We start from the raw sequence: 117,553 nt of genomic DNA, 5'->3' as shown, positions 1-117,553 counted from the left end.
TCCCCACGGTGCTTACGAGTGCAACATATTCTAACAATTTCTCAAAACTATGTTGATAAATTGGAAACACAGTGATGGAGGTAACAAAGACAGCCAACAAAAACATAATCCCTTCAATTTATCAGAGGGACTGGCTTTGAGAAGAAAACCCTTGAAATCTGAACAGTCCTGTTCTTATAAACCAAACGTAATATATTTAAAATAGAAAGCTACACTTTTTATGCCTGTTAATTAAAGATTTGCCCAGGCAAGCAGGGCTAAATAAATTATTTGGATGCATTTCACCAATTCAGTTCAAGATAGAAGGGGCAGATGCACACTGGAAAGCCACAATGCAGAGCAGCACTGGGGGAAATAAGTAAAGAGGTAAGGGGCAGGTTTTTATTTACCAACCCTGTGAACTCTGGTGTTATAAAGAAGAAATCCTTGGAGGATTTTCCTTCTGCACTCTGCTCACCTTCTATGCAAATGCCAGCCTTAGACTGTCATGTTAGAAGGATAATCCATTGGATATAAATCATGTGGGCACATGGACTGTGTTTCAGCTTCCCAGTCCACTGGGCAAACCTGAGCCTTAAGCCATCAGAAACTCTTCTGAGAAAATATCTGTAATTTCTTTAACCATACACACCCTGCATCCAAGCCAACCAATAAATGAAGTGGTAGAAAATAGAGACAATAAAAGGAATAATCAACGTTTAGTCTGATTTTTGTTCAGTTGAAAGGGAAAAACTGGAATGATACAGCAAAAGAGGGATCTGTGGCACAGAAAGGTAGAAAAGCATTGTTGTATCTGTAAGCAGATTGCAGCTCCACAACAGAAATTGTATCTCAACTCTCCAGCACCACTTTTATTTCAAAAATCAGTAATTAGCTGAAAAAGAAAAGTCACAATGTTGTTAGAATCATGGCAAACAAATTTTGAAATGCCGATCCCTAGGATTTTTCAAGTGCACTTTTCATGTGGATACTAAGAAGAGACCAAAGGAAAAGTTGATTTGTTCTGGTTGATAAAACCTTGAGGAGCTTTAGAATTATGAAGTGTCCTTTTGAAGCTAGAATGAAATCATTGATAAGATCATCTAAACCCAAAAATAATTTAGATAAACCCCTTCTAGCTTCCCAAAACGCCTAGATCATTGTGATATACAAAGCATTCAAGAAACCTTGGAAAATTGAAAGAGATGGATAAGAGGTTAGTAACAGTAAGAGTTCAAGACCTCTATTATAAATTAAATTATAAGATTACTAAGGTTATTGTAACATTCCTATTACTGGGGAGTCAAACCAAACCTAAGCCAGACTGAAAATTTTATGGGACTGTGGAGGTTTTTCTTCTAAGCCAGTAGATAGCTACTGTGTGGACATTTCTTACGTTTGACCAGGAATAAATTAATCACAACTCAAAATGGAATAGAATTGAAAAAAGTCTCACTTACACAAGCAGTTTAGCATACAGCAAACATGATAGACAGTGTTATTGTGTGAAGCATGACAAATGAGTCAGAAGTCATGAATGGCAAAATTCATTGACCTTAGATGAGAACTTTGCCTGAGTGAAGCACTTGTGTGGGTATTATAAAGTAATACAAGGGATAAAATAACTCAGATTGAAGCATAATTCAGTAGATGGAAAATGTGATGACTCAACTGATCAGCAAGACAAAGCCTATGTCCGGTGGAATTATCCATACTCTGAGCATTATTGTGTCCTGGGAAAAAAGATTTATGTCACCTTTGATGTCAGGCATTGATCTGCACAGGCACAGGGAGTTTATGGACACACCCTTGATCCATCAGAATCATCAAGAATGCAGCAGAGCAGGGGTGCACACAGGTGTGATAAAGACAAGGCAGAAATAGCATCAAGGCTATTGCACTCAGACCTGCCAGAGTAGAAACACATCCAGAAGTAGCCAGGAAGGACTACAAGAGTTACCTAATCCTTTCTCCTTTTCCCAGTAAGAAGGAAAGATCTGTTATACACAGATTATTGTTGGCACAAATTTTTCTGCCTTGTTCTGAAAGACCTCAAGATAGAAAGTCTCCATGGTCATCTGAAAATAAATTTCAATGTTTGTGCTCGGTTCTGGTAGTTTTTCTTAGCATCCAACCTCATTCTGATTTACTGTAATTTAAGCTCTTAATGGCGTACACTCTTCATTATGGATGTAGAAAACTATTCCTCCTCTCATTGAAGAGACATTTAATTCCTCAACATGCTTTAATAAGTGTTTTAATAGCATTCCTTGTCTTTTAGAAGCAAAACAAAGGCAGTTTCTTCAGGTCATGTTAGATAGTTCTGCCTCTTTTTGGTATTCTCCTCTGGATTTTCCAACTGGTCTGCATCTATTTTATGATATCCATGACTTATATTTCTGTGGAATATCACTGCCCTGCTGAGGTTTGCCTTTTTGACATCTGGACATCATTGTTAATCCCCGTTCAGTTTGGGATTCTCTATCTTTTCCACAGGACTGCTAGCCTGCCATTCCCTCATCCTGTACTTGCTAGTTAAAATTATTCCTGCCAAAGCAAAGTGCCCTGCAGTTGTTCTTAATGAGTTTCATCTAATTTTATTCAGATTATATCACCAATTTGTCAAGATCACTTGAAATTTTAATCCTGCCTTCCAGTACTCTTGCATTCAGTTCCAGCTTTGCCTCATCTACAGATTTAATATGTTCTCTCTTCCATCACTGAGGTCACTAAAGAAAACATTGGGAGGTCTGTCTCCATGTCTGTATCCCCAAACGATGATCCTGTTCATTAACTATTCATTAAACATCATTCAGTCACTGAGGGCTGCCTGCTTGCTTGATGCTGTACAGGACATAAACACTGATATTATAAGTCCTCCAGACACGGAGAATCTTGAACTTCTACAACAAAATAAAGTACTTTGTAGCATGAGTGGGAGCAGCTACCAGCAACTAGGCTGCAATTTTTATTGGAGTCACTGACTATAGGATACCCAGATTCAGTGGGCTTAGCTAATTTGAAAACCTGTCCTGAGTCATGGACTCTCTGAATCACAGAGAAGGAAGGACCTTCATGACCAAAGAATGTCTCAGTTTTGTACTCTGTGTCCTCCTACTTCTCCTAATTTCCCCATGGACAAAGGTTGCTTGACTTGAGGAACCCAGTATGAGTGGGAGTCTGAGTTCTCCTTCTGTATTGTGCAAGTCACAGAAGAGAGAGAGGGCTCACTCCCTTCCTCACAAAACACACAAGTAAATGCACACAAAACACAAACCTAAGGAGTTATGGAAGTAAGCACCCTCATCCCAGCTCCTGCACACGAGGCACTGCCACCTGCCCTGTGGAACCAACCAGTGGGGATGCAAGTGGTGAGACTGGTGTTCCCCTTCGTCCACCCAGCAAATCTGAACGTTCTAGCCATATTTTTACAGCTTTTATTGATTTTTTTTTAATCTCCTAGGAGCTTTCTCCATGGGCCATTACAACAAGGACTAACCACAATAGTCTGCTTTTCTTAGCTGGCTTTCACAGGGCCCCTAGAAGTTGGCTTTGGTGCTTCAAAAATGTGTGGACTGCAAGCTGAAACTTGCTGCACTTGGTCCTGTTGCACCACCACGTCCACAGCAAGATGCTGCCCATCTAACGAGCTGAAATTGCCTCCAGCATTTTCACCTTAGGTGTCTGCAGTTCAGGTGGATTAACAGCAGCCATGTGCTTTCTCCCTCTTATCTCTCCTGCCTTGTTCCACAAGCTGCTTACCTGTCAGCCTCTGTCTTCACACTGCAAACTGTTTGTCAGTCAGTGCCTCCCTGCAGCATCCTTGCCCATGTTGGATCTACCACCCTGTGGCTGCAGGACCTTCCTTTTGCTCCTTGCTGCAGGTGTTTCCCAGAGCCTGTTCTAGCGTGGCTTCCACTGCCTGTGTGTTATGTTACTGGCCAACAGTCACAATGCCACTGTCACTCTCCTATTTTCCTTACAGTTCTAGCTTTACCTTACCCTACACATCCAGATTCACAGGACTCCTCTGATAACTGACATCACATATTTATTGGAGCATTCACATGAACCTCTCCCTTCTCTGTCTTCATTTTTTTCCCAAGATCCTATTTTTCAATTTAACTCTTCTTGTTTTCATAGACTTTGTCTGTTTCAATGTGATTAATCTCCTTCATTATTCTAAAATCATTTTAAATCACTGCAAGATCTCTTTCTAAACAAGATAATACCAAAGCTCTTCAGTCTTGCTTTATAACTCAAAGCTGAAAGGCACAGTATTACTGTCATTTTCCTTGCTTTATCCCTTAATCATATCCTCCTTAGGTAGAGTGAGCAGTACTGAAAAGAGCACTCTCAACAAGAACTCACCAGTGGTTTAGGTAATAACAATAACACCTTTTTGATATATATTCTGTTCTTACTGTAATGCAGCCTAACATCCTGTTCAGTTGTTGGAGTCCCTTTTTTTTTTTTTTTTTTTTTTTTTCCTACAGCTGTGTGTTAGGCTGGGAGCTCTAGGGATTATTTAAAGAGACTATTTTCCAGATTTATCAATTTACCTTTACCATTTTGGTCTCCTTGTTCCAAGGGGAGCATCATCCAAGCCAGCACTGTTCAGTGGCACTGTCCTGCTCTTTAGCTGGCTCTCTACCCAATCCCCTCTCTTGAACCTGACAGATTCCTCCATGGAAGCAATAAAAAAGCAGCTAAGGTGCTAAATACGAAAGATTGCAGGCATTAAAGGATAAAGTCACTGCAAAGCAACAGGTTCCAAGTATTTCTTGGCTAAGCACATGTACACTAATGCTAGCTTAGGTGTTCACAGTATACTTACTCCATTGTCAGCAATGGATTCCACACCTAATGGGCTTGGTTTCCAAAATTCATCCCTCTTCCAGGGCCTCGCTTCCATTTTTAAATGACTCAAGCTGGAGCTACTAAATTATATTTTACTTATATCCAGCTCCACACACAGAACACAAATCTCTTTTACCATAAGAAATGCTCTCCATCTCTCTGTTTTCTCTTCTGCCTAAGGGAGAGCAATCTCTCTACAAATGCAAAACCAATCCCCAAATAATCCTCTGGGATTACACTGGCTCACAGCCCCTCATGCCAGGAGGGTCTCAGGCAGGAAGGATACATGGGCTGTCAGTCTACACCCAGAAAGAATCTGGTTGAACTCCCTGACCTACCAGAGCCATCAGGAAATCTCTCAGTGCCTGCCTTTGTAACAGAGGGTTCAGTGCTCTGTTATGTATCATGGCTATTGTTAAGGATAACAGGAATGGAATAAAAAATGACATGGTATAAATAGTAACAACAATGAAAGAAGAGAAATAAAAATAAAAGAAGCAAGATGAGATGTAATCTAAAAAGATATATAAATTGGTTTTTGGCAGAAAGGAAATTATAAAGTCTGCAAGATACTATGAAATGTTTAAACTGATTGTTGCCCAAAAAAAGAAATAAAAGCCTTTGACCAGACTAAGGAGATTTTTGGTATGTGATGGAATGGTAGGACAAGACTATCAGCCTTGCTGTGTGCCTGTAAAGAAGTGTCTCCCAGCATTTTTTGGCTCAGTTCAGGGTATTTAACTCTCAGATTGTTGTGAGAAACCCAGTGCAGTGCCCCAGTGGAGGGTGATGCCCTGTTCTGCATTGAAAACAGGCGTTCAGCTGGCTGCATTCTAGTGGAGCACAGGAGATTTGTCCCAGATTTTCTGGACATGATCTCTAGGTAATACTTGTCCTTGCTTTCAGATGTTTCAGTAAAATCAGATAATAATTGTTCATGTACTGAGCCTTCCCTGAATGGACTGACAGTAGATTTACAGAGCTGAGCTGTAGGCAGGGCAGAGGGGGATCCTGGCCAGTGTACCTGGGAGCTGAGTGGACTTTGGTGCTGCAGTTCTGGAGCATTTCTGGTTTGTTGGGACTAGTACACTCCAGCTGTGCCTGTGACCCACAGAGGTGCAGTCCCTGATAACCCAACCATTCATTTCCTTAATTTTGAAGCTGTGTTAGGTGAAAAACTACATTAACAAAAACTCTCCACTGTGTTTATTCATTTTAAATGGCTTTGAGATACAATTTCTTCAAAAGCTCCTATACAATCAGTCTCCATTGTTCTGTATATATTTGCAGAAGATAACAGCTTCATTAAAATATGGTGTGCTATTAACTGCAGTAAATATATAGCCTTAAACCTTAAAATGTAATGTAATTAAATAAGAAATATGAACCTAAGGAGGTTAAGTGCAATCAACCACTGACATACACATTTGATTTTAATTAAAAAACACACACAGAGGGAAATAAAGGGCCTCCGTACATACTTGGATAACAGGAAATCCCCTGGACATAAAAATAGTGAATTTAAGAATGGAGAATATAAAGGTCTAGTTCAAATTTAAGATTTTATGACTGAGGACTCCATTAAATCTTTGAACACTTACAGTAAAGAGTTTGGAATGGTTCCAGTCCAATTCTTTATGTTCTCACAAGTGACAGATTATACTTCTGAACTTCTATGGCAAAAGAAAGAAAGAGTGATTGTATTAATCCATCTAAATCTGCAGCTTGCTAATTAAGATGAAAACTATAAAAATCTGTGCTTAGGTGAAGCGCAGTATTTTTATAACCCAGCTCAAGACAGCATCACTAGCCAAGCCAAAAGTAAAAGATTTAAGCTCTCAAATTATTGAAGAACAATAAAATAATGAACCACTTAATACTAAATGGTCAACAATCTGTATTAAATATGAGCTCTTTCATAGCATCCAGTCTACTTTACTTTTTATATTTCCAAGACATTCCTCATGGTGTTTAAAATACAGAAAACAACACAGTGCTTCAAGCCCCACCTGCTGCAGTGGAAGGAGGTTCAGTCAGGTTTAAACTGATTGTTGCCCAAAAAAAGAAATTCCTCTGATGAATTCCTGCAGTGGCAGCCCCTTTTCAGAGGGCCAGTCTCACACAGGGGTTTTTGTAGCCCAGAGATATTAAGGAGGGAATTTCAAATGAGGAGTTTGCAAGTGAGCCAAGCATTGGAAACTACTTTTACTAGGTTTTAAAGGGAATTGAGACAAAATTATCAAGAATAAACCTTTTAAAGTTTAGGATGCAGAGTTAAGAATTCGTCACTGCATCCAGGTACCTAAGCAAAGGAGCAAGGATTTTATTCCAAGCTTCTCAAAACATACTAATTATTGGTATAAATCTGTTGTCACTAGTGGCATATTGCCAACAGGTAATTGAGCCTTAAAGGAAAATGAATGTGAGACATGTGAAAAGACAGCTGATTTGACCCAGGATGTCAGCAGAAACATCATGTCTGGAAGGATCATGGGGTTAAGGAACTCCCGCGTCTGGCCATAAACTGCAAAGTAACACGTGAGTCAAACCAGAGAATGAAACTGAGAGAAAACAAAATCTTCCTGTCTGTAGGCTCTCCCCTCCTATAGGGTACGTGGCAGTCCCTCTAAAGACACGACACACTGCTGTCCTTTCTTTCTATAAAGTCATTGAGGTCTGGCTTGAGTGAATAACCAGAACAGACAACGTTAATGTATGCTGTCTCTTCCCAGACCAACACGGGTGGCAAACACCACAGCTGCCACTGAGAAACAAAGCTGACTTTGAAATCCTGTATTCAAAACAAAAAGCATAAGGGTCTAATAGAAAAGGATCCAAGAGTCCTTGTGAATCACAAAGAACAATTAGCCTGTGATTGTCTTCTTTCAGTACTTTCAGGTCTGCCACCTCTGACAGCATTTTTACCAAACGGTGAGGAAGATTTTTCACCCAGCCTAACAAGGCTGCTGCACTCCTTCTTCTAAGAGTGAAGGTTGCCCAACACATCCCAGCACAATATTCCTCATTTCTTACCATCAGGGTGTGTTTCTCTTTGCCTTCCCTCACAAACAGGTATTGGGAACACCAGATTTAAGAGGTCTGACTAATGGTATGTATATATGCATGCTTTAATTCCGTGTACATCTCCACTGCAACCAAAAGGTCCCATCCTTGTCTCACTTGCCCATGTTCCCACTGGTCCTCATTGCCTTCCTTCTGTTAGCACCAGGCTTTTGTGCAGTTTTCCAGTAGATGGGTTCATAGAGCTGATTATTTTATTTTTTTATCCCAGAGGCATCAGGCTAGTTTTCAATTTAATCGGTTCCATCTAAACAGGTAATTGGGAGGAAGCTGGATGAAGAACTGGGGATGTGAAGGGAGGCAAATACTATTCTTTGAGTGGTGATACAGATTAATGTCATATGTAAAAGAGCATATATCCACAGTGTAAATTAGAGTTCAGGCTCTGTCAGCAGGCAGTGAAGACTCTCCTAAACAGATGCTTCCAATGGCAATTCAGAATACCTAAACCAGAAGCCTAAAATTAAACAGCATGAATATGACAAACCCAGAGTGTCTCAGTACTGTACTTCCCACAAAGAGTTGAGGTTCTATTTGCAAATGCAAATGATCTGGGCTTAAGCAGAAATACTTTTGCTTAATGTTTTTTTTTTCCATGGAAAAATTGAAACCTTCCCCTGTGAGGGGCAGTGAAGACCCTCTGAAGGGCTCTCCTGCTAACACAATAAACATCTGTGGGTTCTTTCCTCCCTAATGCTGTTTTTCTAGGGGTCCCTCTCTAATGAATTAGCAGTCCCAGTAGATTGTGGCAAACAATCCCACACACCACATTTTAGGAAATGGTAACTTCTTGGAACTGATTGGTTTGGTCTGCCTTAATGCAGGCGAGTTAACACCACATTATCAAATGGACTGAGGTCACCAACCTCCACCAGATGATCTGCTTGATCCTTTTCAGGCCAAAAAAAAAAAAAGAAAATAAAAAAAAAAAAGAAAAAGAAAAAGAAAGCTTGGATTCCTTACAGAAATCTGAGTGCTCCAAGCTGGAAGCAGTAGGCTTGGTCACTCACAGCCCACCCACCTACAGATCAAGATGGACTGGAACAACCTCCTCCATAAGCCAGAAAAGTGAAGGGGGTTGGGAGGTGGGAGGAAGAGTTTCATATTTCATCTACCACTTTTAATAGAAAACAGAACGTGGTGGGAGATTGAAAGGAAAATAGCAAATCCCTGGAGATCCTAAGTGTTGGCCTTGCAAGTCAAAGCTGTCAATCACACCATGTGCCCTCCAACTCTTTCTTGAAAGGAGGGAAAGAAAGGAGGAAGAGACTGGCACATTCAGCCACTAGGTGTTACTGTTGCTCCACGGACTTTAGAATAAGGAAAACATCTATCAGAGGCATCATCTGCAGCTGCACCTGAAGATTTAAACCACGGAAACTAACTCCAACTTCTGGATTCACGTACTGCGACTCAAAAATCAGAACACTTTGGTGTCTTTTCTTAGGGTGGCCATAGAGCCAGACATGCTCCTTGGGTTTGTTTTTATATGTCTGCTGTGTTTCTCCAGCTATATAATGGAAATAAAGATCCTCATCTCCCCTGGGAAGGACTTTGAGGCCACAGATCAGTAAGAGTTGAAGTCCTTGACAATCTGTTGGCATGAACAAAGCAATAAGGTTTTGCATGAGCTGTTCCTGTTGATTCCAGAATAGGTTTCCTGAGAGAGACTGAACTGAATGTTACCCCACAGACTCATGACAAAGAGCAGGGCTGCACTGCACCTCTGTCAATGCACCTTAATGTCCTGTTTCCCTTTGGTCTCTTGCCATAGCTCCACCCAAAGATTTTTCCAGAGAGCAGCCACACTTCATCCAAACCATCATTTACTTAATCAGCTACGCTTTGAGCCCCAGAGACACATCCCTGCCCTGAGCTGCTTAACCAACAAGATTTGAGATTACAATATTGATTTTCTCCTTAATTTTTAATAACAGCCTACAATGCTCAAAAATAGGTGTTCCTTCCTCTCAATTCCTATATCCCATGTCTGTCCTCCAGGTGAACCAGTATAAATAAATGGTCGATGTAATGCAGGTCCCTGTCTGCACCCAGTGAAGAGCTGTTTCTGCACACACACAATAAATGTCATGCAACACACAGCAACCAGGCAGAGCCTGCCCTTCATGGTGAGCTGTGCCATGTGGTTGTACTTCTAACCCAGGCAGCATTTTCACACACAACTTGAGTGCTCCAGGGCGTGTTTCCCAAAGTTTGGAAACATTGCTACAGTACATTAAACAAAGCACCAATACTGAGCCACAAAAGCTTATGAAAATTTTTTTTGAGTTGTTTTCATAGGAAAATTTTTATGTGCCACATTAAACGAAATACAATGCAAACTTAAAATACTGAAAGGCTGAATGGTTTGCAAATGCTCAAGTATTATCTGAAAGCTGACTGGCAATATATTTTACTGCTGCTTCCAGTAAAACCAGTGGGTCTCTACCTTGGAGGCAATATCCTCTGATCTGAAATTCAGGCAAAAACCATCACTTGCCCTCATACAGCAATCACTGTATCTCTCACTCAAGTTCTCACTGGCATTTCTAGAGCAAAGAACAACTTTATTCTTAATATCAAAAAATACTATTGATACCTTGCAGTGGTTTTTGGCTTTTGAGGGAAGAAGGAGGATTTTACAAGGAAAATCACCTGAAGATGATAATTTTTGCTTGCTACCAAAACACTATGGTAGAAAACCTGCCATCTAATGCAAGACATAAAGACCATTACCAGCATTGTCTGGAAGGAGTTCACTTACTGCTGGGGTTTCCTCCCTGCTGCAGTCTGACAAAGAGTTTTAAACCAGTGAAGGAAAATGATTCATACACATGTGCTCTCAGCAAACAATACACCAGGCACTAACACAGCTTTACCCATATGCCTAAGGCAGATGCTGATAACATCAAATGTACTTGACTTAGATGCCTTTGAAAACAGTCATTCTAAGTGGCTCGAAAGCTTAATTCCTACTTTCTAAAGTGACTTCAAACCCTAAATCACATGGATAAATCCAAAAATTGCACCCTTAGTCAGCTGTGCTCTCCTTACTCTTCAGTGGCTAATATAAACACACAAAAACCCTATCTGACACTCCATCTAAAAATTAATCCTAATTGCTTTCTGGGCAGCTGCACAAACAGCCAGTTTTACCCAGTTTCAGTTACCTCTTATGCTTTTTTCCCCGCTTCTTCTGTGCTGGTGTCCACAATAGGACCCTTTATAACACATTTTTCTTCATGTGCTAGTGTCAGCTAATACCATATGCCAGCTGAGGCTGTGCTGGTTCTTCTCTCTGGGCCACCCTTTCTGTCTTTCCTTTGGAAGTCGTGGGTCTGAAATGTGGAAAACAACAAAGCTGTGGAAAGAATTAACTGTGAGTTGTCCCAGCTCATTGTGAATTTGGTCCTGAATCATGCAGAACACAAACACAGAGCACACATCCAGTCTGTTACAGCAGAATCAAATTCATGGGTAGTTGCAACTACTGCTTTTTCATTGTCTTAGTCCCACGAACCTGAAAAGAAAGGGCTTTGTGATATTTAAAATACTGTGTGAACTTCGGGATGCCACTGCCACATTGAAGCACTGTAAACTATCCCTACACAAGGAGTGAAACAACAAAGGAGTCTCCACTGTGATAGAGAAGACTGTACCCCCTCAGTGAGAGCAGAGCATTTCTGGTTCACATTTATTAGCAGTACTGGTAATAAACATTTACATTGTGGTAGCGCCTAGAGGCCCTGTTTGAAAGCTTGTCTAGAAGTGCTATTGTACCTGGGCACTAAACAGCTCTGAAGCAGCACATCTGTCTGCCAGATGTTTTATTTTCTTAGAAGCTGCTATTTCAAAAAGTCTCTTGCCTCTCCTAACAAGCCTTAATAAGAATCTTCAAGAGCTTGGCTTCGTCATCCTTCCAAGGAGAATCTGCAGTTAAAATTGCAAAGAAACAAGGAAGGAGAGCACTGCTGGAGCTAGTGAGGGACACCAGAGCAGTGGAGAATGGTCTGAAGACCATATCAACAGAAGGTTCCGGAAGAGGGCACTGACCTCTGTCTGTTTCATCCCTCCAAGCTGCCTACCAGGGCACTGGGGCCAATGCAGGAGCAGCATTGCATGGATGTGGCCAGCAATGGGGTGCAGCAGTGGGCTTGGTGGTCTCTATTCTATCTTTCATTGACTTTTGGACCCTGAAAGGTCACACAGGAGTCATGGGCTTTATCTTCTCATGGTTCAAAGATGGGTATCTATGGGCAGAAAAACAGTCTGAGAGGGACTTTCCACTTTCTCCCACTTCTACCCTCAAAAGTAATCAGCTGTTCCTGCTCTGGTCAGTGCTCAGGGACACAGCTCAGTGGCTGGAAATCCTGTCTCCTGCTGAAAGGAGCAGCTGGGAAGTGACAGGAGGATTTCCCCTTACCAAAGGTGCCCTGAGCCACAGCAGCATATACATTGTGAAGGATCCCTTTGCTCTTTTGCTGTGACACCACATTTGTTCCAGCAGACCGAGAGCAGGCCGGGCAGAGCAGAGGAACAGCAAGGGGACAGTGGGGACAAAGCACACAGAATTCACATACAGAATCCCTGGGTTGGAAGAGACCTTTAAGATCATCGAGTCCAACCCAACCCCAAGACCTCAACTAAACCCTGGCACCGAGTGCCACATCCAGTCCAGGGATGGTGACTCCACCACCTCCCTGGGCAGATGATTCCAGCACTTTGTCACTCTTTCAGTAAAACACTTTTTCCTAACATCCAACCTAAATTTCCCTTGGCGCAGCTTAAGAGACTGCGTCCTCTCGTTCTGTCAAGCAAGGATACTGCGGGGACAGAGCAGGGACACGGTGAGGCAACAGCAGGGGCGCTGCGGGCGCAGTCCGGGGACACGAAGGGGACGCCGCCGGGACGCTGCGGGGAAGGAATGAGGACACAGCGGACGGATGACGGAGCGGGGACGCTGCGAGGACGGCGAGGCGACATGAAGGGGACAGAGCAGTAAAGAGAGAGCGGAAAGAGCGGTAACAGAGCGGGGACGCGAAGCGGGCACAGCACGGACAGGACAGAGCGCGGACGGCCCCCGGGCCCGAGCGCCGCAGCCGCCGCCTCACGCCGCGCCCCGCCCCTCCCGTCACGTGACGGCGGCAGAGCCAATGGCCGCGCGCTGGCACCGCCCCGCGCGTTGCCGGGCAGCGGCCGCGGGGGGGCGCCGTGCCCCCCGCCATGCTGAGGGCCAAGGTGCTGCTGGTGGGGCCCCGTGAGGTGAGCGCGGGCCGGGAGCCCCGGGAGCGCCCGAACGGCACCGCCGAGCCCCGCGGGGCCGCTGCGGTGGAGACTGGGAGGGAGGGCAGGCAGGAGGAAGCGGGACCAGGCCTGCTCGCACCGGGGCTGAGCGGGAGGGATGGCGCGGGGGACTTGGGTGAGCACCGACGTTGTGGCTTTGGCGCATTCAATTCCTACGTGTGTCTTTCACCCCCGCGTTGTGCCAGTCTGGAAAGTCGGTGCTGGCGAACTTCGTGTCCGAGAGCACGGAAGGGATCTGCAGCTACAGCCCCACGCAGGGGGTCAGGTGAGCGAGAGCCCCGCGCTCTGCTGTGCCGCTGGGTGCCATCACGTCCCATTGCGTATCCGTCATCTCCGCAGGATCCTGGAGTATGAGAGGCCAAACCTCAGTGGGAACAAGGGAGCTGGCTGTCGATTCGAGCTGTGGGATTGCAGTGGTGATCAAAAGTAAGCCAGCATTGTTACTTCCTCCAGGTTACTGAACTCCTGATAGATGTGTTTACAAGATACTCTTAAGGCAATGTGTTTGACATGAGGACTCTTCCTGACTCGTTATCCCAATATATTTTTATAGTTTCTGTTGTAAAGCATTCAACACTAGGTAAGGTCTGCCATGATCACCCCTGAACTCTGTTTTGGATAAGGACTGACTCAAACAGTAAAGTCCACAACTCCTGGAATGAAGTTACAGGTACAGGAGACAGAGGCCCACTCTGTAATTGCCTTCATCTCCATTAAATTATGTGAGTGGACTTCAAACAATGGATGCATATGATTGAGGCCTTAATTTCTAAAAGATGGAATTGTGAATGATCCATTTTTAGGGCAATGTTTAATTAAGTTTGTATGAGCATTTGACCAAGTTCTACATTGTCAGAAAATCATCAAATTAGAAAATCATGGGATCAACTATCACAATAGGTAAGTCAAAATACTTGGAATATGATCTATAACTGGCATGGTTACTGATGTTATAGTTAAAAAAGTACTTAATGTGTTCTTGAGAACGGGAAAAAACGAGGAAATTTGAGTGCATGTTTCTGCTCTACCGCTCTCAGTCTTTCATTTTTCTGTGTTTTTCAAGGTTTGAAACATGCTGGCCAGCTCTGATGAAGGACTCTCATGGTGTAATAATAATCTTCAACCCTGAGCTGCCCAGCCACCTGAAAGAAATCGAGATGTGGTACTCATGCTTTGTGCAGCAGCAGCCACTGCTTGACAGTCAGTGTCTCCTGGTGGCACATCACAAGCCAGGCAGTGCAGGGGACACAGAAAACCTGTCCTTGGGTAAGGAGATGGAAAACTCCATTAGTAGCTCAGAGTTTTTCATTGATCTTTGTGTCTTTAAAATTGTTAATACCTCATGGCTTGCATTTTTCATCTAAATCTGTTGATTAAAGAACGCTAAAGTGCTTTGAAAAAACAGAAATAATGGATTTCAAAGGTGAGCAATATTCCTGTTTCTGGGAATGGGGAAGGGGAAGGGAATGTTTCAGTGGCTTCTCCAAGTGTGTATGCAGCTGAAGCAGAAATTAGAACTCCTGCCATATTTCCTCATGAGTCGTAGTTTGGTTCTTACATTGGATTTTTTTTTTTTTTTTGTAACAGACATTTTTTAGGGCATTTAAGTCTGTATTTTGCCAGCCAAAAGAACAGGAGCTCTTTGAAATAAAAGGCTAATGAGCTGCATCTTAAAATTAGCAATAGGTACCTTAGATACTGCAAAATTATTTGTGGCTATTTATGGCTGTGAAAACACACACTCCCTTCTGGGCAACCTGTTCCAGTGTTTAAACAAACACATGTTTGTTATAAGCATTAATATATTAATACATATTTAATACAACAATATCATTCCATAATTTTGAAGTAATCAAAGAGTATCATATCACTTAAATAATAAAATTGCAGTTCAGTGCTCAATTTGTTTAATTCTGCTTAACTGAATATGAGACCAAATCCAGACTTTACACTTCAATAATAATAAACTTTGAAGAATTGAATCTGGCAATAAGCTGTATTTGTTTGCAACACTGACAAACTCTGCTGCATTTCTCCTTGCCCTGCTCTGTGTTATCTGGGGTGTCAAACGTTGTGTACCATTGAATTCCAGCTGAGCTGTCTCATGATTGTGACTATTTCCTTTACAAGAGGAATATGCCTAATTATTCTTATTTATTTTCAAAGCTTATCCACTGAACAAGCTAAAATTGATACATTCCAACTTAGAGGAAGATCCTGAAGATGTTCGGATGGAATTTATCAAGTACTTCAGAAGCATTATCTCCATAATAAATGAGAGCAGAGAGAGGGAAGAAATGTCAATTATCTCTTAATATTAAAAAATATACTGAACAAGGAAGAAAAAATATGATTTTCCCTTTGCAAGCTATACTAGCCTGTGAACAGACCCTCCCAAGGAGAATTTGCCAGGCTACAAATACTTCAGTCTGTGAAGAAGGGCTGACATCCAGTGAACTGTGCTGCCAAGGAGATGGCTGCACATCCAGGAATCTGGGTGCAGCTTTGTAGCTGCACTTTGGCATCAGAGGCACAGGAAGGTGTTACCATGTTGGTGTGGCCCAAAATACAAAGGTATGGGTCATGTCTGCAGAATTCCTCTGTGCAGGGCTGCTTGGAGAAGAAAGCCTGACAGAACATAAGACACTGGAGTTGTGCTGAAGCATCTGGGCAAGGTGTTCATGCTAGCTGGAGAGGGCTTGTCTTTGGAGTACAAACTGATTGGAATAGAGATCTGAGAAGTCATGGTGTAGAATCCATGTTTTTATGTTCCAAGTTGTCCTTGTCTTTCCCTTGAGGAGAGCACATTGCACAGCCATTGCCTTGGCAGGACAGAGCAGGTTGCAGTCTTTCTCAAGTCTAAGTTTTTCTTCTATTCCAACAAAATGAACATGTCGTGAGGACACTGTTTAGGTCTCTCTGGGAGAAAGGAATTGAAATCTTGGTTTAATGCAATATTCTGACTTCTATCAGGAGCTCAAATAAGTTCTGCATTCTCCAGGGGAGGAAAAGCTGTTTCAAAATGTTATGTTCCCTGTTGAATTGAAATAAATGGTTTCATAGATAATTTACTTTCTGATTTGTTTAGTTTGCTCTCTTTCCTGTTCTTTGTGTGTTTTGCTGCAGAAGACATTTTTTTTGTATCATGTATTACGAAGGCAATAAAAACATTTTAAAAATGCATCCTCTTTGTTCTCAAAGGGGAAGTTAATTATGGGTTTGTGGAATTCTTAGCAACTTGTTTCATTTTTAGTAAGGAAAATAGTGATTAAATTGTAATATATTTCAGCCAACAACACAAGACATTTACAAAAACTTGCACCCAAGTAGCCAAAGAAATGACACCACATTGACACTATCTTTTAGTAAACATCCTTTAGAGAAAGTATGCTATAAGCCAGGAAGTACTTCATGTCTTTTAGTGCAAGACAACAGAAGTAAGAGATTCTTGGATTTTTTGTGATCCAGCCTAATAAATCTACTATTTTTTCCTATTTTCACAGTTCTTCTCTAAGCAGTGAGTAGCCTGCCTTTGTGCAAGTGGCATGTGAGGTGAAAGATTAGAAGATCACTGAACAGTTCCTGTTCTGCCATTAAAGCTAAAAGCTACAGTAGGTTCTGGGAGGCAAAGAGGGGGGTACTGAAGGAAAACATCCGTGAGAGAAAGGATACCAGGAAATAAACAAGTGAAATAAGCAGGAAAAGATGAAAAGAATGGGTTGGAGGTGAATAGTGGGAGGTTGGCATTTCAACATTTACATCTTATTTACATGACTCTTGAACAATCAGGCTTTCCGTGCTGGCACTCAGTGTCATAGGGTGGTCTGTTGGAGGCAGTTATTAAAAATACACAGTCTAACTAGAGAACAGTTTTTTACATGCTGCCTTAGATTACTTTTTCCTTGTTTCCAGCTGTGTGGTGCTGGAGCCAATTTTTAAAATATACTGCCTTAATAAATTCAGTTTTTCCCAACAGCAACATTGTGATATTCACTGGTAAAAGACTGGTGTGAAACCTACCAAATATTTTACTTGGAATGTAAAACTGTTTGGGTGATTCCAGGGTTTAAAAGTCAATGAACTCTCCTGTTCACCACCTTGCTTCATATAAAATGTTAATCATGATCTTACTTTAAACTCAAAAAAATGTTGTAAATTACAGGTATGTATAGACTGCAACTCACTGTTCATCAGAGAAGAAAAATAGTGTTAGAACCAAAGACAGATGCCTAGACTCGACTTCATATCATCCAAAAAGGTCATAATACACAATAAATATGGAACATCATTCATAAAATCTGGCCAAGCAATGAATTTCTGTCACTTCTGAAGAACAGTAAAGGCACAGACTCCTGCAAAATTAATCTTTAGTACTGGAGACGATAACAGAGAAAGTATTTATTTGGAAGTATCTTTCATTAATGATTTACAAAGGCCATCAGGGACACCCAGCTAGGAGAGAGGTGTGGGAATGCCAAGCAGCGCCCGTGGGGTCTCTGTCTCTGCCTTTCTGAGCTCTCCGTGCCTGCAGAGCCCCAGGAGATGCCACATCCTGGTGTTACTCAGACTGTAGGGGCAGTTGAGTCTCTGTGCCTGAAGCCAGGTGGCTCATGAGGGGTGGTGGTTCTGGACTCTGTCCTATTTCTGCTTGGGAGGCCAAGGAAGTGCCAGGCAAGTGTAAAAGAAACTGGGAGCATGTGGCAATCAGCCACAAATCAGCTGGCAAGCTGTGTGCTTGGGAGTAGGAACAGTCTAGGAGCAGAGGAGAACAGCAGCTTCGCAGGAAGAGCACTCTTATTTTATTCTTCCATGCTGAGGACCTCACCACCATGCTGGGAAGTTTGCAAAGGCTTTTTGGAATGGCCGTTCCAAGAAGAGAAAGGCAGTGAAGTCTGTCAACTCCTCCAAAATGTAGCCTTCTCCAGGTGTCCTCAGTCTCTTAGAGTGGGCAGGTCATGTCCCCTTCTCATCCTGTCAGCAGCCATGAACTCCAAACTCTGGTTTTGTATCAGCTGTGCACAAATTGGGAGTCTCCAAGTTCCCTAACCCCTTCTGTGGATCCCTGTCTATACTGCAATTCAGTGGGTATTTTTTCCAGTGGTTTTTCTGTCATGGTTTTGGGAACTGAGGGTGGAATCAGGAGCATAGAACATTTTAAATATTAATTAATCCAAATGAATTCAGTCCCCAGAGTGCAGAATCCAAAGTTTCCAGGATATGCCAACTGTGCAGTGAGAAAACAACCTGTCACTTCAGCAGAACTTATTCAGGTGCAACATTATTTTGGCACTGATTAATGATAATTCTGACAGCTTACTTCATTTTGTTTATGATGTACAGAAATGGTTTTCAAAGTTTTATTGCTGTATAGCTACAAAACCCTTTATAGCTGTACCTGAGTTCTACTCAAGTTCACACTCACCTCCCACCAAAGCAGTTAGTACATCATCGCTCTGGACAGCTGACCTGTCTGGACAAAGAGTCAGCATGGGAATTTGATAGGGAGCAGTCAGAATCAGAGGAACTCTGCAGGGCTAAAATGCAGAATTTCAAGACTTCAGGGTTATATCCATAAAGTTAAAGACTGTGGCTACTTTGCAGGCCGGTCACTGAAGACATTTAAGCTCTTCAGTTGTAAGAGTTTGCTCAGCTTACCTCTTACAAGCTGCTTTCTGCACACACAGAACATTGTGAAGCCAGTAGTTCCTGGCGAGGATGAAGACATTTACAGGCAGTGCTACCCAGATGTGTGACTTGTTTACAACTAAACTTTGGGAGTAGCAGCAAAGCTGAATGAAATACATTTGGACCTTACCAAAAAAATGCAGCTTTCTTTTCAAGTAATATATTTTGAAGGCCAGGCCTTTGGTCTCAGTTGCTCTCAGCAGTATTGTTCTAATGGACACAATAGACATAAGAAATCCCACGTTCCTATTTCTATTATTGTGTTGCCAAGTGACTAAAGGGAGTCATGTAGGCCCCCTCATGAAGAGTGCCCATCCATGCTGGGGTTTTGCATGCTCAGTTTAAAATATCTAGGGTGCTGACATGCAGATGCTTTAAGAAACAACTTCTAGAAGGTATCCAGGACCTCTTAAAATTACATCTTAAACAACTCAGCTTTTCAACAGGAGTACCTTGCTCTGGAGGTCACTTGCATTTCCTCTTAATCACTTCTCCAGAATTCTCCACTGGCGGAATACTTGGTGCAGCAAGGATCTGCCAAATACCAATTTACCTTGTTGAGAAGTTGTCTTCCCCAAGAATCTGGAAACACTGCAGGAGTAATTCCCCCAGGTTCAGTCGGTGCTCTGTGTGCACACATGGACACCATGGCACCCAGGAGTACCAGACACCATGTGCTGCTACCCTGAGCAGTGCAGGGGTTAACTCCCGTGTACATAGCAAACCTTTTGTCACTTCAGTGTGCATTTTTGCATTGATCCATACAGGTTATTTACTTAGGACAAGTTTCCCCTTGGGTGACTGAGGTTTGCATAACTAGACACCTTGGCAAGTCACCTGCTTAGAATTTGCTGAGAATTCATCCTGGGAAAATTCTTCCTAAACTAAAGTGGGAGCCTCTCACCTGGTGCTGGAATCACCACTGTGATGGAACTGGCTTGTTCAGGTTTGGCCATCCATGCTCATAAAGATACACTGAATCAGGAAAAGGCCACTGAATGGCTAAAGAAGAAAGAAACAATTGTATAAGTGTTGTTTTTTCCACTCTAGCAACATAGCAAGGGGAAATCCTTGATGTCTGCAAAAAAATCACACAGAAAGAAATCCACTGCAATTACTTGGACATAAGGTAACAGGAGCAATCAGAAGAGCAGAACTGTTGTTGAAAAAGGGTTGGGCCATCGTAACTAAGGTACACAAACCTAACTATAAAGCTCTCACCATGTCTTCCTTTTGCTTATTCTCCCCCTGCCCTTAAATTGCATGTGGAAATAATTTGACTTTGAACACAAGTTTTGTTTTTTGTTTTTTATTTTTCTGAAAGAGACAAAAAGCAGAGGAAATCTAATGCATTCTGTTTGTGTGTAATAATCTAAACTAAAAGGCAGCTTTGGCACAATACTAAATGTGAACAAACCAATAACTCTAGTCTGGAAGTTAAAGAAGGTTTCTAACAGAGTGGGAAAATAAGCTGGTTCCATAACAGTGTTTAATCAGCAGTGTGTGATAGATTGTCACTGGACTTGATCCTTCTAGTCTATCTCTTGTGAAAACAAGAGGCTGCTTTTTTTTTTTATTATTCATGCAGGTATTCTTCTGCAGAGGTAGCACTGAATCAGAACATCAGCTCCAGCTTCAAACTTCCTTGAACTTTGAGAAACTTGCATTCTGATTTGTGCTCCCCAGCTAGAGATCAGCTGAAGACATAGGTTGTATTTACACATATGCAGAGGAAATGAAGCAGTTTTATCAACTCACACCAGAAGAAAGATAACACAAATTTTCTCACATGAGTCTCTCTTTAGAGAGTACTGCCTGAAGAAGGGCACTGGGTTTTGCTTGCATAACTTTCAGACAGAAATAAAAAAAATGCCACGTTTTGCTGAGTTCTATTGTCTCTCCCTCCTTTTGTAAAGAAATTAAAGCCTATTTCTCTCCTAGTTCCATGAAATCTATCTGAATCCTGGTAACAAGTCTCTGAGAAATTGCTCAGAGGGAATAACAGACAAGGGTACACCCTCCACTGCTATGTTACTGCTCCATGAGTTCCAGACAAAAGCATTTCTTGTGGTTTGGCAGCAAGCATCTATTCCTAAAACCCTGGGATTGCATTGTTCTTTACATGTCAAAAGCTGATTTAGTACCCACAGGCACAGATTGCAGGGTCCCTCTTTTTAGGAGGGATCTTCAGGTTTTGTAGACTGCTGGGGTCACCTCTCACAGCCAGTGACACCATCTGGGACAGTCACACCCAAGTGGACTGTAAAGAATAGGCCCTCAGGTCTGCCCTGCAATGAATATTCCAGGATTTTTATCCTGACCTAGGTTAAATGGTAATACTCCAGAAACTGAGCAACTGATTGCCAGGCCCATAATAACAACTCTGAATCATTAAATAAAGATACATCTTCAGGATAAATTATTGTTAAGGCTCCAAAATAGTTCTGCTGTGTTTGGAATTCTAATAATGGTAGGCAAGTTTGACTGGAACCTCTAATGATACAAAGATCTTGCGGTCTTGCTTATCTGTAGCTAAGTTAATGAGCCTGGGACCCAAACACAGCTATTATGAGGCCCTTCTGCTCAGAATGGTGTATCTTTACTTTTAAAGCAGATCATTAAAAGTAATATCTAATGAAAACTCCATCTGTTTTCCATTGAGCGTACACTTGGCTTTTTTCTTTTTTATTCTCCAAGGCTCCATGAAGCTTTGCAGCACACAGGGCTGACACTGTCACATGCTAACAGGACAAGCCAGCCCTTGTTGCAATTCCTTCATCCAGGGAAGTTAAATATTGGGTATATCTGGAGCTATTAACATAAAGGTAACCTTTTGGACCTTTAATGTCTTTCATATCCAGGAATTGGAGAGAGATGCACAAATATGAAGTGGTGTAATAAATTTTAAGTCACGCAGACCTGCACAGAACCAAATCTACAGGACATAAATGTTATTTTACATTAAAGCATTAGCAATAAAAGCTGAGACTTGCCACTCTGTTCTCTCTCTTCTACCCAGCTAAATGGGAATTTCTGAGCCCTGTTAAGACATAGGGTATAAGACACAAAGTTGTGCAGTTGTGATCCCTACAGACACTCTTACAGTTTTCTATCACGTGAACCTACAGAAGCCAAACACATGCACATGCAGTTTCCATTACTAAATAATTCATTTGCCAGTCTCAGAAAAACCTGGTAGTATCAGATACACAAACACTTTATGCTAAGTGCTGTTAAAGCCTAGTTTCCAACAGACTTAAGTCTTAAGGATTTATCCAAGTGAAGATTTTCTGTCCTCTTATAAGAGTTTTCCTCCCTTATTCCCTATACAGACATGGCTACCTGCAGTAATTAATTTTTTAGGAATTTCACAGAACAAGAGAAACATGCCTAAATTGACCATGGAAATGAAAAGGTTTCTTTCCCATCAAAAGAAGGAAATTCTGGAACACCAAATAAAGTGGGAAACTGGGAGAATAGGAGAGACAACAAGGAGGAAAGAGCATATTTTTGAATAGCACCAAGCTGTTTATGAAAAAGATTGGAAACTTGGCTCACTACAGGAGCAGAAGACTGGACTCAGCAATCCAAAAGATAATTTTAATTCTACATTTCCTTCACCAGAACTGGTGATAGAATAGATAATTTTTCTTTTAGAATTAGTTTTCTCTGCACTTGCCTGTGCAAACATGTAAGTTAAAATGCATTTTACCTCTTTCCCATGCTCCAGCAAGGACAGTAAAAAGAGAATGTGACCTCTTGTGTGGCCTATAACAAGCATAAATTAATGATGACTTAATATGCATTCAATGTGGAAAAAAGTCCCATATTTCATACAGCTTTATAAATAAACCATATGGTTGATCACAAATAAACCAGAAGAGAATCAAGCAGGTAATGTGGAAATACAAAGTAATAAAGATTGAGTCTTATCTTTTACTTTTGTAAGAAAACGAGACTCATGTTTATGTTTGTTTATACAAATTGGCCCCAAGTAGTGTTGGAACTGGTTCAAAATTCCCACTCAGATTTTTAGAACTTACAGTATTTAAGTATGCAAGTTCTGTGAAAATAGACAGCCAAGTTAAGAGAGATTATTCATTTCTCATTGAAGAAACAGGCTAAAATGAATTAAATCCCCATTAGACATCAGAGAATCCATGCCTAAACACAGTCCAAGATATAAATCCATAGGAAAAAAATATTCACTGTTTGCAGAACTACTTGTATTGAATGAGATCACAGGGATATAACATCACTATGACAGAATCTAATCACCACTCAACAAACATTTTGGAAACAAGTCAGCAACCACATCTGCTTCACCAGAACCACAGCCTCATGTGACAGGAAGCTTATTAGAGACCCTGTCTCTCATTATTTTGTTTTTGCTTATAACTTCTCAGCGTGAATATTCAATATTGCAAAATCAAGCAGCTTCCTTTACAGACCATCCAGAAAGGAGAAAAAAAAAATTGTGTCAAACATTCCAGATCCTGAAGAAATTGATGCCTGTGGAGCTATGGATTTCTACCAGCAAAACATCTGGCACAAAACAACATTAAACATAAATAACTTGCTTCCCTTTCCCCTTACCATTGGTGTGAGGCAATAATAACTCCTCTGAAGTTTTCTTGATGTATCAAGTCTGAAAACAAGACAAAAGAGAAGAAATCCAGTCCTTTAAACATAGCAAGACATCTAAAGGAATGTAACTCAAAACACCTTATTTTCTTAGTAGAAGAGAATGTTACATTGTGAGACATTTTTCTTGGTTACTATACATGAAACCATTTCTTTACAATACTCTGAGTGCAATTTAGGAATTCCCATTTGGTGCTCTTTCAAAGCTTTGGTCATAGATCCAGGAGTCAGAGCTTCTGAGCAGGTAAATTTGGTAAAATTTACAGGGGAAAACACCATTCATAGGAAAATCTGTCCAAGAGTGAAGCCAAATGTCCAAAGTCTCAGCCAGGGTGACAGTAGCTCTGTGTACTCAGCCTTCCTTAGCTGAGACACTTCCTAAAGTGAAAGGATTAATCTCAAACATTTCTAATTTGGGTGGTTCATATGCACCAGCCCTTGACTCACCTCTGCAGTCACAGTTGGTGATGTGAGAGCCTGCCCTTTCTCACTGTGCCCAACAGTGGGATGATTTTTGGGAAGAACAGGGCTGTGGAATGTTGTGTGACTGCAGTATGGGCACTTCCATCTGTCGAGTGGCATCAGTTCTATGATACGCAACAGCTCCTGTTTTCACATTCCTGAGCTCTGCAGGAATTTTCCTGACACATAAGGCTGGGCTAGCAGTGGCATTTGGAAGTGCTGAGCTGTGGGGTAGCATTCACCTTCCCTGGCAGGCAGGTGTTGCATGGATATATCCCCACTAGGGCCTTATGGTGGGCAGGCACTTTTTACACAGACAAAAGCTCTCAAAGAGAGTCCCGCTCTGCAGACACATCAGACAATATCTTCCCAAAACCTCTGGATAACCTTTCTTTCTTCTTTCTGCATCACCTTGCGGACAGATAAAAAACCTTTCAGGGAGATCTTAAGTCAGTGTTGCCATTTCAACCCCACAGATGTCAAAGTGATTTTTACACTCTTTCTGCTCAGCTAATTGCCAAGCCCCAACAAAGGGACTTTAATGGGCTGCACCAGGCAATAAACCATCATCTACTGGCTTTAGTAACAAGGAAGGAAGAGAGGGAATGCAAAGCTGGAACAAAGCACAGACCCAGAGCAGGTCCAAATACTTGCAGAAACTGATTTATCCAAATATTTGATACCAGATGTTCTATTCAGACAACTTTAACAGAGCTCCACAGAACACTAAATGCTTCTTGTGTTTTCAGTATCCAGCCCACTCCATCTGGGCACTTCTGCCACAGGGCACAAACAAAACTCTGCTTAATATTAATCAAAGAAGTGAGTTTTGCTCTCTTTGCTCTTTGCAAGTTTAATATAAAAAGAGTAAGAGCAAACATATGCTAAGCTGTTCTTAGTGTTCTGGGAACTCTGAACACAACAGAGGAGCTGTCTTGGATTACAGCATTTCCAAATTATGCCCAAAGTCTTGTTTTGGGGAGGGTATATTAGTGATATGTTACTACAAATATTGTGCTAAACTGGAGCACTCTTCATCTCTGATTAATAAATATCTGGTTCACAATATACCAAATTCATATTTCCTTGCTTACCTAGAGTTTCCACAGATTATTGCATAGCTCCTAGTCCACAAAAAAGTTGCATCCTTTTTCTTGGACATCTATTTGGGTATCACTTCTTTACAGATAACATTATTTTTTGTCTGTGCCCATTTTTAGCCCCATGGACTCCTTGTTCTCCTATTATTTCCTTCTCTCTAGTTCATTAACAGCCTGTAGCCATATGTACTAAGAATTACTACTTAGTGCACATATCTGTGCAAAACCTTTCTCCAAGTTATTTTAATTTTTGAAATTCAGGACTACCTACATTTGTCAAACAGCACCAGGCTGTTGAGACTGTGCAGTGGCAGCTGAGGTCACGTCTTTATTTTCTCAGCTGCCAGTGCAGCCTCCTAGTCTCTTTCTGCTGATTCAACTCTGCAAAAGGGAAGGACAACAGGATCAGTATCTGGCCCAGTTTTCTCTCTCTGCAGTAGCTCCTCTCCATCATGGATTTAATTCACCTACTTTTCTTAACTGGCCCCATCTATTGCCACCTCCATTTCCTCCTTCCTTGTATCTCTTGCTCCCTCAGTCAGTAACTCTAACTCAGAATACAGCTGCTCTTTAAAAGATGTGACCTTCTCGGTTGTCTCCTGCCCTCCTGAGAGGCTGACAGCTCTGCCAGCCTTCCCTCATAAGTTCCTTCTCTAACAGGCTGTAGTCTCTTCCTATGAACTCCTCGTGCATCCCAGCAGGTGCAGCTGAGCCATGGGATGTACAGAGCTGCTTCTGTCCCAACGCCACCGAGTTCTTGTGTGTTTACTCAGCTCAAGCACTGGATGGTGCTCTTGGCACTTCCATGCTGCAAAAGCGCTTTCCAACTCTCCCACTTCTCCCGAGAGCTGTAAAATTTCCCCAGGATCAGATACAGTTGCACGTCTAAGCCTCTAAATCCCAAGAAGAGCATGTTTTGACTACACAGAATGTAGCTGAGGTTGCAGTGGAAGAAGCTCAGCTAGGTAAGGACAAATGCCAAATGAAATGTCACTGCCTATCACACACAAATCCACTGAGCAGTGGCTTTCACATTCGGCCTCACATATTTTATTTGCTAATTGGCTCCTTATCAGTGTTCCCCATAGCAACAAGGAGATGTAAGTGGCACCAAGTGGGCTGAGTGACATTATGTCTGCATGTAAATGTGACTAGGATTGTGCATGGAGGGGATGATCTGAGGGAGGTTAACAACACAATGTGAAACCTCCTGTGGTCTCAGGGGAGAAAGGAGCTTCTTAATGCTGCCTGAGTGAGGTAGGGAAGCTATCTCATCACCTTTTTGAGAGAATCAGACAGATCCTATAGAAAATGAGTTTGTTTGATCTTTTTGCCTACTAAGAAATATTGATTTTGCACCAGATGTTTGTCTTTGGTTATTTTTCATAAGAAGGTCAGAAGATTTTTGGCATTTTTAAGGGTGTCATGAATAAGCAAAGGAAATATACTTTATGGCAAAAAAAAAAAAAAAAAAAAAAAAAAAAAAAAAAAACAAAAAAAAACCAACCAAACAAAAAAAACCAAAAAAAACCAAACAAACAAAACAAAACAAAACAAAAAAAAACCACCAAAAAAAAACAAAAAAAAAAAAAAAACAAAAAAACAAAAAACCCCAACCAAACCAGTAGGAGATAGGAGTTAAATGTTCAGGGTTTTTTTCTTTTGCTGATTTTTGTTCATCCCCAGGCAAATGAGGCTGTCTCTTTGAAGTTGCTTAGCCTTGTATACTGGAGATAATTCCATCTCTTCCAGCTTTTCTAAAAGGCTCTTTCTTCAACAGAAGGTGCAATAGAAGTACAAAATATTTTGTGTGTCTGCATCTAAGGAACATAGGTCTGGAAAAGGCACTCTAGCAAAATAAAGAAGCAAATAGAGAGATCGCTGTAGCATTTAGGAGAAATCAGAGAAAAAGAGAATAAAAGGACTCATAAGGATGGGGTGGCATTGATGAGAAACATCTGGACTAGATGGATGTACCCACTGACCTAAGGTGTGGGATTTAAACCTGTATTGATAAGTATTTGGATTGGACCACCTCTGTCTGACCACCACAGCCCCAGAAAAGACTCAGGAATCACTGAAGAATCCCACCTGGAGGAAGGCCTTGAATTACACTTTCCAGCAATCCTACCTGGATTAAGCATTTCAGAGGGTAGGCTAGTTCATCTGAAGTTCATCTGACTTGCACAGATTTGGTGATCCCCTGAAAGCCTGTAGCAACTCTTCAGCTGCTTAGTACACTGTTCACACAAAGACTGCTCTGTTTTCTTGGGTATCCTCCTTCTAAATGTCTCCAAAGACAGCTCTGAAAGGGACAAACTGAGGGTTAACAGCACTCGGATGAATAAAACACTCCAAACTGAGCACTGCTGTTGAAGCCTTAACATGGAAATCTTTCGGCTACACCATTTAATACGACACACACGGGACAATGAATTTTACAGTACTTGCAACACTCCCGTCTTCTCTTGGCACGTGGGCATTGCAAACCATTAGAATTTATGGGATAACTGAGCTGCTTGTGCCTTAGAGGAAGAAAATAGGATAAATGGCCCAGTGCTGCAGATGTGACATGACTCATCCCATCGAGGTTAAGGAACCGGCCGCCTCAAGATTCAGGAGTTGAGTGCAGGAGATGCTACTGCTCACACGGGCTGCTGCTTAGAGAACTGCTGCTACAGGCAATACTTGAGTGTAAAACAGCCTCGGGAAGCAGAAACACTGTTGTTACTTTAGGTTTTTAAAAGAAAAGTGTAACCTCATGTACAGAGTGAAAACCAAGAGAGCTCTCTCTGGAGTCCCACTGCCCTTGCAGTCTCCACAAGCAGGACCACGTTGGGTGTGCTCGGCGAACTCTGAGAAATGTGTGGTGACTTGTTGGAACCCTGGTTACTGAGAATTTCAGACTTTTAGTAGAAAACTTAAAGGTTTTAAAATATAGTAATATATATAAAACAAGATAAAAGTTTTAAAACAGAAGCTAGCCCTTCTTCTTCACAAGTTTAAATAGTATTATATAATTAGACTAAAAAGTCCACATTATAAACTACAGGTAATTAGTTATGAAGTTAAAAATAATTTAAGCATAATTTCTTAATTAAACAGTTTATCCTTAAAAGACTTTGTAAAAAAAGAAATAAGACTCCATTTTTAGTTTATTAAAATAAAATGCTATGAAACTCACAGTTTATAAAATGATAATATAAATAAAAACTAATAAACTCCGAACCCTAACAAAAAACAAAACAAAAAACAAAACAAACAAAAAAAAAAACACCAAACCACCAAAAAACTCCACAGTGACTGACATGGGCCTTGCTGGTGCCTCTGCACTCTGTTGTGACATCCTGCTGCAATAACAGTGCTGCCAGGAGGGAGCCTTTGTCCAAGTCTGCCTTCAGCACAGATTCAAGTAGAGATGTTGGTATTGCAGTAGTTGCATGTGTGCAGGTAACTTTGCAATGCAGCTTTAGTGAGTCTGAATGGGGTATGGCATATTTTTAGCTCTTCCCAGGAAGGAGTGTGTAAGCACAAAGCAAAGTTGTGCCTCCCTGCAATGGCAATTCTGGTGTACTGCTGAACAAGGTTACCCAAAAGACTGTGTTCTTAATGTGCCCTTTGTTACTCACACAGACTGAATTTCTGATTTCTTGGTTATTTTGCAGTAAGAAAACTTGTTTAGTTTCATGGTATATCACAACATTCAATGAGCTTGTCCCTTGGGAACACCAAGAGCTTTCAGATCTTAATATAGATATCTTTCAAATGAGATCATTAATATGTATATATCTGGATTTAGAGCCAATGCAAGCACTTCGATTTTTTGCCTGCCAAATTTTCTTTTTTTGGCTCAATTTTCTTCCCATATATTCAAAGAACAGCACCACATGGAATCCTTTAAACAATAGATGGGATAACATAATTTTTCAATTGCTCTTGAAAAGGTTTTTAACCACATAAACTATTCCAGGGTTCATTAAGAAGTTACCATTGCAAATAATGTAATTGTTCCAGACTAAATTCCTTGCATTCCAGAAAAACTTTTGAAGCAAAGAGCATGACTGATCTGGGATTTTTAACCTGCCTCTTTATGGTAATACTTAGATGAATGTAAATTTTCTCGAAAAGCTTTGCTTTAAAAAGAAAGGACCAAAGCCCAGAAACACTCCTAGCTGCAGAACTAATATTTAATTGATCTCAACTGAAGGAAAATAAACATTTAAAAATCAGGAAACGGAACACTTTATTTTAAACAATAAAAAAAAAAAGTGAGAAAAACAGTAGACAAAATTTGGTGAACCTAGAAATATATAAAGTGCAAGAAATAAATTTTGGTTTTCCTCTTCTCTTTTGTGAGCAGGACAAGGCTGTTACTTGCCTTTGGAATGAAGCCAAGGCTCGCTGTCCTGCACCACTGAGTCTCTCCTTAAAGATGTGTGTGAATTCTGCTTCCCTGGGCTTCACCTAGAATTTAAAACACAGGGTTTTTTCTGGTAGCATGTTTACTCTTATCATCTGAAACATTCTTGTTGCATTCCTCCAAAGGTGATGTCATTGCATGGTTTGGCCAATGGAGACTGTTACCCAACTCTCCTCTGTGTAACACCTCCAGGTAGAGCAGGGGGGGAGATGAAATCTCCTACTTGCTGGGGCAGAGGGCCCCAGTTCTGCAATTCTCATCCCCTGTGGGTGCACTGGAGTTTAGCCTTAACAACACACAAAGCCACTTCCCAAATCCACCTTGTTACTGAGCTTTCTTGGATGAATTGAATCCAGCAGTGGGTGGTTTAGGAGATGAACTACACTGGGAGCAGGGCCTGTGATTCAGTGCAAACCCCCCTACCATACAGGGCACAATGGAATCCAACTTCTTCGTGCTCAGTAAAGCAGCAGACATGGGGAGCAGCACTTTAGAGGGCCTTTTGGATCTCCATTCTGATTCTGTGCCAGCTTCTCAGTTCCCACACACCAGCCTGTTTCCACTGGATTCACATCAGATGCAGACTTGGCCTTGCAAATCCAGAAATTCAATTTATCTTTTTAAAGATTCTGGGTTTTGTAGAATTGGCTTAGCTGTTGTATTGAACAATAGTATCTTGTATCACTCAAAACAAAAGGAATTAGCTGTGTATTTATTAGCCAAACTTCCTGTGAATACAAAGCTTTTGGGATTATACTCTTCCCCGGTGTGATCACAGCCCTGCCCATTTAATCATCCACAAGGAGGGACTTGCTGGAGTTGCAGGGACTCCCCCAAAGCTCTGCACTTTGTGGCAAGTACAATGTATGTAACTGGGTCTTGTCCTGACATAGAGCTGGGATACAGCTAGGGTAACTCAACCAGCCTCAGGATCTGGGACTAGTGTCACAGATAAGGACAGTGATAATTACATTCTTCAAAGCCTTGTGAAAATAGATGCCTCAGTTGAGGTTAAAGTGCCCCAAGTAAAGGAAAAAAAAAAAAAAAAGGCAAAGGTAAAGATACAGAAATAGAAAAATCTTTCTACATGATCAAAAAAATAAGCAGGGAAAGTTTCATTTGGAATTTGAGTACTCATAAGCACAGAAGTCAATCAACCACAAGACCTATTTGGAAAACAGATTTAATAAGCTCTTTCTCCACTTAGTTGTTTTATTTTCCTCAAGGAAGATGAAAATACTTCTTTTTTTCCTAGATATGTTATGTGAATTACTTCACTGTTCTCTTTGCAACCAAATAACCCCAGCCCCTCTCAGTTTCCTCCTGGTCTCCAGCAACCACTGTGTGCTCACACTCACTGCTTGCCCCTGGCTGTTACTGTTCAAACAAAACCTGCAAACTTCTTTTTTTCAGTGAGCCTGCAGGATTACATTTCTGGCAGAGTGCAAGGTGACAGCTGCTCCTCTACCTGTACTGACACAGCACACACTCTCCAGGAAGATGCATCTTCCATTCACACGTGTCTGCTGCTTGTGGTGCTGATGCTCAAAATGTCCATGTTAGGCTTTTAGGCCAAATAAATTTGATTAAAAAAAAAAAAATCAAGGGATTCTAGGAGCATTATTTCTAGAGAAGCTTATTCCAGAAATAGTCTCTGCTCACCTGTGTCACTGCTTCCTTAGCAATGCACTTGTCTAACATTCACACCACCAGGACTGGAATTCAGGACTCCTGGTCTCTGCTGGCTCTCTGCTGCAAGACCTTTTCCTCTCACTGAAAACTGATGCTAAACTTCCTTTACTTCTTTTAAGATTTAGCTGAGTCATGCTGGGAAATCCTTTGAGATCAAGGCTATAAGAACTACAAGTGAGTAGAATTAAATGGGACATTTTTGGAGGCACAGAGGAAGTTACTCAATTGTTTCAGGTTAGAAGACATTCTATTACATACTACATAAACCTTCAACTCTGTCAAGTCCAATTACTGTCCAGAAAAGAAAGATTAAGTAAGAACCACACCTATAAAGCTATTACAGCTCTAAATTGAAGAACAATAAAGGAAAATAAAAGTACAAACCCCTTGAGAGCTCTTTTATTTTTCAAACTACATATAAAACCCATTCAGAATGTAAGCTCAGAAGTTCAGATAGAGACTTGGAAATATTGCAATTCCAATAGTCAATATCCCATCATCCTGTCTATGGAAATTATGAAAGTGAAATTATATTAATCCCTTAATAAGCACTTGTGGGTACAGCAGATATCAAGCTGGTTATTATCTTACTTGCTTTTTGCAGCAGGAGTGATGCTGCACTGAGTTTGATCCTTGACCCACCAGAATGTGTCAGAGTTTTGCCTCAACATGAACAAGATGAAACTAGCTGCTAATATGGGTGCTCTGAGGTACCCATACAAACACACACCAGGGTGGAGTTTCAAAAGCTCAATTCCTACACTCAGGACGGGATTTTCAGGGAGATTCATGCACTGAATGCTTGTAACATCCAGCTATTTATAAAAAAGCCTAAGAAGGAGCTAAGAAATTTGTAAACGTATCTCAAGTGATGAATACTTCATCCTGTGATCACCTGCCACTAAGTCAGAAATTCTGTGAGCAGTTGACACTTCTGGGTTCTCCACATTTCCATGAAGAAAGCCCTAGATGTCTCAATTTGTGAACACCGAAAAGTTAAGTCTTTATTTTAAGCCTGCTTTTTACAATAGCAAAGACTGAAAAAATTTACCTCAACTGATCAAAAAGGGCAAAATGGAATAATTTTCAAAGAATCCCAATTTCAGGTTTGCATTTGGTTTAAATGAGCAAAAATGTAATGGGAAATGCAGAATCTCATGCCTTGCCATACCATGTATTTTGAAAGACAGTGGCAACAAGTGAGATTCAGTTTAAAAGTGACTCATTTTAGGGTATGCAAGCCATAAGAAAACTGAGTTGCAAGAGATCCTGCCCTTGAAAGGAACTGGTGTTGCAATTTCTACTCCAACTCTGCATTCTGTGATTTCACATGTGCTCAAATGACGTAGATCTACTATTTTATTGCTACAACCTGGAGTTCAGACATGTTCTCCCAGTGAGGTGGAAGGACTAAAACCCACCAAAGGACTAAACCTCCATCAACACAGCCCAAGCATGAGGGCTGGGAAGGGACCCCTTGGCAGCACAGGCTCCTTCCTCTGCCCAGCCAGGTCACAGCTGCATTACTGGTGTGACATCAAGTGTGACAACTAAAAATAGGCCACATACTAATACACCGATTTCCATGCCAAGTGTGTAATTTACTAATAAAACTTCCTGGTTGTTTGCAGACAAATCATGACTTTTGAGGGTCATTTGGCCACGAGGATTTATGAATCTTGGGTGCTTCCATCCCCTTCAGGGTGAGTCATCACATCAGCGATGCGGCACTCAGTGCCACGGCCGGGGTGACAAGGTGGGGATCAGTCTCAGGTTGGACTCGATGACCTCGGAGGTCCTTTCCAACCTCAACGATTCTGTGATTAAAGGGCAGAATTTGTTGGTGTTGTGTCCTCAATAATAAACATTAATTATGCCTCCGGGCTGTAGGCCCGGCGATTTCTCCGTTGCCGGGGCTGAGGGGCCAGGCGGGCAGGGACCCGGGAGAAGCCACCGCCACCCTCACGCCGTTCCCAGTCCCTGTTCCGAGTTCTTGTCCCCGGTCCCCAGTACCTGTCTCTGTCCCTGGTCCCAATATTTGGCCCCTGTTCCCCATTACGGTGCCTGTTCCTTGTCGCTGTGCCCTGTCTCTGGTTCCCGGTCTTTGTCCCAGTGCCTGTCCCTGGTTCCTGCTCCTTATCTCTACCCGCAGTCCCTGTCTCCGCTCCCCGGTCCCGGTCCCTCCCCGCTCGGCGGCCGCAGCCGCTCCCGTGTCTCACCGTGGGCGCCTGCGCGGGGCTCCTCCTCCTGCTGCTTCTCCTCCTCCTGCCCGTCCTCCCCTCCCGCCGCCGGCGGCCGCTGTCAGGATGAGGCGGAGGAGGCGGCGGCCCGGCCCGGCCGCTCCCGTCTCTCTGCCCGTGGCGTAGCGGTCCCCGCCCGGAGGAGGCCGCGGCGGTGCCGCCCGCCGAGCCATGGCCCAGGCGGGCCCCAGCGCCCAGAGCGAAGGTACCGCGGGGGCGGCGGCGCGGCCTGCGCAGCCCCGGGCTCGCCTGGGAGCCGCGCCGGCCGCGGGGCGAGGGCGGCGGCCTGGGCGCGATCGGCCGGGCAGGGTCCGGGGGCCCGCTCGGAGCGGGGACCCGCCGGGAGGGAGCGGGGAGCGGCCCGGGGAGCTCGGCTGGGAAGGCCTTGGGAGGGGGCGGGAGGCAGCGCAAGTGGGTTTTTAGGCTGTAAATGTGGAGCAAGGGCGGCTCCCGGCGCGCACGGAGCGGGGATAACGCTGGGAGGACGCGCTGGTGCTGGGGAAGGGGAGCCCAGCCTCGATGGGATGAGGCTTCCCCGCCCTGGCAGGGGAGGAGAGGAAGGGTGGCGGTGTATCCAGGTAGACATTGATCCTCCGGGTGGGACGCCGTCATTGATTTGGCCACGGCGGGGGATGTTTGGCTGTGTTCGAAAAGGCACCTCGGAAGGTGCAGGTCGGGATGTGCAGTGTGAACAGTGCGTTCTTTTGCTGGAAAAGACAAAGAAAATAACAGGTCTTTTCTCAAGGCGGTATGTACCTGTGCAGAAGGAAGCTAAGCTTTCCCTGAAGGTTCCTGCTGTGGAAAGGTTATTTCTCTCTGGTTTGAGAGAAATTGTGAATGTTTTTTTACCTTGGAAGAGGTTACAGAACTGTGTGCATATAAAAAAGTTGTAGGTAATGCTTAGCTTGGAAGGTGAGGTTGAAGGGACAGTGTTTCCTGTGTGGGATGTATGGGAAGGGGTGAGAAAGCCATTTTAAATTGAGGCTGGTCATAATGTAGTTATAGGAGAACTGGAGAGACGTGCAGAATCCTGCAGGATTGGTGCTTACCCAGCCATTGGACTAGGCCAGGGCTCTCCTCTTTTAGAGAGCATTTGGGTTTCCTTGGGGAAGCACTCTGTTAGAAAAGGGCAATGATGTATTCTTAATTATGCATGTCTGGGGAATTGCGTGGGCCTCTTTTTTTCTCCGTTTTGTGGAGTTACATGAGAAAGTGCTTATCCTCAGGGATTTCAGCCTGCCTTTTGAGAGTTATAGTAATGAAGGTGCTTAGATTGTGGGGGTTTCCCTACATTAAGGTCAGTCATTGCTGGCTTGTCCTTTGGGAGCACGGAGGGGAAGGTGAGTTTCCCTGCTGTCATGCTTATAAGGTCAGTGTAGGTAGGGGTTGTTCTCCTGTACTTTGTGGTGAATAACCATTGTTTATTGTTCTTCTGAGGGCTGCAGAACAACTTCCAACAGATTTTCTTCTTGGCTCTTGCAGGCTGTCTCACTGCAAGTGTGCAGGGGAGCTGTGCAGTGTACAAATGTTTGCTGCCTCTTGGCCAGGAAAGGTTGCTGTAGGTCTGTAGTGTATTAGAAGATCCAAGTTGGATGTGTTTGTGTTGTTGCTATTTAAAAGGAAGGCAAAAAGGTGCAAATAAATTGAGTGGTTTGATAGGTTGGTGAAGCCTGTCTTACAGGAGGTATGGATTGCTGTCTTTTTTCTGCTCCCTAGTTGTGGGGAGATGAGGATGCTGTAGAGAAGGAGACTGGCTGGAAAGTTGGATGGGTTCTGAAAGTGGTTGCCATGTCCTACACTAAAGAATTGGAGCTCCTAAAATGGCTCCTCTCCCCATCCTCCTTTGGCAGCCATAGGACCAGTTTGAATTTTTTATCCACTTTGATTACTATACTGTTGTTCTCATCTGTGTCAATTTTGTTTGTAAGTAGCTTACCGAAAGTGTGCCTTGAAAGTGTTCTATTTTAACGAAAAAATTCAGGAAATGAATTTTTTCATATCTTTAGTTGTCTGCACTGAATTTCTTGCTTAAAGGAGTAGCATAACCTCCGATTTAAGATTACATGTGACAAAATAGAACTGGATTAGTATGTTCCCCTAAGGAAAAATAATGGCTTTTTATAATTACTTGTATTGATTATAAATAACTTATGCATTCTTTACTCATGCAAGACACGTCACCTATGATTTGTTTTGTGGGAAGCAAGTATAAAACTACTACTTTTTCTGCTGTGGTAGAAATAACATACGGAACAACATGAGAGGAATTAATGTAGAAATTGTCTTCTATTCTAAAGCCTGCACTGATATGAAAATGGGCCCAAGAACAGGGGAAGGAATAGTGCAGAGAAATAGAAGAGAATGGGTGTTGTGCCCTACCCTGGTCTGTACTTTGGATTAGTGGAGACATGAATAACCCTCTAATCCAATGTGTGGGGTAACAGAGTTTCTATATGATAAGAATCACAGAGAGGCTGAGGGCAGCCCTTGGCTGCTGCTGGAGCTTTGTGCTCTGTGCTGGGAGCTGGGAGCTCATGCTCTTGACCTGTGCTGCCTGCTGATCCTGGTCAAGAGGCTTGTTTTGGAGAGATTTTAATTTATGTGTGTAGTCTAGATTGCTTTACCACAGCTGTAATGTCTTATTTTTCAAAATATTTTTACTTTGAATATAATATTCAAAATTCAAACCTCTCAGGCTTCCTGGGTTTAGTTTGGATCTGGGTGCTTGCCATCTCTGAATGTAAGGTTGCCAAACAAAATGTGTTGGCATAGCTTTTCCCTTTCAGAATGCTCAGGATTTAATTCTCCTTCTCATTTCTGGAAAACGCTTCGATGAAGGAACTGCAGTAACACAAAACATTATTTCTTCAATACTAAAGTTAATTAGAATGATAGGCCAATTATTAAACTCTTCTTACTGCTCTAAACTTAAACCATTAGTGCAGACTGATAATTAGCATATCCATTGGTATTGTTCAGTGATAAACTGTTAATGGCACAGTCTATCAAGTATTTTAATAAGAATTTGCTGGCAGAAGGAATTGATCCAGTATTGGAGTAACTTAGGCCAGTAAAAAGTGTCAGTCTGCCAGTGGTGGGAGGCTGTGCCAGCTCTCAGTGGAGAGAACTGCTCAGCTGTAGATGGAAGATTGGAGCATGTTGCCATATTGATTTTGGTGCCACCAGCAGTGCCGTGATCCGCATTGTGTCCCTGTGTCAATAATCCAGGATCCCAACAAGAGCTGGGATTTGCTGTCACTGTCACACACCCCAGGGGCAAATGTTGCTGGTGGAGAGGTCAGGGATGTCACATAGAAAATTAACTAACAAAACTTCAGGTGCTTTTTTATTTCTAGTTATTTTCCTTGTAAGTATATCACTTTAAAACAAAATTGAAGTATCTAAAAATGCTATTACTCATCTCCAAGCTAGGTGTGGTTCATAGGTGACTGGCCATGGGTGCTGATGTTCAGCTCTGCATTGTTGATGCAACTGCCAAATGTCAAACTTTTATCTCTTGGGGAGTAACTTCAAAATTGTTGGTACTTTCCAAGAGGCAAAAAATTTCTTCCCTCACTTTCATTTTGCTCGGCCCTTGCTTTATTATTATTCAATAACTAATGATATTATTACTATCATTTTAGTATAATATTACTAATATTATTAATATACTAAAATGCATTTTAATTAAAACACAAACATTCACACTTATGTTTTTTAGACTGTGTGCTTTTCTGTCATTTCAGTGGACAAATCTGAAATTTGGTTTCAAAAATAAAACGGGCACCTTGAATGTACATGTTTCTAAGGAAGTTTTGATCTGCTCAGCAGGTCAGTTTGCTCTGAAATGGGAATATCCACATTCGGGTGTCTGTTTTCCTGTCAAAGTCAAATTGCAAATCTCTTAATTTTGCATGACCATGTTCTTTATCAATACCTGTTGATCTGCCAGAAGGCACAGTGAGTATGCTTTGACCTGTGGACTGACTCTTGCATTTTGGATGCTGGAAGATGTAAATTCTTTACCCATTTTTATTGCTTCTTGGCCTCTTTATCATTGTCACAGAGAAGATGGACTTAGTAATGTGTTTTCTTCCCTTCCTGGCCTGGTGCCTCGGGATGCTTAACTGCTTTCCCATAGCCCTTGGTGGGTGGACTGGATTCCCACTGTCAAACTAGTTTGTATGCACTCCCTTGAAAGTGATTGAAGAAGGGATTTTGTTTTAAAACTTTCAAGAAGCTAAACCAAACAATTTCTGTCAGTGTGGGAGTGGACCAAATCCCATAGGCTCCATTATGGATGACGGTTGACTGGCAGACTTGCTGGATTTTCACTCCAGGCATTTTATTAAAAAGTGCTTCTCAGATGTGAAGTTTTCTATCCTAAATTTAGGTATTTTAACTACACTCTTCTTAAAAAATACCAAATATGTAGTTTTTCAAAAAATGGAAAAGCCCAAGTTTGAGACTTTGGCTTTACTCTGACTGAAGTCTTTCAAGGTAAGAACTGGTAACTTTGATTAGCAGCACTTATTAACAAGGCTGTGGAAGCCATTGTGTGTGTGTATTTCAGAGGAACATCTTTCACATCGAAGGTCTGGTACTTCTCAGTGGTTCAGCCTTTACTTGCAGAGTTGATTTTAGTGTCTGATTTAGTAGTGGCTGAGTTAATGGTACTGCCCTCCACAAGTTATTCTATAAATAGGGTAAGCATTGTGTCATTTTAGTCATAGTATAGTCAGTTAGGCATGATGATGAATTATCTCTGGAAAAATTTAAATCATTAGATATTTTTGTGTAAATTGGCATAGGAAGAACAAGTGAGCAGTGTACCCTTGGTTAATATTTCTGTGCTATTCAGAAGGAGGAGGGGGTTTTTTACTTGGAAAGTACCTGGTGCTTGAGAAAACTTCTGAGCTGTCCTGTTGCTCTCTAAGCAGTGCCTGTAGTAGCCTATGAGTGCAGAACTGCAGCATGACCAGTGATATAATGAGAAATTATGTGTATTTATTGGTTTTTTTTTTCCCATTCATGTCTCCTTCTGTCAGCCACAACTCCTCTTGGTGTTCAGCTGACTTGTGGTGGTGCTTCCCTCTTTCCTGTTTCTATCCCACACTTCTCTTCCCAGGCCTGGCTCCTTCAGTACAATGAAGGGGGAAAATAAAAGTTTTTGAATCACCTTTTATGTCTGTTTTCATCTGCTTTGGCAATTCCTGCTGCACACAGCGAAGGCCTTGCTTGCTCCTTGGTCTCAGGTTTTTGCTCCCTCCCTGGTCAAACATGCAGTCAGTCATTTGGCAGTGTCTTGGGCAACTGCTGCTCTTCAGCCAAGTCTTCTGGTTTCCTCAGCCCTCCTTCCCAGCCCCCACCTCAGCTTCTTTAATATTGCTTTCTTGCCTTTTTCAACCTCTTGTCTGGAGGTATCCCCTGGACCTTGCCCTTGTTTTGGCTGCTCCAGGCCTTGCTCAGCTCTGTGGGATCGCACTCATCCCTCTGTTCTTCCTCTTCTAGAGAAACTCACATGACTCTACAAACTTCCTCAGTGAAAAATTTCTTTTCCAAGCAATATGGCTCCCTATCAGTGCTGAATCTTGGCTTATTTGCTCTTTTTAAAATATATTTTTCTTTATTTAAGAGCTCTCCAGGTCCTGTCACTCACTCAGGAAGATCTCATTGTGCTTTATTCTTGGTATACAGAACTACTTATCTGTTTTCCAGCCCTGCCTTATGTATGTTCAGGTTCTGAGTGTTTTTTCAGAACAGATTATAGAATTTGGAGGTGGTGAACTTCAGTTACCTAATCATGAGGTTGGCTGATATCTAATTCTTTAATACCTTGGTATCTTTATGAACTGCTGTAGGTAAGTGCCTCACAGATTGCAAAAAATTAATTGCTGGAAGTTAACTTATGCCTCTTGGAAATAGAAGTAGAAAATAGAAGCGTTCCATCTTTTGGCTATCAGAGCAGTTCTGAAAGTTGGTGTCAGTTGAGAGGAGGACAGGAAACAGCAGGGCTGTGATCTGCTCATTTGGTTCTGTGTGCAGTTAAGGGCCCTGTCTTGTGTGTCTGGCTGGGTTAGGGACTGAAAAATAACCAGAATCCTGGAGTAAAAGAAAAAAAGGCAGTCTGATTTTTAGTTACTTAATAAGCCAGAAGTACTTAATAAGCCTTACTGTGGTGAGTCACACTGAGAAGAAATTTAAATTTGGGTGGGATTTTATTAATAGTTATCTTGTATTTTGCGGTTTTTGAAAGTTTTTTTTTGGTAAAGCTGTGGAGCAAAAATGCAATAACAGAAGTTATACATGGCAAAGTGAATTGGAATCAATAACTGGAAGGCAATGGTAGCATTAACTGTGTGTATTCCAGAGGGAATAGCCTGGAGGTGAGAGGGAAGGATTACCTGGGGATCAAACCAAACCAGCATTGTCGATTATAATGGTGTTCCCATGCCTTTAAGCGAGTGACCTGAATAGACCGTGTGGTTTGTATTGTATCTTCTGCCAATACACGTTTTTAGCTTACAGATAATTGCAACAAGACTTGCAATGCTGTTTAAATGGCAACAAAGGAGAGGAATATGCACAACAAAAGGAGAAACAGCTCGTTCACCATTTTTGATGGGTGTTTCCTGTATAACTGTTTATCCCCCACACCCCTGCCTTGGTAGGGTAACTTTGTATTTGCATGGCTGGTCACCATTAAAATACTCCCCAACAGAAATGATTTATTTTCATCTGTGCTGCATCAGTGCTATGCAAAATGAGGAGGCAGCACCATGGTTGGTTGCTTTAAAAAAAAGAACAAAGCAGTAACTTGCAAACAGTAATGCAGATAAAACCACAGAGTATAATACAATCCTTACATCTGTGTGTTCAGTGTCATTGCCTTAATATACACAGGAAGAAACAGAGGAGTGCTAGAAGTTATTGCTCAAGCAGTAAGTATTTTAACCATCTACAATAAATTTTCATGTCCAATATCCTCTAAGAAAATTGTCTTTCCTAAGGCTTACAGGAGTTCATATTGGACTCCCATTGACTTCAGACCCAAGAATTGGAGCATTCATCTTACATTAACAGTAACCTCTGCCAAAATCCCTCTGATACATTTTATCTGTGGTGTTACTTGGTTTATTTTGGTGAAGTACAAAGCATAAATTTGACTCTGTTAATTCAGATCATCTGACAGGCTGGCATCTTTATGTCATATACTGCATCTTTAAAATTTTCTTTTAAAGATTGGTTTCAAGTAAGGTTTTCTTAATTGCCAGCTTGCAATGTCTGTTTATATCTTCTCCAATGTGAAATTAATGGGAAAGCAATTAGGCAAACTCTGGGTTCTGTGCTTGAGTGACACTTCTAGCTGTGAAGGTATTAGAGCTGTCTGTCTGGTCTTCACAGCTTCTGTTGGAGTCTTAGATGAAACTGGAGATAAAGATGTTAAATCTCAAACTGGTGCTTTAACTCCTGATGTTAGGGAGTTAAATTTGTTGGAGGCACTGAGGATTACATTTAGCTGAGGATCCATCAGGAGGAGCTGTAATGGCCTGTTACAATGTCTAATCTAACTGCGTGTTTGCTTTCAAGTAAGAGTAAATGTGAGCCTAATCTTATTGTGGGATAGGAATGTTTTCTGATATATTTTTATCTACAGCTCTAGGTTTTGTACCAGTGTAAGCACTTCTATACTGGAAACTGCAGTGCAGTGCAACTCTTTCAGCTGCATTTGTTGAAAACCTGTGTGTACAAACACTGGTGGGAAACCTGAGCTTTGGAATTTGCTTTCTAATACCAATTAGTTTGTCAGCTTCCCCAGGAGAGTCTGAGTGGAAATCAAGATTTGAAAAAGGTCATTTATCACTTACAAATGTCACTCATCAAGTCTTTAAAAAGTAAGTTCTGCTGCATGACTACACCCATCTCAGTTGCCACAAGGGAGAGTGGGGGACAGAAGGAAGGCCAGACTATTTCTTTTGGCAGACAGCAAGCACTTAGGTTAAACTGATAATCAGACTGTACCCATAAGCTGTGGTTTCATGTTGCAGCTAAGCCAGTCTAGAAGGTTGCTGCTGCTGAAAGAGCTGTTCCTGCTCTTTTCTTCCTGCTCCCACAGTTGTGTTTCCCTCATTTCCTTTGTGCCAGCTCTGCACATTGGACCCATCACTGAGCCCAGTTCAGCTCAGTCACCCAGTTGAGAACGACTCACTGCTGAATTAATTAGTTTAATTTAGTGAAAGACCTGATAAGAATTAGAGCTGGCATAAAGGAAGGGTGTAGACCACACAGTAATAATATGACAGTCCAAGGGTATAGTTCTGACTTTTTTTTCCCACTTTACTCTGATCTGCCTGTTCATTGCCATGTGTGTGTCATGTCTGCTCTGTGCTCAGCCAAGTGTTAGGTGTGGTCTGCTTTGGACCTGGTTTGATACTCACTCCCCTCTCACCCTCCAACTTTTTCCTGTATCACTTCTGATGCTGTCACTGCTGTCAAAAGCTCTCATAGCTTGGTGGGGCTAAAAGGCACGTGTGCTCACAGTGAGGTGGGAGTGCTGAGTTACCCTGTCAGATGACCACCAGTACAGAAATTGATTTAAAATGATAGTAACTGCAGGCTTAGTAAAGCCTTCCCATTCTGTATTGCTTAGACCCCTGGAATATTTTAAATTATTTGAAAATTTCATGCTGGAGGAGGATTTTCTTCCTTTTCAACTGTTCAGGAATTCATGTAGTTGACAAGTGGTAGCAAAAAATATGAATATATAGAATCTCAGCAGTATTTTCTGTCAAGAAATAAATTCTTGAGGCTTGGGGGAGTACTAGTCTGTTGTTCTCAGGGAACCTATTAAATTATTGTAGAAACCTTACTCCAAATAATAGGATCTGTATCCTGTTCCTTATCAAATAAATATGTTAATTGTTTTTCTTATTATTATTTGTTATGCTATATTTAACATCACAATATGTCTCCATACATATATCTAGCAACAGGCTATTTTCCAGGCCATTTATTAAGATTTATATCCTTTAAGTGGCTACTCTACAGTGCTGTTTTTTCATGCCTACAACCTGGTGTTCTGGCAACTAAAATTTTGAAATGATTATTCCTTGAAAATAAGTTTTTACCTGTTCTCTTTCCTAGTTTATTTTCTGTATACCAATTTGAGTGGCCAGATTATGTGGCAAGGGATAGGGAACCACAGTGGGAAAGAAATTGGGTGTTAACTCCCTTTTGTGCTGCTTGTTCACATCCATAACTCTTGAGTTGTGTATAGTTGCTGCTATTTCTGAAGTTTTTCTGGTACCTGTGAAATTACTGTAGTGCTGTCTGGTAGCTGTGCATGTGGAAGTGAGTTTCCATGCTCTTGTGATTATTTCAGCTTTTGAAAATGTCCATAAAGATGCCAGTTTGCTTTAAATGGCAGTGTCCTCATAGCAGTGTCCTGTAGCAATGATAAATTACAGAAGCCATTGCCTATATAAATTTCACAGACATTGGCTTCTTTCTGGTTTCTTCCACATCACTTTCTTGGTTGAGCTATATTTCACTTTTGTTACCTTCCTTTGAATTTTTAAGTGTGTTAGGTTATCATTAATTTGTTTTTACTGCTCAGAAATGGGGAAGCAGAGTACCTGGGGTAGTCTGTAGCCTGAATGCTCTCAAAGCTACACCTCAATTCTTGGCCCCATGACAAACAGCAAGACAGCACAAGATCTCAGACTAGTGGTGTCTGGGGGAATTTTGGAATTAATGTAATGGTTTTCTTTTATATATTAACTTCATCAAAGAGAACAATGCAGTAGGGTTGTTTTATGTTGTTTTTTTTGGTTGTTTTTTCCTGAGAGTTGAGTCATACTTTATTTCCATTTTTCAGCCTGAAGAGGATAGCCTTTAATAAATCTGTAGGCAAAGTGATAAACATATAATAAGGTGTCACAGGGATTTTTTTTCCTCCCACTGCAAATGAGTCAGCAATTAAATTATCTTGAAATAAAATCAGTCTGTTGTCTGGGTTTAGCAAATGTTTACATTTTAAGAGAACAGTTACATTAGTGGTGCTCAGAGTGCAAATTGTGTAGGGGGTCTCCTGTAAAATGAAATGCATATCAGAATCTCTCCCTAAATGGCTCTCAATCTGAAATATTTTTATTTCATCAGAACATCATATTCCTTGTGGTTTACTAAAACAGACAATATCCTCAACTTAAATTTTCTTTAACTGGGAAGACACACTGAAAACCTCACTGTCAAGTGGAATTGCCACGTGTAATCCAGTTCTGGATTTTCTGGTTATATCATACAAATGATGAGACGTGGTAGTGTGGAAAAACTTGGCAGAAATATTCCTGTGTAAATACGAAGGCTCATTCATGTTTTCAGTCTTGCTCTGGTCAGGAAGATTTACGTGACTTGACATTTTTGGGGACTTGTTTTCAAATACTGTGGAAGGGAATAGGTGGCTGTGCTGGAGATCTGGTTCCAGGCTGGAGGAGCCTCTGTGCCTGCTTAAAACACCCTCTGTTGGTGTTTATCTTGCAGGCAATGAGGAGGCACAGGCTGGTGAAATGAAAGGGGCAGGGACAGGTGTGAAGCGTTTGACAGCTGCATTGTCTGAGCTCAGATGTGTGAAATGCTCAAAAAGCTTTGCTGTGCCTGCAGGGTGTGGAGATGTACCTAGGGTGGCCTAGCGCTGGCAGGGCTGTAATCCAGCTGTGAACCCTCTTGGAGAAATGTGCCCAATTCTTGGGGACTTCAGCTTGCCCAGTTCTGTGCTGCCATCACCCTGCTCTTGTTTGCTCAAGCAGTGACTGGTCTGAGTAAATGCCCACAGCCTGTAGAGTAAATAACCCTCTTCATAAATCCAAGGAGACACTGAGCAGTTTTGGTTTGTTTTTTTGTTTCTTGGTTGTTGTTTTTTTTTTTCCCAAATTGATCCTCCTAAAAAGAGCAGATATAAAAAAGAAAAAATGTTAAAGCAAGGGGAACAAGATGCAAGCACTCAGGGAGCAGGGAAAATGCTGGTGATTGTGATGAGATTGGTAACTCCGTTCTCTCCATTTTGTGTCACTGTAGATGAATTCAAAGTTCACCAGACTGTAGCTTGCTGTTGACTTTTGAAATACTCTGATATGCATTCAAGCTTAGCAACACTGCGTTTCTGAGGAGCTTCACTGGTGGTAGCAGCAGGATACAGCCAAAATCCTTTCCATAGTATTCCACTATTGGTGTTGTCTGGTTGACTTTTCCAACTCTGGAATTCATCCATTGCTGCCCTATTTAAATTATTCAAAGAAATGATAAAGCACAGAGTGTGGTTGATTTTCTTGGAAAAAAAAATGCTAACCAATAGTGTTCTTCTGAAATTTCTTGACTAATTGTTCTCCTCACCAAAACATCAGTGGTAGAGATGAAATAGAGTGAAAACTAATGGTGGTAAAATTTTTGTGCATTAGGTTGGGACTACTGTGGAGAGGACTGTGTGTACAGAACTGAGAGTTCTGATGGCAGCCTGGTTAAAAGGAGAGAAGCAGCTACTATGGTGAGCAGGGATGTACAAAAAGCCAGGCTGTAATGATGGAGGTAGGGGACTATCCTTGGGAAGAAATTATCCTTTTGGCAAATGAAAAGAAACTGCTGGAAAAAAATTCAAGCTCACTTTTGTCAACATGGACATCCATGTTTAAGTGCATTCCCATGATACTTGATGTGAGTGAACAATGTTCCATTGCAGTCCAATGTAAATAATGGTTAACTATGCATAAATTTAAAACTAGACTTAAGTTAACCTGGGGTCAGAATGACTAAGTGTATAGAAGAGCATTACTTCATGAAGTAATGTAAGAGTCACGTGAAGTGGGTTTACCAAACTGGAAGTCAGGTGTGATTCTCCTTTACTGAGTGAAATGGAGTGTCATGAGATGGAGATCTGGACCCCAGGAAGCAACTGCCTGCTTTCCTGCTGTCCAGGAAAGAACATGAAGGAGGCAATAACAAAGCAAGGAAGTAGTTAACACATTGTGAGTACTGTGAAAAGGGAGGAAAAAGTGGGAAGTGGAAAAAAATGGGGAAGGAGAAACTGTGTGTTGGCCTTCTTTTCCTTGTAATTGTGCATGAAGATGTTTGCTGTGCTGTTGGGGAAAATTACTTGGTTGTTACTGCATATGGCTGTTTATCTCTGCAGGTTTAATTAAGCCATTTAAAGGACCTTTGTTTTCTCTCCCTTTTGCTTGTTCTCTTCTTGTGGCTGCCTCATCCCTGGAAGTGTCCAAGGCCAGGGTGGATAGGGCTTGGAGCAGCCTCATGTAATGGAAAGTGTCCCTGCACAAGCCAGGGGTTTGTAATGAGATGATTTTTAAGGTCCCTTCCAGCCCAAACCATTCTGTGATTCTTGATTGTATTATAGAAGAGAGTCTTCCCATTTATTCAAACATCTAAATTTCTTCAGATTTTAATTACTTTAATTTAGTGATGGCTTTTCATTTTCTCTCTAAGATCCTTAACGTAGGATGCCGCACAATGTTTAGCATAAAAAAGAAAAATAAAGAGTAGGAATAGGCACTACTGAGATTACAGGCTATAGTGGAAAGATGTTGGTCATTCAGCTTCAATTAAAAATAACATTACTTTCAAACTTTAATAATATATTGCAAACTTCCACTTGATATTAATAAAGTATTTATTATGTGTTTAAATGTTTTTAACATGCAATGCTTGGCTGAATGTTTTTCATCCTGCACTTGCTGATTTACTGTAATAAATATAAAGCTTCTGTAACAGATATGATGCAGCAAGGCTCTGATCTGCATGGTGATACCTGCATTTGTCAGCAACACCAAGTTTTATGGATTTGGCCTTAAATTGGTACTGGATTGTTTGCCTGCAAATGTTTAGTCAATAGAGAACAAAGTGTGGATGTCACATAACCTTCGGCTGTACAGTCAGCCAGAAATGGCTGGATGAATGCAGCAGTGTCTGAAAGCTGCACTGCCCAAAATGGGGAACTGCCCGAGCCTCTTCTGCAGTGCTGGGGAGCAGGTCCTGTGCCAGGGCACAGCTGTGGGGCAGAGCCCCCTGGTTTTCCCCTTTCTGGGCTTGAGTTCTCCTCACCACACACAGTGAAACGCTCTGGAAGGGGAGCTGTGACAGTTGGAGGCATTTGGTGCCACTCTGAAACAGAAGGTGGCAAGTGAGAAGTCAGGGGTCATTCTCTGCCCTCAAATAAGACAAGGAAAGTGTGACTGGTGAGCTTGAGCCATTTGTCCCAGTAAATTAAATGCTTGATGCTTGCGAGTTTGAGAAAAGCAAATGATTCTTTTCTTCCTGGTTTTTTTTTTTTCCCTCGAGTTTGATCTGCTGCTGTTGGTTATCTGTGTGTAAGGGAAAATGTTTATTGAAAATAAAGCAACCCCATTTCATAAGTCAGGAATTGCTTCTGTTTAACATGCTTGTTCAAAGAACCATAATCTGTTCCTTTGCTTCTGTCTCATGCAAACAGCTGGGGTTTATTGGGGGTTTATAGGCTTTAAATTGGGGTTTATTGTAAGAGTGTGGGAGTTGGTTGTTCTTTTTTCATCAAATCTTGTTTGAGTAAAATAAAGAAAAGCATTTAACAGTCTATATGAATGGTCTGGTGGCAGACTTAGATTAAAAGTTTATGTAGTAGTATATTTGTGGCTCCAGTATGATGTCATGATAAATGAAAATTAGTGCTCATGGAAAACAGTAGAAAGTCATAGTAGAAACTCTCATTCATAGGAATAAGTATTTTTTCATACTTTGTTTCAAGTAATGATAGCAAAAGAAAGGTAGAAAATGACAGAAACTATTTTTTGTCTCCAAAAAGTTGATTGTACATGTAAGTTTTTTTCTGCTCTGTTTTCATATTTCAGCTATGTTGGACTGAACTCTTGATGTCATGTTTTACTCTTTAAATATCAAGCAGAAAGCTCTATGGCATTAATTTTATAAATAGACCTGGTATTCAAAAATAGTCTTATTGATAATCAGCTTTGTCTGTCTTAGTTCTGGAATGATCGCTACATGTTTGTGTAACTGGAAACTATCATATATAAAATTTAACTCTTTTTGGAGCTGATCTGTGGAACAGCATATAAATAACTAGTCAATAAGAAATGTGTGGTTTTCCTAGAGTTGGAATTCTGCTGTGCAGTGGGTTAAGAGAAACCTGTATCTTTTTTCACTAGTTTCTCTTCATGTATTGCAGCAGTTTCATGGCTCTCCTGTAAATTGATGAGTCTGCTCTGAAATGGATTTTGCTGCCCTTCTTTTGGGTTCTTCTCCCTGGTTAAGGCACATGATGATATTCACTGTGCTTTGCTGTAATGTCAGTGCTCCACAGGAGATGGGGGATCCCTTGTCTGACCTGGAGTGTCTCTGCAAAATCTGTGTTGCTAGCTAGAAATAAAGCTAGTGATTTAATTGGCATCTATAACTCTGTCTTCTGTAGTCTTTTTAGCCTAATAATCTGTGAAAAAACACTATTTTAAATTGTTGGCCAAGAGGATTTCTTGTTAGGATTTTTTTAGTTTGGCATATCCATTTTAATTTAAAGTTTTCTCAGTGCTATTTCCGAAATTAAGAAATTGATAGGGTTTTTGGGGTTTCTTTAGGGTTTTTGTTTGTTTGATGACCTAGGGCCCTAAAGAGGGCCCTAAATAGGGAATTAGGTCTTCACAGTGCTGCTGTGAGGAAATACAGAGCGTTCCGTGCCGGTGCTGTGTGACCCCGGATCCGGTTGCAGTCGGGCACAGCTCCAGCAGCGCTGCCCATCTCCAGGGCTGTGTTTGCTCTGCCTCATCCCTGGTTAAACATTGATAGCTGGCAGCCCGGACAATACTCACTGCAAATGGATGGCTTGCTTTTGGGGCTGGCTTTAAATTGATAGCCTGTGACAGCAACTAAGTTTTCTTTTTCAGCTCTGTTATAGCCTGAGGTGAGTTGGATCTAAATTCAGAGTGAAAATTAAGTTATAAATGACAAAGGCCTAATTGGAAATCTGTGGATGAGCCCATTTCCTGCCATTGACTCCAGTGCATTTCCAGGTGGACTTAAATCTGTGCCATGGAGCCCGAGGCTACCTGTGCCTGGCAGTCTGGGCTTGGGATCACACTTGCATTTTGGGAAGCATCTGTATGGCTTTTGTACAAATTGTACCTCTCAGGAAGAAACTAATTTCTTTGCAAACTTAATCACTTAGCAGAAAGGTGGTAGTTGTTAGGGTGTCTCAGAAAATAAACTTTCTTTTGCTTTTACTTGTTATGCAGGTGTGTTTGAGGGGGTTGATGTTGACCTATAAAGCCTTTTGTCCTCAAGTTTGTGCCTTGTCTCACTGCAGTGGGGATGTGCTGAGGTCTGTCCTGAGCTGTATATGTAGCACAGGTGGTAAAACCACTTTAAACTTAGTACAGAATTGAAAGAACAATGTTAATGCACAGTTGCAGTGATGGATGACCTGCAGTTGAGATCTTAAACTGCTTGTTTTTTTGAATGCCTGCAGCTGGCCCTGACAGCTGCCAGAGCTCAGTTGTGGAGGGGGTTGATAATTTAGCTGTTTATTTATTATGTTTTAGACATAACTGCCAGGCTGGAGAGAGGGGGGAATACTATAAAAATGTAAATATTTAAATTTCATTTCCTTCTTGGTGACTGCCCTCCCTCTTTCTGCTTGGACAGGAGGATTTTAAAAGGATGAGTCTGTTTTTGCCCAGTTGAAAGCACTTGAACGTTCTGCTCTTGGGGTGTCCTCTTGCCCTTCCAACCTCAGCAGAAGCAACTCACACCTTCAGAAGAAGTACAGCTCGGTTGCTTTGCACTTTCTGATGGGTGCAGCAGCACAGCTGCTGCTGTCTCTCTGCTGAAGGAAGATGGAAAGGGAATTAAGTAAACAAGGAATGCTCGAGTCATCTTTGAGGGCCGGAGAGTCAAGTCTACAGTTGGTTTAACTTTCAGAATTACTAACTGTATAATGGAACAGTTTCTTTGTGTGGTCTTCAAAAGAGTATTTGCAAGGTGAATGATGTCCAGATTCCTCCTTGTTCAGTTGGAATGTGTGCTGAGGCTGCAGGGTGATACCTGTGGATGCAGAGCTGCCTGGCTGGCCCTGGCACACAGCTCCCTTAGGCTCTAGTGCCTCCAGGAGTTTCCCTTGAGGAGCTGAAGCTGAGCTCAAGCCCAGCTCCTTAGGGCCAGCCCAGCTGTTTGTGGGCTGTGGAGCAGGAGGTGCCACGGTGGTTGCGGGCTCTGCGCAGGACTGTGGGGAGTGGAAACACAAGCAAACCCTTTCCCTTTGCAAGAGATCAAAGGCAACCCTTTAACCTTGGGAAGCATTTTTCCTACCCAGACTTGGTTCCACATGTGCTGTTTCATCCCTGGTTTTGATCCGGACACTCTCTGAACTCACTTGAAGCTTTGCTCTCAGTGTGTCTTTGCTGCAGATTCCTTTCATTTTCTGGAGAACACTCCTGTGCAGTTGGCTTTGAACTATCCACATAAGGATCTATCACATAAGGAACTATCCCCCCTTTATGCTGGCTAGAAAAACCTATGTGTTTGTATTTAAGGTGATAAAAAAACCCCAAAATTAGGATTTTTTTTTTAAAGCGACATTAAAATTTTGTCACTCCTATATCTGCATTTATCTTTTATTCAGTACAGAGCTGATGAGATTAGGTGCTGTATTTTGTAGCACCATAAGCTGTTATGACCAGCAATCAGTAAAATATATTGTGCTTTTATAAGATCCTTTTGTTTGTGTCTGCTCTTACTCTACATCATCTGGTACCAAAAATAACTGGCCCCATCTCAATGGCATTGCCCATGCAGTGTTTTACCACTGCAAGCTGTAGAGCTGCTTCCAGCTGTTTGTGAGTCTGAATGTTTGATGCTGAAGCAGTGTAGCCTTTGGATTGTGTTTTCAGTACTTGGATGTGGTGGGAAGTGTTGGATGGGATACACAGACACCTCTGATGGATCAATATTTTGTGTATCTAGTCTGTGCTATATAGAGGCTGTAACTGAAGTGATTCACTTTGCACGGCAGAGTTGGAACATGCCCACAGAATGCTTTTGCAGAACACAGAGACTCATGTAGAGTCTCATTGTTTTCCCCAGTGCATTGCAGCAGGGAGATGTGTTTTATTCTGGTTCATCAGTCTTCTCTTTCTAATTCATATTTGAATTCTGAGGTGTGCAAGTTGAAACTGCCACCTATAGCAGAACTTGAGGTGCAAAGAAGTTGATATTGCACATGCAGATAGGTTAGTGATTGTATGGGATCTTTATAGCATCATAAAATGGTATCTTTTTTTTTTTTTTTTTGAATAATAAGCATGTTATAACCATCTTTGTAGTCTTCCTACTCTTCCTTATTTTGTTGTACCACCAGATGAAGGGCTGATGTGGTAAATTCTGGAAAACAGCGATGTATGTGCTCCCTTGAGGATTTTTACCTGCTGGAAATGAGGAGAGTTAACATGCAGAACTGAAGACTGGATTGATAATGGCACCTAATTTTTAGCTCACAGGGTTTCCTTCCTGTGCTTTGCTCTTTCATAGCTGTTAGCTGAGCTGCTGTCACTTTGCTTTCTTTGACCTCAGCCTCTGAGCACTTGGTGCTTTATTGCTCAGCCCTCACACACTTCCCAGGGGAAAAAACCATCACCAGAATTATTTCTATTTCTTCCTTCATTGTATATACCAGATACCAGATTGTGGTTTTCTTTGGAAGATTGTTTTCTGCAGAACTCCCTGCCACATTCCCTCTAGTTCCCTAGAGATGTTTAATTAGAATTTGGTGTTACATTCTTAAGAAAACCTACCTTCCTTTGTTCCTTAAAGGACTGGCTAGTTTTCCTCATTATCATAGGGCAACAGTAGAGCTAATGAGTAAAGATATTTTAAAAAGAGTAGGCTCCAAACCTCAGCCTTGCAGAATGGGATGTCTGGATAACTGTTAGTGATGTACCTTATCTTCTGCTTTATTTTTAGATGCTCTTCTACAACGGGTAGCAGAATTGGAAAAGGTCAATGCAGAATTTCTGCGCACAAAGCAGCAACTTGAGCAAGAATTTAATCAAAAGAGAGCAAAATTTAAGGAGTTATACCTGGCTAAGGAAGGTAAGTCCTCAGTTCTCTGAATTATTCTAAAGGTTATTGAACTTCATTTTCAAATAATCCCTGTATGAAGCATAGTCTTTTAAACAGTTATAATAAGAATGTAAGAGATTCAATAGGTGACTATTGAGCATCCTAGAATGAACTTTAAAATTAAATTTAAAGATCTGCCTCATGGATAGGAGCCAAAGCAACTTGATGTCCATGCAGAAACACCACCACTGAGTTTTAATACTAATTTCCTGAAGGTGTGCTCTCTGAGCAGGAGCTGATCTGGTAAATGGAAAGATATAGCCTGGATGCTGTGCTGTTTCTACTCTGTTGCCTTTTTTATAATGTAGCATTTATTTGTCTTAAATTTCCATCTGAGGTAGGCTATAAGCAGGCAAACATTATAAAAGTTTTAATACCAGCCAAGGGCATCTATTTCAATAACACAATTTATAGGAAAATTTAAATCATATGAGCTCAAATATCTGATGAAGGATCAGAGAGTAGAGGTAGCTGTTCTGAGAGCCAGATTGATTTATCTAATTCTGGTGATTTTCCTGTCTTTAACATATAAAAGCAGAGCCAAAACATAATGCATTAAGACTGCAGCTGCTGCATAAGCTTATGAGAGCAGAAATACAACAGGCATAATGAAGATTGGATCATACAGCAAGCCTATTTACTTGTGTTTCTAAGGCTGGATGAAAGGAAATTTAAGATACAAGACACTACTGATGAGATCAGCAATAATTCTCCCATTTTGGTACAGTCAAAAAATACAAAATAAATTGTGATAGGGGACGAAAAAACACCCCAACTTTCACAGCTACTGAAGTGAAAAGACACCAGAGGACAGTATACAAGCAATTATTTTTCCTCCCCCCCCCCCCCCCCCCCAAAAAAAAAGTTTTTTCCCCCTCCCTGTCTCCAAGACCCTCTCCTAAATGTTCATTGGGGCTGTTGGGACCCATCTTCAACACTATCATTTGAAAACTAAGAACATTAATGTTACAGAGGCTTGGATTTTTAACACAAGGATTAATGTCCTTTTAAGTATTTGATTAGCTCTGGGTTCTATATTCTCTATCAGGGGTGAGAGCACCAGGATTGATTCAGCTTTTTGGCCCTGAGGGAAATACATGGAGATAGCTTGATGTTGGTTGTGTGCTGGCCAGATGTTTCTGCTAAAAGTGATTGCCATAGAAGCAGGCCATGTGCACATAAAACACATATTTTGTGGTAGTGCTTTTGGAATTAATTATATAATATATGTCTTCCAGAAGTGTCTATTTCAGATTAGCTGAAAACTCAGGAGGATAATATGAAGTTAGTTTAATTTCTGTTTATAGTTGCAACAATTAGGGAAGTAGTGGGTGTTCCATTGAATGTATCCCTTTTCTTTGCAGAAGCTCAGTTTTACCAAAGTCTTTGGTAAAGAGTGAATTAGGCTGCATATTTTTCGTGTGTGTACTCTCCAAAGTGGTCACAGAGTGTTTCTGTTCAAGCAGTATGAAGTGTTCCATCCAAATTAAGAACCAAGTTGGTCCCAGAAATGGGGGGAAAACTGTTCTCCAGTCTGTTTGTGCCTTTTCCAGATTCATTTCCAGAATTAGTTAAATAATAAGAACTGATGAAAAGCACAATTCACTTTCATCAGGTATATAGGTCCTAGTTATATCTAGTGTCTGTATCCACAAGGTGCTCCTTTAATAAAAGGCAAGGGCAAGCAAAGTCAAGAAATAGCATTCCCTGAAGAGACCTGCCAACATTTGTTCAGTCATTACAGGTGGATGTTTTAATACCATTGCTTCCTTCACTCCCTTCAGTTCTTTGCCATAGCAACTGGGGCTACACTTCAGGTTGAACTCATTAATCTAGCTAAATGTATACAATCCTCCTTTCAGAGGACCTGAAAAGACAGAATGCAGTGCTGCAGGCAGCCCAGGATGACCTGGGCCAGCTGCGGACCCAGCTGATGGAGGCCCACGCTGAAATGGAGAACATCAAGGCCATAGCCACAGTGTCAGAGACCACCAAGCAGGAGGCCATCGATGAGGTCAAGAGGCAGTGGCAAGAAGAAGTGGCTTCCCTCCAGGCCATCATGAAAGGTAAGAACCAGGCAAGCTGCTGAGATCAGCCACCCTGATGTCTTCAGGGATTTGTGCCTGCTCTTCCTCAGAGTATGGATAATTGTTATGGCTTGGGAAAGCTGCAGAAGGGCTGGATGAAGTGTAATTCCCAAGGCTGTGAAAAGGAGCTTGATGGGTTTTTCATTGTCAACTAGAGGACAGAATTTAGAATTCATGGCCATGGGAACCTCATGTATATGCAAAGCATTTTTGAGGGACTATGAATGTGATACTTCATCCTTCCACGAAGATAAGTATGATGCCTGTAATTTGACAAGTCTGCAAACAGCTTTAAGCTGCCAGCATGATTCTCTTTTTTCCTTCTGTGTGAACACAGTTCTGCTCTCACACAGTCAAGTGTCCCTCCAGTACTCACATGGGCCTTCCCCCAGGGTAATGACTGCACATGCTGCTCTCTCAGTCCTGGGTGTTTTTTTTCTGGATAGTTCTGATCTATTCCTTGTTATATTTGCACGTTGCACAGCTGTTGACATTTCTGAGAGAAAGGGAATGAACTAAAGGATATGAAATGGGAACAGCCTATTGTCACAAATGTCTGTTTTCTTAAAGGTTCACAGACAGGATCACACCATCCTGAGCCTAGTGCCTGTCGGCTGTGGGCAGTTTTTCCATCACCTCATTGTGCTTTTCACCCAGAACAGACAAACCTTCATGTATATTGAGTACACAAATGTCTGTTTATTTATGATCTGCACAGATACATGGACCTAGATTAAGGCTCAGCTGTGCCAGTGTAAACAGACAGCTCCTGAGCTGAGAGGGGTCATATGAATCCTGGGGAAATGGAAGCTATGTGAGAAGTTTGAATTTTGGAGTACCTTTTTAAGGTTTTAGTAATTTGTTTGGATGGTGTACCTGGAGGTACAAAATGTGCTGCTAAATAGGATATTAGTTGTGTATGTTTCCTTGAAATTAGGAGTTGTACAGTTTTTGGGGATAGTTTCTCTCTATTCTGTTGATGGTACTAATTGAAATTTAATTTCAGTTCTTATGTATTTGGGTTTTGGGGTAGGAGTCCAAGGGAAGGGAGAGTTGTCCTAGTTTTGATTAATTATAGTAAATCATTGAGTGGTTGGAGATGGAGTTCCTAAAGCTTTGTTCTTTAACTTACATTGAAAATAAGTTTTGAAAATGCTGTTTTCTAGAGACTGTTCGTGACTATGAGCTGCAGTATCACCACAGGATGGAGCAAGAGCGAGCTCAGTGGAGCCAGTACCGAGAGAACATGGAGCGGGAAATTGCGGAGTTAAGGAGGCGACTCTCTGAAGGCCAGGAGGAAGAAAACCTAGAAAATGAAATGAAAAAGGTACATTGCAATGGAGTTCCTCAGTTTCTGTTTGAGGATAGGCCTGTGGGGTCATGCATGCGTTCATTCCTATGGCTGCTGGAATTCCTCAGCAGTTCACACAGCCTGGTGCTGCCAGCCTTTGTTCATGGAAGTCATCATGACCTAATCCATTTAAAGCCTTAAAGACTTTGTTCCTAATTATGTGCATTCAGTGAGAGAATTGCACCTGAGAAGATGGTAAAGTTTAGCCTTCAACTTGTAAAAACAGGCAGCCTTGTAAAGTCACTTGTCATGATGTCAAATAAGCTCAAGTAAAACCACCTTTAGATTTTTCTGGATTGACTGCAGTTTTATATTGATTTCTCAAGGTGGGGAATGAAGGCACTTGAGACAGTTTCATGTTCAGACTCAGGTGTTTATTATTCCTTATCTGTGTCACAGTCTCAGTACCGTGAATTCAGCAGTTTTTCATTAGCAAGGCACAAAATGGCTAACTGACTCTTGGTACAAGGTCTTTTAAAACTAAACTATCCAATTAAGAAAGGACACCTAGATTATTTTCCCTTTTAACCAATAACTGATCCCTCAAAGCCCGCAATGTGGACTTTTCTGTCCAACCACAAAACATCACCCAAACCCAGGAAGAAGGTAAAGAAGAACAACCTGCCCTAAAACCTCCATCTTGCTTCATATTTATTTCTATATTCTAAAACCCCAAACTCTAAGTTTTCCACATATTACACATGATATTACACACTTCTAGCCAACTACACACCCCTAATCCCAGTGCTATTAATCAATTTCAAAAGCCTGTTCCATGACCTCAGGTCAAATGCAGTGTTCTCTTGTGGGTCTGTGCCTTTAAGCACAGAAAGTTTAAAATTCTCAGCATCAGGATTCCAACAGTTTTATAAAGTTTTCTTTAGACTTCTTTACTTTTACTTCTTTTTCCAGCTCTTAAAAACATCAAGTGCCAATTAAAACCTCAGAATATCTAAGATGTCTCTCCTCTTTCTCTAAAGTAAGCCATGTTTGTGCATTACAGTACTGCTGCCTCCCTAGGAAGTACAGAACCTTGATGTCATAAAACAAGCAGCTCTGGATGATGAAAAGTAATTGCTCTGGAGTATGGACAGATATTGTTGTAGTTGTTCAAAGATCTGTGACTGAGAAAAGTTCATAGAAGTAGATTGAGGTGCCTTGTCTTGAGTTTGAATTTTCTTTTTTTTTTCTTTTTTTTTTTTTTTTTGAGGTTGAAGATTTAATGTGTTTCAGATGGGAAGGAAATTGAACCTGTCATAATAGATCAGTACTTTATAAAAATCTTTCTGTATCTTATTATAATAACTTGCATTTTCATGAATTTCTCATCTCAGCAAGCTTACCTTAGTCTTAAAGGTGTGCTAATACAATTTTAAAGTAGTGACTGAACCTATATTCAATAATGAAGTAGGTTAACATTTGATAATCTGCCACATCACTGCATGTCCCTGTTCCTGCTTGCTGTCAGCAGAAGAAATGCAGTGTGGAGAAACTTTTTAGCTATTTCTACTATGTTGTAGCAAGCAATCAGTGTTAGTGTTGCAAAATGGAGTTATTTTTCTGAGACTTAGGAAGAGATTCCTGGCTATTGCTAGTTGTAGTTGCATTATTGCTGTGGGACTGCTCTTCATGGAGCCCTGATTTCAAAGATAAGAGTTAGGGTAAAGCCTGTTCTAATCCCACTGCAATTGTAAGACATTTACTGTTTTTAAGAAAAGGTTTTAGTCTTATTAAGTACAAAAAGACTTTGGTTGAAGCTGAATGGAGGTTCAAAACTGGATCAGTGAGGCTTGTAGAAACAACCCAGAAGATGCAGAGTTCACAGTGTAAAAGTCCTGGCATTGCACTCCCAACTAACTGCCAATAAGCACTTTCAGAGAACTTTCAATCTCTCTCAACTGATTCATATTTTTAATCTGTAGTTACTGATTGTGTAAGTTGAAATTGCAAGCTGCTGACATGGCAGCACAGCTCACCTAAACTCAGTGGTTTATTAGAGAAGTTTAGCATAGCAGATAAATAGCATTTTCAAGTATAGTCCTTTAAAAGGGAATTAAATATCCCTAAAGGAAAAGGTGATCAGTTTATTAATCTCTGGTAATAGGAGCTTGGAAAGCTTTCTAGGTCTGTAAAGCAGAGGAACATGTATCTTATGTAATAGGAGGGGGAGGGGGAAATCTGGTTTTCAGAGTGCAGCTTGAAATAATTGCTTAAACTGCTTTGCATGAGGTTTTAATCTTCTTTGTTATTATTAAACCTGTGAGGTTTTTTGTCAAGGAGACTAAGAATTAGATCAAAATTAGGAAAAGGACATTCAATTTTACCTAAAAACAAACAAGCAATCCCAAGCCCAGAAAAAGGTTTGCTTGGGCAGCAAAATAATGAATATTCATGTGTCAGCAGCCAGTGTGAAAAGAGGAACTTTCTTGATCACTTGGGATGTGTTATTTGAAGACTTGTGATCAATTCCTCATGCAAAATGGCATTTGCAGCCAGCAATGCTTTTACTGCATCTTTATATGTTCTTTTTTCAGAAAGAGCTTGTTTGGTGGAACACATGCTCTTGTTTGGAAGCAGCTGTTTTGCTTCTCCATGTAAATACATTTCAGGTTGCAAATTGCTACTTTCTGTAGAGAATTTGTCTGTTCTGTGATTTTGTATCATAAAGCAATGATTTCTAAGAAATCATTTTCTAAGAAAACCTTGTAACTTTGTCTTCTTAATCTCCCTTCCCAACTCAGAAAAGGTGGATACCTTGACGTAATGATTAACATGCTCACCTAGTGATTAATCTTTCAGAAAACTTACCAGTGATTTATAAAAATCTGTTTTCCTGTTGGGTTGTAGTACCAGATAGGTCTGGGGTGTTTTGTCTTCACAGCAGCTAAAAGCAATCTACCACAGCAGCATGTACTTCCCTGCTGGGGAATGTCTGAGCTGACTCTGGACCATGACTGCATGGGGATGAGTTGTGCCCAACTTTGGCCACTGGCAAAATATTACTTGGCTTTTTTTTTTTTTTTAAGTGAGAGCTCATTTTCTGTTCAGGAGAGGATCTGTTTTGCTGTTGGAGCTGTGATGAATATAAATATTCTTCTTAGCACAGTTGTGTCAAATTCTGAGTAACAGAAGTCTGCAGAGCAGGTATTTTGTGTACAGAGAGAGCAGGAAAGTACAAGGCTCCTGTAAGGAATTGTGCTTATTAATCAGGAGAGGGGAAATTGGAAGGGAAGAGTAATCAGATTTCTGTGACTGAGTTGGCCATAAAATGTGATATACAGTAAGCTATTTTTGTTGGTAATGGTGAAGAGCAATGGGATAAATTTAGTGGACTTTTAAATGGTTTATTCCTGCTTTAAAGAAAAATCTTCAAATTGTGTCTGTGTGTTTTCCACTTGTCTCATTTTTAAAGAACAAGCTGAGGTATAATGTTACTTGGGATTTCTCCAGTCAGATGTTTGTTCCTCTGAAAATGACTTGGACTCATTTTTAGCATTATCTCTCCATGGAGTCATTTTGCTGCTGTGTTCTCCAGGTCCCTCAGTGTGTTCTATATCCCCCGTGCTGGGGGAGGCAGGTTTGGCTAGGGCAGAAGTGGTTTGGGTGCTTGGTTTTTGGTTAAGGAATGAGTAAAGATGAGCTGATCATGTGTAAAACTGTGGCTGTTGATAGCCAAGTTAAGTTTAATAAAACGTTAAAAGGAAATAAACATTTTAAGGATCACACCTCTGGAAGAGTCTGAATAACACCTCTTAGCACAGGAAATTTGGGGCTGTGGCACCTCTTGCCACGTGTGACAGTATCTTTAAGTAGCATTTTTCAACACAACAGATAGATATTCTCATTTTATTAAAAGGTTGAGTGGAGCTTTAACCTCGATTTTGGAGTCTCAGTAATTCTGCTTTATGTCCAAAAGCAGACCCAGGGCCCAGCACTCCTTTTGTTAGCAGAGGGAGGCTGTTGGGAGTGTTTAGCTCAAGATCACACTGACCTTTAATAGGGATCCTTACAATATGTTGCAACCACAATGTCAAACTTCGGCTCTGTTTACCAAGCAGTAAAAGCTGGAGTAATTTTTCTGTATGTGGATTGGGATACAGTTTTGTCTTTCCAGTTGTTCACAGTCTGGTTTTGCTTTCAGAGAACTTTCTGACTGTTTCTCTGAACTGCTTGGTTCCAACACAGGCACATTTGTTGCTCTGTATTCTGCAGTGAGCCATGTGAAACCAGGCTGGCAGTGAAATATTGCTGCAATTATCCTGAATAATTAGAAAAGAATGTTCTATTCATTCTATTAAATGAATAGAACTGATATGATAAATGAAATATAAAGCAATGCCTGAAGTGGAACTCCTGCTCCCATTTGTTTGAAAAATGTGACTGTTGAGTTGCTGGCTGCAAGCACCAGGGTCTGGGTGTATATGACAGTCACATGTCCCTGGTATTGGATTCACTGCCAAGTGACATCCCTTGCTTTACTCACAGCTTTTATTGGTACTCCAGCAGTGACAAAATGTAGCAGAAATAAATTAAACGTAAAGAAATTTGTTTTAGTGTTGTGTTCAGATTTTTCTGCAAAGCTTTAAAATTGTAGTGCTTATATAATTGACAAGTATTGCAATAACATTTTGTCTATTAATTTTAAGTTAGAAAACTTCAGTGGCTAAAAATATTTTCTATTTCTCTTCCTGAAAGTCTTGCTCAGATTACAGTTGTCAATAAGCTCACCAGGAACTGAAAGTCAAATGAGTAACCTCTAAAACCTGCATTCTAGTCTAGTTTCAAAACCAGACATGAGTGTTATCATTTACTGCCTGTCTTTGCTGATGAGGTTATGAAAGGTGTCATCTTTTGAAACTCCAGCTTTGAGGCACAGTTCCCTGCCCTCTCTCCCCTGCTGAGTTCTTCCAGTAGAAGACAGAGAACAGCTGAGCTTTCTGAGCCTCATGCACAAAGCCAGCCCAAATTAGAATGCTGGAATTCTCTGTGCCTTGGAGAGTTTTACTGCAGAGAGAGTATTTGAGTGTTCTGCTGGCTCCTGGGGAGTCTGTGGGAGCTGCTCCTTTCACTTGGAGAGTCTGTAGTGCATCCCTGAAGGAAAGGCAGAGCATTTAAGAAATGGGGATGTCAGGGCCACACATTAATATGCAGTTCTGGTTTTGAACCCTGAATGCTATTTCTCATTTTAATTCTTGCTATTTTTACCTGTCTTTCCCTTTTTTTCCCCTTTCCTTGAAACAGTCCTCTAATTCTGCTGCTCTTTGATCTTCTCAGAAGTACTTTTTGAAGGAAATCATGGGATAAATTGTCTATATATAGTTTGAAATATTCAGTACAATAACACCAAATCCTGATGCTGCATCAGTAGTAATGTAAAGTTGAAAAATTATCTTCTAAAAGAGAACTGAGCTACACTGGGCATTACTGTGCAGCTCCATTTGCTTTTAACTATTTTGTAAGTAACTGCATGATCAGTACCTCATCATGCACTTCCTTTGGGTTTTTTTCATATGTACTATGTGGCAGCAGGTTGTGGGACAGTTAGGCCTTCAATAAAGGAAAAGTGCACATTGTTTTAAATTCTTGATCCATACATTTTCTTTCAGGCATCAAGAGGGATAGATTTGCTAAAATTCTCTTTTAAAACAGATACTTGTGGCTTAACCCATACATAGATTAAAATTTAGTTACCTTCTGTGAATGCAGTAATATCAGCCCATTGTCACAGAGATGGCTGCTGAACTAAATAAATAGCAGTAAGATGAGCACTGAAAGTGGAAGTTTGGTCAGCTTTTTTTGTTGATGTAGAGATTTTCTCCAAATGTCTCCAGTAATGGGAACTGGTGTGAAAATTCTGATGATGCATTGCAATTTATTGTCTTAACTTCAGGCTCAGGAAGATGCCGAGAAGCTGCGCTCAGTTGTGATGCCCATGGAGAAAGAGATTGCAGCCCTAAAGGAGAAACTGGCAGAAGCTGAAGAAAAAATAAAAGCAGCATCAGAGGTGAGGTGGAGCTCTTAACTGGATCCTGATGTATGTCTTGCAGTGTGCTAGTTTGATGTAGACATGTCAAATTTTATAAGAGAGAAAAAGGCTGTATTGGGAACAACAGGGAAACTCTTCATGCCCTTCTTGTCTCCTGTAGCTCAAATATCATGTTTGGCCTAAATACATTTTTGCATCTCTTTGTTTTGAGAGTTGCACTGTGTGTGTGGGATCTGGGTTTAGAATAAATTGCACAGCTCCAGGTCTACTAATAATAGAAAAAGCTCTAGAAAAATATCTACTTTGCACTTCTTCCAGCCACCTGGCCTCTGGGTTATTGGCACACTTGGAGCCACGAAGTCAGACCTTCCCATTTGAAAGGCTTAAAGGGCAGCAGATGGAAGGGTTGGTGTCCTGGGGCAGGAAAGCTGTCCCCACCATCAGTGGCAGTCACAGCCCAAGGCTGTCCTGAATCCTGGCTTGGCGTCGGCGTGTCCCGTGCTGTGCTGAGAAAGATGAACAGCAGCTCTCTGCAGCCAGTTAGGAATTGCCTGAAGGCTTTGGTTTTCTCTAAGATAAAACCTCCTGTGATTTCTGACTCAGCAAACCATAAAACTGAATAGTGCCATAAAGAAATCATTCAATTTGCTCCTTGTTCCAAGACAGAATCCATTTCTCCAAGCATCATGTCTGACAGATGTTTATGTAACCCTGTCTTATAAGGTTCTGACTGAAGATCTGCAGGACACTCATTTCAGTTCTTTGTTAGCTCTGCTATTAAAAAAAAAAAAACAAAACAACAAACAAGAAGAAGAAAATCCAAATATATTTCTTCAGTATTTCATCATATAATTGCTTTTTGCTGATAGATTTTCTTCCTTTTTGCAACAGTCTTTCATGCATTGGAAAGTTTCTTTTCTTGTCTGTCCCCAAGTTTTCTCTGTTCTTAGGCTTATTTCAAGCTTGCCTCAGTCATTTTTTTCTGACTACACTGATTACTCTGTTTTGAACTAAGGAGTTCTTGGCTTATCAGCATTTATCAGCTATTTAGATCCTGGCTATCAGCACTGATTACTTCACAGTGAAGTGATCCCTTCACTGTCTGCTTTCCTGAGATACTTCTCTTTTTACCATCTCTGTGCTCAATGCTGCTGGTGCTGCTGTGATCCAGCTGCTATAACTGTGATACACTGAGAGGTTTGACTTAGAATTTTAATGAGTAACTCATTCACAAGTAAATACAAGCACTGCTTACACACTGGTAGTTGAATATTTGTGATTTCTGCAAATAAACTGGTCCTTCAGCACCTGTACATTACCTGAACAGGCAGCACTATGGCTTCTAACAAGAAGGAAATGTCTGAGAGTGTTCCCCCACTGAGCTGGTTATTTCTTTCCTTTTATTCAGGTTAAAGAACTGAACCATTATTTAGAAGCTGAGAAGTCATGTAGGACAGACTTGGAGATGTACGTGGCTGTTCTCAACACACAAAAATCAGTCCTGCAAGAAGATGCAGAGAAGTTGAGGAAGGAGCTGCATGAAGGTACCTACCTAACAATAGTCCTTTGACTCTCTTCCACTGAGGTTGCAAAACCCAGTGGAGCTGTGAATTCTTTTATCATTTCTTACTTGAACTTGATTAAAAGAAACAGGGAGAGGAAAGCAGGACTTTTAAATGTGAAATGCCATAAAATGTTTGCAGAGGAATTGAATGTGGAATTCCCTTATGACAGAAAAACAACAGAGCCATTGATTCCCTCAAGGCTTGTTGTTGAATGTCTGCTAAGTTCTTTAAGCATTGCAAGCTTCATTCTTGCTGAAGTGATTTTAGGTGTGTATTGTATTTGTGCATAATTATGAGCACTATTTCCATAATGTATAGACCTGGCTCCCTGAGGTGTGGCAGTGCTGAGTGCTAGAGTGAGTTTGGAAGTGTCCCTGTAGGGCACCACAGCCCAGGGTCACTGCAGAGGAGTGGAAACCAGAACCTGCTGCTGAAGTAAATAGGGGTGTAGAAGACAGTTTTCTGAACCCAGCACTAAAAAAAAAAAAACCCAAAACTGTTAGAATTAATAAATGAAGCTGAGGCTTTAGTCTTCTCACTGGGAAATCTTGAACTGTCAGTAACATATCCCTAATCATGAGCCAGGTTTGGAAACGAAGAAAATGGTATTTGAAATAAGACATTATTAACCTAAATAGTTGTTGAACAAAGCCTGACTGTTCTTGATTAGACCAATAATTACTTTTATTCCTGAAAATGCTTCTCTTTGGAAAAGATATTTAAATACTTGTGGTTCAGAAGAATATTTTCTCTGCTTGCATAGTTTGCCATCTCCTAGAGCAAGAGAGGCAGCAGCACAACCAGCTGAAACACACGTGGCAGAAAGCCAATGACCAGTTCCTGGAGTCCCAGAGGCTGCTGATGAGGGACATGCAGAGGATGGAAATTGTGCTCACCTCAGAGCAGCTCCGGCAGGTGGAAGAGCTGAAAAAAAAGGATCAGGTTACCTTTTTTTTTTTGCTTTTTTTCTTTCTTTTTTTTTTTTTTTTTTTTTTTTTTTTTTTTTGGTAATACTGTAGGCTTACTGTGGTGTAACAGGTGTGGAAATCACATGTGTGCAAGTGTGGTAATAGCTCAGAAAATGAGAACTGACAGTTTTAACTGAAATCTCCCCTTTGAGTGACAGCTGGCAGTTATTTGGACAAGTATTTTAATAGTGGTGTATATACAAACTCTAATGTTGCCCATAGTTAAATGAAAATTTAAGAATATCCGGAAGTTAATCTTGGAGGAAGAAATAGTAATCTGTGATGCAAAACGTCCGAGTTAAGGATGTCAGCAACTTTCACTTCTTTCTAGGTTTTTGCAGCCTTCTAGTACATATCCTAGGCATAAATTAAGACTTTAATTTTAAATTAACTTACACAAGTGATTGTACATACTTATGACTTAGTAATCTATTAGGGTTTTTTCTTGGTTCCTTGTATTCCATCATTTAGTGATCAAGGTACTTCCTGTTTCACTTTTTTTTTTAATGTTCATGCTTGTGTAATGGCTGTTAATGGGTATTTTAGGGGTGTGGATATGTTATATATTTATAGTCTATACAATAGCCAATGTACCAGCTAGTTTTGTTACTTGCTAATCTTTATAATTAGAATTTTAAACTAGGTAATATGCTTTTTGAATAAAATCATTCTAGAACATGAATCAGCCTCTAAATGTGCAAAGTTCTTACTTCAGTCAGTTTGGGTGCCTTGTGAAATGAACACTATACTTATTAACTAAAAGAATATTTATGTGAAAACCACTGGGTTTCAACCAAAAGAATCCTTTTCAGTGTCTTCTTTGTAGCTTAGTTTATCATGAAAGCTGATGTCATGACTATTATGGCAAAATTGAATCCCATTTTCTGTGTATGCTCTATTGACCACTGATTTTTAGGAAGAAGATGATCAGCAAAGGCTCAGCAAGAGAAAGGAAGAGAAGCAGAAAGATTCAGATGATGAAACAAAGGCTTCATGTTCTCTGGCCCCTGAAGAAACCCTTACCCAGCTCTCTAATGAAGAGGTAAAACAATTGAATCTTTCACTTGTACTTGGGCATTCCTCTGGGTGTTCATTGCAAATACAAATGCAAAGTTACATCCTTCTATTCTCTGTAGCTTCTAATCTTATTAGGCAATAAAAAATCCTCGGAGTTGCAGTTGAATCTATAAATCCTAATTAGGATTGGAAGACAATAGTGCACCATCCTGAGAGGTGCCATTAAAAATGGTAATTTACATTTTGCATTCTGGAGGTTAACTGCTGGTAGATTCTCCTGGGATTTCTAAGCACATTCTAACACACCTAAATGTTCAGGATTAAGCCAATTATATCTGAACATTTAGCAAGAGTGTTGTAGCTACTTTGCTAACCAAATTGTTGAATTCTGTACTTATCATTTTTCAGGGTCCATTTTGGTTTTGTGAGTCAAATGAAGGAAAAATTAATAAAAGCCCACGAAGTTTTTGTGCTATAGGAGCTTATTTAACCTTCAAGAGACTTGAGAATTTTCAGAGTGAGCCAGTGTTTTGCCTAGTTTTTTATCATTTTTGAAGAGGAAAAAAGTATATACTTTAATATATGTATTCTGAAGTAATTCCTTTACTTTTATCAAGGATTTGTAACAGTTCAGAATGAAGAAAAATGTTCAGAATCATGAGAGCTAAGTGTAGCTGAGATCTAGTTCTACCTTTTAGGCTGCAGTCACTTTCTGTTTCAAATACTGTTTGTATCTTCCATGTCCAGATATGCAAATGAGGCACATTGGTGAGGAATAAAAAATTTATTTTCTGATGTTTCCTTTAATCTCATATGATAGCATATTCTTTAGTCCATAATTCACAACACTTCTTTGCTTCTAAGATTTGTGTATAATGGGAAATTTGTATTTTGAGAAGGGGCATAATTTTCAGAGTGGTTTGGGTTTGTATATGTGTTTGGTGTTGTTATTTATGACCTGTTCAGAATATGTTTTACATGTTGTAATCAGTCATATTATTCATCAGTTCTTACAGCATGTTATATTATAACTCCTAAGATCCTCTTTCTTGGGCAGTTTGCAATACAAACATTTGATTTGTTAATATTATTTTGGTTATCACAGAACAGCTGTAGCCTGAAAATGCAAGTCTTATGTAAGTCTGTATTCCCTTGACTTTTTTATTATGAACTTGTATATATACATGCAAATATAAAACACCTAAAAATGATTAAAACAAGGCATTTACAACAGTCATAAAACAGTAGTACATTATAGATAGATATATATTATAGGATACAAGCACTTATATGAAGTGCTAGCAGCCTGATGGTTTCTGGACCTATTTCAGAAATGATAATTTTTCTCAAGAGACTGGTTCCAGTGTTACTTCCTTATGTGTCTAATAGCAAAGCAGAAGTACATAATATTTTGGAAGGTATTTTGAAAGCAGTCATGTGCTTTTTAAATAAAGCATTACTGCTCTCTTTTCAGTGCTACAAAAACCAAAAATAGATCATGAGGCTCCATGTGCCTGATACACATCACAGGACAAATTATGTGGCTTTTGGTGCTGGCATTCCCCAGGATACCTTTGGGTCTAAGCCTAGCCTTTTCCCTTTTCTTTTTATTTTATGTACAAATAATCCTGTGAAGGAAATATTTTGGTGTTTTGTCAGACAGTCAAGGCAGAAGAGAAAAATAGAAGAACCACATATACTTGTTGGTATAGAGTAGATTTTAAGTATATTTTTCTCTGTTTATTTTTGTGTTAATGCATAGTGTTTTCTTTTATGAAAAACTTTTGGATTTCCTTTTGGAAGTGGAGTATCTGCCTTCTCTTGTGTAGATTATGGTTGTAGAGGGGTTGTTGCAAGTACATCTCTTCAGGGGAAGCATCTTGCCTTAAATATTGGAAGATGGAAGGTGACTGTGTCCTTGCTTGTCTGGCAGGAAGGTAGTCTTACAGAAGCACTTTGTTAACAGAAGACTTTTTAAACTTGTTTTATTTGTTTTTGAATTCTAGCTGGTTCATTTCAGTTCTCTGTCCCTTCCTCTGTGACCTTAAACTTAGAGACCACATGTTCTTGCCAAAGAAATTTAAACTTGCCTTTGCCATGCCTTGTAATTAGTGTCCAGCATTCCTTCTGTACCACTGAAAAGGAGTAAATATTTTTTTTATTCCTTGATTTTCAATTCCAGGTGCATGTGAATAGCACCCATGGCTCAGTCCATTCCCTGGATGCAGACTTGCTTCTTTCCTCTGGCGAATCCTTCAATAAACCAGACACTGATATGTTTAAAGATGGACTTAGGAGAGCACAGTCAACAGACAGTCTGGGCACATCTGGATCCTTACAGTCCAAAGCTTTAGGGTACAACAACAAAGCAAAATCTGCTGGGAACCTGGATGAGTCAGATTTTGGACCACTTGTTGGAGCAGATTCAGTGTCTGAGAACTTTGATACGGCTTCCCTTGGATCCCTGCAAATGCCGAGCGGGTTCATGTTGACCAAAGATCAGGAAAAAGCAATCAAAGCAATGACACCAGAGCAAGAAGAGACTGCTTCCCTGCTCTCCAGTGTCACCCAGGGTGTGGAAAGTGCTTATGTGTCCCCCAGCGGGTACCGCCTGGTCAGTGAGACAGAGTGGAACCTGCTGCAGAAGGAGGTGAGTCCTCCTGCCCTGGTCCTGCCTCCTCGGCTCTGCCCAGAGCCAGGGGGGAAAGGAAGAGGTCACATCCAGGGCAGCTCTTCACCCTCCCCTCTTGGGATGCTTGTGTAGGTAAAACACATCCAGTGTAAGGTGTATGAGCTGGCCCTGCTCCTGGGACAGACAGCTTTACTAAACACAAGATGCTTTGGATTTTGAGGAGGGTCTGGCAGAGGTGGCTGTGGAACTCAGTATTGTCTGAGAGGGGGAAAAAAGGTGGGAGAACTTAAAGAAATTGAGAAAATGGGAAGTTGGGGAAGGCATGTAAGTGGAGCTGGGGATGAGTAGGAGAAGGCAGAGAGGAGCAGAAGCAGCAGAGCTGGGGGTACTGCTCTGTGTGCTGGGGGTGTTTGCTGAGGGCTGTGCACAGGGGGCACTTTGGAAATGAACAGCCACACTGTGCCCAAGGCTCAAAGTACCACAGGACATTGTTGGGGACTTTGATCATCAGAGACCCATTTCTGAGAACAACAAGCAGCAGATTAGACTGACCCCTGGGCCAGTTGCACTGTGGATGACCAAGGAAATTGTCGCTTCTGGGTGTTCTGCCTGTCGGTTTTTCAGCAGCTTTATATGATGCCAGTTCAAAGCTTCTATTTGGTTTCTTGCTGAAAAGTGGAGTATTTGGGGTTTCCTGTGGTTTTTCTTTCAGAGGAAGAGAGGCCAAGGAGCAACACTTTAGGGGGAAGAAAAGGTGGGGGGAGATAATCATCCATACTGGGTGAAAAGGGAGACAAGATGGGAGTAAAAAAAAATGTAGTGAAGGAGAAAAGGCCAGATGAAGGACAGATGAAATGAAGAACTACTGATTTTTTTCTCAATTTGTTGAAATTTAATTTAGTGCAAATCATTGCTTAGGAGGTCTCTCCAAACCTATTGTAAAGTTGTTTTGTTGTTGTTGTTTTCCTACTGATCTGCTATATCTGGAGAAATCACAGCATCCTGAGCTCAGAGCTGAGTTAAATCCTTACTCTTGAGTGTTCCCTTGCCCTGTTGGCATTTTGATGACACTTTACTTCAACCCTGTCTCAGAATCCAGAACAGAAATGCAGCTTCCCACATGTTTTGGAGGCAGGAGCACACACTGGGGCGTGAATGCCTCTTGCTGTGGGTTGGACATGGAGCAGCAAATACAAACACAGATTCAGCTCAAACTTGACCTGCAGCTGGAACTGTCATTAAACTTCCATTTGTCCCTTTGGCCAAAACCATTGCAGTTCCAGCATGACAGCAGGTTTACTCTTGGTTTCCCTGCTGCCCTCCCAACACTGTTACTTTCTTCTCTCCTGTTTGGTTTCTGTTTGTCAGAAGAACACAACAGTGACTTGATGAGCTCTTTGTGTCATGGCTTTTTGTGCTAATGGTGGGGACCATGGCAGGAAAAGCTGATATCCCACAGCTGATTTGAGTTATCCTTCACTTGTAGAGCAACTCAATCCTGCCATTACATGATTCTGCCACTGTCTTTTGTCTGCAATGCTTTGTGGCCACACAAGACACCTGAGTGTGTGTAGCATTCTGCATTCCCTGGAGACTTCCCTGCCTCATGGCAGGTGCTGACTCTGTGTTCTGCAGGTGCAGAATGCAGGGAACAAGCTGGGCAGGCGCTGTGACATGTGCTCCAATTATGAGAAGCAGTTGCAAGGGATCCAGATCCAGGAGGCTGAGACCAGAGACCAGGTGGGAATTCTCTCATTGCTTTAGCCAGGCTTTTGCAGCTTTTTGAACTACTAAGGGTGCTGTTTTATTCATTGGTTTTAATTGACCAATATCAACATACTGGATAACTTGACATAACTTGATTTGTTATTCATGTGTGATCATGTATGTATTTCTTAGGGATTCACCTTGAAGAACCCCTTTATTTGATGCTATAACACTATGCAGTAAAGGTAGTGTTCTATAAAAAGTATTATGCCATGCTGAAGTCAGTATCTTTAATAATTTATATTTTAAAATGCTTGTCATGCATTAAATTCTATTATCCTTGATACTGTAAGATCCGTTAACAGAAAAGGACCTCGTCCTAGCAGCATAAAATGACTTTCAAGTCTTGGAGGATATTTGGTTCCTGCCATATACCAAAAAACAATTTTCAGATGGGTGTGGAAGGCATGAATCACATTCTGCTTTGAAATAAGTGATTGAAGTCATTGCATGGCCATGGTCCAGTGCAGTTTGATGTCCCATGTTTCCTTAGAGGGATAATCTGTGCTGGAGCCCGTTTCATCAGCAAGGGAATTTCTGGGTTTCATAGGATTTTTGAGGGATTTTATGTTGTTGTTTTGAGGAGTGAAGGGCTTCAGGGAATAAATGCTCCTCAAGAGAATGGAAAATGAATTCATTTTGTTGTGACAACACAGGTGAAAAAGCTGCAGGTGATGCTGAGGCAAGCTAATGACCAGCTGGAAAAGACAATGAAAGATAAACAGGAATTGGAGGATTACATGAAACAAAGTGCTGAAGACTCCTCTAATCAGGTACAAGGATTTGGTAATTGAGATCCAGGAACGATGAAATGTTCAAAAGTATGTAACAAGAACTTGTGTTTTTTTAGATATGGATGGGCTACTGGCTGTAGAGGCAACACAAATGAGAATTTCTAGGGTTAGTTATCCTCCACCTGAGGCTGTCACAGTTTCTAGATAAATCTATTGTGTCTCTAATATTGTGTTACCCAAATTTGGCCTTAAAATATCATCTCTAATCATGAAATCTATTACAGGGTGGCAGTAGGAGTTTGAGTTTTGGAATGACCTGTGTCTGAAATCACCCAAACATGCAAGCAGAGCCCTGTGCTCTGGGCACAGCTTCGTTGCTAGAAGAGTGGTTCTGTTCCACCACCTGCTCTTATCAGCATTTGACACCCAGTTAATGGACTTGTGGTGAAGAATGCAGTAATGAGGAACTGAGCAGGCATTAGCAGGGCCAAAATAGGCACTGAACTCCTTTAAAATAATAGCCCATTGGAAAGATTTTTCAGTCTGAGATATGTACCTAATTCTTCTGGAACAATGAAGCCAAATATAAGAGGTGGTAGACATAGTTAAAAATAAAAAGAAGGAAAAAAGTCATCATCTTTGGCCTATTAAAGCTTGCAATAGTAGGTAGATGCTGTGTACCAGATACTGAATTTACTTCACTTGGGCTGGAACTTTATCTCCACCCAGTATTTTTTCTTACTAAAGAAAGTCATTAGACAAAGTCCAGCTTAGACAACAGAAACATGTTTATATGTTCTTCTGGCTGTACCAGGGTGCTGTTAATTAAATAATGATTAATCTTACATGTGTTGTTGTGGAATGACTTGTAAAGTTTTTGAAAGTACTTTCATAGAAAGGTACAAAAATTCAAAAAATGCTGAAAACTTAGAAAAAAGGTCTTCAGTTTCCCTGCAGTGTTTCCAAAGTAGCTTACATGTAAATTTTATTAGAATTAGCTGTTGATTCAGAGTTTGGTAAATAGAATATAAAAATATTGTTGGTGCAGAAACACAACAGCCGTCCTTACTGCCTGGAGCTGCTTTCCTGATTGATTGAGTGAAGAATTACCATAAACTTCAGTGGCTTAGTTTGAAAGTTCAAAGTACCTATTAGTAGTAATAACAGGCAAGAGAACTTACTTCTTTTTCAGAATCTGTTCCATGCTTTATATCTTACGTATCTGTCTGTTTTCTTTCTTTAAGATCTCCTTGCTCATGGCCAAATGTCAGAAGTCAGAGAATTTCCTCAGTGAGCTGCAGCAGGCATTTCTGCAAGCCAAGAGAAGTGTCCAGGAGCAAATGGTAAGACAGGTTAATTCCAGAGATCCATGGCCAGCCCTGTTTCTCTGAGCCTGGGAGCTCAGTGTGTCTGTAAAAGGCTTTGTCTGCCAGGGTTGGCTGGAGAGGGCTGAGCATCTTCTCTTGCAAAGGGAAGTGAGCTCTGGTGGCAGGTGCTGGGGCTGGAACAGTTTGTGTCATTCTGTGCTGCTGTTTGTGTTCCTGCACATTCAGGAGCAGGGAGATCACTGGCCAGCTTCTTTTCCCCTTGTTCATTGTCTAATTCCATGTCCCTTTGCTATCTCAACTTCACCTCAAATCTGAAGACAGTAGATTTTCTCAAGACTCTTTTTTTAGGATTCATCACAAGAACCATCATTAGTGAATATTTTCTCAGGTTTTAGAGATGAATGATCAGTGTTGTTGCAAGTCAGACTTAAAATAGCAGCCCTAACACCCAGGGAGAGGTATGTATGGAAGCCTAATTTTTTAAAACTATTTTTGAGCATCTTGTTGGAATTAAGCCAGAGAATAGGAAGAGGTCCTCATGTTCAAGAACTAACTTTGACTTCCTTAGAGCAATTCAGTCCTTTCTATATCAGAATCAAGTTTCTTCTTTTTTCCTCCCTGGCACAGCATTTGTGGGGGACCAAGAGAATTCATCCTCATGAACCCCAGCATTGCATTTTTGGGGTCAGGGATTATGTGCAGCACATCAGGACATTGCTGGCAGAGATGCTCTGCATAAGAACACATCTGTTGGATGTGCAGGAGATTCAGAAAATGTGTTGATCTGAGTCAGCTTCTCCTTCTGCCCCCTGTAACACAGCTCCTGCCATTGCTCAAGTTCCCCATTTCCATTCCTCTTGGAAAACTCTCCTGGAATTTGTTTCTTTTGTAATGCAAGCAAAGCCGTGTTCTCTTCATCCTTTTCCTTTCCGTGGGATCAGCTGTTCTGGTGCTCTCTTGGGAGGACAGTGGGAGGCAGACACCCACCATGGAAACTCTCAGGGTGAATATTTCAGGTTTTTGGATAACCTGCTCTTACAGCTGAGTGCTGAGGTGGTGTTAATAAACATCCCTGCCATCTCCTGAAAGCACCTGTGATTCCCCACCCTCCTTCCCCTCCATGAGCACAGCCAGCTAATGGATAAACACAAGAGGAAAGTGGGACACTGAACAAAGCTGTATTTTGTTTATCAGTTGCTTCCTCTTCTCTGCCTGGACCCTTAAAGTTGGCCTTGTCTTTATTTTTGGTGCATAGGCCAGGCAAGAGGGAACTGCTGGTGGTGATCCACAGCATCATTTTGTTTCTCTTCTTTACAAAGAATATCAATTCACCAGACTTCTGAAAGTAGTGGTAGTAAATGGGCAGAAGACATCTGAGTATGACCCTAAGTGTGAATTTATGCTTTTCTTTGCATTGTAGGCTGTCCTGACACAGTCAAGGGAGCAGGTTTCAGAAGAGTTGGTGAGACTGCAAAAAGATAATGAAAGTCTTCAAGGAAAACACAGCTTGCATGTGTCCTTACAGCAGGCAGAAGATTTCATTCTACCAGAAGCAGCAGAGGTAAAACATTTTTAAATCATTAACACCAACAGTGCTTGTGACTTGATCTCAATGGAGTATTATTCTTTATCAAAAAGCTGTCTCAAATAGCACAAACAGTAATTGGAATTTTAACCCTGGAAGTCTGTGATGGACAAAGCCAGCCAGTGGTCCCCCTGTGCCATGGCTGCTTCAGGGTGTTGGATGGATTGTAAAACCAGCTAACTGTGGCCTGACAGCTGCTCTGTGGTCACTGGAGTGTGGGTTTGGCCCAGTTCAAGCTGCATTTTCCAACTGGGCACACAAGTGTTCAGTCAGCAGAGCCCCACTCTATTGATTCAGTAATTCAAGCGAAGTCAGTCACTTCTGTCCACTTAAGACCAGTGATAATCCAAAGCCTTGAATAATAATAAGCCTTATCATCCCTTTCATGGCCACTCCTTTCCTTTCAGCCTAAAAGATTTGGTGGGGCTGAAAGGCAGGGGGAGCATCATAAACCCATGGGGACGTTTGCCACGTTTTAATTTCCCGTGGCCAAGCAGACTGTGGCTGTAATCCCTTGCTGGGAGCATGAATTAAATCCTGGGATGTCAGGGGCAGCCAGCTTTGTCCTTGTGCAGATACCCCAGTGCTGGGTGTGGCACAAATGCACATCTCTGCTAATCCTTGATCCAGGAGCTGCGGGAGCTGATCCTCAAGTACCGGGAGGACATCATCAGTGTGAGGACAGCAGCAGATCACCTCGAGGAGAAGCTGAAGGCAGAGATCCTGTTCTTGAAAGAACAGATCCAAGCTGAACAATATTTGAAAGAAAACATAGAAGAAACTCTACAGCTGGAAATAGAGAATTGCAAAGAGGAAATAGGTGAGCAGAGATTAAATGGTCTCAGAACAGGAATATAAGAAATTATTAAGATGCACAAAGACTTGATTTTACAGTAGGCTTACCTGAATTCTAAATACTGTGCACTTTTGAAAGCAGAGACACCAAATCTTTGCAGCTGAAAACAAAAGTGCAATTATTTGTTTGCTTTTGAGGTACCTTTGATGTTACACGAGCTTAATTCTCCTTTAAATATTAACAGAAGTAAACAGGGTATGAACAATTTCGTGTGTTTCTTGCATTTAAGTTTTAATATTCTTGTTTTTCAGCTTCCATTTCCAGTTTAAAAGCTGAACTGGAAAGAATAAAAGCAGAAAAGGAGCAGGTAAGAAGCTCCTTCACTGTGGAATTTTTGGGTTTGGTGGTGTGGGGTTTTTTAATAAAGGGTTTTTTTCTTTTTTCTGTTTTGATGCCAGTGTAGGAGTAGGACACATTCATAGTTCTGTTCCTTAAAAGGTGTTTGATCTGTTTTATTAATCTGTGACCTAAATATTGGATTAACTAACTGCTAACTAATACTAGACTACCTTACACTGGCCTAAATGTCAGGTTTGGACATTTCTCTCCAGCTCCAAAAGTAAATAAATGGTGAGAAAGTGATGTTATTCAGGTGTTTTCTCTGCCCCTAGAAGAGATGATTCAGGTGTGTTTCTGAGTCCCTGAGTCCCCTAAGTATCTGAAAGATACTTAGACTTCCTTATGGAGGGATTGTGGGAGATGGAAATGTTATGAAGTTTAGTTAATTTTTTTTAATATTATTATTATACAGTTGGAAAGTTCTTCACAGGAAAACCTGCAGCAGCTGGAGAGTCTGCAGGAGGCAAAGAGTGCTCTAGAAGAACAGCTGAAGAAGGAGACTGCAGCAAAGGTAGCTATGATGTCTGGATGTGAAGTGTATCTGCATCTTTTGTGATGAGCAGCTGTGTCAGAGAATGTGGCACAACCTAAGAAAGAAAAAAAGAAGCTTTTGAATGTTGGTAAGAAACTGGCAGGGCAATAATGTCCTCTGGATGTGGTTTAAATCCTCACCCCTGTTTTCACTGGGATTTCACTGGTGGTTCTGAATTGCTGCTGACCTGAGCATCCCTTGGGTTGCCCTCCCAAGTGAAGGCTCAGGAACATTCCTGAGGAGTGTCCTGATAACCAAGCCTTGGCTTGGATGCTTTGATGCTTTTGAAGAAATGGTTTTTGTAGTTGCTGTCGGAAGGGGCTCTACTTCAGCACTCAGGTGAATTAATTGTGATCTGAGCACTCACTCTCTGCCCTCTCTTGTTGTGGTTTTGGTTTTTTATGCCCTTTTCCCCAACACTTCTCTGACTAAAGCTCAGACAGCAAGACAGTTCCATTGCCAGCAGCAAATTACTGCCCTAACCATGAACTTAATGCACCAAAACCCAGAACTCTGCCTTTGTATTTTGAAATCCCTGCTCATGGTGCTGTTAAAGGACTCTGGGCTTTTCCATGCTTTAACCAGTCTCTTGGCACCTGTTAATGGGTATTAGCTCCTGATTTTGCACTTTGGAAAACTGAGGTGTGGAAAGACTGGTTTAGTTTGTTGCCAGGGCCCTGTGAATGCTGTGCTGCTTTCCTCTGGTATCACACTTTAATCAGTATATACAAGCTGCTGATTTTTATTCAGTTCAAGCAAAAGAACCTTTTCCTCCTCAGGCCAACCTTGAGCAGCTGGTGTTTGAAGAGAAGAACAAAGCCCAGCGGTTGCAGACTGAATTAGATGTCAGTGAGCAAGTGCAGAGAGACTTTGTAAAGCTTTCTCAGACACTTCAGGTAAGAGTCCAATCAATGTGTAAGGGCTACTTTAGTTTCATTATTTCTCCAGAGCTGAGTAAAATAGGAAATAGCAGTTGTAAATTTTCTTATGTTGGCATTTATGATCTATTTTAAAATTTGTTAGCATAATAAACTGATCAGGTATTCCTACTGTGATATTATTATTAAAGCTGTTGGGATTTCTGATTTTCAGCCAGCTTTCAGTTATTGTACTAAAAGAAACTCTGCAGGGCCAAAGATGATGACTCTTCCAGACCTGTGTTTTCCCTTGTCCATCTCCTGATGCTTCCAATGTGATATTTTTGTAGCAAATCATTCAGATGCAAATATTTGAGGACTAAGTAAGGAACTGCTACTGCTTGATCTGAAGATAAGAAATGGTGCTTAGTGTTACAGTTACTGCTTTCTGTTTATACATTCTAAAAGTCTTGTCCTTGCTATTGTCTCTGTTGTTACCCTTGTATTTCCTCCACCACATGGAACCTGTGGTTGATGTGAGATGCCAAGAGGTGGCTGAGGGGAGGAGTTTTGTCAGGGGTGTCCCTGAGGCTGATCCTGGTTTGTCAGGCTGTTCTCTGCTGCAGTTTGTGTGCAGAGGGACTGTCAGTGTCGTGGGGAAGCCAGGCTGGACTGGGCTCACCTTCAGGGTCTGTTTCCAGAGTTTGCACCCCCTGTATGTTCCAGCTTTGCTCACAGAGATGGTGATGAATTTCAGCCCCATCTCTTTGAAGTCCTTGGCCAGGCTCTCAGTGACATCCAGTAGAATTCAAACTACACATTTTCTGAGTCAAGCATTCAGGTTTACTTGGAAAATTAACACCAGAATGTGGGAGATTTGTTTACTAGACACAGTTTAGCTGCATGGACAATAGAGATCTGTCCTCTCTGGCTCTGTGTCTGGAGGAGTTGGTAGGACAAAGGAGACTATTGAATTGTCCTGCCTAGGGAAGTTGCTTCTTGTTTGTCCTCATCCTCACTTTTTGGGTTTTAAAGTCCTGCAGGCACTGTTTTATGCAGTTCTTAGAGCAAACAGCCGTCACTTTGAAGATGTGTGGTGGACTCTTCCACAACTTGCAGGTAGTTTAGTAAACCTTGAGCTCAGTAAGAACTGTAGCTCTGTGTTTTCTTTCTGCCCTAAGCAGTTACTGCACATCAGTTTGTGCTCCAGTTTAAGCAGTGGTTTGTGCCATGTGCAGTGTACACAGTGTGAGATGGCCATCAGAGGAGGAGGAGGTTTCTTAGCAGGGTTATTCCCTTCTCTGGCTTGGTCAGTGAGAACCTGGGCAGGTACCCCTTGTGTGAGGGGTCCACTGGCCAAATTAGTTATCAGCAATTCAGAGGAAGGGTTAAAAAGCAATTAAATGCTAGTTGGGGATTTATCACTGAAAGCCCAGATCCTATTGCAAAGATGGTGAAGGTTTGAGCGTGAGAAAGAAATCAGTTGTGCTCTCTTTGCATTGATTTCACCACAGTTCTGCTGGGCCCTTTTTCAGCAGATAAGAAATAGCTTCAACTGGATTATCAGCAAAGCAAGGAGTGAGCCTGGAAGTGGGATGTTTGCTCCAAGAGCATTTTGGCTGTGATCTTGAGAGGTTCCAAGTCACATGTTGGGCTGCTTCTGGGAAGATTTACTTTGCACATCTCCAGTTTTCCAGTACAGTGTCAGTGACAGGACATGAGACAAAACACGGAGTGCTGGTCACGCCTGGAACCCCCCAGAAAGTGGGGAATTACTGTAAAATCACAACTGCCTCATGTCTTCCTTCCTCCCATTCTTGGGCCCAAATCAAGCTTGTGCTCTTTCACACCTTGCATTTCTTCAGCCCCTGGTGACGTTGGATCCTTTGAGGGCTCCTTTTGGGCCTGGCTGGGGGCTCTTGCCCCTTTGGGCCTGGCTCTGGGCTCTTGCCCCTTGCTGACTGCAGTGCCTGTGTTGGTTCCCTGCAGGTGCAGCTGGAGAGGATCCGGCAGGCAGATTCCCTGGAGAGGATCCGTGCAATCCTGAACGACACAAAACTGACGGACATTAATCAGCTCCCTGAAACATGACACCCTCATGGGCTCCGAGGCTGCGGCTGGGGTTTTTAACTCATCTTTATAGCAACATTAATTATTATTTAACTCTAACCGAGAGAGCAGAAGACAACAGAGGGGAGCGATGACTTAAGTTTTGTTTCTAGAGGGGAAAAAGGTTTCGTACTGGGCAGGAAGAGAGCACAAGGGTGACTTGTAGTGTAGGAAGGAGAACTTTCTAATGGAAACACTAATGAGTGCAGTGTTTCGTGTTCCACTGAGTGGGATCAGTCCTTACATTCTGAAAAACTTCCCTCTTTCAGCCGACTTCGTAACCTAATATAGAGTTTTGGAACATATACCCCTGTCTTTCCCTCTGTTCTTTCCCCCACTACTGTGATCAAAGTAGCTGCTGGAAACTATTGTCCCTCCAAAACGTTGAAGAGCAAAGTGGTTGAAGTTTTTCTGTTTGAATAGTCAGTAACAGTATTCAGCTAGCAGAGAGAATGAGGTGTAGAGTATGCTGTATGAATATTTTATATTAAAATATGACTTTATTAGCAGGACACTGGATATTGATCTTATTTCATAACTCAGTACTTTTTTTTTAAAAAACCATTGGCTCTGTGAAGAATCTGAATGCTGCTGAAATGTGGATATGAGTGGGCTGTGTATCTCCTGAACAGATAAATGCTAATCCAAAAGAAAAAGAACATTGTACTGAGAATTTAACTCCTTGCCATTTTTCTGTTGAATTCAGATACAGAAAGAAAAGCACAAGAAATGCACTGTTTTGTAATCTCTTTTCACAAATGTAATTTAGAATATGGAGCTACAACCGGTTGTTTCTCATCTCCTAAAGCGGAGCAGTGCCTGGAATCCCTTCTCTGTGGAAAACAAAAACCAAAAAAACAAGCAAAAAACAAAAAGCCCAAACAGCAGAAAGCTGGTAAAAGTCTTGTGCATGTCTGAGCATTGGCCAGAGGTGGTGCAGGTGTGCTCTGCCCTGGGGGTGGCACGAGGAGTGAAGGCAGGAGCTCTCTGGGGAAGGTGTTGGAGGGCAGGTGCTGGGTGGAGCTGTTCCTGACCCCTCTGCCAGGTCAGCCTCGTGTCAGCACACAGGGAACCACTGCCAGACACTCCTGGTCAGGGCACAGATGTGCAGGAGCTGCAGAATTGTGCTGCTGCAGCTTGGAGGGGGCAGTGCAGCTCTTTGGTGTCCTGCACTGCTCAGAGGTGGCTCCTGTGCTGTCCCCTGGTTCTGCCCCAGACAGTTAATTTGCACTGAGTAATGTGGCAGCAGAGGCAGGAAATTCTTGTGATCACTCAGTTGGCCAGGTTTGGGTTTCTTGTTCTATAAATGTCCAGAGGTAACATGAGCATTCCTCCTCCTCCTCCTGCACTGCTGGAGTTCCATGCACGCAGCTGGATGGATTCCTGAGCTGTTGCAGGTGTTGATGATCCTGGTGGTACAAACCCAATTCTTGAACTTCACAACTCAGTTAAAAGGAGGCTGAAGGAGCAGATCCAGCTGTCCAAAACTTCTTCGTTTTTCCTCCATTTCTTGATGTTTTTTTCTTCATATACTTGGCCAGAGATCTGCTTTTCTTCATCACCTTCAAAAGTGACAGAAAATGCTCCAAACTGCAATGCACATGATTCTATATTTTAAGTGCTTAGATCCTATTTTTAGCAGTGTATATCCTGCTACTGACATAAAGTCAGAACCAGTGGTTTTGAAGAGGAATGCCTTAAAAACAGCCAAAAAAGCATCATACAAGCTCAATTCCTTGCCACTCATTACAAGAATTAAAGCATTTTATTCACCCTAGCAATTAATTCCCTTCATAATCCTGACACCCAAAAGTGATTTTCCCACCTTAGTAATGACTAACAGATGGCAGAGCTCTCATGTCTAGGGATGACACTTACTGTCACATAAAGGGGACGTTGAAGTGTGGCTGGAGTCTTATTTGGCTATTACCAGATTAGGGATTTTTTACTCTTCCTCACTATTTGCTGAACTGTGGGTGACAGCAGCCAGGTCCTGATGCATTAATCCAGGACCAGATATTTTCATTCAGTTTTCCAATGGCTGGGTAGACTTTGGAGACAAAACTACAGGCCTTTAGTAGGAGCTGCAGAACAGAAAGGAAAGCTTTTTTCTCTGTTCCCACCCTCCCTTTCCAAAAATTAACGTGTAACAGCTTACAGGGTTAGTTACTGTAACTGGGGGCTACTTCACCTGTGCAGGAGGTGTAAGGAAGCCACCTGTATGGCAAAATGACACCACATTCTGTACCCTCTTCAGCAAGCTGAGTGCTTTAGGAACTGCACCTTGAAGTCTTTCACAGTAAAATATTTTTTAGTTGTGTTTCTGGATGGTCCCAGTGCGAGAGAGCAGGGAAGGGGCTGTTCCTGGCCTTCCAGCATCCCTTACTGGTCTGGCCTGTTCTCAGCAGCCCTGTCTGCTCTGAACAGCCCTGGCTGTGCTGGCTCAGAGCCTTTCAGGTGGTCCAGGGCTGGGGGGCTTTTCCTTGGTGTGTTTTTATGGCTCATGGGCACAGCTTTCCCCAGGTGTGGTGGTGTCAGGGTGAGGTCATGGCTGCAGCCTGGCAGGAAGGAGGTGAGTGGGGCAATTGGTTTGGGCTCCTTGGTAGCCCCGGGGCCTGTGGAGCTGTTCCCAAAGGCAGATCTGCAGGCCTGGAGGGTGTGCACTGTGTGCTTTTCCTTGTTTGTGAACCAGGCACTGCACAAGTCCCTGAAGGAACTTCTTCTGGTGTGGAGAGGAGGGCAGGCAGTTCTTGCATGGTTTTTCCTTTTCACCTCCCTGTTCCATCACGCACCCCAACACCTGTGCTCCTGTCTCAGTACCAGCTGTGACCATTTTAGTGTTGGAACACAAGTCACCCTTTTTCACCAACTGCTGTCATGTCAGACTTTTAAACAATTCAGTTTGAAATTGGAACCCTGGCTGTTCACAGAAGTGGTGGGAGATGTGCTCCCTGCAAACTGCTGTCCCTCCTGGGGGAAGGACAGCAAAGCTTCAGCAGCAGCAACTGAGCTTCTGCTGAACTCAAAGGGGCCTTTAAAAGCAAAACAAGACAGTGCCAAATTTGCAGAGCAAATTTAAAAGACTGTAAATGTAGGAAAAGCTCTTGGTGTAGATACTCACTGGATGATGGATTCTGGTGTTGCTGCTCATGAACATGAGAAAACAGATGCTCTTCCTTCCAGTTCTGGGTGTTGTGGAGCGCGGCTGGGGCCGGGGTGGGTTCTCCTGTCTCAGGCAGTGTCACTGCTCAGCTGTGACAGGGGCTGAGCTGTTGGTGGAGGCTGTACCAGGGCCCAGTTCTGTCTGCATTCCTGTACCCGTATAGTCTTAACCTGTACAAAGTGTTCTTGCAGCATGTCTGGTACCCGGTCCCTCCCCAGCAGTGCCGCCCCTGTTTCAGCAGTGCAGTAACTCCTGTCCCCCCCTGAGCTTCACCATGGCACCTTTCCCAAGGGCAGGGACAACAATTACTTACTGTCCACTAGAGTCTGTCTACAGCAGAGACTGAATTGGCCTTGTAATGGCAAGAAGGACTCCAGAGCCATCTTTTGCAAAAGGCAAACAGTGTTTGGAAGTCAATACTGCATTCCAGTGAGCCAAGCCATTGGTGTCCTGTGCAATCGTGGGTGTAGAATTCTGCTGTCTCCAGGATTCCAGTGTAACCATTTGTTAACTGTACTGAAGGTGTGTCCTTTATGGAGAAAGTGTTCCAAATTAAAAAAAGCTGCTGAAGTGTGTGTGTGCACGGCTCTGGTCTTTCTCTGCCTCCTGCCACAGCCTCCCCCCAGGGAACCCCTGTGGGAGCAAGGGTGGGAGATGATCCCAGGATAACCCCAGGGAGCAATCCCCACAGCTGCAAGAATTATCCTTTTACACCCTGAATATAAAACACCTGCAGCACGTCCCCTGCCCATGACAAAAACTAAAACTACACCATGTGAGGAGTCATATCAAAAGTATTTTATTTCACAATTCTTTACAAAATAATATGTAAAAGGTGTATTGTTCAACATACAAATGGTAAATATACAAGGGGGAACACCAGGGACAGGTGAAGCTCATCCAGCCTCTGGGTGCAGGGTCCTCTCCAGGGGCATGTCAGAAGTTCACGTGGCTCCTGATGTCATTGATCTGCTTCACCATCTCCCGGATGTGCTCTCCCCTTCAAGAAAAAATAACCAAGTCAAAAGGGTGCCCAGAACTAAGCAGGAAGGGAAACACTTCAGATGGTAGGAGCAGTGCCTGTCGTCCCCGGCTGGATTGCAGACTGCCCTGGGATCCTGGGGCAAAAAGCACTTCCATACTTGTGCTCAAAGTGCTGCTCTCAGGAGCTGCATGTCCTGTGCTTCAGTCCCTCTCCCCCAGCCCCTCCTGCAGCACGGCTTAAATGACACCTGAGACACCTGAACTGAACGTGAGTGCCAGGGCTCAGGTTCCTCAGGAGGAGCCCAGCTTGCACTTACTCCTCTCTCAGGACAGCCTGGATGCACTTGCTCTGGTAGGCACTGAGGCTGATGCTGGGTTTGCGGGGGCTTCGCCCCTTCTCCATCTGTTTCTGTTGGTATTCCTTTTTCATTTTCACCTGGAGTTGAGGAGAAAAGAGAAGGCCCCAATCAGTGCTGGTCCTGCCTGCCACAGTGGAAGCTTGTTAATTACAGACTGCTGTGTTGTACTGCAATTAATTGGTTCTTTTTGGGGTCAAATCTGTCTGCTTTTGCACTTTGCAGAAAGAGAAGAAATGTCCCTGCCAGGTTGAGGAAGAGGGAGCTCTCTGAGGGCTTACAGTGTGTGCAAAGGTTCTGTCTGTATTCCCAAAGCCCCTTTAGTACATTGCTGCTAATTAACACAAGTTCAGCATCACTTTGTTGGCAGGACTCGTCTGTCAGCACTGACAGAAGAGCTGTCAGTAACCTCCCAGCCAAGACATTCCTCCTCTCACCTGTCTGATAGCATTGCTCAGGTGCTGCAGCTGGTCATGGATTGTCTGCAGCTCCTTCTTCATATCTTTTTCAGTGTCAGATAGAACAGGAAGCTGGGAGTGGAAATTCCGAAGGACTTTCTTCATCCTTTGAAAGCAAGAAATGTCTCTGAGTTAACTTCCCTGGTACCCAGCTCTGCTCAAACACCTGCAGCCTGGTGCTTTGGCCATGCTTCCCAAGTCTCAGGGGCTTCACCTTCCCCTTCCAGCTGGTCTCAGGTGGCATTTCTGAGCATGGGGCTGGCTCAGGCTGGGCCTGCAGACAGATGACACCAAGCCCCAGCACAGGGAATTTCAGAAGCCCAGTCTTGTCACTAACCAGTGCAGCAGCTCCTGCCCACTCTGTTCTGCCACGCCTGCAAACTCTGTTTAACATCAGGTGCTGTGAGGTGAAATAGAGAGCCCCGTGTGCACTCACCTGTTCATGATGTCTTCTTGCTTCTCTTTGGCTTCCTCATACTTGTCAGCCAAGCGCTCGGCCATTTCGCGCAAACTTTTCCTTAAGGTGAGGAAGAAACAGTTCCTTACTTCAGATCCACACACAGGACAAGCCAGGGTGAGGGAATAGGACAAGGAAGCTGAAGAAGCCAGCTGGAGGAGGGAGCAAACCTGCAGGCTTCACTGTGGCTGGGAATGCCTTCACTTGTCACCTGTTCCACACAGGGCCTTGTCCAAACCACCACCACAGGTGCATCATTCCTGAGGTTTGATTTGATAAAAGAGACAGGTTCAACTCACCTCTCCTCTCGACAGTAATTCAGATCCTCCAGTTGTTTCTTTTTCTGTCCCCACAGCAGCTTCACTCTGAAGTAAACACATATAAAAAATAATCAAACCACTTGCAATGAGGTGAATCAGGATTTACACCACAGAGAAAATGCTGGGAGTGGGAAGAACTAAAGACACTGAAAAAGGGGCAGTTGTAAGAAAAAGACTCCCATTTTGGTCTAATGGTATATTGTAAATAACTGACAAGGATTTGAAGCAGCAGAGACTTAAGGCAATTTTCCTTTGTCAGGATTAGTGCTGAGGTCAGATTTCCTGCCACCCACAGGCCCAGGCAGGCAGAGAACACCACAAGAAAAGTATTTTATCTGTGTGTGTGTTTACCATTTTTTTCTTCCTCTATAAGCCACTACAGAGATCAGCTATTAAACTCACCCCTGCTTTTCCTGATAACTCAGTTTTAAGTTTTGGTATTCATTATTAGTTTTACATTTAGTACATTTACTCATTCACGAGGATTAGACCCACAGAGCAGGGTGAGTGCTCAGTATTTAGTGCTGCTCTGTCACAGAGACATTGGCCAGCACATTTTTATGAGTTCTGCATTACCTTTGCTGAATTTCCTCTTTTGCCAGGTCCTGTTTCAGTATATATTCCTCTCTGAACACCTGGGTGGCTCTGCTGAGGAGCTGAAGGCATTCTTCAGGGGGAGGAGCAGCATCTTTATCTGCAGATCTTAAGATTGAGATTTTTGCCATCTTACTAATATGTTCCTTTGAAAGGCTAAACCACTCCCAGTGTTTATGGTAAAGCTCAGGGGGAGGTCTATTATGAAGTGAGGGATTACAATGAAATCCCTTTGCTAAGAATATTTTTTTTTTTATATGAGGAAATCCCAAGGTAGCTTAAGATACTCCAAATGGAATGGGCCAAGCAATGAGAACCTCATCAGCTGAAGGCAGCCCTGCTTTGAGCAGGAGACTGGAGCCAGGTGATCTCCTCCCAGCCTGCACCATCACTGGTCCCACAGGGACACAGGCACCAGTCAGTGGCAGGAGCTGTGCCCCAGCACTGCCATGCCTAAGGCCGCGTGCTGTTCAATAGGAGATGGCCAACGCCCATTGTTGCCAAGCGTTCCCCCTCCAGGTGGCCCAGGAAAACACATTCTGCTCACTTGAGATGCAGGGGGTTGGCAGAGCTGCGCTGCAGGATGCCCTGGATGTGCTTCTCGAAGGAATGCTCCGACTCGGCCACGATGCGCAGCGGGGACACGGCCAGGTCCTTGTCCTCGCTGGTGCACAGCAGGGGAGGGGAGGCAGGATGGACAGTGCTTCTGCCACACAGCAGCACAAGGGAGAACACAGTCAGACCACTCAAACTGAAACCAGGCCAGAGGAACTCCTCCACTGTGGAGTTCCTGTGTTACTGCAGGGGGCTCTAAAAGCAGCTGTTTCAGTTATGTGGTAAATCCAGCCCCAGCAGGGCAGGTAAAGCTCACATCCCCACACCTGTTTGGTCATGGCTCAAACTAGCAAGAATCATAAATATCCTTTGGCTTAAGGAGAAGAAAGTTCCAGAACAAGGCAGGCAGGCACTGGAACAGCAGCATGACCTTCTCCACCAAGCACTCTGCCCAGTCACTGCCCACCTGTGTGGAAACAGTGAAATAAATAAAAGGTCTGTAGGAGAACCTGTTATTAACACTGGTTCTGCTGATGGTACCTGTCCTACCTTAAACAGTGTCCAGCAAAAAATAAGCTGAAAATAGTGTCACCCCCTCAGGGTGTTCATTTCATTGTGCAAATGCACGTTTACACCACTCTGTATCTTTGCCACCACCTCCAAACAAAGTAACGGAAGCACAAACAAAAATCCTGCTTCTTTTTTTCCCCTTTCAGGCACACATAACCTCAGCAGCCCATTAAGAATATCCACACTACTGAAAAACCTCAATAGTACCATCAAGAACATTTTTCTTGTCCTAATACTCACTATAAGTGATCTGATTAATTATATCCCCTACAAACACCTCATCAGCAGTAGGTAACTACTACAGTAACACTTCAGTGCTCAGCGAGTGTTCAGAAAACAAAACTTCACTGTGTGTCCTAAGAGGTGCAGAACCCTGGGGTGAAACAATCAAAGATTAATTGAAAAATAGGAATATCTTTCCCATGCAGTCATGGACTTCCAACTGAGAACCACATACAAGAGAGGCCTTGTAATGCACTCATAGCTGTTGGTGATGCAAATCATTGTGGGCCCCAGGACATCAGAAACGATCCAAAATCCTCTAATTGGAGCAGGCTGCCTGAAGGGAAGAACACAAAAATTACCCAGTCAGGAAAGTTCTTTGTTCCTGACATTGTGCATGTTCACTCTTTTGGAAATGCTCCAAGGTCAGGTAAATGGAAGTGAAAATTTCTGCTGGTCTGACAGGTGATTTTCAGACAGAAACACAAGAATTTAAGCTACTACCCTAACTGTGCAGAAAGAATCCTGATACACAAATTGCTCAGTTGTATTGTTTGAAATCTTTTGAGCTTATTTTAATGGCAAGAATGCAGCAAAAGATGACAAATCATAAATAGTTTCCATAGCAAGTCCCCAACTTGAAAGCAATTGAGAAAGGGTTTGTTTTTTTACCTGCATGGCAGTGGTTTTGTACAAAGAATATGTTCAACAAAGCACTTCTGTTCTGCTCCCAGCTCTTGTAAACTGTCTTTGTCTTCCTCATCTACAAGGAGACACGTCAGGATGCATCAGATCCCCTTTGCAGGGTGAGGAATTCAGTAGTACCTGATTCCACCAGCCTGTTACTGGCAGATGTTCATCTGTTCCCCACTTCCCTCACTCACCTGAACCAAGGAATTTGTGCAGTTTATTGATCCATGTCAAGCCCACGCTGTGGACACCAGCTTCATGTGTGCAGTGGTATCTAGAGGGACATTTGGGATCTGAAATTGAAGCAGAAAATGTAAGACATGGCACTGAACTGAGAAAAACTCACCCTTCACACCTGTACTGCTGATCCTGTGTATCAACTTAGTGTCAGTCAGCTTTAACATCTTAGTGCAAGCACCAGAAACAGAAATACATGTGTTAGAGTCTAAAATATTGATGAGTTGTTTTGAACCCTTCCTATCAGACCACATCTGCATCAATCAGATAGGTTTTCAATGGCAGATTATTAAAACTAGCAGATCAGCATTCTGCCAAGCTGCTTGCTCCCAAAGACCCAAACACTTTGTCCTGCCCCCAATTCCATGGGATAAGCAGATCCTTCCCTCAGGATCACTCTCTCCACAGCATTCCCTCACACTCACTGGTCAGCACAGATGCAGAAACTTCTACTTTATAACCCTCAGATGACAGAATTTAGTACTGACCATGTGTAATCTGCCCTTGAGCCAACACTGGAGCCCCTCCCAGGCTTGCTCCTTTATTGAGGGCATCAGACAAATCCTTACTCTGACCCCCCTGTTTGTCTGACACCAGTGAGAACATGCAAATAACTGGATCCTAAACACATGGAATAAAAAGCCAGAAGCTGAACAACAACCCTACCTCGGTGCAGCTTGATTGGGCAAGAGAAGTCAGACTCCAAAGGATCTTCCTCATCTCCTGTCGCCAGTTTCAGTGCAAGTTCCAGCTCAACACATTCAAACACGTAAAGGGAAGGAATAAGATCAGATCTTGGGTCCCAGGACTTTTCTGACTGTAAAGAGCATTGAATTCTTCTGTCAGACATCACTTAAATAGGAATGCCAACATAAACAGCATCAAGAAAGAGCTATGAGTTTTAATTGTCAAGGAATGTAGTTCAAGTTTACTTAAAAAAATTAACTCAGACCCAGGGTTTCTTAGAAAATCCTCCTTAAATTAGATCCTAGTATATTTAATCAAAAACTGATCTACTGTCAGGGTACCCAGGACTGGGAGTTAAAATAAAAGTGTCAGGGAGCCACAGGGACTGGCTGAAACAGGAGAAAGACTCACTACCTCATTCCAAAAGAATGCAGCTTTGGCACTTGGCACACGCTTCCAGGCATCCCGCCACCTTGCAGCTGGGAACTTGGATTAAAGAAACAAAAATGCCTACAGAAAAAAAACCCAAAGCAAGACAAGTACCTGCTCATCGTCCTCCTCTCCATCCAGCACCACGCAGTGGTAGAGCATTCCCGACTCGGTGGCAATGACCAGGATGTTTGGAACGCAGGGCAGGCACAGCACGGCGCAGGCGTCGTAGCCGTAGTTGTCCTCGGCAGCCGGGTGCATGGGCAGGGGGCCCAGCAGCTTCCCCAGGCTGCCCGTGCTGCAAGGAAGATGGGTTTGTTCTCAGCACCAGCTCTGCAAGGGGACTTCCCACAGCTGTCAAACAATGGCTTGGAGTTCTAATTCCCAATAGACTTCTGCAGACTGCAAGTCTGACCTGCAGCTCCTTGGCGGAGATCTCAGAGGAGAAATCAGAGCTCATTTTATTACATTTTATGCTTTGAAACCAACCAAAGCTACACTGCAAAAATTCAAGAGGAAACATTTTCATACAAGAACACAAAGTACTCATGGAAAGCTCAAGTTAATGATTACTCAGCTGGTTTCTTGCACTTCACGAGCAGCATTTTGTGCTGTGGCATTTCTTTGGGCAGAACTTCAGATGGACTAAGGCCATCTCACTGCCTGCAGGCAAATCTCTTCAGTGATGAGGCACACAGAGCTGCTTCTAACCCAAGTACCACCCTCTCTAATATTCAGCTACACAAGATCGAACTTGTAAGTCTTGCACCATCTTCTCAGTTTTCTAAAGTAATTCCTTCTTGTAGCATGTTTATATGCTTGATTAATCATCCTGACTTTCCATTGCAGAACATGCCTGTTCTAAGATCCCCCTATGCTCTTCAGATATTTCTTTTCCTAGGATGCCCCTGGCTCAATGAGCCTCATCCAAAGCTAAGGATGTCTGTGCTGTGAACTGAAGGCCACAAAATACACTGAACAGCCTTAGACCCACTGATCTTTTTACAGCCCTGTGTCTTCATATCAGATTGCTGGTGGTAAATAATGCACAGTGCATTCTGAGCAGTGGAAGCTGCACCCATAATGTTTGGATGAGAAAGGATGACACACTGGTTTTGGATTCCAGTCTGTCAGCACTGCCACAGAGACAGAAGATAAGTCAGCCCAGCATCCCTCACAGAGTCCCAGCCAAGCTGAGAGGTGACTCTCTCACCCCAGCACCGTATATCCAAGCACCCTGTGAGCCCTGGGGGTCAGAGCCTACCTCTGGAGCAGGCTGATGTAGGTGAGGAAGGTCTCTCCATTCTCGTAGAGGATGTACAGGGGGTAGCCCAGCACCTCCTCGCTGCCGCGCTGGCCCAGGACGTGCTTCGGCACCGGCACCTGCGGCCCGAAGTCGAAGGCCACGGCCGTCTCGCCCAGGGACGCTGTGTAGGCTCTCCTGGGACAGGGCAGAACCAGTGGGGTCAGCGAGGACTGAGAGCACAATGTTTAACGTGGCCCTGAGGGATGTGCTGCCAAACCCCCATCCCACCCAGCAGCGCCCTGCCACGCGCCACTGCCAGCAACAGAAGGGTGTAAGTGACACCCCAGGCATGGCACATGGGTTCTGCAGTGCCCCCACAGCTTCAGAGGACACAAGAGGGGTTCTGGTACTTCCTGTGAGGGACACCACTCTGTGCTGCCAGAGTTCTGTTTCCAACCAGGCCAAGAGGGAAACAAAAAGATAATCTATTTTCTACATGCCTCATTCAAAAACCCCTTCTTAACCCCATCTTAACGTCAACATGTGTTTTTGAAGCTGCTACTCTGACAAACACTTGACTATACAGTTTGTCACCACTTAGTTTTAGAAGGATGGGGGAGAGGAAAGAAGAGAAAGAAGAGAAAGAAGAGGAAGAGAAAGAAGAGAAAGAAGAGAAAGAAGAGAAAGAAGAGAAAGAAGAGAAAGAAGAGAAAGAAGAGAAAGAAGAGAAAGAAGAGAAAGAAGAGAAAGAAGAGGGAAAAGTGTAGGTACTCTGCAGTGAAGAACTGCTAGCACTACAGAATTCATATGAGATTTTCAGGCACATTTATCACTTATTCATTAAAAACACAACTGAGAATACTGAGCTTACTCCACAAAAGCATTTCAAAATACAAGAAGCCACACCAACCCTGTTTTGATTGTAAGAGTCTCCTCCTCGGTGTCCGAAAGCACAATCACTTTGATGGGTGTGTGAGGCACCTTCAGACTGTAAAACCTGGGCAAAGAAACAGCAGCCATGTTCACTCTGCTGGCAGTGCTGCACATTCCCTGCTGACACAGGAACATCAGCCACTCTCAGTCTGAAATTCCTCCCATCCTACTTTTTTAATGCTAACTCTGGTAAAAACGGCAGGATGCAAATTAAGTGACAAATTAAGACTGGACATGCTTCAGATAATCAATCACAAATGGAGCTTACCTTATGGTGTTATCTGATGTCAAGAGCACAATGTGGGGCTCCATGGTGTCACAGGGGTACCAGGCTGCATGCTTTAGAGTCAGGGATGTTGAGCTGGTGAAGAACCGTTCCGCAATAGGAATGGTGCTGGAATACAGAGCAGAAACTTGCACTGTGACCAGAAACACACGAGCTACTTCTAAAGGCAAGTGGGGGCAAGAAGAGCTAGAGACACAATGAAAAGGTTTCAGAGTCTTTATCTGTACTACTCTGAAAGCTGGAAAGCAGCTTTAACTTGAAGCCCTCTGTTATTTCCCCCCCGAACATCTGCTTTTAGCTGCCCCATCTCTGGACATGTCCAAGACCACATTGGGCAGGGCTCAGAGCAACCTGGTCTAGTGGAAGGTGTCCCTATCCATGGCAGGACTTGGAACTTGCTGGCCTTTAAGGTCTCTTCCAACTCAAAGCATTCTGTGATTCTGTGAAAAGCTAGAGAATACTAGAGGAGCGTCTCGCTCCTCAGCAATTGCAGCAAGTTTAGAAGGTCATTTATTTGGGTCACTTGACAAGCAGCAAGTATTTGAGCCAAACTAATTTCCTTTGTGACTGCCCCACAACCCCAATACAACCTGTACCTTCCACCAGTGCCTTCTGTATCTACCTAACCCAAAGAAAGGGAGGCTGTGGAGGAAGAGTGGCAGGACAAGGGTGTCATTAACCACCTGAGGTCTCACACACCTGCAGTTCACGGTGGATTTCCCACCTTCAAACTCAGAATTCTTGCCCCAGCGTTTGGGCAGCTCCAGCACCATGAGCCCCTTGGTACCGATGAGCGCCACATGGTGCTGGGCGGGGCTCAGCAGCGTCTGGTGCACGTCGAAAAGGGGCGGGTTTATGCACAGGAGAGTCTGAAAACAGAAATGTTACAGGGAAGCATAAGCCGTTCAAAGCACTGGCGGAAGTACTGCTCATCTTTATTTTGGATGATTTTCACGGCACGGAACGAGGCACAAAGCAGTGGGTTCCTTGCGGAAGGACACCCCAGGGCGGGCTGAGGGGTGATGACGCTCCTTCAAGGAACAGACACCCTCAGCCCCGTGCCCACCATGGCCCTCCTCCCCTCACACCTCGCATCCCCTCACGCCCCTCTTCCCGCACGGTCCGCCCAGCCCCGCACACCCCCTCCTCTCCTCACGGCCCCTCGCACCAGCCCCTCCCTACACGACCCCTCATCCCCTCACACCCCAAACGCCCCCACCTCCTTATCCCCTCAGAGCCCCCCCAGTTCCCTCACACCGCCCGCCCCAGCCCCTGCTCCCCTCAGTTCCCCCCCCTCGGCCCTCCATCCCCTCGCCCCGTCCCTGGGCGCGGGCCGCACCTGGTACCGGCCGAGCGCGGCAGGGTCGGTGCCGCCGAGGCGGCGCAGGCCGACGGCGAGCAGGGCGGCGTTGGGCCCGTCCCAGAGCAGCAGGTCGGAGCCCAGCCCGCACAGGAGGTCGCGGAGCCGCGCCGGGCGGGGGGCGGCGGGCGCGCGCTCGCGGAGCCGGCCGAACAGCGCGTGCTGCGGCAGCGCCGCGCGCCACTGCTCCGCCGGGCCGCACTCGGCCGCCATCGCCCCGCGCGCCGCCGCCCTGACGTCACCGCCCGCGCGGCCAATCGGCGCCGCCGCCCGCGGACTACATTTCCCGGCGCGCCCCGCGCGGCCGGCGCGCTGTGGGCTCGGCGCGATGGCGGCGCCGGTGCAGGGGCACCGAGCGCGGTACAAGAGCCCGGGCGGGCCGCCCTGGAGGGAGACGTACCGCAGGGTGAGCGGGGAGCGGGCTGGGACGGGACGGGACGGGACGGGACGGGGGGGGGGGGGGGGGACGTGGGATCCCTTCTCCTTCTCCGGACCCAGTTCGGTTCCCCCCGGGGCTGGCCGCAGCGGTCCCGCTGTGGCGGGTGAACCGCGCCCCGTCCGAAACTCTCTCCTAACCCCGTCCGAAACTCTCTCCTAACCCCGTCCGAAACTCTCTCCTAACCCCGTCCCGAGCTCCCTCTGCGGGCGCCCAGCGTTGCCCCCGCTGGGATCTGTTAGCCAAGCCCCCTGCAGCCCCTCCGGGACACGGCCGGCCCCGGCCCCGTGTCCAGCCCCGGTGCCTCCCCCGTGTCCCCGCTCCGGCATTCCCGGTCTCTCGGTTCTCTGGCACGCACTCCTTTCGCCGTGTCTCGCCCCCGGCATCCCCCCGTGTGCCGCCCGAGCCGGCGCTGACGGCCCCGGGCTCTCCCCTCCCGCAGCGCTGCATGGAGCGGCTGAGGAGCAGCCGGGCCAAGCTGCTGGACCGCTACCGCCAGGCCGGGGACGGGGCGTGCGGGGCGGCCCCGGGCGCGCTGCTGGTGCAGGAGGTGATGGAGCAGGAGTGGCAGGAGCTGCGGGACAGGCTGCCCGGCCTCCGCGGAGAGCAGCCCATGGAGCAGGTCAGTGCTGCGTCCCCAGCGTCCACACCACGTGTGTGATACAGGGGGATCACATACAGCTCCCCGCGGCTCTGACTTCAGCTTCTCACCGGAGCCGACAAAACTCAAGAGCTTCAGGGTTTCCTATTTCTGCAGCTCAGGCAGGGTGTTGAGCTGTGAAAGTGCCTTTGGGCAGGAGTGGGGAAATTCCTTATTTCCTTCACAAACAGCCTGTTAATCACAGCAGAGGGTTGGTTTCCTCATCTGTGCTTTTTATAGCTGGTCTGTCACTTCCTCTTCTGAGAATGGGAATGAAAACTGAATGTCTTAAAAAGCAAATTCAAGAGGCTGTACTTGGATCCATTCTGGTTGGCTCTGCACATGTTTTTTACAGTACAGGTTGCTTCCCACAGTGCATGGGTTTGCAAATAGAGGGATTTACTAGACAGGAAAAGTGAATTGATGTTGCTCAGTCAGATGCTGGAATGGGAGGATCACTGACTGATTCACCTTTCAGGTGCTGGAAGACCCTGATGAGCTGGCAGTGCTGGAAGAGATCCAACAGGAACTGATCTTGCAAGGTAAGATCTTTACACATCTTCTGGCTCCTGTTTGATGTGTAACATCCCTGACTTCTGGTAATGCAGAACAGCTGAGGCTGCACTCCTTGGTTCCTGCAAACCACGTGATGCAGGGGAAGAGCCTCCTTGGAAATCTTGTTGAGGCTTTGAGGTATTGAGACCTCTTCTCACAGTTTTAAGAGTTTAAGTGGCATTTTAAGGTCTGTGAGAGAGGCCAGAGAAACAGGACTGAGATCTGTTAGCTCTAGGAACCTTTATAAATCAATTCAGGATGTTTCTGAAGTGCTGATCTGAAAGTGGAAAGGCCCATATGAGACGAGCTGAGCCATAGAAAAAACTGGATTAGCAGGAATGATTTCACCAGGCATAGAAATCTGACTCAAAGGAGTAAAAGTCCTTAGAAACTCGTATCCAGCCCAGCCTGCATCTGGCCAGCAGCTTTGCCTGTGCTGCCCAGCAAGGCCTGAGGGAGTTCTGCTGTGCTGTGTTGTTGCAGAGCAGCTGGTTATCGAGGAGTACGAGCGGAGCCTGCGCTTCGATGAGGAATGTCTCAACGCCATGCTCGACGGCCTGGATGCCACTGACAGGGTCATCTGCCCAGTATGTAGGAAGTAAGAAAGTCCTTGGCATTGGAATCAGATTCCCCACTCTCCTACAGCAGTCTGGGCTTCGAAATGTGCAGAGAGAGGCTGCTGTTCATTTCACCAGAATAAAAATGCCTGAGCCATGATCTGAATCTAACGGGAGGGTGGGTTGTTTTGGGGTTTTTTTTTTTGCTAAAATCTTCCCCTGTTCTGGGTGTCATGATGCTCATTGTTTGCTTTTCCCAGGAATAACCTGACTGTAAAAGCTCACCTGGTTCATTGCCAGTGTGGACTGTACATCAGCACACAGGTAAGCTGCACTGTGACATGTTGTGTGTGGCATCTCTGGTGCTGCAGAGGCAGCTGTAATCTAGAGACAGGAACTTCAGCTGACTTTTCATGAATTATTCTCAGGATATGACAGAAGGGAAGCTTCGGTCACTTCTGGAAAGCACCTTGACAGAGCACAGTCAGAGGTGCTTGCACAGCCCCGAGTTCACAGTCACCAGTGGCATGGAGGAGGAAGCCAGTCTGCTGATGAGCTGCCCGGTGAGTGTAAATGTCAGGTTCCTGGAAAGGATCCCAGCTTGGATCCATGGCTCAATTACATGGGCAGAAATCACAAGTCTGCTGATCCCCGGGGTTTGTGTGGCTGTTTTTTCACAAAATTCCTTGGAAATGGCTTTACCTCTGACCACCAGTAACCGTAAAAGAGAAGTTCCAAAGCACACACCTTTAACTGCTGGATTAGGGAATCTGTCAAATTCAGTGCCCTAACTTTAGCCAACAACTTTTAAGTCTTGTGTGCACCCTCTGATCAGATAAGTGGTTCATGAAGAAAAGTTTTAAAAATTACTTGTTTAAGCTTCCTGAAAAAACTTCATCCAGGTGACCCAGAGAACACACAGCAGCCCTTTGGCTCAAGCTAGAGCTGGTGCTTGCTTTGCTATGTGAAACCAGTGTGAGGACAGTGGTAGGGGCAGAGCATTTCAAATACAGCCATGGAATTGTTTAAGTTGGAAAAGACCCCTAAGATCAAGCCCAGCCATTCTCCCACCACTGCCAAGGGTACAACTAACCCATGTCCCCAAGCACCATCTGCATGTCTTTTAAATCTCTCCAGGGATGGTGACTCCACCACTTCCCAGGGCAGCTTCTGCCAGGGCTCAACAACTCTTTTGTGAATTTTTTTCCCCAGTCAGTAGTTTTCCTTGTTCAAATAGTTTTGAACTTTATACATTAACACAGTTCTCTGTTCAACTTTTTTTGTGAAGGTCTGTGACTCCTGGATGATTCTCCTCTAAGGTGATTGAGCTGCTGCTTTACTTCTGGAAGACTTTAATACTAAACTTCACCCAGAGCTGCTAGGACTCTTGTGTACATACTTCTAACTGCTGTGTCAAAAAGACACTCCAAAAGGCGTAGTACTGCCTTGACCTGCACTTTTAATCACACAGGACATGTTTGGAAATAAATATATTTAGTTTATTTTGGCCTTGGTGTTGTCTTAAATACTACATCCGTGATCTCACACCTCATGTTGCACTTCAGCTTTTTCTTTGAGTTTAAATGAACCTTAAATAAATAAACTAATTTAAATAAACTTAAAACCTTCAAACAACAATTGGAGGCACCAGTTTAAGTAGAAATATTCAACCATCACTGCCACAACTACTCTGTGAGCAGCTCTGGCACAGAGAAACTCTGCCATCACTTTCATGGCAGCACTGGTACAGCAGGAAGAAGAGAAACCACCCTTTTCAGTGATATGTTGAATAGTTTTTATTCTTCACATTCACTCTTAATTGTACAAAAAGCCCCATGCAGGGCGAGGCAATTCTGGCCTGTAGCATCAGAGAACTTGACTGGGGCTGCACCATCACTACAAATCCCCAAATCCAAGTGAGAATCCTCCTTCTCCACCTTCCCAGTTACTTACTCTCTGTATCCACTGTGAAGATATATTTGGGTATTGCTGGATGAAGCAGCACTGTGGAATACCCACACTTGAGGCTAAGTTTCCTAGCCTGACCTACTGACATTTGACAAAGCTTTTAAGGTCTTCAAGGAATTTAATGTACTCCTGGTGCTCCAGGGCAGTGCTGAGCTCTACTAACTCGTCAGCAAAGGTGTTGTCCACTCCTCGGTCAGCCAGGAAATCCATCAAGTGATCGTAGAGAGCCTGCAGCAAGGAACAGAAACCTTCCTTAGTGGAACGCACCTGGGGAGGGGGTGCATTAAAATATCCCCTGGCAATTGGCACTTCCTACCAAGAAAATCAGGCCCAGCTGCCACTGATGCCTTTCATATTTTCCAGATTCTGTGCTGCCTTAGTGTGCGACTCTGAACTTCACAGGAAGTGTTAGCAAGTTCTCCTCACACTTCAGTCAAACAGAACAATCCTTTTCCAGCCCCAGAACCAAGGACACCATTGCAGCTTCAGACCCCAAAAGTGCAAACAACAGGGAATGGAGGAGAGCAATCTGGGAGGATGGGACTTCATAACCTGGAGCTGGAATTGGACAATGAACCCCAATATGAAAATGGATTAAAACTTATAAAAGTGTGAAAACTCGTGACTCATGAAGCATCTTGGGTGCAGCCCTGGGCTCTTGTACTGCCCAAGGTGGATCCTTTAAGGCCTTTTAATAAATCCCTATTTTATTCCTTTAACACTGGCCAGCCTCTGTTCTAGGCAGCCTCTCAAGGCACCACCACAGGAGGGCAGGCCTGACCTTGGGTGGAACATTTGGACAGAAAGGGCCATGGAACACGTAATAAAAACCCAAACCCAGCTGAAATGGGCTGCACCCTGGAGATGATCCCCAGGTTGTGGGAGTCATCAGGGGAAGTGTGCCAAGGATGACACAGGCCAAGCTCTGCCTGTCCCCTCTACCCAGGGGTGAACTAATGCTTTGGAAAGGTATCTGATGTACAAGTTTGTTTGAAAGGCTTCAATGTTACAGTCATGAGCTTGGCTTTTTCCTTTTCATGCACATTTTAAATTAATTTAATGTCTTAGGACAGGGGGAAAAAAGAATAATCAGTATTATAATCAATGTATTTTTTCAGATACCACACACAGATGCTTTTATCTACACATGGTGTCTGATAAGCCACATTGTTAAACACACGATCAAAAAATGTTTAACAAGTGTCAAAGCATTTCCAGAATGTGATTCCCTGATAGAAAATCCACCTATAAAATCTGGAAAGGAAGAAGTTCCTCCTGTCTGTCCTGATTCCTGGTAATGCCACCAGCAATGCACAACCCTGGGACCAGAAAACACCCTCAGTCTGCAGCAGAATCACCAGCTCAGGGGCAGAGCAGGGCCAGTCCCTGTCTCAGACATCCAGACAGGTTTAATTCCCAGCCCAGGAGCAGAGGGACAGCCAGGTGAGGTGAGCTGAGTGCCCTCTGTGGCCTTTAGCAGCACCTACCCAGTCAAGGGAATCTGTGTTGAGGGTGTAGTTGGTGTCCTTCCAGTCAGCTTCTCCCGTGGGCTGGAAGCTGACCTCCCGAATTGTGAAAATATCACTTTCTTCCTCTCCTTCATGTCCAATCTAAAGCAGGAAAACAAATGCAAGACATGCAATTAACTGCAATTAGTGGGCACGCTCAGCCAGCTCATCCCCAGGCTGGGAATAGCTCAGGAAAAGCCCCAGGGCCAGACAAACTGTGCTTTCCCCTCTCACCACGTGCCTGTGAGGACAAGCACAGAACTCAGGAAATCCTCTAAGCTTGTGCTGCCAGAAGGGACCTGATTTAAATCAGCAGCCTGAGTTTTACAAATACATAAAAACTTCTTCTGTGTGGTTCTAAGCATGTATTCCCATGTCCATCTCACCTTTAACAGCCGGGACTCTTAAACATCTCCTAACATTTACAAAATAAACCACAAATACCAGTGTGAGCAAAAGCTCTCAATTTTATTTTTTTCCCTCCTTTTTTTTTTTCATCCCTACTTCTCTACTGTAATTTAATAAAGAGCCCAATAAGCAGCTGATCAGAAACACCAGGGCAGGATGTGAGGAATGCCATAAACATTTTCTCCCCACTATTCTTGCAAACATAAAACCTTTTTTTTTTTTTTTTGTGATTAAGAGAAATAAAGAAATAAGAGGAGGCTGGATATTGTGCTGATTCAGAACAGCAAGAGATTACAAAGAGCACTTAAATCCAACAGGGGCACAGTGATACTCACCTCATCTTCAGGGAAATGGCAGTCAAGCACAAGGGTCTGTTTTGTATCATCTTTTATTACTTCCACAACAAAGTTTGGAGTTGATGTAAGTTCAGGCTAAATAAGAAAGCAGTTCTATCAGCATGGAATCTGAACAGGAGCCAAAGCAATCACAGCACAGCCCTGTGTTGTGTTCCCTGACACCTTCCATTATCCCAGGTGGATACAAGCCCCATCCAACCTAATCTTGGACACTTCCAGGGATGGGGCAGCCACAGCCTCCCTGTGCCAAGGCCTCCCCACCCTCAGAGGGACCAATCTCTCCCAATACTCAATTTAGCCCCGCCCCGTATCACTTAAAAGCCATCCCCCCTTAACCCGTCATTCCATTGTCTTGTACAAAGTTTCCCTCTCCCACTCTCCTGCAGACCTTTTTGGTAGTGGAAAGTGCTAGAAAGCCTCAAAATTCCTCTAATTTCTCCTCATAGAGACCTCCCACCCTGCTCTGCCTTTCTGCAGGGGAGAGGAAGGTCAGACAGGGAACAGGCAGCCCTGGAAAACCTGCATTTTGTGCTTTATCCCCTTGGTATTTGGGAGCCTTAAAAGGGGGAGAAAAAGCCTCAGCACTTGAGGACAAGGCTCCAACTTCCCTAAGGCAAGATTCCAACTTTGGTCTGTGTCCCCAGCATTAAATGCACATCAAAGCTAAGTTACCTCCTGCTCATCAGGTTTCTGCTGTTCCTGCGTGTCTTCTTCAGCCGAGGGTGGGATGCTGTTATTGATGTTGAATGTAACCGTTATCCTGCAAAAGAAACAGAAACAATTCTTTTCAACACACCCAAAAAATGGGTCTCTTAAGAACATGAATGGGTCTCTTAAGGCCTCATTCAGAATTCACACAGTGTGAACAAAAAAAACCACTAGGCACTGCAGTTAAAAGACACACCTGGGTGAAGCTGCTCCCTCCAAGCGCTCTCACTTTTTAAAGTTTTAACTGAACTGTTATTTTTAAAACGGGAAGACCACGTGAAACTTTGTAACACAAAACACAGTAACAAACTGGTGCGGAAAAAGTGCCTTTGGCCCAAAGTGGTCAAAGAGCCTTTGCAGGGCGCAGTCTGGGGTGTGAGCAGATGGAGAAGCCTGGTCACTGTGACCCACCCGCCCTCGGGTGCTGGGGACCCTTCCCAGACCCCACTCACTTTTCCCCCGCGATCTTCCGCACCAGCTTGGCCTCCGTGCCATGGACCTCCAGCTCCCACCCCCCGGAGATCTTGGGCAGGGATTTGTGCTTCTGGATCTTCTTCTCCTCCTGGATCTCGTCCGTCAGGAACTGCGCGAAGGCTTTGTCTCCTGGTGGGAAAGAAAATGGGGTTAGGGAAAGGGAGGGCTATGGAGAGGGGGAATGAAGGAAAGGGGTGGGGGTGAGTTCAGGGAAAGGGATGGGGAGGGAAAGGGGTGTTGGTAAAAGAGGTGTTGGAAAACGGGGTTAGGGAAAGGATAGTTAGGGAAAGGGGGCTAGGAAAAGGGGGGATTAGGGAAAGGGAGGGTAAGGAAAGACGGGAGTAAGAAAAGGGAGGGTTAAGGAAAAGGTGAGTGGGGTTAAGGGAAGGGTAGGGAGGAAAAGGGTTTGGGAAAATGGGGGTTTGAACAAAAAAAAGGGGTTAGGGAAAGGGGGGGTTGGGGAAAAGGGAGCTGGGTAAAAGGAGGTTAGGGAAGGGGGTGTAGAGGAAAACGGGGCTTAGGTGATGACGGAATTTAGGGAAATAGGTGGTTTAGTGAAAACGGGGATCAGGGAAAGGTGGCGCTGCCTTAGGGAAAGAGGGGGCAGCAGGGAAAGCCCCCGCCGCCCCACGTGCTTCCCAGGATGGACGGCGTGCAGCGCACGCGTCCGCCCCGCGCCCTCCCAGGGGCGGCCCCGCTCCGTCCCCGCTCACCCTCGGTGTGCAGACCGCCGCAGCCGCAGGACACGCCGCCGGCCGAGCCCCGCCGCGGCCGCAGCAGCGCCGTCCGCCCCGCGCCGCCGCCCAGCTGCCACAGCGAGCGCGCCAGGGCCGGCGCGGCGGCGGGCGGCGGCAGCAGGGCGCGGGGGGACGCGGAGCCGAGCGGGCGGCGCGGCGCGGGCAGCGGCGGGCGCAGCGCGGCGGCGGCGGCGCGCAGGGAGCGGGCGAGCAGCATCGTGCGGAGCGAGCGGCCGGCGAGGACTGCCCGCCCCGGAACCGCGCTCCGCTTCCGGCCCCGGCGGGCCCCGCGCGGGCCCCGAGACCGCGGGTTCGAGTCCCGGCCCCGGCAGGACGGAGTGCGCCAAAGCGGGGCCGGGTTCCTGGCATCCCGGACAATGGAATGGGCAGGGATGGCACGGACACAGCACCCGTACAGGAGTGAGGGCACAGAGAGAGCTTTAGTAATGTGGGAGACATGCACAGGTTTTATCCCAGACATCATCCCACTCCTAATTATGACTGCCGGTGTTCAGGCCAGAGTGTGGCAGTCCCCTCAGAAAAAGAAAAAATGAATGCGTATTTTAGAGGAAAGAGTGACTAAAGCAGTGTTTCCTGCTCCAAGCCATCTCTTTGGCCAAAACCTGGCACTAGTGCCCACTCCTGAGAAGCACAGAAGGCTCATTTGCTGCTCACTGCAAGGCAGGAGAGGAAAGCATCTGTCCCACCCCATCAAATGGATACCACCCCATCAAAGGACCAGAATTTAAACTCCCAATTCCCCACAGGAATCTGAGTACTGAACATGTAAATAGCGGAGTCCATTCTGCACAAGTAGCACAGATTCACTGTGCTTCCCATCTTTAAGCCCAGACTGCTGACAACGAACACACTCCCATGAGACCCATAAACACCAGGACTGCTCCTATGATCATTTGTTCTGTGCCTCACAAAACAACACGCAGGATTGGGATTGTCACCATCACTTCTTTATTCTGGAAAAAACACATAAACCCAATCTAAATAAATATCCATCCCTTTCCTTAAGGTTATAAAAAACACGGTTATACACCTATGCATTAAATTTTTAGAAAAATAAGTCTTTCGAGGCGAAGCTGAGCCAGCTGGTCTCAGGGTCAGGCCCTGGCCGTGCGGAGCTTCCTGCGGAAGTAGTCGGGTGCGGCCTCATGCAGCCACTCGGCGTCCACCACGCACAGGTCGTGCATGTAGCACCTGTTGGTGCGCAGCAGCCCGGTGTACACCACGCAGGCCGGCTTGCCCTGGAACAGCACCGAGGAGGGGTGGATGGCCACCACCTGGTGCGAGTCCACCGTGCCGTAGGAGCCGTCCGGCCGCAGCTCGGCCGCGTTCATGAACAGGCTGTGGGCCAGGCAGCGCCGGACACCGGCCGTGTCGCCGCGGGAGGACTCGAGGGGCATCGACAGCTGGGAGACACGGGAGTGAGAGAGAGCAGCCTCGTGGGGACACAGCCCTGTTTCACTTCAGAAAGCATGGGGGGTTTTCCTGGGTCAGAACGCTGGGGGATCACAGGAATTCAGCGCAAGTGGATGCTAGGCTAAGCCAGACTAAGAGCCGACAAAATGGATTGTCACTGTCACTCTCCTGCTGGAAGTGACTTTAAGGCTGACCAGCTGTAGGAAATCAGGTGACCCCCAACGGGAAGAAATTATGTCTGGCTCCAGATCAGAAGGCTGAAGGATCTGCTTTATTAAAACTATACCATATTACATTAATATACTGTTTAAAGAGATACTATCCTATTCTACATACTTATGACTTACCTAACTAACAAACTTGCAAAACCCATGACTCTCTGCTGAGAGCCTGAGCCACAGCTGGATCCCATTGGTCACTGAACCCAAACAACCTTCACCAGAATCCAACCCAGCAATCACTGCAGGTAAACAATTTCCATACCAAATTCCACATGGGGAAAACAAAAGAGCAGAGATAAAGATTGTTTTCTCTTCTTCTCTCTGTGCTTCTCCTGAGAGACAGAATTGTGTCTCTCTGTCCAGAGAATGTGAATGTCACAGACCAGCATTCACAAATAATACCCCACAGGGTGGCTCCCGTGTCACTACAGACTGCCAGGGGTTCAGTGGCAGCTCCCACGCTGTGCCCAGCAGGAACAGCACTGAGGGGAAGCTGCTGCCACGCTGAATGCCTGACTCCATGGAGAAGCCAGCCAGCACAGGCTGCCAGCACTCTGTGGCACACACAGCACAGTCCCACCTGCACTAGAGCAGGAAAAACCCTTAGGAAAACCTGTCCTTTCCCTGAGAAGTCTTCTTAGAGGTTCTTGTTTCTCCTTGACCCACTAAACCCTGCAACTTTAAGATTTTGGGATGCAACTGCACAGTCAGGAATTTTAGCCAGCTATTTACAGGACACTGAAAACAATCCCCCATTTTCTCACTTTTTGGGACTTGGTGCACAGTAACATCAGTTTGGGGACAAACAGGAAAATACCAACAGGCGAAACAGAGAAATAGAGTATGGAAGCAAGTTACCTTTACACAAATGTCCCTGAGCTGAGCTCTCACTTCTGCCATCAGCTTCATGTTCCTGCCATTGATAAAGTTCTCTCTGCACCATCCCTGCAGCAGAGACACCAGGAGTTAGAAGGGGATATTTCTTCACCCCAGGAGCATGACAGCCTTTGGAAATCACAAAAAGCAGAATCCCCCCTACAATCTTCCTCAAAGAAAACGTGCTGACCCCTTTCCTGGTCATATTTCTACCCCCCTTTACTCTACTATGTCTAGATTCCCTCCCACTCTGCTCAGAAACAGCAGGTGGTGGTTCTTCTCCCACTCAGAGCTGCTCTGCAAGGCCACCAAGAGCTGCAGAACAGCACTTGTTATCCTGCAGGTGGTGAAAACAAATCAGGTAAGAATGACAGGTGCTGCAAGGAATGGGGTGCAGGAGTCCACAGATCCACAAATCAGTGAGGGGTTGATAGAGTAGGATAAATCCAAATCTGCTTTTAAATATGCACAGTGTTTTCACAATGAATCCTGTCCCAGAGCATGTCCAGATATTTATCATAAAATCTCAACACTCTCCCACTCCTTTCTGTTTCCAGCTGGAACCAGGGAAGGAAGAGCCCTGGCTGTGATTACAGAACTGGCCCCACAAAGCTTTGCCAGAGCTTTCTGTAGGAACCTTTGTTACTGAACTTCCTCCAGTTCCACAGTTGTAAAGGATGGGCCCTCTTTTCTCTCTGCTTTGGAGGATACCTGTGGCACCAGCCATGGAAGATGCAGGTGTCACTCTGCTCTCTGCCAAAATCTCCTCACCCCATGAGCTCAGGCAGCACTGGCAGCTCAGATCACCCCACCTTGTGCCCATTGACGTTCTTGTAGGCCCTGTACACGTTGAGCAGGGTCAGGTGATCCCCCTCACTGGAGATGAATTTCTTCCTGGCAGCCTGCACCTCATCCCGCTGGGCAGGGGGGTTGTGCAGGACACTGTCCACTGATAACAGTGACACGATGGTCAGGATCTCCTCTGCACAGTGGAACTTGGGCGACAGGAGGATGGCCTGCACAGACACAACAAAACTCATCTTTGCTTGACCAAATCCACTTCAGCTGGGCAGATCTGTCTGCTCCCTGCCAGCCCAGGAACTCGACCAAACATTGCTTAGGACAATCTCATAAACATCTGGGCCTAAGGACAGCTGCAAATCCTCTGATGGGCTCACCAAGCACCTTTAACAGCACCTGCCAGGCTCCTTCCTGAGACTGACCAGTGCACAACCAGCACAAACACAGTGACTGAAACCAACTACAGCAACAGACATTTCATGGACCTGCTAAACAATCCTGAAAACTGCAAGCAAATTTGTCTTGTTCACCTTCAGAGGTACCAGAGTAAAGAAAGTCTCTTTTAAAAAACTTCCCTGGATTTAACAATAAAATGACAAGCAATCCAGCAAAAGGGCTGTAAATTATGTACATTAATGTACAGCAAATATACCAGTACAGCTGCAAACACCCCAAATTTCACACCTTGTTTAAGGAGTTTGAAAGAGAAACATCAATGGTACAGAAATGAATACATGAGATTAAAAAAGTTATTTGTTCTGCAGTTTTTACCTTGGAGAACTTTGGATCCAGTGGAAAGGCTGCCATTTTCTTTCCCAAGGGGGTCAGGACAAGCTGACCTTCCTTCTGGGTCACAGCTCCCAGCAGGTCCAGCTGATCAATTGCTGCTTGAATAGCATCTGCCAAAACAAGGACACTGAGCTGTGAGGCCTCCTGCCACCCACTGAGGGATGTGAAGATCAGCTGGTTCCATCACTGCCTCCCTCCCCTGGTCAGAGGGACAAGTACTTTCCATTTAGAGAAATCAGGGTCCAAAATGTGGTTTATCCTCCTCTGTCCAGGAGAACAAACACCTTTCCCCATTTACTCTTCCCTTGGCAGTCAGGGCACACCTTCATGTTGTGTTGTTATGACACCTTATGGCCCAAGATTGCTCCCTGCTTTTTCCTCAAGGCAGCCTTTGTAGCCACTTACCAGGAGATGGTTTGGACATGAAGTCAAAGGTGAGCACATTGGGAATTTTCAGTGCCAGGAGCTGAAGCACCACACTGGCCAGGTTACACCTGCACAGGCAGAATAAACTGAGATAGTTCTCTTCTTTTATTCTTTTTTCATAGAAGCTGAGATAGAATCTCAGGTCTGTGCAGCAGCTTGACAGAGATAAGTCTGATGCTGCTAGTGAAGCCTTACTTCCTAAACCAGGAAGAGGCAAGTCCAAAATCTGGAGGACAGTGAGAACTATTGCTTTATGTGTTTGGAGATTCAGTGCCCAACTGTCCACCCTGAGCAATCATTTCCCAGTTTTTCTGTTTAGTCCCCACACTTGCATTTTTCTCACCCCACCAGCCCCTAGATCCAGTTTGCTGCTCAGTTCTTTCCACAGCTCCAGCTGTAAAAGAGGTGTGGCAAAGAGTGTGATGGCTCTGTCCTCACCTCTGTATCTCAGGTGTTGTCATTTCCTCAAACTTCTCAAAGTCCTCCTCTGTGTAGAGCCGGTAGCAGATCCCGCTCTCCTGTCTCCCTGCTCTGCCCGTGCGCTGCCAAGCCTGGGCCTTGGACACCTGCTGCACTGCCAGCACTTCCAGGCCAGTTTCTGGGCATGGAAAAGCATCACCTCAGGCAGTGCCTGAGCAAGGCACAGCCTTGGAAAACACAGAGGATCAGCAGTAAGTATTCCCAGTGTTTGCCATTCAAATCTGGCTCAGAGCTCACTTGGTTCAGCACTGTGAAGCACAGTGAACCATCCCATGCTGTGTCCATGAAGAGAAGATTGGCATTTGACAGATTTTTACCCCCTCATGGCTGATACTCAAAAAAAACCTCACAAAAACATCACCAAACCCCACACCCCAAACCTGGAACATTAATATAAACAGCATGGAGGGTGTCTGAAATCCTCTTTCAGTGGCGCTTATGGCCTCCAATAACTTCTACAAACCCAGACCCAAATCTTGGCTCTGTTCCTCCTCAGAACTCCTCACCAGGGCTGTACTTCTTGGCTTTGACCATGCCTGTGTCCACAACGAATTTTATGCCTGCAATGGTGATGGAGGTTTCTGCGATGTTGGTGGAGAGGATCACTTTGCGACAGCCCTGGGAGGAAACAAAACCAAACCCAGGCCAAGGCCACCTTAGAGCAGCTGCAACACAGAAATTCTGCTGCTTTTGGCCCGTGTGGGCCAAGCCCTGTCCCACATTGTGAGCACAAACTGCTCTTACTGTGTCAGCTCTCAGAAACTAAGGTGATCTTCAGTTTCTAATCAGCTTCTAAAACATTCTTTTGCATTTACAACAAAATACACCACCAGAACAGCTGTTCTCAACATATCTTTCAACAATTTTGGTTTCATTTCTGGCACAACATTTGTGTTCTTATTTATCTGTTGAGTAGATAAAAAAGAGCCTGAGGCAGCATGAATTCCTTTCCTTATGGCCCTGACAAACATTCTCAGGTTTTCAGCTTACTCAGTATTTCCCCCATTAGCTGTTGTAGCTTTTTTGTGATGGACAAAAAAATTCCTATGAAATGGAGGAAATTTAAATTCCCGTGCCTTCTAATCCTTCCTTCTTTTTATGATCCCACGTGGCTGACTGAATGCATCTGTTAAAACTATCACAGTTGCAGTGTATTGTATCTCTGGAACCACTCAGCCTAAAGCCAACAGAGACTATTGATTACTACCAGTACACACTGCTGTAGCCCCTTAAAGTCCACATGTTTCATCCAAGGACTCATTGAAGCAAAACCCCTCCTATCCCCTCACCTCAGGGGTAGGTTTAAAGGCACGGAGTTGTTGGGAGTGGGGCAGAGAAGCATAAAGGGGCAGCACTGTCATCCGTGGGCAGCCCTCGGGGAGATGCTGGGCAACGTCTCGACAGGTTTTGGTCATTGCTTCAATTTCTTCCTGACCAGTCAGGAACACCAGGATGTCCTGGCATGCAGGGGCTTCCTGGAGCCAGAGGAAAAAGCAAGTTAGGAGGGTTTGGATAGAAAAGGAGAACTGAGATTGGTAATGAGATGTGGCTCTGGCAGCAAGCCACTGAAGCAGGCTAAGAAGAAAGAAAAGACACACATGTGGTGCAAGGTATGCATCAGCCAGAATTCCAGTGGATTCACCAGAGACAAAGAGTAAATCACATTTTGAGGGATCGAGTGTTAAAAGGATGGAGGAATTTATGTGTCCTCGAATAACTGTCCAAGTCAGGCAGAGAGAGCCAGCAAGCACCCAGGTACAGAGAACTCAGGTGAGGGGAACGTTCAGGTTCTAGGCATGAGCTGACATTATAGAGCTTTGCTTGGCAGTCTCCCTTCAGCTCCAGCCTGGACATAGAGGTCCCAAATCCCAACAGCAGCAGCAATTTCAAAGCACTAAATGCAGTTTAAAGAAACAGCACAACAATCCAGGTGTTTGGCAGTCAAACACCCCAGCACAAAACACCAACCCCTGGCCCCAGAGGGACACAAACCTGGAGAGACCCTCATACCTGGTGGATTTGGAAGATGGACACCAGTGCTGCCTGCAGGTAGTCACTCTGCTGCTCCTTGGTGTAGAAGATGTCAATGGGATGCTGCCGGCCCTCCAGATAGATGACAGGAGCTCCATTGAAGTACTGGGAGAACAGGTCAACATCCATCGTGGCTGACATGACAATCACCTTCAGGGGGAGCACAGCATGGGTCAGCACTGCAGCTTCCATCCAGTTGGACACCAACAAGTCAGGACCAGCCAAAAGTCAGCTTCTGGATCCTGAGAAGCATGCTGAGAATAGCTCAAGGCTTTGGGACAGAAGAGAGTGATTTCCCCTCATTAAAGCCACCAGCTTTTTACCACAGGCAGAAAATGTTGGTGTGACAGAATGGGCTGGTGTGTGGAACAAGACCACGCAAGGCCCCTGCCAGGCCCCTCCAGCAAAGCCAACGTGCTTTCACACAAATTCCTGACACGTCCATCCATTTCATGTGTAGTGCCTTACTTGGGAATGAGCATGTCCCATCAGCCAGAGCTCCTGCACCTGGAGTGATCTCAGCAACAGAGCCAAAACCTCCCCAGCACTCTGTCTAGTCTAGAGCTCACACCCAAGGGGCTTTGGTGGAAAAAAGGTATGGTGGTGACCAGGTACCTTGTTCAGAGGCGTCATACCAGGCCCACTCATCGTAAGCTAGACACCCTTAACTACTGAGATTTAAAGTGCCTTTTTAGGGACAGAAAAATGGTCAAAGCTGAAATTCCAAACCTTTGGAAGGCCCCAGGAGATGCTGAGAGCACTCAGAGCCCAGCCCCACCCTGCCCTTCACTGCCATCCTGGATGAACACACTTTCAGTGGCCGCAGGCCCCGCTCCTTTCGCTTCTTTTGAGCGGCTTTGACCACTCCGAAGAGCACGTCCGTGTGGATGGTCCTCTCGTGGGCCTCGTCCAGGATGACCACGCTGTACTTGTGCAGCAGAGGGTCCCCGATGGCCTCCCGCAGCAGCATCCCGTCCGTCAGGAACCGGATCCTGGTCTCGGCACACGAGCAGTCATCGAAGCGCACGGTGTAGCCAACCTGGGGGGGGATCACACAGCGAGCACGGGCACAGAGACTGGCATTCCTCACTGCCATCGTGCCACAAGGAAGGGCTACAAAGCCCCTGGTCACTGCATTGGACGGAGCCAACCAGAAGGGCGTGGAAGCTCTGGAAAGCAGAGCAGTTTATCTGCTGTCTGTGAGCAGTTCCTCTTCCAAATGCAGCAAGGCACCCAAATGATACTGCCAACATCTCTAGTTGGCTTCTTCCTAACTAGAAGTTCATGAAAAATGCACCCCAAGTTTAGTTTCTTTTTTCTTCTCTCCTTCCCTTCTCTCCTCTCTCAGCTAGAAATGATTCCAGGCTCTCCAAGGATTTTATGCAGGGGAAGTCTTGCTCCTCTGCCTTTCTCCCCCAGACCCACACTAATTCAGCACTCTGCTCTCCTTGGCAGTGACTTCTGACACAGGGAGCAATGGAAAAGAGCACAATATTTTTTTGTTTTATTCATGAATCAGTATTTTTGCAAATGGAACAACCCAGATCAAGAAGTACAATACCACGGAGACAGACCATGCCCACCCTGTCATGGGACAGGTAAAGAGCCATTTTTCTCCATTCATTGAATTACAGAATCAGAGAATATCCCAAGCTGGGAGGAACTCACAGGGATCATCAGTCCAGCCCCTGGCCCTGCACAGACACCCCAACAACCCCACCCTGTGCACCCCTGGCAGTGCTGTCCAAACTCTCCTGGAGCTCTGGCAGCCTCGGGGCTGTGCCCATTCCCTGGGGAGCCTGGGCAGTGCCAGCACCCTCTGGGGGAAGAACTTTTCCCTGATATCCAACCAAGACCCACCCTGACACAGCTCCAGCTGTTCCCTCAGGTCCTGGTTCTGGCCACAGAGAGCAGAAATTGGAGCTGTCCCTCAGGAGGAAGCTGCAGACCTTGGTGAGGTTTGACCAAATTCTCCACTTCTCCAGCTGAACAGACCAAGTGCTCTCAGCCATTCCTATTATGTGGCCCCCCCGACCCCTCACCATCTTCGTGTTGCTCCTTTGAGCACTCCCTGACAGCTTTTACATCCTTGTTACATTGTGGCACCCAAAACTAATTATGAAATGAAGACTATCAGCCCTGTGGCTTGGTTATTATCCTACCCATTGAAGCCTGACAGGGCCCCATCCCCAGAGCAGCACCAAAGTTAATCTGTAGATAACCTACCAGCCTCCCCAGCTCCGTCCTCTTCTCCTCAGCCACTCGGGCAGCCAGGGTGACAGCTGCCACCCTGCGGGGCTGGGTCACGGCGATGGTGCCGGGGTGGCCAATCCCCACTTCGTACAGGTACTGAGGGAGCTGAGTGGTCTTCCCTGAGCCCGTTTCTCCTAAGGAATATCAAGGGAATAGGGTTTTGCCCCACACTTTTGTAGCATTGTCAAATTTGGGTTTTTATGTTAACTTTTAGCCCTATTTGAGAATGGGGAAGCTGAAGACAGAGAGGGAAAGTCCCATCACAAAGCAGTGGCAGGTCAGAGATGCCACCCAACGCCCTCCTCTTGCTGCTGGGCCACTCCTCTGCAGGGCTCCATCCACCCACACTCTGGTTTAGAAAAGCATTCCAGCCTCTCTGGAGGTGAAGTGCTGAGGTGTCACGCTAACAGGAGTGACATACAAAGCATTTTTCATTTAATTACAGTAAATGCTGAGTCTTTAGACTACCAGGTGGGAAGTTGTATATCTTCAGCTCCTGAAAGTCTAGCAAAAAGCTTTTTCGTTTGCACTCACAGAAAGCATAATAAAATCAGTGAAAATGTAAGTGAGGAGTATTCAGAAGAGCTTTGCCATTTGGCTTTGACTGAACTCCAGGCAGACAGCGAAAGGAGAGGGAAATACTTTTGCCTTCCCCACAAAAACCAAGTCCCCAGCTGCCAAAGCACAGAAGCCATTATATTCCCTGTTCACCACACTTCAGATTTACACCCAAACCGTTTCTGGACAGCTTTTCCCAGCGCAGCCCACTCCGTGGGACACCGGCACTTGTCGCGGCACTCACCGATGAGGACGGCGGTGTCGAGGCGGCGGAGCCGGGCCAGCAGCGGCCCGCGGGCTCCGGAGATGGGCAGGGAGCGGCGCTGCACGTGTGCGGGCGGCGCGGCGCTCTGGGGCTGCGTGCCGGGGGGTGCCGCCTTGAACCGCTTGGCCGGAGGCGCCTCGCTGTCCTGAGCCATCGCCCCTCGCGGTCCCGGCCCGGCCCGGCCCGGTCCGGTCCGGTCCGTCCCGGGGCTCCTCTCCTCACCGGCTCCCTGGCGCGGTGGTGACGCCACCGTGCGACGCTGCGCGGAGCATCCTGGGAGTTGTAGTCCCGCCGCAGCCGCCATTTGCAGCGCTCCCGGCTCCGGGCGCCCCTCGGGGCCAGGGAGCCGCGGAAAAATCGCGGAGCACAAACAGCGGCCAAACACAGGCAAGGAGGGCAGAGAGCCGGCTGCAGGCAGCGTAGCGACATGTTCCCACTCAGGACTTGTCCCAGTAACAAGCTACGGAAGGGTTCTCAAACACTGAACTAAAAAGAACACACAAAAATAAGGTTTTGATCGAATTCCTGCCTCATTATCTATGCTGAAGCAACATTGTCCAAAACACTTTCATTCCTGCTCTCTAGGAGCATTCTAAGTCTGTTCTAGAAACAATCAAAACTGCCCCCAAAACAGACCAAAAACCTGTAAAACCCCTCAAAGCTCCCATAACTTTTTATAACCTTTAACAGACAAAAATGCAGACACATTTTATCAGAAACTAACACACTGCTTGTGGATAAAGCATTTCCCCCGAGATCCCCACACATTTCTCTCCTGGACTATAAATTTTAAAAATTAAAACCTGTAGCCAGATTTTAAAAACAAAATCTGAGACTAAAGGAGATAATCACATCTAATGGGGAAGCCCATCCTCTAAAACACAGAATGAAGACACAGCTTTAACTCACTTTATCTATTATGATACAATCAATAAAACCCCACCCAATACTTTCTATGGCGATTTAAGAATAACTGACCACGATGAGCTGAACTGAGCTCCAAATTCCAATGTGGCTGCTCAGAGGTATTTATAATCAATGCAGCTTTAAGCTAAATGCCACTCAAGTCTCACTGGCCTGTGTTGGACACACCCCACAACAAACTTCATCCACAGAGCACGGATTCCACATCCTGAGCAGACAATGCTGTGTCCCACACTTCTGAGAAAAGCTGCAGTTATCTCTGTCTCTTCAAGACTTGCTTATTCCAGCCCCTGCTTCCCCACCTGCTGCCTCAAGACTACAGGATGATACAGAGGATTAACCAAAAAGGATCCACAAGACATTTTATTCAACTCATCATCATTTTTGAGTCCTGACTCCAGATAAGTTTCCTTCTTTAGTGCTGCAGGTCATCCAGTAACAACAGAGGGCACATGGGGGTGGATTTTGCAGGCACACCTATTTAACCACCAGTCTGAAAACTGGGCACCTGAACACAGAGTCCTTGGGGGGAAAAAAAAAACCCACCAAAATGTAGCCTCAGCCTGCAGAACATTCCAAAAATCCAACTGGTAGAGTGAGAAGCTGCATGTTGTGTTCCCTGCAGTTCAAAGATGACTGGAGACAGCAGCACGTTAGATTAAAAAACCTTTTGCCATTGAAATAGTGACTTAGCCTTTCAATCATCTTGCAGTTGTTTTATCCAAGAATAAAAAAAAAATAGTTAAAACCCAAAAAGTTGGGTTTGTCCCCTGTAAAGTTTCCCATAGAGCTTTCACGTATCAAATAACTTGAAAAAAAATGCTTTAGAAATCACTTTAAAGAAGTACTTGTGTGGCTGTGTTAACTAAAGTTAACAGGAAACGGTTTCCAGTTTTAAATTTTTGGCTCCACTGGATTTAGATGATGTCCAGCACAATGAACTCCCTGACTGGGAAGGGTGCTGGGAGTGCCTCGGGTGAGGCTGCCATTTCATAAAGTGCTTGTGTTCCAAACCATAGAGCTGTCAGAGCCCTCTGTGCTGGGGCAGGAGAGTCCACGTGGGGCTGGAGTCTCTCCCGGGGTGGCTGGGACAGGCACAGGCCCTGATTATCCCCCGAGGCGCTGCCCCTCTCCCCAGGCAAAGCCCCCCGGCCGCTCCTCTGGCAAGGGGTTGTAATTGGGGTCATCCTCCGGCGTGTCAAATAGTGCTTTCCTGCAAAACACAAAGGATGGGTGTCCTTGAAACACAGCTTTCACAGCTCACTGCTGCACAGTGGCCTCCCTCAAGAACAGCTCGCCCAGGCAGTGGGATTTATGCTCTCCACTTTGGAGCCACCAGGAAGGAGATCCCAAATCAAGACTGATGAGGTTCATCCTTTGATATTTATGTATAAATATTCTATGCCAGACATCTTCAGGACAGTTTTATGAAAACCATCAGAGGTGTTCTGGGAGAGGACCACAGGGGATTAGAGCATCCACACAAGAGGGAAGCGAGTGGGGGCACCACTACTCAATACTATAAACACTGAAGTTTTCTTTTCCAAAATTGTGACATAAGGATAACTTACAGATGAAAAAAACCCATTAAATATCTTATTTGTAGTACCTCAGCACTGTTCACACTCAGCAGAGGACACAGCTTTGGTGCCACCAAAAAAAGCTGCCAGCAAAGCCTGACAAGTGTTATCAGAGAAACCAAAGGTAAAATCCTTTAGCTCTTCTCCCAGTTAAGTTGGTTCCCACTTAAACAAATTCCAGCTCTTTGTTTGGCAACACGAGTTCAATAAAAAGCAAGGACACCCCCCAGTTCTGTCTCTGCCCAATTCACCAGAAGCTGATGTGACTGAATTGCACACAGTTTTCCAAACAAGCACTTTTTCCATTTCTCTTCCAAAGACATCGATACTCACAGGACAGACGGGGTTCTCAGGAGCCTCCCACCACCAGGCTGATTGGGAAAGACATCCTCTAAGAAAAAATATATATGCCCAACAGCAATGCCTGGTGTAGAAAGAAAAGCCAAAAGGTGATTTTTCACTAGTTCTCCTTTACAACTCTCAAATGCTTTACACTAGAGTTTTCAGAAAAAAAACATACATTGGTTCTTTCACAGAAAATATGATGACACAGAAATACAAAACCTAAGGAAGAAAGCTAACAGCAAGTAATAAGCTTAACTTACACTACAAGATGTTAATACTGGGGAAAGGTCTTGTCATTATTAAAAATACTGATGTTTTGGCTCTATTAGAGTTGATAAAATAGTAATATAAGCTATTTTATTTCAGTAGACTGATGCTGTTTCAGTCAGATGATGCATCAGGGCTGATTCCAAGCAATAAAAAGCCAAAACATCAAAAGCTCTTTCCATCCTTATCACAGCACAAAACATGCTACAATGGCTAGAAATCAGAAAAGCCTAAAAACATAAACATAAAATAATAAATCTATCAGAAGAACTAACACCAAGCATTAGGGCATTTAGCCCTTGGATTTGTCCCCATTTTCTGCTTCATGTAAAACATGAGGAGGAACAGATCCTCGTGATTGCTGCCATTGCTCACCTAGGAGATCCACAATGATGGAGTTCCCCAAAAGCAGAGAAAAGCCCATCAAGACCCAGGGCAGAAACGGGGCTTGGAAGATGAGGAGACCGAAGAAGTTCATGCGGACGTAGGGATTCCTGCGGCTCCAGACGTACACCAGCATGATGGTGAACGCCTGCCCCAGGAACACCAGGTTCACAAACAGCCCAAAGAGCTGCCATGGCTCGTTAAGGAAACGCTTGTGAGGTCAGGAATGTCACAGCTTAATTTGTAATCCTGTGTTTTCCACACAGCTGGTAGATCCGCTTTCCCTGGTGCGAGTACATCAAACTACTGTCCATCAAATCCAACGGCTGCAGCGGGATTTGGGGTACCTGCAGCATGAATCATCTCATTAAAGCAGAATTCAATTCTTCACAGACAACCTGAGCATGATCCCACACATGAACAGTCCCCTGATAACCCCATTTCCATGATCAAGCAGACAAAAGACCTGAAAAACCAGCAACAATCCCAAAATATTCAAAACCACCCAAAGAAACATTGGTACTCCTCGTGCAAGAAACTATATTAAGGTAACAGTAAAAACATGGTTTCAGCTCTCCTTCACACATCTGTAGCTTTACTAAAGGAGCTTGGAATTAAAACAGAAAGGATACAGTCATTAAAAGTCCTCCAAAAAGGAACATAAATACAAAATCTGCCGTCCGACCCCGGAAAGAACCTTCCTCGAGCATGCGGCAGTAGCGGTATCTGAGGCCACAGGTCAGGAAAACTCCATTGCAAGTGAGTTCAGAGACAGATCCAAGCAGAAAATGATTCAACTCTACATCACCCTGAAAGTGTTTTATCCATTTACTGCATCACTTGGCTCTTTCTGGACACTTCAGCAGAGAGGGTGACCCGGGAGACAAAAAAGTTACCTGGAATTTTCTCCTGCACCAAGTCAGCACCAGCCTGAAGGATCAGGCTTGTACAAATTCTTAACACCAAAAAAGTAACTGGCAAAACTCTTGACCTTCTTGAAGCCTATTCATGATGCCAGTGAAGCTGGCATTGCTGAATTCCCAGGAATTCAACCTTTCCTGTGTGCAACATTCCTGCACTCTGGAGCTCTGCTTGCCAAGGGAACCAACACAACTTGGTGAAGGATACAAAAAGATCATGTTAAATAAAAAATTAAAGCCAACTGGTCCAAAGAACAAGTAGTTTGTGATTAACCTCCATATCTGGAAATAAGACAAATACAAGGACTTTAAACATGACAGCTTATTTTTATTGTCTAAATAGGTAAGCAAGTAACAACAAAACCGAAATCTCCTTTACAGAAAATGAAACTAAAACCTATTTTAAGGCATAGTGGTCTGCACTCTGGCTACAGTAGCTTTTAAAAAGTGTATTTCTAATACAAAAAGTACACTGTTTTGAGAAGACAAACACTTAAAAAACTCTACAGCACATTTTAAAACCTCCCGTGCTTCAGAACACACTTACTTGAAAGTGCTTAAATATTAACTCAGGGTTGAAATACAGCTGGAAGGGCGTGATAAGTTCTAATTGCTGAAAAAGAAGAGAACATTTTGAAAGGATCAATACAAGAAACAACAACAAAAAAAAAAAAAAAAAAAGGAAGAAATAAAAAATGCACACCCAAAACAGTAACCCATTCCCGTGTGCCAAAAAGAGCCCAGCAAGCCCTCGATCAGCACTGTGAGTTTTCTGGCAAGTGGGAGCCTCAATACAACAACCCTCTGGCGCTGCTGTTATTTATTCGTGCTTTGCACCTTCCCCGGAATCCCCTCGCTCAGGGGGTCCTCGGGGCTCCTCACCCGGCTCTGAGCGGGGGCGGTGCCTGCGGGCTCCCCTTCCACGGCGACCCCGCGCCCACCCCGCTCCCAGTTCCCGTCACGGCCTCCCTCCCGCGGCCGCGCACTGACCACGGCGGCGGTGGTGAGGACGCAGGCGGTGGTGTAGGCCCGGGTCACGGGCGGCACCTGCAGGTACTCCTGCCGGAACGTCTGGTACGCCATCTTGGCGGCCCGGCCCCACCCCCCGCCTCCGCCCTGCCCGACGCTCCGCGCTCCCATTGGCTGAGCCGCAGCGCCCTCCCTCCGCTCTGCGCTCTCATTGGCCGACTGCCCAGCTCGCGGCCGCCTCTCCGCACTCCCATTGGTCGTTTTGCAGTGCCCGCCCACCACCCTTCGCTGCCATTGGCCGAGAGGCCAGCTCGCGGCCGCGCTCTCTCCGCGCTTGGCCCGCCCACCGAGGGGCGGAGCGCTCGGTGATTGGGCGGGAGAGTGCCCTGGCGGGCGCTGATTGGCTGCCGCCAGGGCTGCCCTGAGGCGGCGCTCGAGCGAGGCGCGAAAGCTGCGGCGGCCCCGCCGGGTCTCGGAACCGTCCTCGGGCAGCGGCCCCGGGCCCCGCGCTCGGCCCGCGAACGCGAGCGGCATGAGCGGCCCCGCTGCCTCGGGGAACGCCGGGGAGCCCTGTGAGACGGGCCCTCCCCTCGCGGCCCGGCCGCCCCAGTCCCCCACCGCCATGTCGGTGGATCCCATGGCCTACGAGACGCAATTCTTCGGGTTCACGCCGCAGACGTGCATGCTGCGCATCTACATCGCCTTCCAGGACTACCTCTTCGAAACGATGCTGGTGGTGGAGGGCGTGATGCTGAAGAAGCTGGACGATATTCCCGGCTGCAAAATCAGCTCTTCCCAGATCCGGAAATGCACCGAGAAATTCCTGCTCTTCATGAAGGAGCACTTCGATAAACTGTTCGCTAAAATGGAAGAAGTGCTGCTGCAGCTGGTGCTGAACATCCCTAAGCACGTGCTGCTGCCAGAGGACAGGGTGCAGGAGCAGTATCCCTGCAGCAAGGAGGAATTCCAGGCGCTGCAGGATGAGCTGCAGCAGCTGCGGCAGCAGTACAGGGCAGAGGTGGCCTTGGAGCAGGCGCTGCTAGTAGAGCTGGAGGAGCAGAAGATTGTCAAGGCCGAGCTGGAGAAGACTTTGCAGTGCTTTGATGAGCTGGATAATATCTGCAGGGAGCACGGGGCCGGCAACTTCAAGGAAAGCTTTGCCTTCCTGACACAGAGCTGTAAGAAATTGCAGGATGTGCTGAAAGACGTTGAGGAGAAGAGCAAAAAAGTGAAGCAGCATGATCAGTTGATGTAATGGAAATTCGGAGAAGGTAACAGTTGCCATATAGACAGCTTGCTTAAAATTACAGGGGCTTATCTTCCCCTTAGTCTGCTTATCCCGCCAGGATTTGGTCTAAAAACTGTTGAACTGTGCCTGTTTGCACCTCCCTAAGGCCGGAAGGGGAGAAGGCCTGTAAATTCTAACTCGGATTGTTAACTTCGGAAGTTTTGGGTTGCATAACCGGGGTTTGAAAACACTGAATGTTACCTTTGAACACAATGTAGCACTTTCCCGTTTGAAGGGTCATAAAAACACAGCCTCGTTAAGACTTCTAGGAATGTGTAGGTGGTTTCCAGCCTGAGGTCAGTGAGGCCGCGGGGACTTTGCCGGTGGCCGAGGAGCTGCCTTGGCCATGGCTATGGTGCCTTTCACTGTGTTTGGGAAGCCAGCGAGGAGGAAATGCAGGGAGAAGGATGCTATCAACACTGATGCTATCAACAAGGTTCTGATGAGATCTGTTGGCATCAAACCAAATTTCAGCCCAGTTTCTGGAGTGTCAGGGTTCCTCACTGCTCCACCTGTGCTTGTGTTTCTGTCAGCCCAGAGCAGAAGCCACTGGAGGAAATTAGTAATTCCATCAGTTTGTCCTACTTCACCTTATGTTGCTTTATATATATTTGTTTGGGGTTTTTTTGTTGCCCAGTGTCCCTTTTCTACTAAACAAAGTTTCTTTTGTTAACATTTAATCAGATTTTCCTGTGAAAATGTTATGAATATTGATAAGCTCTTGTGTCTTAATTAAACTTATTCTCTCTGTACTTAATTCAAAATCCCTGACAGTCCGTGCATCTTTCTACAGCAGTTTTTTAATCTCCTGTTTAGTCCTATCATTAAATATCAATATTAATTTCTACTTTACTAGCATAGAGGTTTAAAAGTCATTAACTCTGTGAATCATTTAGAGGTGACTGCAATAAAAATGCGTATTGAAAACATAAAACACAGTTTGGAATTCTTTCTTCCCTGAGTTGAGAAGAGCAAGATGTGAAAAGTGTTACTTGGCAGCAGAGGGCAGCAGCAGCCCGGCCCAGGGATCTGCTCCACAGCAGGTTGGTCTGTTTTTCCAACTCAGTGTAACTTTCCTGGACATGCAGAATTATCGTGTTTCCTCAGGTGAATCAGCTGTTTTATCCTCAGTAAATAGGAGATGCTTTTCCTGGGTGTTCTGTGCCTGGAGTGACCACACACGGATTGGCAGAAAGCTGGACCCTGTTGGGTTTGTACACCCTAATGCTGTATTTTCCTTCAAAAATGTATTATTCCCATTTTCACAGGTTTTTCCTCTCCCAGCCAGAGACAATTTCACTGCCAGGCCAGGGTTCCCCCCAGCACACCCTTCCCAGCTGGAGTGTTGGGTGAGGGGGATGCTGGGCACGATGGTTGTACTGGGCTGTGCCTGGCCCACTCCCTGACCCCTTGATGTCCTGCTGTGTCACCAACCAGGGAAATGTGTCCACAACTGAATCTGGGATTGACCATCCCACCCCCCTGGTGTGGATTTAACCC

At 44.1% G+C, this 117,553-nt stretch overlaps 8 protein-coding genes and 3 long non-coding RNA genes across 16 annotated transcripts; 4 read left to right on the top strand and 7 right to left on the bottom strand.

The window, feature by feature from the left end:
• Positions 1 to 681: 681 nt before the first annotated feature.
• On the bottom strand, positions 682 to 12,967 carry LOC128817255 (uncharacterized). 3 transcript variants are annotated; one of them, XR_008440137.1, is made up of 4 exons: positions 12,745 to 12,967; positions 10,657 to 10,710; positions 6,441 to 6,512; positions 682 to 874 (listed from the first exon to the last, which is right to left on the bottom strand). It is a non-coding gene; the product is annotated as an uncharacterized LOC128817255 (long non-coding RNA). The 3 variants fall into 3 exon arrangements; XR_008440138.1 differs by having other exon boundaries at positions 10,657 to 10,703; XR_008440139.1 differs by having other exon boundaries at positions 10,657 to 10,700.
• LOC128817257 (uncharacterized) lies at positions 11,206 to 12,201 on the bottom strand. The gene is made up of 3 exons (XR_008440141.1): positions 11,974 to 12,201; positions 11,701 to 11,850; positions 11,206 to 11,258 (listed from the first exon to the last, which is right to left on the bottom strand). It is a non-coding gene; the product is annotated as an uncharacterized LOC128817257 (long non-coding RNA).
• Positions 12,968 to 13,083: 116 nt separating the features above from the next.
• Positions 13,084 to 16,295, top strand: IFT22 (intraflagellar transport 22). Its single transcript, XM_053995644.1, has 5 exons — positions 13,084 to 13,182; positions 13,410 to 13,489; positions 13,564 to 13,650; positions 14,288 to 14,490; positions 15,391 to 16,295. The coding sequence occupies exons 1-5, from the start codon at positions 13,144 to 13,146 to the stop codon at positions 15,537 to 15,539; spliced, it is 558 nt and encodes a 185-aa protein (XP_053851619.1). The 5' UTR covers positions 13,084 to 13,143; the 3' UTR covers positions 15,540 to 16,295.
• A 13,034-nt stretch (positions 16,296 to 29,329) lies between these two features.
• On the bottom strand, positions 29,330 to 33,532 carry LOC128817204 (uncharacterized). Its single transcript, XR_008440130.1, has 3 exons — positions 33,447 to 33,532; positions 31,198 to 31,395; positions 29,330 to 29,579 (listed from the first exon to the last, which is right to left on the bottom strand). It is a non-coding gene; the product is annotated as an uncharacterized LOC128817204 (long non-coding RNA).
• Positions 33,496 to 81,081, top strand: RABEP1 (rabaptin, RAB GTPase binding effector protein 1). Its single transcript, XM_053995528.1, has 18 exons — positions 33,496 to 33,672; positions 51,477 to 51,605; positions 53,498 to 53,701; positions 54,889 to 55,049; positions 60,964 to 61,077; positions 62,468 to 62,603; positions 63,388 to 63,566; positions 64,509 to 64,634; positions 66,792 to 67,259; positions 68,877 to 68,981; positions 69,665 to 69,781; positions 70,987 to 71,085; positions 72,491 to 72,631; positions 73,286 to 73,475; positions 73,763 to 73,818; positions 74,263 to 74,361; positions 75,162 to 75,278; positions 77,229 to 81,081. Exons 1-18 carry the CDS (start codon positions 33,639 to 33,641, stop codon positions 77,328 to 77,330), a joined length of 2,577 nt encoding a protein of 858 aa, XP_053851503.1. The 5' UTR covers positions 33,496 to 33,638; the 3' UTR covers positions 77,331 to 81,081.
• A 206-nt stretch (positions 81,082 to 81,287) lies between these two features.
• Positions 81,288 to 91,108, bottom strand: NUP88 (nucleoporin 88). The gene is made up of 17 exons (XM_053995718.1): positions 90,875 to 91,108; positions 90,235 to 90,404; positions 89,518 to 89,643; positions 89,227 to 89,313; positions 88,335 to 88,511; positions 87,185 to 87,368; positions 86,621 to 86,771; positions 85,912 to 86,010; positions 85,700 to 85,790; positions 85,263 to 85,364; positions 84,228 to 84,386; positions 83,663 to 83,788; positions 83,066 to 83,131; positions 82,746 to 82,826; positions 82,289 to 82,415; positions 81,813 to 81,931; positions 81,288 to 81,511 (listed from the first exon to the last, which is right to left on the bottom strand). The coding sequence occupies exons 1-17, from the start codon at positions 91,106 to 91,108 to the stop codon at positions 81,448 to 81,450; spliced, it is 2,163 nt and encodes a 720-aa protein (XP_053851693.1). The 3' UTR covers positions 81,288 to 81,447.
• A 75-nt stretch (positions 91,109 to 91,183) lies between these two features.
• On the top strand, positions 91,184 to 94,585 carry RPAIN (RPA interacting protein). The gene is made up of 7 exons (XM_053995858.1): positions 91,184 to 91,301; positions 91,774 to 91,953; positions 92,450 to 92,513; positions 93,010 to 93,124; positions 93,344 to 93,407; positions 93,512 to 93,646; positions 94,372 to 94,585. The coding sequence occupies exons 1-7, from the start codon at positions 91,224 to 91,226 to the stop codon at positions 94,399 to 94,401; spliced, it is 666 nt and encodes a 221-aa protein (XP_053851833.1). The 5' UTR covers positions 91,184 to 91,223; the 3' UTR covers positions 94,402 to 94,585.
• A 279-nt stretch (positions 94,586 to 94,864) lies between these two features.
• On the bottom strand, positions 94,865 to 99,459 carry C1QBP (complement C1q binding protein). Its single transcript, XM_053995857.1, has 6 exons — positions 99,219 to 99,459; positions 98,484 to 98,634; positions 97,996 to 98,083; positions 97,303 to 97,398; positions 96,539 to 96,661; positions 94,865 to 95,279 (listed from the first exon to the last, which is right to left on the bottom strand). The coding sequence occupies exons 1-6, from the start codon at positions 99,457 to 99,459 to the stop codon at positions 95,130 to 95,132; spliced, it is 849 nt and encodes a 282-aa protein (XP_053851832.1). The 3' UTR covers positions 94,865 to 95,129.
• Positions 99,460 to 100,188: 729 nt separating this feature from the next.
• Positions 100,189 to 110,594, bottom strand: DHX33 (DEAH-box helicase 33). Of its 4 annotated transcripts, XM_053995430.1 has the most exons (13): positions 110,355 to 110,594; positions 109,356 to 109,862; positions 108,527 to 108,687; positions 107,112 to 107,339; positions 106,280 to 106,450; positions 105,559 to 105,744; positions 104,776 to 104,887; positions 104,228 to 104,387; positions 103,769 to 103,857; positions 103,346 to 103,473; positions 102,586 to 102,789; positions 101,756 to 101,842; positions 100,189 to 100,666 (listed from the first exon to the last, which is right to left on the bottom strand). In XM_053995430.1, exons 2-13 carry the CDS (start codon positions 109,678 to 109,680, stop codon positions 100,358 to 100,360), a joined length of 2,160 nt encoding a protein of 719 aa, XP_053851405.1. In that variant the 5' UTR covers positions 109,681 to 109,862; positions 110,355 to 110,594; the 3' UTR covers positions 100,189 to 100,357. The 4 variants fall into 4 exon arrangements, with proteins under 4 accessions (XP_053851405.1, XP_053851406.1, XP_053851407.1 ...); XM_053995431.1 differs by lacking the exon at positions 100,189 to 100,666 and adding an exon at positions 100,676 to 100,945 and having other exon boundaries at positions 109,356 to 110,594; XM_053995432.1 differs by lacking the exon at positions 100,189 to 100,666 and adding an exon at positions 100,676 to 100,942 and having other exon boundaries at positions 109,356 to 110,594.
• A 42-nt stretch (positions 110,595 to 110,636) lies between these two features.
• Positions 110,637 to 114,896, bottom strand: DERL2 (derlin 2). Its single transcript, XM_053995435.1, has 7 exons — positions 114,787 to 114,896; positions 114,344 to 114,409; positions 114,005 to 114,078; positions 113,509 to 113,602; positions 112,868 to 113,063; positions 112,214 to 112,304; positions 110,637 to 111,513 (listed from the first exon to the last, which is right to left on the bottom strand). Exons 1-7 carry the CDS (start codon positions 114,877 to 114,879, stop codon positions 111,408 to 111,410), a joined length of 720 nt encoding a protein of 239 aa, XP_053851410.1. The 5' UTR covers positions 114,880 to 114,896; the 3' UTR covers positions 110,637 to 111,407.
• A 296-nt stretch (positions 114,897 to 115,192) lies between these two features.
• MIS12 (MIS12 kinetochore complex component) lies at positions 115,193 to 116,987 on the top strand. Its single transcript, XM_053995574.1, has one exon. The coding sequence runs from the start codon at positions 115,298 to 115,300 to the stop codon at positions 116,018 to 116,020; it is 723 nt and encodes a 240-aa protein (XP_053851549.1). The 5' UTR covers positions 115,193 to 115,297; the 3' UTR covers positions 116,021 to 116,987.
• The last annotated feature ends 566 nt before the right edge of the window (positions 116,988 to 117,553 follow it).

Source organism: Vidua macroura, chromosome 20, assembly GCF_024509145.1.
Source record: "Vidua macroura isolate BioBank_ID:100142 chromosome 20, ASM2450914v1, whole genome shotgun sequence".
In the NCBI taxonomy this organism is placed as follows: domain Eukaryota; kingdom Metazoa; phylum Chordata; class Aves; order Passeriformes; family Viduidae; genus Vidua; species Vidua macroura.
This window is presented reverse-complemented; position numbering and strand designations above follow the sequence as displayed.

Coding starts and splice junctions, on each gene's coding strand:
- IFT22 (XM_053995644.1), top strand. CDS start 13,144: ATGCTGAGGGCCAAGGTGCTGCTGGTGGGGCCCCGTGAG. Junction 13,183..13,409: donor TGCTGGTGGGGCCCCGTGAG/GTGAGCGCGGGC, acceptor GCGTTGTGCCAG/TCTGGAAAGTCGGTGCTGGC. Junction 13,651..14,287: donor GATTGCAGTGGTGATCAAAA/GTAAGCCAGCAT, acceptor GTGTTTTTCAAG/GTTTGAAACATGCTGGCCAG.
- RABEP1 (XM_053995528.1), top strand. CDS start 33,639: ATGGCCCAGGCGGGCCCCAGCGCCCAGAGCGAAG. Junction 72,632..73,285: donor TTCTACCAGAAGCAGCAGAG/GTAAAACATTTT, acceptor TCCTTGATCCAG/GAGCTGCGGGAGCTGATCCT. Junction 74,362..75,161: donor AGAAGGAGACTGCAGCAAAG/GTAGCTATGATG, acceptor TTTCCTCCTCAG/GCCAACCTTGAGCAGCTGGT.
- NUP88 (XM_053995718.1), bottom strand. CDS start 91,108: ATGGCGGCCGAGTGCGGCCCGGCGGAGCAGTGGCGCGCGGCGCTGCCG. Junction 87,369..88,334: donor TACATCAGCCTGCTCCAGAG/GTAGGCTCTGAC, acceptor TCTTCCTTGCAG/CACGGGCAGCCTGGGGAAGC. Junction 81,512..81,812: donor CAGGCTGTCCTGAGAGAGGA/GTAAGTGCAAGC, acceptor TTTTTCTTGAAG/GGGAGAGCACATCCGGGAGA.
- RPAIN (XM_053995858.1), top strand. CDS start 91,224: ATGGCGGCGCCGGTGCAGGGGCACCGAGCGCGGTACAAGAGCCCGGGC. Junction 91,302..91,773: donor GGAGGGAGACGTACCGCAGG/GTGAGCGGGGAG, acceptor CCCCTCCCGCAG/CGCTGCATGGAGCGGCTGAG. Junction 92,514..93,009: donor ACAGGAACTGATCTTGCAAG/GTAAGATCTTTA, acceptor GTGTTGTTGCAG/AGCAGCTGGTTATCGAGGAG.
- C1QBP (XM_053995857.1), bottom strand. CDS start 99,459: ATGCTGCTCGCCCGCTCCCTGCGCGCCGCCGCCGCCGCGCTGCGCCCG. Junction 98,635..99,218: donor CGGCGGTCTGCACACCGAGG/GTGAGCGGGGAC, acceptor CTTTCCCACCAG/GAGACAAAGCCTTCGCGCAG. Junction 95,280..96,538: donor ACACAGATTCCCTTGACTGG/GTAGGTGCTGCT, acceptor TCCTTGCTGCAG/GCTCTCTACGATCACTTGAT.
- DHX33 (XM_053995430.1), bottom strand. CDS start 109,680: ATGGCGGCTGCGGCGGGACTACAACTCCCAGGATGCTCCGCGCAGCGT. Junction 105,745..106,279: donor CCATCTTCCAAATCCACCAG/GTATGAGGGTCT, acceptor CTCTGGCTCCAG/GAAGCCCCTGCATGCCAGGA. Junction 104,388..104,775: donor AGCCAAGAAGTACAGCCCTG/GTGAGGAGTTCT, acceptor TTCCATGCCCAG/AAACTGGCCTGGAAGTGCTG.
- DERL2 (XM_053995435.1), bottom strand. CDS start 114,879: ATGGCGTACCAGACGTTCCGGCAGGAGTACCTGCAGGTGCCGCCCGTG. Junction 114,410..114,786: donor TCCTCACCACCGCCGCCGTG/GTCAGTGCGCGG, acceptor CTTCTTTTTCAG/CAATTAGAACTTATCACGCC. Junction 113,603..114,004: donor TTATTTAACATGATCTTTTT/GTATCCTTCACC, acceptor CTGTGGCCTCAG/ATACCGCTACTGCCGCATGC.
- MIS12 (XM_053995574.1), top strand. CDS start 115,298: ATGAGCGGCCCCGCTGCCTCGGGGAACGCCGGGGAGCCCTGTGAGACG.